This window comes from Muscardinus avellanarius (assembly GCF_963383645.1).
Source record: "Muscardinus avellanarius genome assembly, chromosome: 13".
In the NCBI taxonomy this organism is placed as follows: domain Eukaryota; kingdom Metazoa; phylum Chordata; class Mammalia; order Rodentia; family Gliridae; genus Muscardinus; species Muscardinus avellanarius.
This window is the reverse complement of record NC_137799.1, coordinates 4462892-4604346: the sequence shown is the minus strand read 5'-3', so window position 1 is coordinate 4604346 and position 141455 is coordinate 4462892. Positions and strand designations below refer to the sequence as shown.

The window sequence follows — 141455 nt, the reverse complement described above, 5'->3', positions numbered from 1 at the left end:
TCCCAAGCACGGGGATTACAAGCGTGCGCCACCACGCCCGGCCGGGGAGGGTGTTTTAAGCAAGCGGTGCTAGGATCTGAACTGTGTCCTGGGTTTTCTGCCCTTGGGCCAGCCTCTCCACCTGTTTATCCAGGTTAATAAGCCGGAGCAGAAATGGGAAAATTCTGCCAATTGGCCTCCAGAGACCTGGGCCGGGCCGAGGTGACTCGTGAGACCGCCGCTTCCTCTGCTGCCCTGACCCCGCCAGCCTCTCTCACGGTGACCGGTGATCAGAGCCACTGGCCAGAGAGAGGCAGCCAGCCGGGCGGTCAGCGGAGGCTGCGGGCGGGTTGCCGTGATGGATTCGGCAGAGCTGCTGGGAAGATGGCTCTTGAGTTGTGCGCGGCCTCTGGGGGTAGATATTTTGAGATTACACTTGTAGTGTCATTAGAAAGCGCAGCCATAAATTAGGCTGCTCGGAAGCATGGGGTGTGTAATAATTAAGTAATAAAAGTCGCCACAGGGGGAGAGGAGCTGGAAAACAAAGAGCTGTGGCTTGTAGCAGCTCCGCAGGTCACCCAGGGAGGCTCTGCTCAGACAGAATCCAGCCCAGGCCGTCCCCGAGGGACCCCGCGTCGCAGAAGCCGACTGTGCCCGGGCACGGTGGGGTGGGCCGGCTCTGCCTCATTCAGGAGCCGCACAGTCAAACCGGCAGAGTGTGGAGCCAGCCCAGGACAGGGCCGGAGGGAGGGTGAGGACTAGCTAGGGTTAACCATGTGGCTAAATAGAACCCAGAGAGACAAGGTCAGGATCTGCAAAGTTTCAAGGCAAGCCCCGAGACGGGAGGATCGCAGGTTCATGGCCAGCCTCGATTTACTGACACCCTGTTTCGAAATAAACAATAGCCAGGCGTGGTGGCGCACGCTTGTAAACCAGCTCTTGGGAGGCTGAGAGAGGAGGATCTCAGTTCGAGGACAGCCTCAGCTACTTAGTGAGGCCCTCTGCAACTCAGTGAGACCCTGTTTCAAAATAAAGAATAAAAATAGGGCTGGGGGTGTAGCTTGGAGGTAGAAGTTCCCGGGTTCCATCCCCAGTACCGTGAAAAAAAAAAAAAAAGAATAAATATAGGGTTGGGGGTGAGCTCAGAGGTAGAATGCCCCGGGTACAATCCCCAGTACCACACATACACACACACACACACACACACACACACACACACACACACACACACACACACGCCAAGAACATCTGAAGTGTGGAAGGGACTGGACCAGCTTCAAGAAAGTCAGATGTGAAAGGGGGCGATGGCTGGTCAACTTTGTGAGATTCTTTGCCAAGACTGGCCTGAGCAGGCCGAGGGTGCCACGGAGTCTGTCCAAAGTGGGCGGAGGAGGGCCTTGGTCCCGGCTCGGGTGCCACGAGCACTGGTGGGCTCGGTGGATGTTCGCTGGCTGGGTCTGCAAGAGGCCAGCCCCCGTAGGGACTGAGGGCTGGAGCGAGCTGTGCCCTGCCCGGGAGCCACCTGCCCCACGCAGGGCACAGTGAAGCCGATTCCCTGGGGTGGGGGCCTGCCAGGGGAGAGGGTGCCCCTTTCTCGGGCCTCAACCCTCTCTGGACTTCCGCCCTAGGCCCTCCACACCCTTCTTTGATCTGCTGCAGCACCGCTACCAGCAGCTGTGGGTGCAGGAACAGAAGGCCGCCCAGAAAGCCATCAAGCTGGAGAAAAAGCAGAAGGTAATGCGGCTTGCTGGGGAAGGACAGGGAGGGGCCGGCCGGTCCAAGGCGGGTAGTGGTGCAGCTCAGAGGTGGCACGCCCGGTTCAATCCCCGGAGGGAGGGAGGGAGAGAGGGACGGAGGCTTGTGGGGAGCAATTCCAGGCCAGCAGAGGCTCAGCAGATGCCGGTCCTCAGGAGTAGCACAGCAGAGGCCCCGCTAGGAGAAAGAGCCACAGGCGGGCGGGCGGGCGAGGGAGGGAGGGAGGACTCAGGCTGGGCGGTTGTATAGCTCCGTAGGGTGCGCTGTGGACGGGGTAGAACGCTCGCCCAGTGTCTGGATTTGGGTAGGCGCTGAGGAGGTTGCTAAGCAACAGGGACATCTCACCGCCCTGATGTTGACAGGGCTGGTTCATCCCAGGCACCCCATCCCTGTGTCCTCCCATGGTGGAGAGCACTCTCGTCTCCCTCTCTCTTCTCAGGGTCCCTATTATTATTATTATTATTATTATTATTATTATTATTATTAATTTGGTATTGGGGATTGAACCAGGGGCATTCTACCTCTGAGCCACACCCCCAGCCCATTTTATTTTTGATTCTGAAACAGGGTCTCACTCAGTTGCCAACACTAACCTATAACCCACAATCCTCCCGGCTCAGCCTCCCAAGTGCTGGGATTACCCGCGTGTGCCACCGCATCCAGCTAATAACCACCTCTTGACTCGCTCCTTTCTTCAAACACCGCAGAATCCTGTGCACCCAAACGTCCCCACCCAGCACCGACTGGGTCTGGACGTGAAAGCAGGTTGGGCACCCCCGCCCCACACACACGCCTAGTGTCTTTGTGTCAGCCTCAGAGGGCACCTGGGACACCAGCGTTCTAGGGCCAACCCAGGAACCAGGCGAGATGCCTGCGGGGCGCCCTTGGTCCCACCCTCAGCCCGCTGCGCTGCGGCCAGGGGGCAACGTGACCCTTGCGGGGAGCCCAGCCCCCACCTCTCGTCCTCCGCGGCCAGGCGCCTGAGTCACCTGCGCATTTCTGGGCTGCAGGTGATCCTGGGGAAGCTGTACGAGACCCGCAGCTGTCACCTGAGGAAGTACAAGCCGCCCGTGAAGCTGGACGCCCTGTGGCACATGCCCCACTTCCAGAAGGTCAGTGTCCCTGTCCCCGTCCTCTCTGCCCCTTCCTGCACCGAGGCCTGGCTGCCGGCCCCCGGCCCGGTCCTTACCTCTGACCGGCAGCTCCGTGGGTTCTGAGCTACCCATGAGCAGTACAATGGCGGCTGTGAAACCAAGCGTCAGCCTCTGCCCACACGTGGACGGTGGCAAGCCTGGGGCCCAGTTTACACACAGGACACATGGCGACTGCTGGGACGTGGCCAGACCCTGGGCTGGTCCAGGCCATCCTGGTGCAGGGCTGGTGCAAAGCCGCCCATCCAGAGCAGATAGGTGCTTTCCTGGCAGAACCTCCTCCAGGGACAGGATTACTATGCAGCGCCTCTGAGGCCCAGGACTAGGATGAAGACGGCCCTGTGCCCCCTGGTATTTCATCTCCAGCAGGGTGGTGGCCTCAGGGAGATGGGACCAAGTGTCAACAGGCAGCCGGGTGTGACACATGTCTGTGACTACAGTACTTGGGAGGCTGAGAACAGGAGGGTCACAGGATGGAGGGCAGCCTGCGCCACTTAGCAAGACCTTGTTTCAAAATAAAAAGTAAGCTGGTGTGGTGCTACACGCTTGTAAACCCAGTATTTGGGAGGCTGAGACAGGCTCACAGCCAGCCTACTTAGTGAGGTCCTTTGCAACGTAGTGAGACCCTGTTTCAAAATAAAGGATAAAGCCGGGTGTGGTGGCACACACTTGTAATCCCCACCCTTGGGAGGCGGAGACAGGAGGATCACTCAGGGGGCAGGTTCAAAGCCAGCCTCTCTCTGGTTAAGAGACCCTGTTTCCAAATAAAAATATAATATAAAATAGATCTGGGAGTATATCCCGGAGGTAGAAGGATTTCCAGGAACCCCAGTACCACAATAAATAAGTAAATTAATTAATTAATTAATAATAAAAATAGGACTGGGGGTGTAACTGGGTGGTAGAAGGCCCCTGGGTTCTACCCCCAGCACTTCAAATAAATAAATAAATAAATAAATAAATAATAAAAATAGGACTGGGGGTGTAGCTGGGTGGTAGGAGGCCCCTGGGCTCTACCCCCAGCACTTCAAATAAATAAATAAATAAATAAATAAATAAATAAAATAAGCCAAGCATGGTGGCGTACCCTTATAATCCCAGCATTTGGGAGGCTAAGGATTGTGGTTCTCGGACAGCCTCAGCTACTTAGTGAGGCCCTTTGCAACTCAGAGAGACCCTGTTTCAAAATCAATAATAAAAATACAGGGCTGGGGGTGTAGCTGGAAGGTAGAATGCCCCTGGGTTTCATCCTCAGTACCGCAAAAAATAAAATAAAATGGGCTGGGGATGTAGCTCGGAGGTAGAATGCCCCTGGGTTCCATCCCCAGTACTAAATAACAATAATAAAAAAAAAAAAGGCCACGGGCAGCCAGCATAAGAACAGGCCACGCAAAACCACTGGCTGGGGTACGGATCCATCTGGGAGACCAGTTGTGCTCTGGCCTCAGAACTGAACCTGTGTCTGCTCAGCCTCATGGCCCCGTAGCACCACGTGGGGGGGTTCGTGTTCAGCAGCCTTGAGCTGGGGGAGGCGGGTGTGAGAGCCGGGGGCTGTTCACACAAAGGGACAGGGGAGACTCGGGACGGTGGCTTAGGATGGGAAGAGGCCAGCGCAGAGGGAACTTTCTGGAAGGCCTACAGGGACGGGCAGGGCCCCAGGGAGGACAGCCGCAGGAGGCAGCACCCCTGGCCGGCTACCCCCGCTGCCATGTTGTGTTAAACTTCAATTTAGACAATGAAGGGACCACTGCCCTGCTGAGCCTAATACGCTTGGACAGCCTGCCGTGGGTTGCCAGGGCCTCTGTGTTGTCCTCGATGGAGCCTCCGGTTGTCTGCCCGATCGGCCTCCACTGCCACGTGCCAGTGGCCATGTGCCTCCGTGCCCATCAGCCCAGGCTGCTGTCGTGCTCGCAGATGATGCCCAGGGAAGACGGGACGCGCTGCCCTTTAGAGCATCGTTTACAGCACTGCACAGAGCCCGCCTCCGGTCCCCGCCTCCTGAACACTGCGTCTCTCCTCCCTGCACTCAGCGGTCCACAGCTCCTCCCGGGCCAGGGCCGTTCTGCTCCTTTGCCTGGGCGCGCACAACACTGCCCCGGGGCACCAGGAATCCTGGCTCCACAGGCCCAAGCTGCCTCCGCGGGCCCCCACGGTACAGCCTCAGCTCCTGGCCCCTCCTGGCTGCTTCGTCTGATTCAGAGTCTGAAGCTCAGGGGAGGGAGGCAGAACAGGGAAGGCTCTCCTGCTGGGGCCCCATGGAGAATCTTGTGCCGGGAGCTTTTGTGCCCAGACCCCCGCAGTTGCTGGCCAAGCAGAGGCTCAAATGCAGAAGCCAGTAAATGTTTCTATTTTCAAAAGGGGCTTTGCCGGGCGTGGTGGCACACCTTGTAATCCCGCGCTTGGGAGGTGGAGACAGCAGGATCGCGCAGGTTCGAAGCCAGCCTCAGCTAGTTAGTGAGGCCCTCAGCAACTTAGTGAGACCCTGTTTCCAAATAAAATAGAAAATAGGTCTGGAAGTATAGCCCGGAGGTAGAAAGCCCCTGGGTTCCAAAAAATGGGGGATTCGCCAGGCGTGGGGATGCATACCTGTAATCCCAATACATGGGAAGCCTAGACAGGAAGAGCGCAGATTGGAGACCAGCCTCAGCTCTGAGCGAGGCCCTCAGCAACTTATCAGCCTGTTTCAAATTTAAAAAAAGATAAAGCTGGGCATGGTGGCGCACGCACGCTTGTAATCCCAGGATTTGGGAAGTTGAGACAGGATCACAGTTTGCGGACAGCTTCAGCTACTTAGGCCCTTTGCAACTCAGTGAGACCCTGCTTCAAAATAAAGAATAAAAAATAGGGCTGGGAGTGTAGCTTGGAGGTAGAATGCCTCTGGGTTTCATCCCTGGTACCACGCACACACAAAAAAAGAAATAAAAAAAAATACAATAAGAAAAGGATTGGAGTTGTAACTCAGAGGTAGAATTCCCCTGAGTTCAAGCCCCAGTTTCATAAGACAGACACACACACACACGCACACACACACACACACACACACACACACACACACGTCTCAGCGGAGTCAGGGTCTGTCTCCTCAGTCACACGATGCTGCCCTCAGACCGTTAGGGGCCGTGGCGAGCCTGTACGTGGCTGGCTTCACTATTAGACCAGGCACCCTCACCCACGGAGCTGCCGGCCTGAAGCCCAGGCTGGCACACGGCCACCGCCTGCCGTGCCACAGGGGCGAAACAGAAAACGTGAGCCGCAGCTTTTGTTGGGCATTTCCCCTCGTGGGGTTCTGCCAGCTGACTGCTGCAGCCCCCCTGCCCCAGGCCAGGGGAACTGGGGGCTCACGCAGGATTGTCCACCTAGTTCAGCCAGCAGAGTCCCTTGGCCCCCGGAGTTTTGCCGTTGAGAATGTCACACGCAGTCCCCTCTTGGGAAGCAATGCCTAGGACATGTTTGCTGAGCTCTTTCCCTTTGCGTTCTGGACATGAATTCTTTGCAGGTTTCATGTCCCTGTACCCCCGATGTGCAAACCGAGGCTCGGCGAAGGAACTCACCCTGTAGGAAGTGGGCCCATTACCGCACCCAGGGCTCCGTGACCCCGACACCACAGCAGCATCCGGCACCCCCTCTCCACCTCCCAAGGCGCCTTCTAACCCACCACACACTTCTCAGTTTTGCAACTAATTCATCACCAAGCTAATTGTGTGTGTGTGTGTGCGCGTGTGTGTGCTACTAGGGAGTGAACCCAGGGGACTATGCCCCCTGCTCTTTTTTTTTTTTTTGAAACAGGGTCTCACTAAGCTGCTGAGGGGCTTGAGAAGTTGCTAAGGCTGGCTTCGAACCTGCGACCCTCCTGTCCTGGCCTCCCAAGCACTGGGATCACAGGCGTGTGTCGCTGTGCCTGGCACTGGGTAATGTTTTCATCTTCCCTAGTAAAATATGAACCCGGAGGACCAGACCTGCGGGTCCTCCACCGGGTCCTCGGAGCCCCAAAGAGTGCCAGGCGCTGAGCAGCGGACGGCGAATGTCTGGGGTGAATGACTGAGTGGACAGATGAATGGATGGTCAGTACATCCCAGGATGATCACAGTATGAGAAGCCTTTGCGGCCCTGCTGACACCCGGGGTCTGGACTCCGGAGGCCCAGCCGCCCCCTGTCATCCCGCGCGGAGCCCCGGGAGGGCCTTTGTCTGGGTCTCCTGGCTGCTCCGCCGCCACCCCCACCCCAGCCCCATTATGACGGGAAAAGGGCTTCCAAAAAAACTGGAACCTGTCATGGTGACGGATAACCTAAACGGACGCTCCCCGCTCGCCAACAGATGTCGACGCTGAACTCTGTCAGAAATAATTAAACACCTTTCACACGGGAAAGCCACAGGCTGGGCACAGCGCCGCCCTGGGCTGGGCCTCCGCGGCTTGCAGGCTGCTTCCTGCTCCCGCTCGGGGGTCCGGCCCCTGCCCCAACCCAGGCACAGCGGCCACGCCTGTGATCCCAGTACGTGGGAGGCTAAGACAGGAGGACCATAGGTTAGAGGCCAGACTCAGCAACTTAGGGAGAAACCCTTGGCAAATTAGCAAGATATTATTTCGAAGTCAAAAGTAAGATAGGGCTAAGGGTGTGTTTCAGAGGTAGAACGACCCTGAGTACAATGCCCAGTATGAGAAAAATAAAACAAAAATAAAAACAAATTAAAAATAAAAATAAAGATGGAAGGATAGGATGCGCCCTCCTCCAAGCGCGTGCTCCCTCTCCTCTCCTCTCCTCTCCTCCTCCTCCTCCTCCTCCTCCTCCTCCTCCTCCTCCTCTTCCTCCTCCTCCTCCTTCTTCTTCTTCCTCTCTCTCTCTCTCTCTCTCTCTCTCTCTCTCTCTCTCTCTGTCTCTTTGTGGTACTGGGGATGGAACCAGGGGCATTGTATTTCGGAGCTACACCTCTAGCCCTATTTTTTTTTAGTCTTTTAGTTTTAAAACAGGCCCTTGATATAAGTAGCTGAGGCTGTCGGGGAACTGCAACCCTCTGGGCTCTGCCTCCTGAACGAAGGCTGCCAGGTCCAAGCTCTCTTCAAACTCTGGGCCAATGAGCCGCCGCATGGGTGGGGTGAGGGCTCTTGGAGGGGGCGGAGCCCAGGCTCAGCCTTCTGGGAGCGGCTCAGAGACTTCCTGTGTGCGCGATGGGCCATGGACGGGCGGACTCCCCAGGGGAGGGACGGCTGGGCTGGGTTGCCACCTCTGTGCCTGGTGACACTGGCCTCTCATGCCCTCGTGCCCTTTGGAAGGTGTGTGCTGAGCTACAGGTCAGAGAGCGGTGGCCAGCGGGCAGGAGGGGGAGCAGTGGGACTGTCTGCGTATGCGAGTGACCTCCAGGGTCAGCCAGGCCGGGGTCAGTGGTCACCCTGTCACTCCCTACCTGGCAGCTGCCTTTACCTAAGACTTACTTCTTCCTTAAGCTGAGCTCAGTCCAGGCACAATGACTCATGCCTATAATCCCAGATCTTGGGAGGCTGAGACAGGAGGATGCAGGTTGGAGGCCAGCCTCAGCCACGTAGCAAGACCCTCAACAACCTAGTGAGATTGTATTTCCCAATAAAAAACAATAAAGGGATGGGGATGTAACTTGGGGGTGCCCTGGGCTCGATATCCAGCACCAAAACAAAACACCCTAAGATAGAATGAGCTACGGGTGCTCCCACGCTGAGGCTTCTGGGAGGATTTGAGAAGGACATGTGTGCGCAACCTTTTGCAGAGCACTGGGCCCAGGGTTAAGCTGCAAACAGCAGTGCTGTGAGGGTGGGGTGGTGGTCACTCACTCGCCCATTCAGAAACGGGAGGGGCATCTATCCCCCGAAGTCCCATCCCCAGGTATACAGTGTTCATGGATGTGGGGACAATTTCCAGAATGATGACTCTAGTAAGCATCGGCTGGGCCTTGTGTGCACACAGCTGTGACCAGTACTTGGGAGGCTAAGATAGGAGGTTCACAGGTTTGAGGAAAGCCTCAGCAAGTTAGCAACTCTCCACAACCTAGCAAGACCCTGTTTCATACATAAAAAATAAGCCAGGTGCGGTGGCACATGCCTGTCATCCTAGTGCTTGGCAGGCCGAGATGGGAGGATCGCAGGTGGGAGGGCAACCTCAGCAAGTAGTGAGACTCGCGGCAACCCAGCAATATCCTGTTTCAAAACAAAAAGATAAAAAGGCCTAGGGGCATAGCTTGGAGGTAGAAAACCCTTGAAAAAGAAGAATAGGGTGTAGCTTGGTAGTAAAATGCCCTGAGTTCAATCCCTAATACTATAAAAAAAAAAAAAAAACACTGTCAAGGTGAGAGCCTGGCTCAGTTATTTCTCCCCTGAACCTTGCTGTGTGGTCAGTGCACGAGCTTTTCTGGGGACACCGCAGCTCCAAACCACATGCACTGTCCTCCCTGCCTGCCCCAACAGCCCTCCTTGGGCTTTCTTTTGCCATGGCCGCTTCTGAACCACATGGTCTATGGTCACTTAATCACAAGCCAAGAAAGACAGATGGTTCATCCTTTGGCCCAAGGACAGCAGGGTTGAGCGCCCCCACCCAAATGTCAGTGGCAGCGAAGTAACAATGGCTGAGGAGTGAACGGTGGTCAGGACGTGGCGCGGGTCCACCTCGGGAGGTCCAGAGGGTGGAGTACCACACAGCAGGGAAAAGCTGTGGCTGGTTTGCACTGATCAGCGCTTTACCAAATATGGCTGGGGGAGAGAACCTGGGCTGCACTTGCACAAGCACCCACACGTTCCTGAGTCTGCTGAGCACCGCCAGTGTCTGGGGGGAGGGTCCCCACGTGGTAACCATGGTGATGGGATGAGGGTGAAGTGATGCTCTCTTCACAGTTTGAATGTCTGTACCTTTTGTGTGTGTGTATGTTTGACACTGGGGACTGAACACAAGGGCATTCTACTTCTGAGCTACGCCCTCAGCCTATTTTATTTTTTACTTGGAAACAGGCTCTCACTAAGTTGCTGAGGCTGTCCTCAGACTGGTGATCTTCCTGTTTCAGCCTCCTGAGTACTGAAATTACAGGCATGCCCCACTGCACCTAACTACATGTGACTTAAAAAAAAAACCCTCAAACTATTTAAAAAATGTTTTCAGAAGATGGAGATTCCCAGATTCTTCCCCAAGCATTCCCCAGTGCCCCTGCCCTCTTCGAGCCAGTTCTTCCCGATGTCTTACTGAGAACTCTCATGCGACCACCAATCCTGAGTTTCTCATTTTCTGCTCCATCAAGCCTGAAGCCCAGTCTGTGGCCGGTGCTGACACCGGCAGTGCCAGCTGCCAGAGCCTGGATCTTCAAGGCGAAGTTCATGTTACCACGGGAGACCCATCATTCCTTCTGTGGCACCTCGCAGTCTCGGTTTCCTGCCCACCCTCCCCGCAGCCTGCCGTTCCTCCACAGCGCCGAGCCCCCGACATCACACAGTCCTTTGGTCACTAAAGTACGGACAAATCAACTATATTTTCATTTGCCTTTTGCTTTAGAATCCTGACCTAGCAAGCTGAGCGTGGTGGCGCACGCTTGTAATCCCAGCATTTAGGAGGCTGAGACAGGAGGATCAGGGTTTGTGGCCAGCCTCAGCTACTACTTAGTGAGGCCCTTTGCAACTCAATGAGAACCTGTTACAAATAAATAAGAAATAGGGCTGGGAGTGTAGCTCGGAGGTAGAATGTCCCTTGGTTCTATTCCCAGCAGTGCAAAAAACAAAAACAAAACAAAACAAAAAAAACATTCCTGGCCCAAGCTGTTAAGCTAATGGTTTGATTTCTAAGCTTTCTGAGCACTGGGTGGACTGCTCTACTCTCTGTGGAAGGCGACCCCACCTCGGGTCTCTTGGGCCCCCTGGTGCCCTAACAGGAGCTGGAGAAGGAGTGAGAAAAAATACCCAGCAGCCGTCAGCCAGGCAGTGACAGCGACGCAGCTGATTAGCGAGAGCTGCTGAATCTAAGAAAAGGATTTTCCTCGCCACCTTTGGGCTCCCTCACGAATCACAGCTGGCTGGAAAGTTAAGTCTCTGTTAAACCCCTGGAGCGGAGCAGGCTCCGGCCCTGTCCACCCCACCACCTCGGCCTCTCCAGTTAACACAGCCTGGCCGTCCCCGTCAAGCTGTACCGACCCGGGAAGGACAGGTGCCAGCTCCACCCTCCCCGGGGCCTCGCACCAGTGTATTTTAAGAATCCTGTCTCGAGTTGGAATAAGAACCGTGCCATGCTGCCGGTCGGGCGCCGAGCAGAAAGGGGACATGTCACTCGCAGAAGCTGGGTGACGCGGAGAGATGATTCAGGGACCCCGATGCAGCTGACACTCTCTAAAAACAGCTACCCCATTAGGAACCGGCTCAGCAGAGGCGCGGGAAAGGAGAAGCTTAATGTGGTTTTACATAATCTGGCACCTTGGAGGTAACTGGGGCTGGAGGTGCCAGCTCAGGTGGCAACACTGCTGTTGGCGGGGACTTTGCCGTGGAGCTGAAGGCCTAGGGCTGGGGGGCCTGGGGAGCGGGGTCCAGGAGGGGCCGCGGCACGGCCAAGTTCCCGGAGCAGGAGAGCAGTCCTGGGGCATCTGTGGGGGGAGTGAGAGGTGACGGCCACAGGCTCCGTCCTGCGCCCTGCGCGCTCCCGGCCCCCTCGGCCTGCCCGCTCCTGAGCACCTAGCCCAGAAGCCCTGTGCCCGCTCCAGCCCCACTGGGGGTGAAAGTCTTTTCCATTCTTGTGTTGAAAAACCAATCCGAAGATTTCAAGGAGCTGGGCGTGGTGGCACACGTTTGTCATCCCAGCATTTGGGAGGCTCAGACAGGAGATCACGGTTTGCGGCCGGCCTCAGCTGCTTAGGCCCTTTGCAATGCAGTGAGACCCTGTTTCAAAATAAAGAATAAAAGCTGGGCGTGGTGACACACGCTTTTGTGCTCCCAGCATTTGGGAGGCAGAGACTGGAGGATCACAGCTCACGGACGGCCTCAGCTCCTTAGCGAGGCCCTTCGCAACTCGGTGAGACCCTGTTTCAAAAAATAAAAAGACTAAAAAATAGGACTGGGGGTGTAGCTCAGAGGTAGAATGCCCCTGGGTTCTATCCCCAGTACCACAAAATAGAAAGAAAGGAAGAAAGGAAGAAAGGAAGGAAGAAAGGAAGGGAAAATAAAGAATAGGAAATTGGGCTGGGGTGTGGTTTGAAGATAGGCTGCCCCTGGGTTCCATCCCAAGTACCCTCAAAAAAAAAAAAAAAAAAGATTTCGTGGGTCTGCTTGTTTTAGCCTCGGGTCTACGTCTCTAATCTCTCCTTTGCTCAAAGAGGTCCCGGGGAGTGAGTCCTTCGAGTGAGGCCAACAAGCTTGGTGGCGGCAGGTGGAGAGTGAGGGCCACTGTCAAGATGGCGCTGCCAGAGGATATATAGAGAAAATGTTAGGAGTCCGTCCCACCTCGGCCTTCCTACGCGCTAGCCTGGGTTCTTTTATTATTTGTTTCATTTCTTTTTTAAAAATAATAAGTGATTACCATTATTATTGTTATTATTATTATTGATACTGGAGATTGAAGCCAGGGGCATTCTACCTCCGAGATAGACCCCCAGCCTATTTTATTTTGCCTTTTTTTATTTTTTTAGGTACTGGGGGTTGAACCAAGGAGCATTCTACCTCCGAGCTACACCTCTAGCCCAATTTTTTATCCTTTATTTTGAAACAGGATCTCACTAGATTGCAGAGGGCCTCACTAAGTAGCTGAGGCTGGCCTCAAACCTGCCATCCTCCTATGTCAGCCTCCCAAGCGCTGGGATTACAAATGTGCGCCACCACACCAGGCTAGCCGATTTTATTTTGAAGCAGGGTCTCACTAGGTTGATGAGAGCCTCACTATTTTCTGCGGCTGACCTCAAACCTGCAATCCTAAGTACCAGGATTACAGGCGTGCACCACCACACCGGCTCACGATTTGTCCCGTACCATGTCGGTTCTCTCAGTCACCCCGTGTGGCAGATGAATCACCTGTCTCAGATAAGGCTCGGGCTGACGGTCACGTGCCCACGGCTGACCCGGCAGGGGCCCAGTAGGAACGGACACTCTGGCTGACTGGCCCCAGGCCTCTGGCCCGGCCCAGAAGGAAGAGCCAATGAGTAAGGACGATGAGTGCTGAAGCCGTGCCCCTGAGGTCAGGGCTGAGCGGCCTAACTGCAAGGGCCGGGTGGGGAGGGAGGTGGTCGGGAGCGAGGCTTTGATGCGCGCCCAGAGGCAGCGGCAGGCCCTGCAGTGGCTCATTAAGCCCGTGCATGAGCCTCACACTTCCCGCTGCCCTGAAAGCCACCAGGCCTCGGCACAACCCCAGCATCTTTTAAATCGCAGTTTGGCTCCCAGGCTAAAGAGGCCATTGACTCGGGATTCGGGCTCGCTGTGTTCGAGTTGAAGGCAGACGGCGCTGAGGCCGTGGCTCTGAAGCCGCAGGAGGGAGGAGAAGGTCAGGTGCCTGCAGGATCCGGGCATCTGCTCCTGTACAGGAGCTGTTCTCAAAACTACTGCACCTGGGGTCAGCTGAGGACAGGCTTCAAGCTCAGATTCCAGGGCCCCACCTGGTGGGTCTTGGGGAGCCACTGAGCCTGCATTTCCTGTGCCAGCTCCCTGGCTCCCTGGGTGTGTGTCAATCTCCCTCGGCCACACAGAAAGCGCTGGGGCTGGTGGGAGAACTTCCGCGTGTTCTCCGTGCGGCAAACCGGTGCTCTGGAAAGGAAGCAAGCCTGCCGGAGAGGAGCCTCGGCTGCTCAGCAGCTCTCAGGATTGCTGCTTCGTTGCTTGGGCTGCTCTAAAGAAATACCATATAGAGGCCGGGCGTGGTGGCGCACGCTTGTAATCCCAGCGTTTGGGAGGCTGAGATCAGAGGATCGCGGTTCGCCAGCAGCCTCAGCTACTTAGTGAGGCTCTTTGCAACTCACTGAGACCCTGTTTCAAAAATAAAGAATAGCCGGGCGTGGTGGCGCACGCTTGTAATCCCCGCACTTGGGAGGCGGAGACAGGAGGATCGCGCAGGTTCGAAGCCAGCCGCGCGCGCTGGCTTAGGAGACCCTGTTTCCAAAATATAAAATAGGTCTGGGAGTGTAGCCCGGAGGTAGAAGGGTTTCCAGGAACCCCAGTACCACTGGAAAAAAAAAAAAGAAAGAGGGCTGGGGGTGTAGCTCAGAGGAGGCATGCCCCTGGGTTTCAACCTCAGTACCACACACACAAAAGAATCCTACACAGTTGGCCATGGTGTCACACGCCTGTAACCCCAGTCCTTGGAAGGCTGAGACAGGAGGACCGCAGGTTCAGGACAGCTTCAGCTCCCTAGCGAGACTCTCTTTCAAAACATAAAATAAAAAGGGGCGGGAGATGTGGCTCAGAGGTAGAATGCCCCTGAGCTGTACCAAGAGAAATGAAGGCCGGCCACCGGTTGGGTGGCTTTGGCAAGGGACATTTCTTCCTGTGGCTTGCAGTCTGGAAGTCCAAGGTGCAGGTGCAGTGTGCGTGGATTCTGCGAGGACCTCCTCCTGTCCTCACCAGCCAGAGGGATGGGAAGCCAGCTCTCTGGTGTGTCCTCCAGTGCGGGCACTAGTCTCATAATGGGCTCCCTTCATGACCTCATCTAGTCACCCTCAGAGTCTCCCCTGCAACGCCATTCCACTGGGCGGCTAAGGGCGTTCACAAATGATTGGGGGGCGACGCAAACCGGAGCAATGTCTTTCTCAAGCTCAGGCCAAGTTCGCCACCTCCTACCACCCCTCTTGGCTGTGTATCTGTTTCTGGGGCTCCCTAGAATGGCCCGCTCCCCGTTCTACACGACAGCCCTGCAAACCCCCCGAGTCAGACACTGTTTCTGCGCAGACATCAGCCCCTGGGGCCGAGCTCCGGGTATCAAGGCTGGAGCCAGCCTCGCAGGGACAGCGGTCCAGCCTGATGCTGTGACCTCGGCCAGTTGCTGAATACTCTACCTGATTCATGATCACGGAGATCTGTCCATTTGAACTTGATTTCTATGTATTTTTAACAAAATCTTGAACATGCCCATGAGTGCCAACCGATCATTATTCCAGTAAAAATAACACCAACCCCACTGCCGTGCGCCCCGCCCCAGCCGGCGAAGACACCAGCCGGCGGAGCGCATCCCAGGCTGCCCCGCAGTACCTGCTCGACAGCCTATGTGGAAGCGATAGGGTCCTGGCGGCCCCACCCGAGCAGCACAGTGCAGGACTTAATTTGCAATCGAGCACAAAATCAAAGGCTCTGCCAACCGAGGAACCCTGGGCCTGGAAAACCACCTGCAAGAGCACTGTTAGGTAAATTTCCAGAGAAGGTAATTAAGAAATTCCCACTGCCCAAACCCAGCAGCAAGACGCGCAGCTCTGGAGCTTGAAGCTCACCCGGGATGCGGTTGCCCCAGCGAGTCCCGCACCGCAGCCAGCAGGGAGGTCTGCGGGGGGATCGCGGGCGCCCCCCAGGCTCCCCCCAGCACGCCCTCCGGCGCCCCTGGGCTGGTTTGTGTTGTCAAAGAGACAGGAAGCCGTAAATGAGCTCGCTGCTCTAAATGGGGGGTGAGATTAATATACAAATATATAGACCTCTCTGAGATCTAGGAAGTGCCGATTAATATTTATCAAGTACCCACGGCGTACGTGAGACCGAGAATCAACATGCAAAGCCCACCTCGCCGCCACTGGCAAGCCTCCCCTCGGGTCACCCCACGAGTCTACGCGCGGATAGACGCTCTGTGCACTGGGGGCGCATGCTCCACTGGGATAACACAGGATATATATATAGTACTGGGGATGGAACCCAGGGGCATTCAACCTCCAAGCTCCACCCCTTTTATTATTTATTTATGTATGTATTTATTTTTGCAGTACTGGGGATGGAACCCAGGGGCATTCTACCTCCAAGCTACACCCCCAGCCCTATTTTTTATTCTTTATTTTTTGAAACAGGGTCTCACTCACTGAGTTGCAAAGGGCCTCACTAAGAAGCTGAGGCTGTCCACAAACCGCGATCCTCCGGTCTCAGCCTCCCAAATGCTGGGATTACAAGCGTGCACCACCACGCCCGGCTTCACCTCTTCTTATTTTTATTTTGAAACAGTGTCTCACTAAATTACCAGTACTGGCCTTGAACCTATGATCTTCCTGTCTCAGCCTCCCAAGTATTGGGACGACGGGCATGTGCCACCATGCTCAGCACAACGGAGGATTCTTTTTTGTTGTGTTTTGCAGTACTGGGGATGGAACCCAGAGGCATTCTACCTCTGAGCTACACCCCCAGCCCTATTTTTATCCTTTATTTGGAAACAGGGTCTCACTAAGTTGCGGAGGGCTTCACTAAGCTGCTGAGGCTGGCTTCTAACCCGGGATCCTCCTGCCTCAGCCTCCCAAGTGCTGGGATTACCAGCGTGCGCCACCACGCCCGGCTATAATGTAGGATTCTTGGCTAGGCATCCTCAATACATGTCCTCCACTGGGGGATGGTGCAGACACAGCCCAGATGGGGCTCCCCTTCACAAAGACCCCTTCAAAGGGCCTCTACCGCTAACTCCTTGGCTCTCCCTTGAGCTTGAAGGAACAGTCCCGCTCTTCATGGAAAGTCGGCACTGGAGGCGGCGCAGTGGTGCGCGCCTGCCACCTAGCACGTGGGAGGCTCAGAGAGGAGCACGGGAGGCTCACAGCCAGCCTCAGCACTCAGCAATTTAGCAAGGCTCTGTTTCAAAATGAAAAATAAAATGTGGCTGGGGTGTAGCTCAGAGGTAGAACGCCCCTGGATTCAATCCACAGCACAAAAAAAAAAAAAAAAAAAAAAGTCAGCACCTGCCATGACCTCTACGTCCTGGTATTCTAACCAGGATGGGCCTCGGCAGGGCTGGGGGCAGATTGAATATCCTGCCGCCCACCGGTAGGCTGAGCCCCTCCGGCGGATGCCTCAGGGCCCCCTCCCAGAAGAGAACGGAGCCGACTCTCTCGGATAGGGGGGGTCTAGAAAGAGAGGGACACCCCTTCCCGGCAGCTTAGCTTGTCACCGGGCTTGTTGACAACCCCACTGGAAACAGACCCCGCCGCCTCTGGGAAGCGCGCCCAGCCGCTGCTTTCTCAAGACAGTTTTTGAAAGGTGAGAAGTCTGGAAAACACGCAGGCTGCCACCCCTGGCCCATCACACCGAGGGAGAGGGCCCCGGGCAGGGCGAGCCGCGCTGACGGGCCTCCTCACCTGGCCCCGTGGTGCACCGTCTCCAATTAAATCAAAATGGTTTGTTTTTAATGGTCTTTTACACTGACAAGTGGGCGATCATTTTGGACCCACTAGCTGTCAGGGAACCGAGGCAAATCCTCCGTTGATAATGCCCAACGCTTCCAATTAGGAGCCGCGGCCGCTCCTGGCGCGCTAACGATTCCCCAGCCGCCCCCCAGGCCCCTTTGGCGCGCCTGTTTCTTCTGCTTCCTCCGCCGCAAATTACTGACACAAAACGGAAGGCCCCTCGTCTCCGCCGCCACGCCAGGCCCGGGCCCTGTTGGGTTTAATGAGCCGATGGAAGTTTCGTGGCTCCGGCGCTAAATTCTTTTCTTGTTTGACAGCTGCTCGGCTAAGGCGAGTGTTGACCTTATAAAAGATTTAGTGCCCCTCGTTATTTTCTGTCAGGTTTCACAGGTGATGGCTGGGCGGCGATCATTTGCATTCCGGGGTGCGTGCACACGCGTGTGAGCCGGGGCTGGGGGTGGAGAGGGGAAAGGACGGGAAGGGGTCCTCCTCTCTCCACATCACACCTGGCCGCCGCTGCGCCGGGGCCTCTGGCTTGCCATTCTTCTGGAGCCCGGGGATTTCAGAGGAAAACCAAGACGTAAGGCCGAGGTGACAGGTGGCCGCATGACTCCAGGGAGCGCAGGCAGAGCCGCAGGAGCAAGTCCAGAGGCCGGGCCGCGGCCATGGTCACGGCCCGGCCCCCGACAGGTGCAGGACCACCCCAGCTGGACTGGTGGCCGAGGCCGGCTTTGGGGTCACCCTCCGGGTTTCACGGAGGGAGGGGCTCACGCTTTTCCCACAGGCCCCAGTTAAAGTATCACTGGCAAATTCCCCGCCCTGGCTCTGTACCCGGGGCATGAGGTCATGGTTCTGAAAAGCAAAACCACTAAGAACTAATACGTGGCACATCTCATTCTCCTTGAGATGGTCGTGGGGCGTTTCTTAGTCCTTCTTTGGTCCCCGCACCCATGCCAAATTGGGAGGGCTCTGGAACTAACAAGGCTCCGGGGAGCCCCGCGGGCCCTGCGCCAGCCCGCCGCCTCCCTCTCTTTCTCTAATCTCTTCCCTGGCTCCCGCCTCGCTGCTGACCATCCCAGGTGCTGGTGACCCACAGAGGAAGACAGAGTGACAGCCCCGCGGATGGCCATCACCATAGGAGCCTCTGCCTTGTTCACGGCACTGTCTCCCACCCGTGCCTGTGGCAGACCTTGCTAATCAATTCCCGCATCCTTTCTTCACGAGCCCAGACTTGTCTGGGAATATTTTGTAATAGAATGCGGCCATCAGCCACCGCCGGCCTATTTAGAGAGCGTGCTCGAAATGAAATGGCACCTCCGAGCCACCCCTGCCTCAGAGGGACTGTTTAAATTTTTAAATGAATTCTTAAGTATTCTTAAATTCTCTTTTTTATGCTGCACTAAGATGATATTTATTTAAAGAGAAATAAAATACAGCATACTAAAGAAAAACAGATAAATTGGAGTTCACCAAAATTAAAAACTTTTGAGCTATAAATGATACTATCAAGAAAGTAGCCAGGCGTGGTGGCGCACGCTTGTACTCCCAGCATTCGGGAGGCTGAGACCGGAGGATCGCAGTTCGCCGACAGCCTCAGCTACTTAGTGAGGCACTCCGCAATTTAGTGAGACCCAGTTTCAAATTACAAGAATAAAATCTAGGGCAGGGGGTGTGGCTCAGAGGTCGAATGCCCTGGGGTTCCATCCCCAGACCCCCAAAAAAAGAAAAGAAAAGAAAAGAAAGTAAAGCCAGGTGTGGTGGCGCACGCCTATGATCCCAGTACTTGGGAGGCTGAGACAGGAGGATCGCAGGTTCAGGGCCAGCCTCAGCTACTTAGTGAAGCCCAGTTTCAAAGCAAAAAAATAAAATAGGGCTGGGGATATATCTCAGAGGTAGAATGCCCTGGGTTCAATCCCCAGTACTGCGCGCGCGCGCGCACACACACACACACACACACACACACACACACACACACCCACCCAAAAAAGAAGAAAAACAGAAGGAAAAAAGGAAGCAGCTGGGCAGATGGTACACACATGTACCTGGGAGACTGAAACAGGATGGTCACAGGTTTGAGGCCAGCCTCAGCAACTTAGCAAGACCCTGTTTAAAAGCTTACAAAAAAATATTTTTAAGGGGTTGGGGTATAGCTCAAAAGTACAATGCACCTGGGTTCAATCCCCAGTGTAAATAAATAAATAAATAAAATAAAAAGGGCTGAGGGTACAGTTCAGAAGTAGAATGCCCCTGGGTTTAATCCCAGGACCACAAAATAAAAACATTAATTTTTTAAAAAGAAAGAGAAAAAAGCTATAAAATGGGAGAAAATAGTTGCAAATCATATACCGGATACAGAACTTCTATACAAACTCCATAACAAACGATAAATACCCCAACTTCAAAATGGGGACATGATCCGAATCGACCTGCCTCCACGGGCGACACACAGATTGCCAGTCAACACACGGGAAGAGGCTCAGCTTCACTAGCCACAGAGAAATGCGAGTCCAAGCCACAGCGAGATGCCCCCTGGCGCCCGCTAGGACAGCCACGGCGGAAGGACAGACCATCCCGAGGGCGGGCGAGCACGCACACGTCTTGCTGGTGTAAATAAAACACCATGCGGCCACTTTGAAAAAGACTTTGGCAGCCCCCAAAGGGCAGAGTCCCATCTGGCCCAGCAATTCTGCTCTTGGGTATCCGCCCAGGCGAAATGCAGACACCCAGCCACACACATGTGCACACAAATCTTCCCAGCCACGTACGCGTGAGTAAAAACTGGAAACAAGTTAAACTCCACCGGCAGGTGGTGGATAAGCAAGATGTGGCCATCCATGGGACGCAATATTATTCACCCAGGAAAAAGGAATGGGGGCCTGATCCTCGCTACGGCCTGGATATACCTAGAACACATGGTAAGGAAGGAGGCCCATCACGGGGGACCACAGCGTGTGATTCCAGGGATACTGGGCAGAATGGGCCAGTTCACAGAGACAGGAAAGAGATGAGTGGCTGTCGGGGTGGGGCGGGGAGGGGAAGGGAGTGAGCACTAGTGGGCACGAGGTCTCTTTGGAGGCTGATAAAAACGTGCTGAGCTTAGACTGTGACTGTGAAGAGACTGTGACTTCTATCCTTTGAATGGGTGAATCTTACGGTATCTACATTATATCTCAATAAAGCCATTACAAAAACCGGGTGTGGTGTTGCAGACCTCTAACCCAGTCCTTAGGAGGCCGAGACAGGAGGATGGTAGGGTCAAGGCCAGCCTCAGGTACTTAGTGAGGCCCTCAGCAACTTAGCGAGATCCTACTGCAAAATAAAAATATAAAACAGGACCGAGCTGCTCGGAGGTAGAATGCCCCTGAGTTCGCTCCACACTGTCCCTTCGGCCTCTCATTGGCCGGATCCTAACACACTGGGCCTGGAGCAGCGGCGGGGCTTGCCCTGCGGGTCCGCGGCAGGTGCAGGCTCACACCCACGTCTGCTCAGACATATTTTCACCGGGCCGTTTTGATGCCAACTGCTGCTGGCTGGCCTTGGGGATGATCCAGAGGCCTCAGTATGGCTTCTGGAAATAGCAAACCCATTCTCCTATTCAGAGGCACAAAGCTCAGGTTTTCCTCTGCCCCGGTAAGTCTCTGAGGAGCACAGACCCGCCGGCTTCTTGCTTGGGCGCTGTGGCTTGATAGCTATGCTTCCTGGGGGGGGGGGGGTCTTTTTTCTTTTCTTTTTTTTTTTTTTGGTACTGGGGTTCCTGGAAGCCCTTCTACCTCCGGGCTACACTCCCAGACCTATTTTTTTTAATATTTTTTATTTGGAAACAGGGTCTCTTAAGCCAGCGAGATCCCCCTGTCTCCGCCTCCCAAGAGCGGGGATTACAAGCATGGGCCACCACGCCCGGCTCCTGGGGGGATCTTAACCTTCCGGGACCTCATTCCCCCGGCCTGTCAAAGGAGGGTGGTCCCCCTGTCACCCCTCCTGCAGAGGGTGGCGGCTCCTCCCGCTCACCGGGCTGCATCCTGTAGTTTCTGGGGCAACCTAAGACCCGTGTGTGGGGCAGCGAGTCTGCGTTTCGCAGCCCGGGTTTGGATAGTCTTTGAAGCCACAGCGTGTGTCTGTAGGAGGGTCAGGCTCTGTGTCCTTGTTCCATCTATTTTTGGAACACAGAGAAATTAGAGCCAGTAGAAGAATAACAATTTAGGAGACCAGATGTCTCGGGAGAGATGGCTACCTCATTAATTACTTACGCTACAACCTGCTAAGTCAAAGCCGAGGACCCGCCCGCTCCCCGCCGGGGTCTCGCCGGATCCGTGTTCTGCTGTGGCCTCTGACCTCCAGCTGCCCCGCACTTGACAGAAATTACTGACCTGGGACTGATCCATAATTTCCAAGGGCCTCTCATTAGAGGAGACGGCCTCTCAATCTTTACAGGAAAATCTCCCAGTCACCTAGCACTTGGCACTTAAAAAAAAAAAAACTAAACTAAAATTTCTGTGGCTGTCATTTTTCCCCCCTAAGCTCTTTGGCAGATTTTTTTTTCCTATTTTCCTCTTAAAAAGGAAAAAAAAATCTGGCTATCTTCCTTCTGAGCCACATTTTTGCCTTCTTAGAGCCCAGACCTGCCTCGGGAAGGCCTGGAGCTGGGGCCATGGTGCGGCTCAGGAGAGGGTCGAGAGCCCGCCGAGCCAGCAGTAGGGTGGGTCACGGGCCAGGACCCACAGAAAAGCTGCCTGCCTGTGCGTCTGCGCGCAGTGGTGGGTTTGGGCTTTCTTGACTGACCACTGTGGACACGTGTGTGTGTAAACACAGAGCAAACCCACTGCCCTGTTCCCCCGCCCGCATCTGATGCTGTCTGACACCCCCACTTGTACAGCGGGAAGGAGAAGAAACAGAAATACTGCTCACTCGGAAGCAAAAGGGCCAGAGCAGGGTGCAGGGGTGCACGCCTGTCATCCCAGGCCTTGGGAGGCTGAGACGGGAGGACTGCAGCCTAAGACCAGTGTCGGCAGCTTGAGGAGATCCTCTATAGTGCAGCAAGACCCCATTTCAAAAGAAAAAATAAAACGGGTGGAGTGGGGGATTGTACCGGGTGTGGTGGCGCACGTCTGTAATCCCAGTACTTGGGAAGCCGAGACAGGAGGATCACAGGTTCAAGTACAGCCTCAGCAAGTACTGAGACTCTCGTCAATCTAGTGAGAACCTGTTTCAAAATAAAAATTAAAAGGGCTGAGGGTGTAGCTTAGAGGTAGAATGTCCCAGGTTCAATCCCCAGTAACAACATCAAAAAGAGGACCAGAGACGGCCAGCCCAGCCCAAAGCCGCTATCATGTGCCAGGGGAAGATGGCCGCCACCTGCCTCCAGGTGGAGCGTCCGGGCCTTGGGTATGTTCTTAGGCATACAGTGAATTTAAGGGCAACATTCCAGGGGTTTATTATAAGCCAGTGTCCCAAGCCACTGGCTGCTCAGCGTCATTTGACAACAGCACTCTAGTCAGGTGGAACCACACACCAGTCTCCAGCAGACGAAACCCACAGAGCGCAGGGACGCTTCCTAAGCTGTGTGGGGAGAAGCACTTCCGCCCTGCTAGGCCACGCTGGCCTGCTCCCGTCACCTCCCCAAAGAGTCAGAAAGCCCCTCGCCTTGTGTTTTCATTCTGGAGAGAGAAAAAGACAACGCCGTAGCGACTGGAGGAGCTCGGCACCGCCATGCAGAGATGTCCAAGGCCAAGATGACTGAGTCGTGGGGGTTCAAAACTCATCAGCGGACACCCCCCTGGTGTCCGTTCACTGCTGGGCTGTTGGTGGCCAGGCAGGCGGGTGGGGGACCTCGGGGACTCTACACGCGTCCCTCGTGCCTTCCCTCTCTGCTTCCTGCCACCATACCCTGAGCTCCATGACCGCGCCTAACGTGGACCGAAAACTCCAGACCTGTGAGCAAATACATCTTCTTTTTCCTCTAAGTTGCGGTCGTCAGGTATTTTGGGTCACAGCGATGAGAACGCTGACTGAAACACAGACAAGACAATTCCTCCCCTTCTCTCCCTAGGCTCAGATACCCCCCGCCCCCTCCGGGCAAAGCTGGGAGCCCTTCCGTCCCCGTCGGTCTGTTTGAATAGATTCACACATGCTTGAACAAGATGGAATAGTTTTGTATGTTTAAATTTTCCCTCTAAATGGCATCCTGCTTATGTTTCATTCTTGTAACTTTTTCTATAACTTTTTTTCATACGGCCTTGCATTTTGGGGACTTAGACTGTCTGTTCAGGTGGATCAGGAGCAGTGCTGGTCAGTAGAACCCTGGTCATTACACGTGGGGCTACTGAGCACGGACAACGTGGTCGGGGCCACTGAAGAACTGACGTTTTGTATGCATGTGGTGCTGGGGATTGCACCCAGGGCCATTCTTCCTCCAAGCTATATGCCTAGCTCTTTATATTTTTATTTTGAAACAGTCTCACCAAGTTGCTGAGGCTGGTCTCCAACCTCTGACCCTCCTGCCTCATCCCCTCAAGTACTGGGATCACGGGGGTGCCACCGCACCTGCCCAGGAACTGACTTTTCTATTTAATCTTAGCACATTGAGATGTATCAGCCACAGGGCCAGAGGCCACCATGTTGAATGGTCACCATCGACCTTCACGTGCCCGGGCCCTGCTGGTGGATGCTACAGCCTCCAGCACGCAGCGTCGCATCACGCTAGGGTCAGGTCACCTGTACACCTTCCTGAGTGGATGTGTTTAGAAGTTTCTCCAGGTATACATGTAAAGATGGACCTGTTGGCTCATGGGGTATGCACATCCCTCCAGCACCAGGTCCCTCTCAAAGTGGCCACGCCATTAACACCCTCACCAGCAGTGTGTCAAAGCTCCCATTTCTAATGTCAGACCATTACTACTATTACCAATCTAATAGTTGTGAGATGACATCTCCTCACTTTCCCCTTCCTTCCTTCCTTCCTCCCTCCCTCCATTCCTCCCTCCCTTCCTTCCTTCCTTTTTATTTTCTTGGCATGATACTGGAGGTTGAACCCAAAGGCGCTCTAGTACTGAACTACACCCTCAGCCCTTTTACTTTTTATTTTGAGACAAGTTTTCATTCCACTGCTCAGGCTGGCCTTGAACTTGCCATTCTCCTGCCTCAGCCTCTCAAGTGCTAGGATTACAGGCATGCACCACCTCACCGGGCTTTAAAACAAAATTTAAAAATGCCTGAGAGTGAACACACCCACACCCCCCCCACACACACACACGCAAAAAGAAGAGGAAGCAGAAGCAGAAGATGAAGAAAGAAGGGGAGGAAAGAAAGAGAGAGAAAGAGAAGTAACAAATGTAACTGGTACGATCTCTTGGGAATTTAAACACATACTTACAGATAACAGGGACCAAATAAGAAACCAAACGGAAATTAGGTTAAAGAGAACTGAACAAAACCAAACACACTCAAAAACTGGTGCGATGAGGTAAAGGACAGTTCCCATAGCTGCTGAAGCTGCTGTGGGAACGCTAATGTTAGAAAAGTAAAGACGGAAGGCTAGCTGGCTAGGCAGACAGCTCCAGGTGCTAGAGGAAGAGCAATGGCAGAACTCAGAGAAAGCGGAGGAGGCTGATAAACTCAAGGCAAAATTAATTAATCACGGAAGGTGCGATCAAGGGTCCTCACCAAGGAAGAGTGGGCTCATCAAAAGGCGATTACGGCGGGACATGGTGGCGCGCACTCGCGATGCCAGGACCGGGAGGCTGAGGCAAGAGGATCCCAGGTTTGCGGCCAGCCTCAGCTACTTAGTGAGGCCCTCTTCAACTTAGCGAGACCCTGCTTCAAAATAAAGAATAAAAAATAGGGCTGGGGGTGTAGCTCAGAGGTCAAATGTCCCTGGGTTCCATCCCCAGTACTGAAAAAAGAAGTTGATCACAGCTGGGTGTACTGGTGCACGCTTGTAATTCTAGTACTTGGGAGGCTGAGACAGGAGGATAGCAGGTTCAAGGCCAGCCTCAGCAACTTAGCAAGACCTGGTTTCAAAATAAAATGAAATAGGGCTCAGAAGTAGAATGTCATTGGGTTCAACCCCCAGGATTGTAAAATATAAAAAAAAGAGGATTTGAAAATTACAGATAGTCTGGAAGTAGTGGGGAATTGAACCCACGGCTCTCCAGGGTGGGCAGTGGCAGAGGAAGGCTATGAGCTGGACACGGCCTCAGCTCTGTGTGTGGGCTCACGGGAGCCCAAGAGCCTTGGGCTTTCCACCCTCAGCTGGAGAGAGTTGGATTCCTCCATCCCTGACCTCAGAGCCTGACCGTTTATTCCAACCGGGCTGCAGAGAGGCGAAGGAGGTCCCTGGGGAGGGATACCTACAAACCTGTCCAAGGGCTGAAGCCTGCGCCCCGCCTGCCTCTTCTCACCCCCCAGCTTTCCTGTTGACACATTTGCCCACCTTCCTCCCACCTGGGGCTGCGCTCCATCCCTCCTGCCTGGGCAGGCTCCCCCATCCTCCCTAGAGGGCCTCCCTGCCCCCATTCGGTGAGATCTGCGCCCCGCGCGATCCTGGTCAACCCCTCCTGCAGGACTGTCATTTGATCAGTGCTCGCCTCGTGTGTCTGGCGACCACGCATGACAGCTCACGGACCACGCGGACCAGGGCCTGGCCCATCTGCCTCCATTGCTCACTGGCTGGTGTTCCCGGGGCTGTGCGGGGTGAAAGCACCCTACGGGGAATCGGTGGCAGAGGAATTCTGCGTGAGACTTCTCCCCATCTTCTAGGCTCTCAGTTTTGGAATCTTTCTAGAACATTCTGCCGCAGCCATGGGTCATGCTGTGTCTGGGGTGCTCCCTGCTCCTGCCTCCGGAGGTGGAAAGGAAGTGAGGGTCGTGGGAATTCATGGGGCACCTGGGAAATCCTCCTGTGAGCAGTGTTATTTAGATCTGCCCAGTGCTCCCTCTTAAACATTCATTTACTTATTTATTTACTGATTTATTTATTTATTTTGGGTACTGGAAGTTGAACCCAGGGGCATTCTTCCTCCGAGCTACACCCCCAACCTTTTTTAAATTTTGAAACAGGGTCTTGCTAAGTTGCTAAGACTGACCTCGAACCCACCATCCTCCCGTCTCAACCTCCCAAGTACCGGATGGCCGGCGCGCGGCGCGAGTGCTGTGTTTAAAGTGGACTGGTGGCCTGCGCGGGCCCGGCCGCCTCTCGCGCGGGCTCCCGGGGCCGCTGGCGGGCTGAGGCACTCGGCTCCTGTTTACCCGCATTGACCTTAGAGCTACTCAGCTCCATTCAGCAAAGCTGTCTCCTGCCAAAGCCGTTACAGTTTCTTAGCTCGAGGCAGAGACAGACCGCAGATGGCTTAATTTAGAAGCATCTCAGAAGGAATTTCTTGCTCTAAGGCTCTTTATCCATGGACTCCGGGGGGCCGCAGGGTCGTGACCACATAGGGGCTCCAGGCCTGACTTGTGCCGGGGCTCCCCGCGTGAGGCGAGCTGCTGTTTTTGGAGGGGGAGTGCGCCTGTGAGGGACGGAAGACGGCACCTTCACCCACTGGCTCAAGGAGCATTTACCAAGAGAGGGTGAGCCAGGTGCCATGGAGCTCAGGGTCCTGAGTCCTGCGGCCCTGGGTAGAGTCTGTGAAACCGGGGCGAGTGATGGAACCTTCTGGAACCCTTGTTTTCCCTTCTGCAAAATGGAGCTGGTCCCGGCGTTGAACTCATCTCCCATTCTGAGGCTGCTATGCAATCAACGCGCAGCGCCTGGCACCCAGCACGTGCGTCCCAGCCGCAGTGTCGCTGGTGAGGAGCCAGAGAGCCCGCACCTCAGGTGAGCCACCGTCCTAAGACACCTGTGGGAGCAGGAAGCCGTGGACGTGACACAGGCTCCACGATTTCTGTCCCCCTCCTGTCAGTCCAGAGCAGCTGAGCACGAAGCAGGCATCAGAATGTGTGTGGCCTGTCCGTGGGGTGTGCCTCCAGGCCCAACACACCCCTTTAGAAAACCCAGAGTGAGCGGGGCGTGGTGGCGCACGCTTGTAATCCCAGCATTCGGGAGGCGGAGACCGGAGGATCGTGGTTCACGGACAGCCTCAGCTACTTAGTGAGGCCCTCCGTAACTCAGTGAGAGCCTGTTTCAAAATAAAGAATAAAAAAATAGGGCTGCAGGGGCGTGTCCCTTGGAGGTAGAATGCCCCTGGCTTCCATCCCCACTGCTGGGGGGAAAAAAAGGAAAAGCAAAACAGAGTGCTCTGGGCATGGTGGTACACGCCTGTAATCCCAGTACTTGAGGCTAAAACAGGAGGATTGCAGGTTCAAGGCCAGCCTCAGCAACTTAGCAAGGCCCTATTTCAAAATAAAAGCGTGTGCGTGCGCGTGTGTGTGTGTGTGTGTGTGTGTGTGTGTGTGTGTGTGTGTGTGTGTTACTGGAGAGAGAATCCAGGGGCATTCTACCTCTAAGCTACATCCCCAGCCCTATTTTCTTCTTGTATTTTGAAACAGGGTTTCACTGAGTTGCTGAGGCTGGCTGCAAACCTGTGATTCTCCAGTCTCAGCCTCCCAAGTACTGAGATTCCAAGCCTGTGCCACTATGCCTAGCTCAAAATAAAACAATTTAAAAGGGGCCGGGGGTGTAGCTCAGTGGTAGGGCACCACTGGGTTCAATCCCCAGTACCAAGCAAACAAAAATGCAAAGCAAAATAGAACTGTTCACCCCCAAAAGCAGCAGAGCTCAAGGAAACTTGAGAACAAGCGCAGAGTTGCCATTGGTCTGACACTGGATTCGCAGGCGGCCGCTGATGACGGCGCACATCAGACTCCACGTGGTAAATGGGCGCAACTTTTGCACATCAATTATATCAATAAGGATTGATTTTTTTGAATGTGGTTCTGGGGATTGGACTCAGAGGCGTTCTACCTTGGAGCTATACACCCAGCCCAATTTTTCATTTTTTATTTGGAAACAGGGCCTCACTAGGTTGATGAGCCTCACTATTTGCAGAGGCTGGCCTTGAACCTGAGATCCTTCTGGCTCAGCCTCCCCAGTCCTGGGATTACAAGCGTGTGCCACCATGCCTGGCTGGCAGGTTACTAACTTAAAAAAAAAAATAAAAGGAAAAATTATTATGACGGGGGTACAGAACATGGAAAGGCCTGCTGACCTAGCGTGAAGCGTTTTGTAAAATCGGACATAAGTTATTCCGCAAAAGCAAACACAAGAGCCTGGTGAGCAGCCACCAGGACGCGACTGCTGCCAGCCTGAGTGCCTCCAAACCCGCGGGCGGCTTGGAACGAGCCCCGGGGACGCACCGCGCCAGCCCTACTGAACGTCTCCAGCTGCCTTGGGAGTGCAGGCGTCAGGAAAATGGAGTCAAGCCGTCGGGCAGAGGGGACACAGGGTGTCCTCTGAAAGCCCTGCGGCTGCCTGTCTCCTAGCGCCTCCCTCTTCTCCATGACTCCACAAGGCTCCCGGGAGCTGCGTTTTATGGAACTGGCACCTGAGCTGAGGACAGATCATCGTCTGCTCACATGGGTTGGGCACCAGATATTCAGCCCCGGGGCCAGGGGGGCGTCAGGTGTCCACGGCAGGGCCCCGCCTCCCTGGACCACGCGGGCGAGGCTCTCCTGAAACCCTGGGCGGGCCGCAGGCAGGATGGCTCCAGGAACACTGCCACAGTGGTCCATCAAGGGACTTGGAGAACGCCACAGCCTCCTGAAAGGGTCTGCACTTCGGGGGATGTAAGGACGTGTGGGGACGTAAGGACTTCGGGGGATGTAAGGACGTGTGGGGACGGTGTTTGCCAGAGGAAGGGGGTGTCTGCGGCTTTCCCCAGCCCCTAGGGAGTAGAGCATGGTCATTCAGGGACAACTCAGTCTGCTCAACACCACTTGACTTCACAGGTGCCCCATGAGCTCCCTCGACCCCCACCTCCTTTCCACCTCGGGAGGCAGGAGCAGGGAGCACCCCAGACACAGCATGAGCATGGCTGCGCCAGAATGTTCTGAAGGAATCCAAAACTCAGAGCCTAGGAGATGGGGAGAAGTCTCACACAGAATTCCTCTGCCACCGATTCCCCGTAGGGCCAGGCCTGAACCAAGCCTTGCTCTGAGACCCAGTCTCCTTACCTGTAGCGACGGGCCATCCCAGTCTAATGCTGCTGCACTGTGGGCACAGAAACTTTCCCCTGCAAGTTGTGTGGCACCTCATTGCGGGCCTTCTTCTCCCCTCTGCCCACTCCTCCTCCTCTTCTTCTTCACCAGGAATTGAATCCAGGGGCATTCCACCTCTGAGCTATCCTCTCTCTCTCTCTCTCTCTCTCTCTCTCTCTCTCTCTCTCTCTCTCTTTGCAGAACTGGGGGGTTGAACCCAGGGGCATTCTACTGAGCTACACCTCCAGCCTATTTATTTATTCTTTTTTTATTTTTATTTTTTATAAGTGGAACATATTGAGAGTGGTGTATTCTTTTGTTTTGTTTTTTGAAATAGGGTCTCACTGAGTTGTAAAGGGCCTCACTAAGTAACTGAGGCTGCCCACGAACTGTGATCCTCCTGTCTCAGCCTCCCACATGCTGGGATGACAAGTGTGCGCCATCACACCTGGCTTTCAACCCTATTATTTTTATTTTTATTTTTTTTTGTGGTACTGGTTCCTGGAAACCCTTCTACCTCTGGGCTATCCTCCTAGACCTAATATATATTTGGAAACAGGGTCTCCTAAGCCAGCGAGGCTGACTTCGATCCTCCTGTCTCCGCCTCCCAAGCACAGGGATTACAAGCGTGCGCCACCACACCTGTCTGTTTTTAATTTTGAAACAGGGTCTGGCTAAGTTGCCAAGACTGGCCTTCAACTGCAGCCCTCCTGTCTCAGCCACCGCGCCTGAATATGGCTATGTTCGTCCTTATTATTGTTCTAAGATCAAAGCAGCCGGACGAAGTGGGGAAGGGAAGAGTCTGGAGCGAGCCCCACCCACCTGCCCTTGCCTCTGTCCACAGGTGGGCGCCCATCTTGATACGTTCCCCACCGAGGCAGACCGCCAGAGAGCATTCAAAGCCCAGCAGGAAGAACGTGCGGTGCGCCAGGGCACCCTGCGGATGGGCAACTACACCCACCCCTAGCCCTCCCCTGCCAGGAGAGTGGACGGTGGAGACTCGCGAAGGACGACCTTCCCTCCCGGCTCCAGCGAGCCTCTCCCCGCAGCCTCTGACTCAGGTCCTAGGTTCCCGGTAAGATGCCCCTTACTGTACCCAAGGCCAGCTCACCTCGCCTGCAGCCCCGCACCCGCGGACCGGCCTCCCGGGGCAGGTCCACCTGCTCCCTTCTCCAGGCCTCGCCGACGAGACCGCACCCAAAGACAAGGCGGTTTTGCAGACCCCAGGCTCGGGAGCTCTGCCCGCTGGCGCGAAGAACCACCTGCGTGTTTCCTGTAGAAAGCGTGGCAGTGATGCGCTTCGAAGGCCTTCGTTTTATATTCCAAACATGAGTGTTAATTGCTCCTTTTGGACCGCCTGGTGTCTCACCACAGCAGAATGATCTCCCTGGGACCCAAGGTTCATCACCCAGGGCCAGCCCCGCCCCTCAGCGCCAGGGCCCGTCAATCAGGCGTCAATCAGGCGAGCGGGCGGGACTTCTCCACCAGGACTCACCGGATCCCAGAGGAGAGGGCCTTCCAGGAAGGGTGTTTCTTAATTCAATCTGTCTGCAGGTCCTTGGGTCCCTCCCTCCCCCAAATTCTATGCCGATCTATTTTAAATTTAAAAGGCTATTTGTCCTCTTCCTCCTGTGTCTTGTTTGTCAATCAATAAACCTCTGAGTGGTGAGTGAACTCCACGAGCTTGGCTGGATGCTGCCGCAGCCGCATGGAAACTTTCCAAGGTGTGCTGACTTCCAAGAGGTGCCCCACAGCGCCCCGCCCGCGTTAGGCCAGTTCTTCAGTCTCTAATAATATCTGTAAGTCAGGCATGGGGGTGCACGCCTGGCTTAGAAATCTTATTTAGAAGCACGTTTGGGAGGCTGAGACAGGAGGATTGCAGGTTCGCAGCCAGCCTCAGCTACTTAGTGAGGCCCGTTGCAACTCAGTGAGACCCTGTTTCAAAATAAAGAATAAAAAAAATAGGGCTGGGAGTATAGCTGGAAAGTAGAATGCCCCTGGGTTCCATCCCCAGTACCAAAAAATAAACAAATAAATAAAAAACAAAAAGCACATGCCTGGCGTCCCAGAACTTGGGAGGCTGAGAAAGAAGGATGGCAGGTTCAAGGCCAGCCTCAGCAAACTAGTGAGACTCTATTTCAAAACAAAATAATAAGCCGGGCGTGGCAGTCCACGCTTGTGATCCCAGTACTTAGGAAGCTGAGACGGGAGGATCGCAGTTCGAGGACAGCCTCAGCTACTTAGGCCCTCCACAACTTAGTAAGGTCCTGTTTCAAAATAAAGAACAAAAAACAGGGCTGGGGGTGTAGCTAGGAGATTGAATGCCCCGGGGTTCCACCCCCAATATTGCAAAGTAAAAATGAAATGAAATAGGACTGGGGAACCGCTTGGAATCCCGGTACTTGGAAGGCTGAGCTTGAAGGGTCATAGGTTCAAAGCCAGCCTTAGCGAGATAGTGAGGTTCTCAGAAATCTAGTGAGACTCTGTTTCCAAACAAAGAAATAAAATCAGGCTGGGGGCGTAGCTTGGGGGTAGAACGCGTCTAGGTTCAATCCCTAATACCCCCCAAATAAATAAATAAATAGGGCGGGGGTATATCTCAAAAGTAGAATGCCCGTAGATTCAATCCCCAGTATTACTACTACTACTACTACTACTAATAATAATAATAATAGTAATAATAAGGATGGTGATGATGATAGGGCCGGGGTGGGGGAGTGTAGCTTGGAGGCAGAATGCCCCTGGGAAGAATCCTTAGTTCCAAAATCAATAACATTTCTAGTCTGAGGATTCCCACGCGTTGGTCTTCAGCCCGGAGTTCTTCCTCAATTCCAGAGCCCTCCGTCCCACTGCCCGCCCGTCTCCACTTGGGGTCTGGTATTCAATCAGACCAGGTGTGGTTGCCCACCAACCCGCCTCCCACATCCTTCCATCTCACAAGGGAGACCCCTCCTGGAGCCAGTGACCCCTCTGGCTCTGCGCCCCGCTGCCTACCCACAACCGCAGCCAGAGCCAGCCCTCCCACCCCACGCCCACCACCCCAGGGAGCCCTCGCCCTGAAGGATGGTGGCGGGCTCCTGGACCAGCCCTGCTGCCCAGCTCTTCACAGCCTGCTGTCTGCCAGGCAGCCCTGGGGCGCTCAGGAGCTCCAATCCCTCCTGAAGGAGACCTGCGGTACTGCAGCGGGGAGGGCCGGCCAGCCTCCTCCTCCACCTCGGCCCCTTTCTGGGCTCTGTTCCGCCTCCCCTCCCCCTGGGCTCTGCTCGATTTTCTCTCTGCCTGGGCCACTCCAGCCCGAGTGTCACCTGCCTCCTCCCTGCCACTCAGATCTTAGCTGAGTCCCTGCGCCAAGACCTTCCTAGAAACAGCCCCAGGTAAAGTCACACCGGGCTCTTTTATTCTTGGCAGAGCAGCATCCCCACTCCCTCCGCTTCCTGACTTGCTGGCTGCCTGTCGTCCCTCGAGAAGGGAAGCTGTCCTTCCCCCATCGGGACATCTAATGTCCCAGGGCCCAGATCCCTCGGGGCTGGCCAGCATCCAGGGAGATGCCCGGTGCCATGCTGGTGGCTCCCCGAGGTCCTGGACTGTAGCTGCGCCACAGCTCCGCGTGGGCCTCTTCATCCCCTTCCCACACACCCCACAGCCCATCAGAAGCCGATTCATAAACGACCCCTTCAGAACCTGGGTCAGCAGGGCCTTGCTGAATGCCACCCACCCACGAGCCTGTAGCTCCACCCGAGCCCACAGCCAGGGGGAGCAAGCAGGCCAGCGCCTGACCCACTTTGAGCCCCTGAGCCTGGAGTGGAGAGCCCAGAGCCCGGCCACGGAGCTCATCCCTGAGGCCCAGAGCCAGCTCCGGAGCAATTTCTGCCAGCCCTGAGCGAGTGTCCTAGCCTCTCTGCCTGTCCGTGAGGCAGGAGCCCAGCACATCACAGGAGGCTTCCTTGAGGCAAAGTAGATAACAATTATCTTAGAGAACGTATATAACATGCCAGGTGTGGTGGCACGCGCTCTGATCCCAGTACCTGGGAGGCCAGGTTTGGAGGATTGCGGCGGGTTCAAGGGGAACCCCAGCATCTTAGTGAGGCCCGCAGCAGCTTGGTGAGACCTTGTTTCAAAATAAAAAATAAAAAGGGCTATGGTGTGGCTTGGAGGTAGAATACCCTTGGGTTATCGCGCTAAGCGTGGTGGCACACACTTGTAATCCCAGCATCTGGGAGGCTGAGACAGGAGGATTGTGATTCTGGGATAGCCTCAGCTACTTAGTGAGGCCCTTTGTAACTCAGTGAGACCCTGTTTCAAAATAAAGAACAAAAGCCAGGTGTGGTGGTGCACGTGTGTAATCCCAGTGCTTGGGAGGCTGAGACAAGAGGATCGCACAGGTTCGAAGCCAGCCTCAGCTACTGAGTGAGGCTCTCAGCAACTTAGTGAGACCCTGTTTCCAAATAAAGTATAAAATAAGTCTGGGACTATAGCCCGGGGCTCCAAAAATCCCTGAGTTCTATCCCCAGTACCACACACAAAAAAAGAAAGAATAAAAATTAGGGCTGGGGGTGTAGCTCAGAGGTAGAATGCCCCTGGGTTCCATCCCCAGTACCACAAAGGAAAAGAAGGAGGAGGAGGAGGAGGAGGAGGAGGAGGAGGAGGAGGAGGAGGAGAAGAAGTAGAAGAAGAAGAAGAAGAAGAAGAAGAAGAAGAAGAAGAAGAAGAAGAGCATAATCAGCACAGGGTCTAGCACTTTTAAGCTACAGAGAAATATGAATTTGTGTTTTCTTATTACACAGGCACACTGGAAAGAGCGTGTCAATGGTAGGGGACAGGGGCATCAAGCAGGTATTTTTAAGCCAGGCCATTTTTATTTTTTGCTCTGAAATCCTGTGTAGTATGGAGGGGGGTATATCAAAAGACAGAAGAGTTCCCCAAAGGGCCCAGACTTGGGTTCATGCCCAGAGGCTGGGGGTCACCCCCACTCTGCAGAGACGCTCACCAAGGCAGAGAGGATGGGCCTGGGCAGAAAACACTCCGGGAAATCTTTGTTTACCCATCACTTGCCCCGCACACGTGCGACGTGCCAGGGCTGGGACAGGAGCCCTGGGGTCAGCGAGCTCTCCCAGTGCGCCCTGGGTCCCCCTGCCCAGGCCGGCAGTGCTGGGTGGAGAGGCCCTCGGCTCCTTGTCCTACAGCGCCACCCGCTGGCCACTCTGAGTCAGAGGCGGCCGAAGTCCTAACCTTCCTTCCCGGCAGCCTCCCCCACCCCTGGCGGTTTGGTTCTTCCTCCTCGTTAATTATTGGGACCCCACACAAAGGCCCAGGTCTGATTCGGTCTGCGTTCGCCTCCTTGGGTGTCCTGTCCCATTGGCAGAACCCCTGTCCTTCCTTGAGCCCGGCGTGGGGGAGGGCATAGGGCTGCCTGCGCTTGCTGAGCGGGATGGAGCTCAGGAAGGCTCCAGCCTGGGGGTGTTAACCAGCTTTACCACCATCCCCCCAACTTCACAGGCAGCAGACAGACATGGAAAGACGCCAGGGTCCCCTCCATACAGGAAGCCAGCAAGCTGTCCCAGGCTCTAGAGCCCCCCCTCTCTCCTTCCCCCCCAAAAAATTCTCCATTAAAGGTGCGTGAAGGCCAGGAGAGCGTAGCTTTCCTTCCCGGCGCTCCTTCTGTCATCGCTTGCCGCCCCGTTCTGACTCGTTCCCCCACCCGGCATCTGGGAGCATTCGACCTCCTGGCTGGGTTTCTCAGCAACACTCCTTCAGAGCGAGGCCCTGGCATGCTGTCCGCAAGGGACGCAGGCAGCTGGTCTGGGCTGGGAATTCTGAAGTCCCCTCTGAAGTGGGAGGGAGGCAGTGCCACGCTGGTGTGCACCTGGCAGGACGGGAGTGGATGCAGGCCCGGGGTGCAGGAGCGCTGGGGATGAGGAGCACTAGAGATGCAGGCTAAGGATGCAGGAGCACTGGGGATGCAGGCTAAGGATGCAGGAGCACTGGGGATGCAGGCTAAGGATGCAGGAGCGCTGAGGATGAGGAGCACTAGAGATGCAGGCTAAGGATGCAGGAGCACTGGGGATGCAGGCTAAGGATGCAGGAGCACTGGGGATGCAGGCTAAGGATGCAGGAGCGCTGAGGATGAGGAGCACTGGGGATGCAGGCTAAGGATGCAGGAGCGCTGAGGATGAGGAGCACTAGAGATGCAGGCTAAGGATGCAGGCTAAGGATGCAGGAGCGCTGGGGATGCAGGCTAAGGATGCAGGCTAAGGATGCAGGAGCGCTGGGGATGCAGGAGGGCTGAGATGGAGCTTTCAGGGAAAGGATTCTAAAAGATGGCAGCGGCCTGACAACCCACCCAGAACCTCTGAGAGGTGACAGAGCACCGCAGAGGCACTTGGCAGCAGGACCTGGACCAGGCCGACCTGGGCGGTGGGGTCAGGTTTCCTTCCACGATGAGCCGCACTGCCTTAGCTCTTCAGTATGCTTCCAGACTTACATACTAGCGCCCAAACCTCATTCCTTTGATTCACCGTGTGTGTGTGTGTGTGTGTGTGTGTGTGTGTGTGTGTGTGTGTGTGCGCGCGCGCGCCTAATGATTTTTTCGGCCAGAAGAGAGGAGAGCGGTTCTGGAGCCAGCCTGTCCTGAAGGACTCCCAGCAGGCGTAGCAGCAATGGGGACGTCGCTGCCTGCCCCACGGACTCCAGGGACCAGAAGAGGACGCCCCCGCAGCCAGGGACCCGCTCCAGCTCCAGGAGCTCCCACCACCAGGGCTGCTTAGTTTTTGGATTCGCCCCTCCCGGCACCCCAACTAGTGCTGATCTGGTCACAGCAGAGTGAGGGGTGCGGAGATGGCGCCCCTTCTGCACACAGGTCAGCCAAGTCACCAAGTTACGCATGAAAATGTTCTTTTCTTTTTCTTTGAGAAACTCTTTGATGCTGATGAGGTTGCCTTTTATTTTGATGGTACTGAGGACTGAACCCAGGGCCATTCTGCCTCTGAGCTTCACTCCCAGCCCTGATGTGTGTGTGTGTGTGTGTGTGTGTGTGTGTGTGTGTGTGTGTGTGTGTGATGACACAAGGTCTCTTGAAGTTGCTGAGGGCCTCACTAAGTTGCTGAGGCTGGCCTCAAACCTGTGATCCTCCTGTCTCAGCCTCTAAATACTGGGATTACAGGCATGCACCATCGTGTTTGGCTAGGTTACCTTTTTATACAGGTTCCTAGAATCAAATGCAGGTAAATTATAAAGTTGAATCTGCAAACAGGAAACTAACAGAACCATATATATATATATAATGTATATATACATGTATGTATGTATGTATTATGTATGTATATGCAGAGCTGGGCGTCAAACCCAGAGCCTCACATGCACTAGGCAAGCACTCCACCACTGAGCCACAGCCCGGCCCCAGGAAGGTCTCCTCTGATGGGCACCACCGCGTGCCGTGGGCTCCACGCGGGCGGCTCCTGTCTGTCGCACTCTCCGTGACTTGCCAACATCTAGCATGATTCACGGGACCGCGTGTGTGCTTAACAGAGAGACAGCGAGGGAGAGAGAAAGGAAGGAAGAGAGAGAGGAAAGAGAGGAGGAAGAAGGAAAGAGAGAGGTTGGGAGAAAGTGCCCAAGCAGCATGTCCTCCTGGTTTCAGGAGCTCCACAGACAGGGCTCGGACCTACACAACGCACGTGGCTGAGGACAGCCTGGCCCCAGATCCCTGCCCAACCCATCAGTTGGCAAAACAGAGAAGTGCTGGCACCCAGGCCTGGCCTGCATCACCCAGTCCTCTCCCCCGCTCCACCCTAGAAACTGGCCGTGGAAGGAAGGCCCTGGCAAACGAGGGGCCTGACTTTTTGGGGTGGGGAGGCAAGCCTGGGCCTCGAACCTGCCTGAGGAGAAAGCCCCAGCTACGAGGAGCAGCAGGTGCGCCATTCTTCAGGACCCCAGCCAAGTGCAGAGACTCAGGTGGACCACACCATTCCCATGTTATAGTCCGGGGGAAAAGACTATTCAGAAAGCAAATTGCTTTAAAAATGACAGGTGAACCCCTGTAATCCCAGATGCTGGGAGGAGGATTGCAAGTTCAAAGCCAGCCTGGGAAACTTAGCAAGACTTTGTCTCAAAATTTTTTTTAAAAAGGGTTGGGGTGTGGCTCAGTGGTACAGTGCCCCTGGGTTTAATCCCCAGCACCACAAAAACTTTTAAAAATTAAATATAAATAAATATCTGGGTATGGTGGTTCACACCCATAATTCCAGTACTTGGAAGGCAAAGACAGGAGGATCACATGGTTGAGGCTAGCCTCGAAAATTTAGCAAGGCTCCCAGCAACTTAGTGAGCACCTGTTTCAAAACAAAAAATAAAAAAGGGCTAGGGGTATAGCTCAGAGATAGAATGCCCCTGGGTTCAATTCCTATTACTACAAAAACAAACAGATAGATGGGTAGTTTTTCTCAGGATCATAGAGAGGGTATAGGGTACAAAATTTAAGGGGTACCCCAAAACTCAGTAGTCAAGAAAAAAAAAATATATATATATAGTGTGTGTGTGTGTGTGTGTGTGTGTGAGAGAGAGAGAGAGAGAGAGAGAGAGAGAGAGAGAGAGAGAGAGAGAGAGAAGGGAGAGAGGGAACTGGAGATTGAACCCAGGGGCATCCCCCCCTGAGCTATACCTCTAGCCCTGTTTTTGGTTTTGAGACAAGGTCTCAGCAGGTTACTGAGCGTCTCACTACTATCTGAGGCTGTTCCTGAACCTGTGACCCTCCTGTCTTAGCCACCTAAGTACTGGGATTAGAGGCGTACACCATCATGCCTGAGAAGAAAATACTTTTGGATAGAAATTTTAGAATCCAGGATGGATAAAATATTAATTTATTTTTTTTTATTTTGAAACGGGGCTGAAGCTGGCTTTGAACCTGTGATCTTCCTATCTCAGGTATGCTCCACCATACCTGGAAAATACCAACATTTTACATAAAGATTTTCAGGACTCACCAAGTACCAGCTCTGGATTCCAGAGTCAGGATTCCAGAGCCATCTGGCCAGATCTGGAGTCAAGGCCTTAACTTCCCCCATCCTGGCTGTGCTGCCCCTCGACCCAGCTGCCGAGACTCTCGGATGATGGCATTCACAACAGGTACCTCAGAAGCACTCTCAGGAAACGCTCCGTGTTGCAGGGCATGGAGGCGCGTGCCTGTAATCCCAGTACTTGGGAGGTTGAGACAGGAGGATCGCAGGCTCAAAGCCAGCCTCGGCAACTTAGTGAGACCCCGTTTCAAAATAAAAAATAAAAAACGAGCTGGGGGATAGCCCAGAGGCGGAACGCCCCTGGGTTTGGTACATATGCTGCTCTCTGCAGCTCCAGGGCGGAGTGGTGTATGTAGAGGAAGGCAGAGTCAAAGAAAGGAAGCTGCGGGGAGCCGTGGCCCAGCCAGAAGCCCAGGCTCCCCCAGGTCCAAGCCAGGAGCCCCAGGCGGACACAGTTGCAGGTCCTCAGCCACCTGTGGCCTCCCCGCCCCTGGCCCTGTGTACAAGGGAACGGTTGAGGTTCTGGACGAGAGACGCACTGTCCCGAGCAGGAATGGGGCCAGAGCCTCTGAAGACCTTGTCCACGCTCCCGCCCGCCCTCCCTGGCTCTCTGGGTGGGTGGCTTTGGACCTTCTATGGCTCTGGGCTCATGAGAAGCTGAACGGAAGCTGGAATGGCAGTTCTGGGCCCTGGGTTAAGACTGTGGTCCTTAGCTGGGCGTGGCGGGCACGCTTGTAATCTCAGCATTTGGGAGGCTGAGAGAGGAGGATTGCTGTTCGTGGCCAGCCTCAGCTACTGAGTGAGGCCCTTAGCAACTCAGTGAGACCCTGTTTCAAAATAAAGAATAAAAAATAGGGTTGGGAGTGTAGCTCAGAGGTAGAATGTCCCTGGGCTCCATCCCCACTACTGGGAAAAAAAAAAAAAAAAGACTGTGTGGTCCCTGGAGCCTGACCCTGGGCGTCCTCGGCCCTGGGAAGGGGACCAGGAACTGCTGAGGGCCCAGGAGGCTGCGAGGATTGGCCCGCCCCTGTTGATTGGCCCGCCCCTGTTGATTGGCCCGCCCCTGTTGTGTAAGCAGGGAACTTGCCAAGGTCACGCCCACTTTCACTTTCCTGGGTCCTTTGACCTGAGAGCCGCTCCTTCTCAAAGCTCCCTCCCGTTGGATTTCTTTGCCAAATCCTAGGCTCCTTTCCAGGTAAACATCATCCCAGGAGGGCACAGAGGAACCTCTCGGGGGCCTTGGACAGGCTGAGACACAGACACAAGACCCACCCAGAGGCTGGGGAAAAGGGAGGAGGGGGTACTTTGGTGGAGCTGGGAACACTGAAACAGAGGGAAAATCCCAGAGTAAATTTCAAACGAAATAAACCACATTGCATGTTTTATGTTGTAATAAACAGTGAAAATTCAATACTAAAGAGAGAATCCTAACGACCTGCTAAATATTCGTGGGCCTCCAAAAGCGTGGAGAAGCTGGCTGGGGCTGTATGACATTGGGGGCCGAGCCGATCTTGTACCATCTCCAGAGGTTCCCACAAGCCCCGTCCTGCTCCCCACATCCTCCTGCTCTGAGCCAGTCTCAACGGCCAGGCGGACCCCAACCCCAGCCTAAGACCCAGAGGCCAGAGAAGTCCCAGCCTTGGCAGACCCCTGCCCGCAGCTGGCGGGGCCGAGACTGCTAGGGGCCCACCGGCGGCAGAGGACGCATCACCACTGTTAACAGCCTTCCCTTCCCGGGGGGTGTCTCCAGACCCTAAGTGGGGACCTCCAGGAGATGAAGGTCCTCCGCACATGCAGACACAGGCACAGGCGTCTGAGAGGGGAGCGGGGTCTGCAGAGGAGTGAGCAAGGGAGAAGCCCAAGCGGGGCCAGGGCGGCCCCCACCTCCCGCCTCTTGATTTATGATCTCCTCCCCATTTACCAAACTGAAATGAACCGCTGGCCTGCAAGGCCCGCACGGCGTGAGGCTTCCAAGTGCCGGGCCAGGGCCAGGCCAGGGCCCCGCCCTCTCCTCCGACAGCTTGCAGCCGAGCTCAGCCCCGTCCCCAGGGAGCCGCCCGCCTTGCCCCCAGCCCGGCGGGCCGGTGGCGGGCCGCTTCCAATCTGCTGGCCAGCACCGGGGAAGAGTTCGCGGAGAGGCCTTGAGGCCGCAGCCACAGGGAGGAGGTTTCCGCTCCACCGGCTCTGCGAGGCCGCCTGGGCCGTTCTCGGGTTTGGGTATGCGGGTGCCAAAAAATTCTGCCGGGGTCTCTGATGCCCCATTCAGGGCTGGGAGTAGATTTCTGGGGACCCCGGGCAGGGAGCAGGAGCACACGGGCTGGGGAGGCGTGTGTGTGTGTGTGTGTGTGTGTGTGTGTGTGTGTGTGTGTGAGAGAGAGAGAGAGAGAGAGAGAGAGAGAGAGAGAGAGAGAGAATGAATTGTGGGTGAAAGGCGCCTGGGCCAGCGAGCGGGGCTGGTGGCAAAGGTGCCCTTCCCAGACCTAGGTCTGAATCCAGGCCGCCCTGCGGTTCAGGGTCCAGATCTACCAGAGGCCCTGGGCTCCAGCAACACCAGAGGCCTATCCCAGAAAGGCAAGGGCAGGAGGGTGTGAGACGTTCTCCTGGCAAAGCCCATGTTCCAGGGATGTCTTGAAAGTTCATCCCGGGGAGAGCTCGCTCCGCGGAATCAGAAGCCACGGGCAGAGGTTCACACCACCCTTGGAAGTTCCTGTTCAGAGGCACAGAAACTCCAGTCCCCACAGGGGAGGGCGCTGGCTGGGGCGGGAGGCACCGCTGCCTGGTCCAGGCACTGCCCCCCCCCAGGATATCTGCGGATTCCCTAAGGTTCCAGCCAAGCTCCCGCCGAGGCAAGGCTTCCCCAGCATACAGCAGGCCTTCCCCACCCGAGCCGGCCCAGAGGCTGCAAACTGTGCTCCAGGGAACGTCTGGAAGCCAGTGGGGGGGCCGAAAACAACAGACACCCCCCACCCCCGCGGCAGGAGAGGGGTTCTCTAGGCGCACGCAACTTCTTTTCTCCGCTGGGCTTAATAGCTTTCTGTCGCTGGAGGAAGAAAAACCAGGGAGAAAAAGGCTCCGCGGCACTGTGGACGGGTAACGGGGGACTGGGGAAGGGTCGGCGCGCCCGTAAACAGCGCATCCCAGCCCGCGGCGCGGCCTCCTCGCCAGCCAGGCCCCCCTCGGCTAATCGCCCTCATTAGGGGCGTCGTCGCTGGCCTAATGAAAGCAAACCGTGTGGAAATCGCCGGTAAACAGTTGGGTCTGCGCTGTAATTAATTCAGTGTCTCTTTTAATCAAACTGAAAAGGAATCGGGCTTGCGGAGCCGTGACATCACCCCCAAAATCGGCCGGAGCCAATCAGCGCCGTCACTCCGGGGACACGTGGGCGAGTCCCCTTTAAAAAAAAATAACACATCGAAAAAAGAGAGAAAGAGAGGGAGACAGGAACAACAACAACAACAACCCCCCCCTAAAAAAAAAAAAAAAACAGCCCCAAAGTAAAAGTGACCCGAGTTGGTTTTTTCCAGGAGGGGAGGCGGCGGCCCGGGCGCTGTCCGCGGTGCTGACGGCCGGGCGCGGAGGACCGAGCGGCCAGGTGGGGAGCCGCGCTGTCCGCGGTGCTGACGCCGCCAGGTGCCCCCCCCCCCGGCCGCGCTCTCCGCGGTGCTGACCGCGCCGCCCTCGGCCCCCGCGCCCGGATTCCGAAAGAGCCCTTCCCGATCGAGATTCCAACGTCCTCGCCGATCTTCTGTGCCAGAGGGGCCCTCGGGCCGCCCTGCTCCCCCTCCGCTCTCCCCAACTTGGCGCGGCCTCCTCCCATTCCTCCCTGACACTCCCACCACCCCCCCTCGGCTCGGCGGCTCGGCGGCGCTGCAGAAGACTCGCTGAGCCCTTTTGGATCTAATGCGCAGAGGAGGTTGGCCCCGAGCTCCCGGGCTCCCCCAAGGCTGAACTCCGTCCAAGGTGCCCTCGGGCTCCCCGCCCGCCTTCTCCATGCCAGCCCGCAGCTAGGGGCAGGGGCAGCGGCGGCTGGGGCTGGGGGTGGGTGGGGAGCTTTTGGGGAAGACTGGTCGAGGCTTGGCTATGGAAGGCTCCAATGGCTTTGGGATCGACTCCATTCTCTCCCACCGAGCGGGCAGCCCCGCCCTTCCCAAGGGGGACCCCTTGCTCGGGGACTGCCGCTCACCCCTGGAGCTGAGTCCGCGCTCCGAGAGCAGCAGCGACTGCTCCTCGCCAGCTTCGCCGGGAAGGGACTGTCTGGAGGCGGGCACCCCGCGGCCCGGCGGGGCATCCGGCCCAGGTTTGGACTCCCACCTGCAGCCCGGGCAGCTCTCGGCCCCGGCCCAGTCGCGCACCGTCACCTCCTCCTTTCTGATTAGGGACATCCTCGCCGACTGCAAACCACTTGCGGCCTGTGCACCCTACTCCAGCAGCGCGCAGCCGGCAGCCCCGGAGCCTGGGGGCCGCCTCTCGGCCAAGGCCGGGGAGGACCCCAGAGACAAGCTGGACAAAAGTGGCAGCGGAGCCTCTTCGGACTCTGAGTATAAAGGTAAGAGAAGAGGAGGTGGAAGCTGGGGGGTGGCGTGCGGCTAAGAAACCGGCATTGAAAACTTGAGCGCACAGAGGCGAACACACGCGCGTGCCCGCCTCAGAGCTCCCCCGGGCCCGGCTGAGCAGTGCGTCTTGTTTGAACCTTTTGGCCAGGCCTGTGGTTGTGCCTTTGAGCACAAAGAGTCCAGCAGATAGAGCGGGCAGCGGAGGGGGGGATACTGTGTGCCCCAGGAAAGAGTCCCCCAATACACAAGACAAACTTTCTAAACTTCAGCTGGGACCACCACCATTTCTCCGAGGAAGCTGGTGGACGGACGGGAGTGGGTTTCCAGCCAGCCAGTGGCTCTCCAGGAAGACACTTGCAGGGGTGGAAGGCCCCGAAGGCTGCTGCTCTCTAGGAGAGAAAGGCTGGCTGGAAATTTTCACTGAGAGCCCTGAGTACAGGCAGAATCTTCTGTCCTTTCATCTGAATTTCCCAATGAGAAGAAAAAAATGGGGTTTGCCCTTCCATTGGCCTTCCATTGCCCTTCCATTGGGCCCGGTGAGGCTGGCCCGTGAATCATGCAAAAGAAACACTTCAAAGGAGAGCCGTGGCTGGGCCGCTGGCTGAAGTGAGCCCGAGGTCTGGGAAGGGGAAGGACCCCACACCCGCACAGCGGTTCTCACCGAATCTGGATTTAAATTCACCACGCCATCAACTCCAGAGATTCTTGCGTGGCCAGGCCAGTCCCCGAGTGGGGACGGCTTCTTTTCCCTTGTCTTTTCACCCTGGGAATCTTTTCCATTATTTCTTTTTTATTCTGTCTCAACCACAGAGCTGAGATCGAGAGTAAGAGGAAAGGGTGGGAGGAAAGGAGGAAGGAAAGAGGGAGGAAAAAAGATAAAAGAAAAAAGGGGGAGAGGGGAGGGAAGAAGAAAAAGAGTTTCTGATCCTCAGGCACGGCCTTATTTGGCTATTTGATGGGGCCAGAGGCAGGAGAGGCGGAAGATGAGGAATGCTGGGGTTTAGGGGGAAAAGCCCCGTGTCCCCATACAGCAGAAAACTAGGAATGGCCTGAGGCTGGTCATCGCTCTTTTAGTATTATAATTAATTCCTGAGACCCTTTTCATGAAACAAAATTCCCTCCAAAGACTACTTGTTCATTGTCTCAGGGGCCTCCATCGCCTGGCCCCAATGCGCACCAAGCCTTCACGGGAACTCAGAAAGGCTCCTTTAACACCCCCTCCAAACCACAGATCCATCGGAGACACACCCCGATTCCAAACCCAAACCCATTTGGGGGTCCTATTCCACATCCCGTTTTTCTCCACTTCCCCAGGCAAATGGCTGAGCCTCCCTCAGCCAGGCTGGAGCAGCCATCCCTCAAAATCAGGCACGTTGAACGAGACGGCACCCAGAGGGAGGTCCAGAGGCATCCTGGCACCTTGATCCAGGGACCCTTGCTCCCTCCCACCCACCCCCATCTGCTCAGAGAGGGGGGAACTTGCCCTGGAAAAAGAGAGGTGTATGTGTTGTGGGGGGGATGTAAATATAATCCGTAACATCTTATTTTGTTATTTACAATTTGCAACCACCACCATGGCCCAGCTTTGTGATTAAAACAAGGGGTCAAAAATCTCCAGCCGTGAACGCATTTCATCTGGTTCTTACCTCCTTTATGTCTTTGCCCACAGTCGGATTTTTAGGAGAGGTTTCATTTAAGATAATTGGAATATCAATTTTCTTTTCTTGTCCTTGATGCTATCTGATCAGGGACATGCCGAGGGCCCGCTGTCCACACATCACTTAAATAAATAGGTTTGCAGCAGAGATAAGTTTCCCTCACCCCTAGGCTCCAAAGCCCTGGGGCGAAAAGGGAAATAGGAATGCCCGCTGAGGCCAGGCCTCCCGGGGTTTCTCCAACCCCAAGTTAAGTCCGGAAGCGCAGAGACGTACCTGGGAGACAGCTGTGGGGGGCATTTAAGTTGGGCGCCTCCACAGCCGCCTCCTAGGGGGGACTGGGGAGAGATCAGGCACACCCAAGCTTCTGCTATCACAGGCTCCTCAAATAAAATATTTAACGAAGCCGAAGTAGGCTGTCGGCAAACACACTGGCAGCCGGAGCCAGGATTCCTGAGAAACCAAACCAGTGCTTTGCTCCGAGGAGGGAGGTCGGAGGGAGCTGGGAGATGGAGCTGAGGTGGTGCCCCCCACCCCCAGCCGAGCCAGAGAAGCCCAAGTGGCCCCCAAAGGCTCCCGACCGCGACGAGGAACAACCTGGAGTTCTTAAAACCCCAGGAGCTGGCGCATCCGTCCTAACTGGGGGATCTTCATAGTCCAGGTAATTGGGTTAAAAAGTAAGATTTCTGCAATATTAAGTTTGAGGTTTGGACAACCCTTTCCTGGGAGTTGTTTAAACTTTCTGGGCCGGCACAGTCAGAATTCGTTTTCCCCCTCACTCCAACACATCGTCATCTCTGGCCAGTGGTGGCACCCCTAAGCAGCCAGGCTTTAGGGCTGAGGAGCCCCTTGGAGAAGGAGCTCCGGACGTACTCCGGGCCCTCCCTGGTGCACTCGCAGGCTCGCTGGCCACCAAGCGCGGCCTTTCCAGCTGAAAAGCTCCGCTCCCTAGTGGGTCAATTAACCGGATTATTGTTTCCTACAGAGAGAAATCAACTCACATTCAGCTGAACCCCGTCAACGCTAACGCCACGCACAATGAAACTCACCATAAAAGAAAATTAAGAAAGAAAGGGGGTCGGGCGGGGTGTGGGAGCCCCGGCAGTTTGGAGAAGCGGCCAGTGTGGTTACCGGGCGTCTGGGGGAGCGGGAGGAGAGGACAACGGCCTTGTTCGATTCGGGGAGCTTTTTTTTTTTCCCCCTTTGGTAAAAGCCAACTCCGAACTAAAGTGAGGGAGATGCTGTCCTGTCCCAGGCGAGGGCCAAACGGGACCGCGGCCGAGGGGAGCCGCCGTGGGCAGCGGGGCGACTCGGCCACCAGGCGGGCACAGGCGGCCGAGCCGGGGCTCCCACTGCCCCGCTGGCCCAGCGCGGTTTACAGGCAGCATGGGGTTGGGGAAGGCGGTATATAGATTCGAATCCACACAGGGCCACGGGAGGTGCGGGCACAATTTGTTCTTTGGGACCATGAGTTGCTGCGGTCTGAGCGGGTGTCTGTCCCCCGGCGGGCTTTCTCGCTCCCTCCCTAAGTCCTCAGCGACCCGGCCAAACGAATGGCGGCCGGGGCTGATCCCACCCGCGGCGGCCGGCGGCTCCCTCCCCGGGCTCGGCGGTCCATGCCCGGAGCACCGCGGGGCCGGAGCCGGCGGGCCGAGTTCCCGGGGCTTAGAGTTCGTTTTCCCGGGGCCGCCGCCGCCGCCCCCTCGGCCAGGGCTCCTGCCGGCTCCCGGGGCTCGCCAGGCGGCCGGGCCGCGGAGATCCCAGCCGCGTTCCCCAAGCCCGGCCGGGGCGGGAGGCCGTGGCGGGAGGCCGGGCTGACTCGCCGCTGTCTCCGCAGTGAAGGAGGAGGGCGACCGTGAGATCTCCAGCTCCCGGGACAGCCCCCCGGTGCGCCTGAAAAAGCCTCGCAAGGCCCGCACGGCCTTCACCGACCATCAGCTGGCGCAGCTGGAGCGCAGCTTCGAGCGGCAGAAGTACCTGAGCGTGCAGGACCGCATGGAGCTGGCCGCCTCGCTCAACCTCACCGACACGCAGGTCAAGACCTGGTACCAGAACCGCAGGTGAGGCCCGGCCGCGAGCCGGGGCTGGGAGCTCCCGGGGCCTCCAAAGAAGAGCCCCCTAGTCGCTCCCACTGTGGAGAAACTGAGGGCCCAGGGAGAAGGCGGAGGGACAGAAGGTCTCACGCTAGGGGTAGAAGCTGAAACAATAAACTGGTCGTCCAGGACAGGTGGGCAGGCGCCACCCCGCCCCGCCTGGAGCCAAGCTGGGGGCTGAGTTTTGGGGCCTCTGCGCTCCCTCCCGGGGGCAGCCTCAGGCCGTGGGGGAGGTGGCAGCCCTGGTCTCCAGAAAACCTGTGGGAGAGGACCAGCAGGTGCCGGTGCAGCCCGGCCCAGCCCTGATGGCGTCCCGGTGCTGCCAGGCCAAGCTCCTTGGACAGCCCTAGCTTTTCCAGGCATGAAGGGGTTCCCCCGGGGTAAATCGGGTTCATCCCGGGGACAGAGTAACAGGGAACTTGGTGTTGGGGTCTTGGACCTGTTTACACTCACCTACACACACACACACACACACACACACACACGCACACGCACACACCCCGCAGGCACACACACACCCACATTCCCTTAGCGGGCACAGGAATGGTGCTCTCCATAAACAAGCCTCAGAACACATAGCCCCATTAATAATAAATACCGATTACTGCTCCGGGCATCAATAATTAAGAGCCGTTGCAGTAATTACACAATTATGATGATGATGAATAATTCAGAGGGAGCTGGGGCTGGGGTGGCTGAGCCCACCTCAGTGGGACCCCGGCTGTCCTGCCCAGCCTCACCTGCAGGAGAGACCTGGGTTCCAGGCCTGCACTCCTTAAACCAACTCCAGGGCCAGACTGGATGGAGGACCCAAGGCTGGGTGTTCAGGGGCGGTGGAGGGGCCACAGCCCTGAAGCCTGTGTCCTTGGGCCTGCAACCTTGCCAAGACAGGGTTACCACGGGCTCGCCAGCCTCCACCCAGCTGCCAGTCTCTGCGGTCTCTCCTGGGTGCCCTGGCCTTGTGAGGTCTTCCCAGGGGACCCAAACGCAGGGGAGCCCAGCAGAACGGGGCTGAGATTACGGCAAAACCTAGGCGGAACAGCCTGGCTTAGAACCTGGGCCTGACGCCCCCCAGACGCTCAGGAAAGCCAGCCCACACGTCATTTTAAAAAAATCTGTAAAGCCGGGCGTGGTGGCTTGTAATCCCTGGCGCTTGGGAGGCTGAGACAGGAGGATCGCAGGGGTTCGAAGCCAGCCTCAGCTACTTAGTGAGACCCTGTTTCCAAATGAAATAAATAAAAAAGGTCTGGGAGGATAGCCCGGAGGTAGAAAGCCTCTGGGTTCCACCCCCAGTACCACCAAAAAAATCTGCAAAATGGGAGTAGCCTCTGTGGAATGGATCCGCGCAGGTACCTGGGCCCACAGCCCCGCACTTCGTTACTTATGAACCGATCCAGGACTCGGGAGGGCGGGGGTCGCGGGCCCGGACCCTGACCCCGCCCGACGCTCTGTTTCGGTCCCCAGGACTAAATGGAAGCGGCAGACCGCCGTGGGGCTGGAGCTGCTGGCGGAGGCGGGCAATTACTCGGCGCTCCAGCGGATGTTCCCGTCGCCTTATTTCTACCCGCAGAGCCTGGTCTCCAACCTGGACCCGGGCGCCGCGCTCTACCTGTACCGCGGGCCCAGCGCGCCGCCGCCCGCGCTGCAGAGGCCGCTGGTGCCGCGCATCCTCATCCACGGACTCCAGGGCGCCGGCGAGCCGCCCCCGCCGCTGCCCCCGCTGGCCGGGGTCCTGCCGCGCGCCGCGCAGCCGCGGTGAGCCCCCGGCCCCCGCCCGGTGTGCATAGGTCTCCGCCCGCCCGGCCCCCCTCGGTTCCCGCGCCCAGGCGGCGGCGGAGCTGTACATTCCGTGTGCAAAGTGTATATGAAGTTATTTATTCGTGACCCATGAGCCGTGACCGTGTCCGTGAACCAGTGAGTCTTGCCCGCGCCTCCCTGTCCGGTGGGCAGGGAGGGGCCGAGGGGCTCGCCCCCGCCCGCCCCCACCCGGCCTCTCGGGTTCACTTTTTTTAAATGTGGAAATAAACTTCTTACAAATGACCAGGCGCCTGTCCGCGCTCGCGCCCTCTCCCCCCCCTGGCCAAGAGCCATTTGCGGCTCCTGGGGCTCGGCTCCCTCCATCCTCCCGGGCGCGGTGCCCGTCCATGGGGGGGGGGTCCGTGGCCAGCCGCAGGGCCTGGGGTCCCCGCCGGCCTCAGTCTTCCCATCTCTATAATGAGGCGAGCCCCGTGGCTCCGCCGCCTCCTCCATGGGGTCCTGGGGGCCGGGGCGGCGGCGGCAGAGGGGGGGGCGCTCCTGGCCCCCCGGCTGCGGGCCGCCCGGTGCCCTCGCCGAGCCGACTCATCTGGCCGCGACGAGGGCGCCGGCAGCTGGTGACCGGCCCGCCGGGCGCGGCCGACAGATGGACTCCGAGCTTCTCCCCACCCCGCCCCCACCCCTCTGCCGGCGCCCCCGGGTGCGCGGCCCCAGCTCGCGCGCCCAGACAGCCCCGGGCCGGTGCGGGTGCCGGGCGGACCCTTCGCTGCAGCGGTCACCCCGCCCTCGCGCCTTCTCGTCGCCCCCTTTGCGCAGGGAGTCACTGGACCCAGAGGGGCCCGAGTCCTGAGGTCGGCCGCGTGGCTCCAGGACCTCAGCGGAGGGAGGGGATCGAGTTCCCCGCAGACCAGACTGGGCTCCAAGGCCAAGGTCAAACTGCGCAGGTGCTCCCGGCCACCTGCGGCAAAATGCCCCAGGCTGGGAAATTTGGGCGCCAGGCAAGCCTGCTGCCCACCCTTACTCCTGGCAGGATTGCTCTGGGAGGGTGGAATGGGGGGCGCGTCCAGACTCTGACCCCCTAAACCAGACTCAGGTCCGCTACAGTTTCCTCCCCGCCCCCCCCCCCCCCAGCACCCTCACACCCTGCTAGCATTTTTTCCCTGGGACGGCGAGGGTATTATTCTAATTTTGCAAAATGCACAGCAGCTAATTAAGTCAAGGAGCCCCTCAGCTTTTGAGTTCTTTTGCATGTGAATGGGGGCTGCTAAATCCCCAGCTCTGGCTGTGGTGAGGGGCGAGGGGGGACTGTCCCCAACTCAGGGTTAATGAAGTGGGAAAGGACTCTCTCAGCCTCCTGCAAACAAAACCCCCCATGCAACAAACCCGGCCCAAATCCTACACGGATTGACTTAAACCCAGGGGATAAGTGCTTTAAATTAATCTCATTGAATAAGAATGAGACCAAACAAAACTCTTTAAAATCATATTAAAAATCTATCAAAGGACAACTTGCACTGGTGTGCTTTTCATTTTGTGGAAGTGAGGAGGTAGGCTGCTGCGAGCAGCCTTACATTTACACAGCGCAGTGTAAACCACAGGCACATTCTCAACTATGTAATTGTCCTTGTACCTCAGAGGCGATTTCATATCTGACATTAATGAAGAACAAGGCTTCCTACAAGTTCATAATTGCAATATTTTAAATTATCCCGCGCACCCCACCCTGCGCGCTAACCTTGCGACCTCTGCCGAGGTGGGGCAGCTTTCATCCATGTAGAGGGCTAGAGTGGTCCCTCAGTTCCCAGCCCTGGGGGCTGGGTGAGCTCTCACTTAAAGTAGAAAAAAAGAAGAGAAAACTCCAGAGACCCCCCAGCCGACTGAACAGGAGGAGGGGCAGGGAGAAGACGGCTTCTTGAAGCTTCCAGACTCAGGCCTCCCCTTCCTTGAAAGTTAAAGTTCGATCCTTCCAGCCCTGCCCTGCAGTCTGAGCAGGTTTGAAGGGAGCCAGCCGCTCCTACTCTCATGCCCTGGCTTTGGGTCCTTCCCATGGTGGGGCAGACTGAGTGGAAGCCCAACAGCCACAGAAGCAACTTAACAGAACAGCTGGGCGCCCTGTCCAAGCGCAGCTCCTCGGTGGAGAAGCCCCGCATCGCCGGCCGACGCGCCTGGGTTTAATGGCTTCTACCGACCGTGCCCGGAAGTGCCCAAGTACAGCTCGGCGAGGCCACTGGCAGCCTGAAACAAACAAACCTGCATCGGAGCCTCACCTCTCCCCAGCCTCCCCCACTGAGGCTGGGGGATCCAGGGAACGCGGGCTGTCTGCACTGCAGGCGGCCCAGGGCGCCTCGCCCTTCAGTGGGGGCCATCGGGCGCTCAGATGGGCAGCCGCCAGAGTTGCAGACACCGGGAAGGTTTGGGTCCAAAAACAGCACCCCACAAGAGTACCCTGGGGAAAAGCTGCGAGGCTGAGGCATGTCAGTAAATGTCAACTCCGTGACGTTAGTATGACAGCCAGGCCTGTCCAGAGAAATGGGCGAGTTGGGGAAAAATCAGAGAGGCATGATAAAAAGCACACAGAATTGGAATATGTACCGTGGAATTAGGCTAAAGCTTTGCCTAACTGATGCTGAAATGTATAATCTGTCAAGAGCCATAACAAGAGGGACATTTTAAGGTTATTAAAATTTAGATATTAACCCTAAATCTGTTAAATCCACGTTTCCTTATTAACGGAGTAATGTATCGGTTTTGCGGAGAAGCAGGCCCGCGCAGCAACTCTGGCAAGACACCCTCACAAACTGTGTGTGAGTCCCAGCCTTGGGATCCAGAGCTGTCACCTCCCAAGGTCCTGCCACCATCTCCCAGGCACAGACTCAGCCAACTCGCCCGCCCGCAGTGGAGAGCGCCGGGTGGGGCTTCTCTTTGATCATGGCAATCACTGGCATAATCCTGTTCTCACACAGCTGGGCTCTCTGTATCCGAAGATGGGTCCTTCATCTTCTAATTCAAACCATGTGAGTATAAATACTAAAAAGGCCCAGAGCCGGTGGCGTGACACGTGCAAACCAAACAGGGTTGTTTTGTTATTGGTACAAATTTCACCACCCACCCCTATTAATTCATTGACACCTGTCTCTGAGCAGGTCCTGTGCAAGGGACCAATTCTTCCTGCCCACAGGCATGTCCCCCCTGGTGTGGGTGCCTGGCTGACCTGCCTGCACCTCCACCCTGAGCCGAGAGCAGGCAGAGGGAGGTGAGGTGCCCACGCCTCTGCCATCCCCGAGAAAGGCTCACCCCGGGGACTAGCACCACCTTCTGGTCCACGGATCTGGGGTGGCCTCGCACTCTTTCTAGAATACTAGGGAGGGCCGTACTGGAATTGTAGAGGGAGAGCAGGCCCAGAGAAAAAGCAGGGGCAGTGTCCAGAGAGTTGTGCTAGGCCTTTAACCCTTTCTCCGTGGACCCCTCTGCAATACCCAGACCTTACATTTATTGGGAAATCAATTCGCTCCAGGGGTCCTCTTTCAAACCTCCCAGAAAACACAATGAGCGGGGGCAGATGGGGTCTGGGTCACAGCACAAAGGCCCGAGATCTTTCTTGAAGGCAAGATGGGAGTCTATGGGAAGCAAAGAAAAATAAAGAGAGAGAGAGAGAGAGAGAGAGAGAGAGAGAGAGAGAGAGAGAGAGAAGCAGCTCGGGCCGGGTGCCTTTTGACTTCAAAGGCAAATAATAAAAAGGCAACAGTAAATCAGGCCTGAGAGTGAGTTTTCCACAGACATGAAAGGGGTGGCGGTGCGCACGCGGCCCCATGGTGACGGGGGGAGACAGGAGCCCACCACTGCACACACTCGGATTTTTGACCCAGACTAAACACTTTTGGTCTTTTGTAGCAGAGCATTCATTAAGAAAATAACTCTTTGACAAATATCTTTTTGTACAAATTCAGTTTCTGGTGTCATGCTGATGCTCGTGGGGCGGGGCAGGGCCGAGTCCGGCTGGCAGGTCAAGCCCCTTGGTGCTGCAGCGCCACCTGGGGCCTTGCCACCACCTGGTCTGCGGCCAAGCGCACTGGAAGGCGGGTGCCTGGCACCGGTGGCCTAAGCATAAGACATCCTGATAGTCGCCTGGTGGCTACGGTTTCAGAAGGCCCCTGAGCCAGGCGTGGTGGTGCCCGCCCAAGACCCCAGCACTTGGGAGCAGGATCACAGCTTCCAAGTCAGCCTTAGCAACTTAGATCGTTTCAAAATAAAATAAAAATAGGACTTGGGGTATGGCTTGGAGGTAGAACACCCCAGTACACACACACACACACACACACACACACACACACACACACACACACACCACCCACCCCAACGCTGTGCCACCCGGGCCCTGGACACCCAGTCCTCCTGTAGCGAGATTCAAGAAGAGCTTTCCGGAGGCCTCGCTGTCCGTCAGTCGGCCTTTGTGGGGTTTCTGGTCCGAGGGGGACGGCTATTTTTCCCACGGCCCAGGCGGCCGGCCGTCCTGTTTGCTTCGCTCTCTGACCTTGGCCCGGGGGCCTCCAGCCCACTTGAGTATTCCGCACGCAGGGCCTCCGCGAGGCGGTGTTTGCTCTGGGTCTTCTTCCGAAGGTCAGGCCTGGAGAACAGTAACAGCAGAGGGAAAGAAACTTTAGCACTGTCTCCTCTCCCACTTGGAAAACGGCTGGCAGCAGCTGGCTCCGGGACTGGGAAGCTGACATTTTTGTACGAACAGAAGTGCAATCCCTTCAATACTGCTTGTTTTGATATTCCATGCACCAGAAGATTAGATACGGCGCTGACAGATTTTCTTAACGGTGGCAAAATATCATGGCATTTTTAAAAGTGAGGCTTTGTTCTGTGTTGTTTTCATGGGGAAAAAAAACCCACAACAACTCGACACCCTCACACTCTGATGGCAAATGAGGTGTATGATACAGCAGTTTGCCAAAGGATGGGGAAAAGCCCACCCTAAAACTCAGCAGCAGGAAGCAGCGAGACGTGCCAACACGGTGGTGACCCTGATGCGTTTCAGAGTGACTGGCATCCTCTCCCTCACCGGGGGCCTCTGGGCTCTAGGACAGGGCAGCCAGGCCTACAGCCCTGCCGTCCCCAATGGTGAAGGTGGGGTGTCAATCACAGATGTCCCACCACACCCAAAGAGGGTCTTAAAAATGTTTTGATCCTGTAAAGCCCAAGCCCGGATGGTGTCAGGGCTGGGCTTCGGCCAGCAGTGACGGAGGCTGCATAGCCCAGGCCCAGAGGGAGGGCACTGGCTGTCCGAATATACATGAACAGGCCGAAGCCGATCTTACATGCAGAAACCACGGTCTTAGCTGGGCATGGTGGCGCATGCTTGTCATCCCAGTACTTGGGAGGCTGAGACAGGAGGATCAGAGGTTCACGGCCAGCCTCAGCAACTTAGTGAGACCCTGTTTTGAAATAAAAAAAATAAAATCAGGCTGGGGGTGTAGCTCGGAGGCAGAATGCCCCTGGGCTCCAGCTTCAGCACCACAAAACAAAACAAAACAAAAAAAAGAACAGCAGTCTTACCACTTGATCAAATCAAAGGAGAAAATCTGCGCCCCATGCCTGGCTTGTAGTTCAATTATACACAGAAGAATGATTATGAAAAATGAACGTTTCTAAAGACAGGGTTTTCACCAAAATGACAAAAACAAGAACTGATCATCCACGCTGGCTTGCTGGCAATTCCTTCAACACCCGAACGACAGTGCAGTTTTTAGGATCAAACAGTGTCGCAGAGTTCTCACGAAAGGCAGCTGTCATGCGCTATTATTTTCTTTGCTGCAATAATGAGGACAAACTGGTCTAAAATTGTGGTCCGAATAAATATAAGCGAATTCCCTTAAAACCTAAAAACCAGGAATAAGACTAACACTGTTCTGTTACCCAGATTACTAGAGCTGTTGCTCCCATTATAATGGGAGCAAACAATAAATAATGCCTGTTTATAGTCCTTTTCTGAGGCCAGCTCCAGTCATACAACGCTGTTTGCTACTGAGATACACAGGAAGAAGCAGAGAGTCAACCTTCGCTAGGAACAAAGATTCGATTTGAAGACATGGAGAATTAGGATACAACATTTTAGGGCCAGGAGGTCCCGTGTGCGGGGGCAGGATTCAGCAGAGACTAGGGAACCCAGGAAATACAAGCTGGGTTCTGGGCGAGACAATTTCTGTACCTCCTGTCCTATCATCCTTGCTTCAGAGGTAGGTACAATTACTCCCTGCGTGCTGGAAGACTGTGAGGCCGAAGAGGGGGCCGGGCCAAGACCGGTGGCTAGTGAGCGCAGAAGCCAAGGTGCAAACACAGGTCAATTCCAGGTCAGGCACGACAGGCCCAGGATCTCAGCAGGGTCCCCGTGGCCTTGGGGACTGCTGCGTGAAACAACATGGCGCAGGAGCCAGTGATGGAGGGGCCCGCGGCCAGGGAGAGCGCAGGCCCGGGGCCGCCGGGAGGCTGCGGTCGGAGGCCGGCCCCCGTCACTCCCGGGCAGTGACTGGGAAGGACTCTGCGCCTCTGTTCCCTCATCGAATGAAATGAGACCAACGAAGTGCTAGCTCAGGGCTGGCACACTGCTTACACCAGCAGTAAGATAAAAGGAGACTGAGTCCCGGAGCCCCCAGGCAGCCCGGCCCGTGCCGGGAGGGCCAGCCGGGCTCCCGCGACTGCGTGCCCTGCTTCCTAAGGGGCGGCGACGTGCGCCTGCAGGCGGTGCCGCACTGGCAGGCCTGGTGGCCGGCCGCCTCGCCCGCTTCCGGTTTATTTTCAGTCAGGGCACATGACTGACAGAGTGGGGAGGTTCTGACAGAAGGAATGCCTTTTCTTCTCTTGTTTGAAGCCAGGTATTCACAGTGTGTATAATATTAAATGTAACAACCTGAGTTTCAAAATATGCAAAGTTTCAGTCAAATATCCTCCCGGCATAAGCTCTATGCTTTACTGTACTCCGACCACTGCTGAAGGCCAAGATGGCCGGAACCTCACCTGGGTGCCGGGTACAGTGCTTGCCTGCGGACGGTGTGCAGGCGTGCGCTCCGGCCTGCAGTGGCTCAGAAGCTGACCCCACACACTCAGCTGCACGGCACAGGCGCCCTCGGCCTGTGCACACTTACACAAGACCTGTCCCGGGCTGGGGGTGTGGCTCAGTGCGCCAGCACCTGCCTGGCACACAGGCGGCCCTGTGCTCCACCCCCAGCACCAGAATCAAAACCGAAACAAACAACAGATGTGGTGCACATCTATAAGCCCACTTACTCAGGAGGCTAGGGCAGGATGATCCCAAGTCCCAGGCCGGCCTGGACAGCTTAGAAAGACCATGTCTCAAAAGAAAAAAGGCTGGGCATGGTGGTGCACCCGTGTAATACCAGTACTTGAGAGGCCGAGACACGAGGATGGAAGGTTCAAGGACAGTGATGGGGGTAGAGCTCAGAGGTAGAATGCCCCTGTGTCTGTCTGTCTGTCTGTCTGTCACACACACACACACGGCTGGGAGTGAGGTGCAGTGGTTCCTGGGTTTGATCCCCAGCACTGCAAACCCAAACCCAAACCACCTGTCCCTTCACAAGCACAGGTGAGTCCGGGCAGAGGAGGCCGCTCTGGTGGGTCTGTGCTGGCTTTGATGCTCTAACCTGGATGGCAGTGAGGGAGAGTGAATGTCTTGGAGATACCCCACCTGTCTTCACTTTCCATTATCATATCCAATTAACTCATTATTATTACTATTATTGGTGGTACTGGGAGTTATCCAGGGGCGTTCTACTTCTGAGCTACAGCCCGCTCACCCCTGTTTACGATCCTTCTGTCTCGGCCTCCCGAGTGCTGGGTGACAGGTGTGCACCGCCACACCTGGCTCACCTCATCCTATATACCGGTCAGTGTCCTTCCGATGGGGGCACAAACCCAGCAGCCCACTAACTCGGAGCCGCGCAGAGGCCCAGCAAGCAAGCAAGGGCCATGTTTCCCAGACCTAGACCTCTTCCTTAGGCGGGAAACCTCAGGCCCAACCCTGGGGGCACCTGCTATGGCAGCAGCCACACTAACAGGCCCCACTTCCCCTGGCCGCTCCCGCTAAGGCCCAAAGGGGCAGGGTGCAGTAAGACGGGAAGATGAGCTGTCCTGAAGCCGAGCGCGCCTGGAGCCCGTGGGCCTCCTTCTGCCAAGCTCTGCAGGGAACTTGCCAACTTTCTTGCTCTCCCAGTACCGGGACCCTCTCCCAAGCTTCCTGGATATCCTCTGTAGTAATTTTGTGGTTACCAGGCAACAGATCGGTTTATCTAACTGCGGGAACTCTCTTGCAGCGAAGGCTGAAGACCCCCCTGGGTCAGGGGCTTGGTTACTCAGGACAGGCAGATGCCACTTGCAGGGCAGTAAGGTGAAGCCGCAGCCTCATTAGTAAATCAATATACTCTGCTAGGATGACCACCGGAAGAGAGGCTGCAGGGCCTTCTTTCAGTCTGACCAACAAATTCACAGAGGGACTCCTGGGTAAAAGCCACTGTAAGGCAGATTTATGTGTGTGTGTGTGTGTGTACGCGCGTGCACACGCACGTGTACTCCTGGGGACTGAACCTAGGGCTTGCCAAACGCTAGGCAAGGATCTGCCACTGAGCCCATCCTCAGCCATTTCTATTTACTTATTTAAGCTACATTACTTGCGCTGGCCTCTAGCTTGCCATCCTCGGGCTTTGGAGTAGCTGGGATTACAGCTGTACGCCATCAGGACTGGCTAGTAATGATGTGTTTTTAATAGAACAGGTTATATTTTTAAACTTTTACCTACCGTATCTTAAGTTTATCCCTGTCTCCTTTATGACTCACGGCAAGTTGTGCCATAAAGTCTTTGTTCCAGGACTTAAGGAACATTTAAGAATATTTCCTTCTGGTCTGCTACTGCTTTATTTGCATCTGGATTTTGGGTTGGTTTATAGTAAAACGTGGATAATTTCTTCCCAGAAATTATCCATTAAAGTCACCGAACAATAAGCTATTTCTTGAGGTTCAAAATGTACATCTATGCCAGGCGTGGTGGCGCATGCTTGTAATCCCCGCGCTTGGGAGGCGGAGACAGGAGGATCACACTGGTTCGAAGCCAGCCGCGCTGGCTTAAGAGACCCTGTTTCCAAAAAAATATATAAAAATAGGTCTGGGAGTGTAGCCCGGAGGTAGAAGGGTTTCCAGGAACCCCAGTACCACCAAAAAAAAAAAAAAAAAAAAAAAAAAAAAAAAAGTACATCTAGCCACACACTTGTAACCCCAGCCTTTGGGAGGCTGAGACAGGAGGACTGTAGTTCACGGCCAGCCTCAGCTACTTAGTGAGACCCTCTGCAACTTAGTGAGAACCTGTTTCAAGATGAAGAATAAAAATTGGGGCTAGGGGTGTAGAATGCCCCTGGGTTCCATCCCCAGACCCACAAAACAACAACAAATACCCCCAAACCGAAATGCAGCCCTAAGATGCTTCCTTTAGACTCAGAGCACAGGATGCCTAAGGGGCCGGCGCCAATGCCCGCCATGTGAATGGGGCCTACTGGATACATGCATTCAGCCACTTGAGCAATTGCGAAGTGCATGGGCTGTTGGTGGAGTTCAGTTAAGTAGAAGCCATCCCAACTGCTGCCGGCCTCCTGACAGCCACCGGCCCTCACGCAGACTCCTGCACAGCCAGCACCTGCGGGCTTCTTGTGGCTTTACCTCTCCGGGAACCTGCGAAACGGGTGCTGTGGGAGCCCCTGTTACTGCTCAAGAACTAGGTGCGGAGTTAAGTGCGTGACCAGGGGCGTGACCAGCACTGCGGGAGCGGGGACGCGGAGCTGGGGAGTCTGAACCGTGGCTTGAGCACCCAACCACTGTACTGTGGTTTTCTAAACAAGGAGCTGGGGACTGAACCCAGGGGCATTCTACATCTAAGGTAAACCCCCAACCCTCAACCTTTTATTTTGAAACAGGGTCTTGTTAAGTTGTTGAGGGTCTCACTAAGTGGCCGAGGCTGGCCTAGAACCTACGATTATTATGCCTCAGCCTCCCAAATACTAGGATTCTAGGTGTACACTACAAAGACTGGCTGTAAAATAGGTTTTTTCTTTTAGGGATTGAACCCAGGGGCATTCTACCTCTGAGCTACACCCCCAGACCTATTTTTTATTCTTTGTTTGGAAACAGTGTCTCACCAAATAGCTGAGGCTGTCTGCAAACCCCTGATCGTCCTGTCTCAGCCTCCCAAGTGCTGGGATTACAAGTGTGTGCCACCATGCCCGGCTTATAAAATTGCTTTAATATAAAAATGTTAACATGATCTCAAACCTCACAAGACCTGGAAGCCCTGATAAAGTGCATCTTCAAAGTTAGAGCTGAACAACTTCAGTGGAAAAGCTGATGAGTCACTCAGCACCATTTAGGTCGGGCGAGGACCTCATTATAGACATATATTCCCCGTACGACACGGGCAGAGAAATGTGAGCTTGGCTTAACTTGAGTTTTTGGTGTAGGAGCAATTTTTAAGCTTCTATTTCCTCAATTTTTATAATGAGCATGTATTACTTTTATAATTAAACAAAACTCGTGTATTCATTTTAGAGAGGAAAGAAAGAAAATGGTAAAATCTTTCTCTATGGACAAACCCCAAAGTATTGGAATCCCCGTACAAAACGTCTCCTGCCTCTGGTTTCTGGTTAGTTTGATTTTACCAGGGCATGCCCTTTTGTGTACGTAATTAAAACAGATCTACAGAGGACACAGCTCGCTGATGTGAGACACTCTGCTAGTAAGCGACTGACGCAAGGCCACAAGGAGGTCTCTGAAGGATGGGGTAGGAGGCGTGGCCCTGAGTGATGGCGGGGGCTGGGCTGACCTCCGTGGCTCCAGGCTGGCTAGGTTCCTGAGGAGCCGAAGGAGGGGAAAGGCAGGATGTCAGCGCAGGTGCCGGTGGCTCAGATGACAGGGGGAGTGACAAGTGCTAACAGAGGGATGTGACAAGAGCCACTTTGGTGCAGCCAGGCACTCCGGGTAGAGCATCATTGAGCACTCTGGGTAGAGCATCGAGCACTCTGGGTAGAGCATCGAACACTCTGGGTAGAGCATCATTGAGCACTCTGGGTAGAGCATCATCGAGCACTCTGGGTAGAGCATCATCGAGCACTCTGGGTAGAGCATCGAGCACTCTGGGTAGAGCATCGAACACTCTGGGTAGAGCATCATTGAGCACTCTGGGTAGAGCATCATCGAGCACTCTGGGTAGAGCATCATCGAGCACTCTGGGTAGAGCATCATCGAGCACTCTGGGTAGAGCATCATCGAGCACTCTGGGTAGAGCATCGAGCACTCTGGGTAGAGCATCGAACACTCTGGGTAGAGCATCATCGAGCATGGGAGTGATTTTGCCTACGGAAAGCTCCCCCTGCTCCTGGTCACGGGAGGGAAAGGAACCCGACCAAGACCCTAACTGAGCTGGGTGTGGTGCGGCACGGCGAGGGCCCCAGCTGCCTGGGAAGCTGAGGCAGGGGATCCTAAGTTTGAGGATAGTCTCTGGGGAACAGAGATCCCTCAACTCAAAAAGGAAGGAAATAAAAGAAGAAAAAAAGGGAGGAAGGAAGCAATGAAGGGAGGGAGGGCTGGAGGGACCCCTAATCTTGGGTTCTGCTTGGCAGATGAACACTGCCTGGCCCTATTGTTTAGGAATGCCTTCTTTGTGGCTTCTCAGGACCCAACTGAGTCCCGGTTCTGTTAAGCTGCCAGGGGGGAAAACAACCTGAGCGAGCCCCGCGGCTGCGAGATAACAGTCAAAGCCCGGGCTGGCTCTGCGGATACCAAGGCCGATAAAACATGAACTTGGAGCAGGGCATGGTGACACACGTCTATCATCCCAGTACTTGAGAGGCCAAGAAAGGAGGACTGCAGGTTCGAGGGCCTGCATGCAGTAACATGGTGAGACCGTTTCAAAATAAAAGGGCTAGGGGTAGCTCAAGAGGTAGAACACCCCGGGTTCAATCTCTACTACGTATACGCGTAAGTACATACGTGTCTCCCCCCCCCCCCAAGAGAATTCAGCCTTATACCAAAGAAAAAGCAGGCACTGTGCAGGAAGTACCACTCACCAGCGATTAGCAAACACTGCCTGGAAGGGCAGTACGTCGGGGACAGCAAAGAGGCGACGCTTAGAGAAGGCTGTGTCTCAAGACGAAGGGCTGAGCCAGAGTCCCCGAACGGTGGAGACGTGAGGCTACTCAGCCCTGGTGACCACTGCTCGGGCAGTTCCGCGAAGCTCAGATGGGCGCAGATGGCAGAGCACAGCGAGGGCCAGAGCACCAGGATGCTGGTGCCGGGGGCTGGAACGCCAGTTCTGCCGGTCACCTGGCTGAGGACCCTGGGGAGGGGCAGCAGGCCAGGGAGGGGCTGTGCACTGGCACAGTGTGCAAAGTGCTTCACACACCTTCACTTGTGAAAATAGTATTAACTATTGCTAAGAGGGAGAAACACAAGGTAAGTTTTATTTGAAACTGATACGTCAGGGCAGGATCCCGGGCCCACACTGCAGCGCTCAGGCCTCTGGGTCTGCCCTGCTTGAAGCCATTTAGCCACGGTGATACCCTGACCCGGAAGATACTGCAAGGCCTGCCACACTCACGGATGGTGGCAGAGAACACCTACACCCCTACATGTAGCCCAAAAGGCTGGGCCTCAGCTCACAGGTGGACCCGAGTTTAGTGCAGAGGGAAGGAGGAAGAGCGGGGATGGGGGGGGGCAGGGCCGGAGGGACCACAACCTTTGGCTTGTTGTGGCAGAGGAACCCTGCCGGTCTTGACCTTCTTAGGAATGTCTTCTTGGCGATGTCTCAGGACTCTGATGACTTGAAGGCAGGGTGTGACGCGCTGCCTGTGTACAAGTGCACGGGGATTTAGCTGGTGAGCCGCAGCCAGCTCCACCCAGTGCAACCGCAGCCGCCGCCGGTCTTCCAACCAGGTGCCATGGTGGCCGGGGGAGGAAGCAAGCCCTCCGCGCAGAGACGTGCCCGGCTCTGCCGAGCACCTGGCATGCAGTCGCTCTGCTGCTGCCCGCCCCTCTTCTTCTGCTGGGCGGTCTCCACTGCACGCCTGCGCAGCCCCGGTGTGCTGAGACCAGCCCCCGAGACAGAGGGGAGGGCTGTGTCCCTGCGTGCTGGGGCAGCTGGAGGCACTGGGCGGTGTGGCCTCTGTGGGGAGAACTCCAGCCCTGCCTTGCACATGCCGTGGGACTCATTCTCTAAGCTGGGGCAAGGTGCCATTCTTGAGTCCTAGTTTATTCTGATAGAAGGATCAGGTGTTGACTGCCAATATTATCAGAACAGGAAAGAGAAGGAGGTAAGGAGCCATCATCAGCCATCGAGGACTGCCCGGGGACCCATGGCCTGCCACCATGTATTTCTATGTTTGCAAATTATATGCACGCAGTACTGGAACCTCAGAGACCAAACACTGGAAATAAGACCAAAGGGTGAACATGAAAGCGGTCCATCTGGCTCACCTGGGGGCAGGGCCACATGAGGGCAGGCAAGACAGGCGAGAGGCTGGCGGGCTGGGGTGGTGGCCTCGGGTAAGACTACCAAGTGCTCGCCTTTACTGGACACGCCACTAAGCTCAGCAGCACGCCGAAGGCCACGCACCCATCGCCTTTCCCATGCCTGCCTGACACCTCGCCGGCCCCACTTTACAAGAGGCTGCTGCTGAGTGCTAGGGCTGGGACTAGGCTCTGGAATGACTAACTTCAAAGCCCAGGCTGCTTTTCCTGTTCCACTCCTGCACCACAGGAAACCGACAACACTCGAGCCAGACCTTTCCTGCAGCCATCTCTTCTCAAGGGTCTCTTGACAGCTGCCCCAGTGAGCGGACAGTTATGCAACCCGCCCCAGGGTTCTACCTTGATGGTTGCAAACCCAATTCTCCTACATGCGCAACTTGATGTCTCCTGCTGAGTCCATCTCTTGGTTACACAAAGAATAATCTGCTCATGTTAAAAAAAAAAAAAACAACAAAAAAAACGCGATTACTTAGCCCAGCGCTAACCCTAGAACCCAGCAGCTCCCCAGAGAGGCTGCAGGATGCAGAGGGGAGGGCCTGAGATTCTGGGCTCCTCACCAGTCTCGGATACTGCTGCGTGGGCACAGGGACCAGGTGAGGTCTCAGTGAGGTCAACGGGCGTGGAGGGCTCAGCTCAGCAGAGGATACACAGGCAAGAGACGCTGCTGCCACGTCAGAGAACCTAGAACCTCACGTGCGTGCTCACTGAGGCAGCACAGACTCCAGCACAGAACACACAGATCAGCAGGGCGCGTGGCAACAATGACTTGCAAAGGTGTGAAGTGGTCGCTTTAGAAACCACAACTTCAAGCCGGGCGTGGTGGCGCACGCTTGTAATCCCAGCACTGGGGAGGCTGAGACAGGAGGACTGCGGTTCGCCGCCCGCCTCAGCTACTTTGTAAGGCTCTTTGCAACTCAGCGAGACCCTGTTACAAAATAAAGAGTAAAAAATAGGGCTGGGGGTATGGCTTGGAGGTAGAGTGCCCCTGGGTTCCAACCTCGGTATGGCAAAAATTAAAAATAAAAACCACAACCTCATGTAAAAAGTCTCCCCATCGTCACGCTGGGATGTTGGTTCTCATGTAACATTTCCTTCCTTTATTATTAACAGTTGAGTGTTAGCTGGCCGTGGTGGCTTGTTATCCCAGCATTTGGGAGGCTGAGCTGGGAGGATCCGGGTTCCTGGACAGCCTTATTACTACTTAGGCCCTTTGCAACTCAGTGAGACTGTTTCTAAATAAAGACTAAAATACAGGGCTGGGGGTGTAGCTCGGAGATAGAATGCTTCTGGGTTCCATCCCCAATATCTCTCTCTCACACACACACACACACACACACACACACACACACACACACACACACACACGTAAGAGGTTGAAGTGCTACATTTCAAACAGTGGCTTGGGACACCAGGACCAGCGCTACTGGGGCCATGCGTGCAGGTCCTAGGCAGATGGAGGCGCTGGCGTTTCATGGTGGGGATGCGCTCCCTCTGCCGGCACGCAGGGCACGGGAGTGGGGCGGGTCAGAGTGGAGACCAAGGAAGCGTGGCGCTCTCCAGCCTGACGCCTCGTCTGCAGTGTGCTCAGCCGGCGGCATCTTCTAATCCCAGCCTGCCTGGCGGGCTCTGGTGGCGCCGCCACTGTCTCCAGCACCCTGCGGGAGAGGCTGGCTGGGCTCCTGCTCTTTGCTGCCGTCCGTCCGGGCTGTGTGACGGAAAGCACAGCCTGGGCTCCCGCTGGCTGCAGGTGACCCAGGTGTGGAGGAAGCGTGGGGTCACTGTGAAATCCCTCTAATCGCCTCATTAGCCGGGCGGGGATGAGGGTGCACTTGTTCCACGAGGAGGCAGAAAGCTGGTAATTGCATGGTGTCAGACAGAAAAAAATAGAGTGGGAGAAGCAAAAGGCCAAATGTAGAGAGCAGCATGTGCAGAGCTGTAATTAAGCCAGAGCCAGAGAAACAGGGCCTACAGGACCTGACTGCAAAGAGCGGGCAGGAAGGAGAAGTGGACTGGCTTTGTGAGGATGGAGGGGCAGCCACAGCATGGGCTCACCAACCAACTGCTGAGACCGCTGGACAGTGCTGGCGACTTGCTGGTCGGTCCCTCCACCCTGGCCCACTGCCCCACAGGCTGCCTTCCCGTTCCTCGCCTTACACAGGACAAGAGCTCTTCTCCCAGCGCTCTGAAGAAAGGCTCAAGCTCACCCAGATTCACCCTGCCCCAGAGGGCCCTGAAAGTGCACGCTGGCATCCGCACAGCCACCCAGGCTGTGGCCAGACAGCAATCCTAACACATCCTACAAGGATGGGACCCAGAGGCATCCTACCTGAGCCATACCCCAAACTTTTTTTCTTTTGAAACTGGCTCCCACTAAGTTGCTGAGGCAGGCCTAGAACTTGCAATCCTTCTATCTCAGCCTCTTAAGTACTGGGGTTATAGGCCTGTGCCACTGAGCCTGGCTCCGATTGTTTTTTGAGATAGTTTTCACTAAGTTGCCTCCTGTGGTGGGTTCCAGGCCTGTGACACTGCACTTTCAACAGCGGCCCCGCCCCACCTGCACCTCCCTGCCTTATGTTAAGGGGTCCCTTGGACCTCACCTGCTCTGAGGACCGCGCTCTCAGGGCCTGGGCTGCCCCTGGGCCAAGTTCATGATCACCTTGGTGCCACTTTTTAGGTCAGACTTCACTGAACACGGGCCCCGTCGTTCTAGAGCTCCCCAGGAGAACATGAATGGAGCCTGCTTCCCCGCCCCTGGGCCCGTCTGGCCTCGCAGCTCCTGCTGTGGCCTGCTTCTCCCTGGTCTTCAGGTGAGGCTGAGTTCTGGCCTCGTCTAGGAAGATGGGGAGCCCACTGCGGCCCGCTCAGCTCCGGGGCCTGTGGCTGATGCCCACACGCCTTCACCTGGCTTTCACGTGGTGGAGATCTGGCCCCGCGCCTGTTCTCAAAACAGATTGACTGCCAAGCGGCACACAGGCCTGTCAGAGACAGAGCGGCCAAAGGCAGGGGTTCTGTCGCCTTCGGGATTCACTAAAAAAGAGGGATTTACCTCTCATGTAGACTGATTTCTTTTCTCTGCCTTTCCCTTTAAGCTCCTCCTCTCAGAATTACAGGACATTTTCCATTTCTACTCAGCCATTTGAAAAGATTTTCTGTGTCGAGTGTGGTGACGCACGCTTGTAATCCCCACTACTTGGGAGGCAGAGACAGGAGGATCGCTGGTTTGCAGCCAGCCTCAGGCACTGAGTGAGGCCCTCAGCAACTTAGGGAGACCCTATTCCAATGAAAACTTAAAACAGGTCTGGGGTTTAGCCCGAAAGTAGAAGGCCCCTGGGCTTCATCCCCAGTAGCAAAGAGTTTTTCCCAGTTCCTACTGTGTATGTGCTGGGAGGTGCTGGGGATACAGAGGTCGAGAAGCCTTTGAAGAGGGATGGAATCCAACCACACACACACACGGCACACCCAGGCGCGGTGCTGTCCCAACAGGCTGGACGAGGGCCCCGGCTACGTTCAGGCAGAGGCCTTGCGGACAGTGAGAGGGCGTCAGGGAGCTGAAAGTTCAGCAGGAGCCAGGCCGCAGGGCCCTGCCATGGAGGGGCTGTGGCTCGCTTCAATCACAAGAGCAATGGGTCGCCACTGCGCGGCTCTGAGCCAGGCCGCAGGGGCGCAGGCTGTGGAGGCCCAGCAGGCTCGGGGGTGGTCTGTCCAGGAGTCCAGACGACCCTGCAGGGCTGAGAGCTGCTGCCCACGAAGCCCTGCACGGGGACAGGGCGTGAGGAACAAGGCAGAGGGCGGGCAGACCTACACGGAGACAGCCTCGTGCTTGCAAGCGCAGCTTTGCCCAGCCGCTCGGCGCACCGTTCGGCCAATCTGTTTTTTGCAGAATGGTAAGTGGCTTGGTGAAATTGAGAAAATTCTCACAGTGGGCAGGATTCCAGGTTTGCCTTCAGCTAATTAAGTGATATTAGGGAGGTTGTAAATGCCACGTAAAAACTGGCAGGCAAGCTGCTCCTAATGATGAGAATATTGCTTTACAGGGAGATGCAGCTGCAGCTTCTTAATGCTGGCCTTCGAGGGAGCAGCTCTGCGTTCTCAAGGTTGTTCCTGGAAAGACAGGTTCAAGGGTGCTGGAAGGCTGCGGCTAACTGCGCGCTCTCCGAGCTCCCAGTGCCGGGCACTCAGGATGCCCGAGCCAGGGGAAGAAGCGACAGTCACAGGGTCACTGTCACGGTCCTCAGGCGCTCCCAATTCTTCAAGAGCCAGGCACTGCATGTGGTCTGCTCTGTGTGAGGACACCGTGAGACACATGGCCTCCTTGAGAAGGGAGGCCGAGGACCTGTCCAAGGCACACACAGAAAGGGCTGGGCCAGGGCTCAATCTAGATGTCAGCTGGATTGAAGGAGCGAGGGAGGGGAAGGGGGCAGCTCGGGGAACAAACTTCTCCAGCTGTAGTAGCATTCCATGCGTGAGCGCTTGCTATTACTTACAACCGAGCACGTGAGGCGAGAACCAGACGGCACAGCAGAGGCCTCTGACCGTGAACACTGCCCCAAGCCCGAGCTTTGCAAGCGCTCCAATCTGAGCTTCCGTGATGAAGCGCCCGCAATAATGCAAGTGGCCAAAGTCTCCAGGGTGGAGCGCTGGCGCGTGTGAAGGCCAGAGCACGCCTGCTCACTGGAGCAACCAAAGACTTCCAGGACTCTGGGAGGACAGAGGTTACAGAAGTGTGTGCGGCGCGGAGTGTGTGGTGCACCTGCTGCAAGGCTGGGCCTTCCGGAACCGGCCCCAGGCACACCCTTCTCACTGGCCACCGCCTGGGCTTCACTAGGAGGTATCAGGTGGGGGAGCTCCCTGGTTTCATTTACCTTACTTGATGAAACTGGGAACTACCATTTTAACTAGGATGGCTTGAGAAAAGAAACTGTTATTTTTTGAAGCCAGGGTCATTCTACCCTCAGCCCTATTTTTCATTCTTTATTTTGAAACAGCATCTCACCAAGTAGCTGAGGCTGGCTGCCAACCTGCAATCCTCCTGTCTCAACCTCTCAAGTACTAGGACTACAAGTGTGCACCGCCACACCCAGCTAAAAATATTTACGTATTAAAATAATACTGCATCTTTTTAAAGAATAGCCAGTCATCGATATTGCTATTTTTCTATTAATTTTAAAAGGAAGGAGAGCCAGGAGTGATGGCGCACGCTTGTCATCCCAGCATTCCAGAGGCTGAGACAGGAGGATCGCGGTTCGCGGCCAGCCTCAGCTACTTAGTGAGGCCCTCTGCAACTCAGTGAGAGCCTGTTTCAAAATAAAGAATAAAAAATAGGGCTGGGGGTATAGCTTGGGGGTAGAATGCCCCTGGGTTCCAGCCCCAGACCCGCAAAAAAAAAAAAAAAAAAAAAAAAAAAGGGGGAAGGAGTAGACCGGGCGTGGTGAAGCAAGCCTGCGGTCCCCGCACTTGGGAGGGTTGAGGTTTGCAGCCAGCCCAGCAACTTAAATGTTTCAAAATAAAGACAGAGTTGGGGTAGAATGGGAGATAGAACGACTGGGTTCTGAAATGCTGCTGCCCGGGTGTTTTGGGCACCAGCACAGCATCAGAGACAGAGATGGCAGAAGCTCAAGTAAACTGTCTGGGGACGCGAAACTAAATGACTGTCGGGGACGAAGACTGGGTGTGACCAATCCATGAGATGGGGAGACATAACAACGGCAGACTCGCCTTCGAGGTCTCACAAGGAAATCTTAAGGCTCGCTCGGCTCTCTAGAACCATTTGAACCGAGGCCCTATGGAGCACGCCTGGACGTGCACCGCCCATGTGCATGACTGCCCAGACGGACAGACAAGTCGATGCATCGACACCGCCGTGTGGCGCGGCGCAGCGCCTGTCTCCTGGAAAGACGTTGGAGGAATATGTTATCTTTGCTTCTCGGGAAATGCGGAATCTACATAGCTTCAACATAAGAACTGCACTTCCCAGAAGGAAGACACTGTGTTTGTGATGGCCGTTGCTAAGGGGCCATTCAATATTTTACCAGCAGCACCGACTCCCCGTGCACACCTGTGTGTAGGTGTGGGGCGGGGCTGCTCCGACAGGTCTGTGCGCAGGTGTCAGAGAGCTCTGTGGCTATGACTGCATTCCTATGTGCAGGGAAAAGACAGAGCCGAGGCCTAGAAAAGTCGACAGAGACCACGTTATTAAGATCTCATTTGGGAACATTATTTATGTTCCTGTCCTAAAAAGTGGGTGAGCAAAGGGCTGAAGGCGGTATGGGAGATAAGAATCCCTCTCTTGCCGCACAGAGGTGCCTAGAGGCTGCCCGTCCCCTCCCCGACTGGCCTTGTGACTCAGTTTCCCAGCCTTCACCTTCAACTGTGGGACAGGGGGAAAGAGGGCTTCTGCTCGGCCTGACGGGTCTGGTTTGCAGCTATCAGTTTGCCTACAGTATGTAATTATTCTGGCAGTAAACACTGTAAGCTGGAAAGCAGAATAGAGAATTTAGTGCTTCTATTTTTATTCACCTTACAAAGCGTACGGAACCCATTCTCCTCCTCGACAGATGGGCTATCGAGGACCCGCTTTTGCTCAGAGCGGCAACTGTGGCCGCGGCACAACTTTCTGCACCTTGCGTGGTTCAATGGACTTTTCTTTCCAGATCTCGAAAAGCAGCAACTGGCATTTGCTCCGGCCCTGACTGAGGTGTGGGCAATCTGTCAGGGCTCCTCTGCCGCTCACCCCGGCCACAATTATACGGTCCATGTGCAGATTAGCTGCAAAGTCCTTCCTCCTCCAGGAGCGACAAGATCTCCCCAAATACAAAAAGGTCCCCACTGTATCCTCAAGTGCCCGTCTGCATTAGAAAGGCGGGGCGGGGGCTTCAAAAGAAGGGCACAACAAGGGGAAAGTAGCTGTAACAGAGCGGCGACACGCAAGAACAGAGCGCGGCGCTGCCATGGCGCGCTAATCCTGTGACACACTGCTGTCACTCAACGCCCGGCTCCCTGCCGCGCCGGCCAGACATCAAAGGCCGCCCCATACCACCTTACATGCTCTTTATCGGCTAATCAGCCCATTCTTCCCTGAATAAAGCCCTGTTAAATCCCCTGCTCGCAGGGGTATCGTGGTCTTGGTGCCCATCTGCTAGCCAGGGTCAGCTGAGGCGGGAGGTGGCGGTTGCTCTCCCTCGCGGTTTCTCAAGGTAAGGACAATGCTGTCTCCAATTCCCCTGCCGGGTGCCGCCGCTCTGCTTCCCGGGCCCTGGGCAGGACTGAGGACATCCTGGTCTGAAGAGCTGCTATCTGGATTAACACTTGCTAATGAAACTTCAAGTCATAAAGGTAGCTCACCTGCTAATGATGAAATTCTGGGACTGTATTTACGTTCGGGGAAAGGAACGGACAAAGAGGCCCGCTGAGCAGCACGCCCTTGGCAGGCCGGCCCCACTTCCCTGGTGCCAGCGTTCAGAGGCGCTGGCAGGGACGGCCAGGCTTCCCATGCTCACATGGGCACAGCAGAGCCATGCGCGCCTGGGAGTGGAGCCGAGGCGGACCTGGCTCCTGGAGGAGGAGGAAGAAAGCAGGGGAGAAGCGCCTGGGCTGCAGCCCTGCGCCTCAGGACTGCGGGAACCAGTGCTGCCCGCGCCTGCACTCACCCGGCCATTGGAGCCCGGCAGCGCGGACAGAGAACGGTTCACACTCGCCTCATAGACGTCCTGCAGCATCGCCCGCAGGTGTCCCCAACGTGAGGCATTACTGCGCGGAAAAAAGCCAAGCATCGTGCCAGTCCCAACACGGGAAGGAGAAGCAGGCAGCCGTCCACACGGAGCCCCGTGTCAAGCCGTGCTGGCCAGTGACGCCCCGCTCACGGCCGCCAGCACGCGGTTCACACGGCGCACGCACCCAAATCACCCCAGCGAACTCTCAGAACAATCTTGTGAAGTAACTACCAACGCAGACGGACTTTCTTCTCCCTTTTGGAGTTGAGGAAACCCAGGCTCCGAGGCAGGGCTGAAGCCCAAGCCCCTGGACCCTACGGCTACTGCCCCAGCAGGCGGCCCGCGCCCTCCGCCACCCAGGTCCTGGCCAGGCTGCGACTGAGCCGCCCTGTGGGTGAAGGAGCAGGGTGGGCGGCGTGCGGCCATCGAGTTCCAGAGGCAGGAAGAGCGTGGCCCTCGTAACTGAAGTGCAGGAAGGAGAGACAAGCACAAGGCCTGCCCGCAGGGCCCGAGGACTCCACGGGGAGAGCCGTCGTGCTCCCAAACACGCCTTCACCCTTCTCTTCCCGCTCACAGGTCACATGACAACGGCGGACCACCCCGAAACCCCAACAGAGTACCTGTGGGGCCTGTAGCGCTCTAGCTACAGCAAGGGGCTGGGGCTGGTGCTAAAAGAACACCTTGTCTTTGGGGAGAAATAGAAAACTTTTTTGTGGTGTACCCTAGCCCAATTTTATTTATTCGGAACAGGGTCTTGCTAGGTTGAAGAGAGCCTCACTACTTGGTGAGGCTATCCTCAAACTTGCGATCCTTTTGTCTTAGCTTCCCAAGTTCTGGGATTACGGGGAGACGTGTGCCTCCGTGCCCAGTGTGGAAGTGTGCCGAGCAATTGCCTCAGCTCTGGCACTGGCCTCAGGGGCGGCCCCAGCCCATGGGGCACTCTGCACTCCGACTCTCTGGACATAACTCTTTCAAGGGAGAGGATGAGTTCATGCCCTGCCTCTGATTGCTCAGCACCAATGCCCAGCCAGCGTGCTGGAGATGTGGGCACCATCAGTCCTGGAATCTGAGGATGGGCACTCACCTCTCCCACCTCACGAGGACAGGGCTTGCTACCCGGGTAGTCACGCGGAACACACCGGGAATCTTCATACAAATCCAACGCCTTCCTGGGTGGCACAACTGAAGCCCCCTGGGCAAATCCTGAGTCACACAGAGACAACCCAACAGGTCTGACTTGGTGCTTGATAATCCTCCATGACATTTAAGCCCAATGGGATGTACCACTGGGTTCTTGCAGGCTTAGTTATTTTTTTTCTTGTTGCAGGTGCTTATTAAATTGAGAGACAGGCAGACATGGGCGGTGATTTATCACAAAAACCAAAGCGGAAGGGTAGGCATGGAGCCTGGCTAGGCATGGAGCCTGCCGTGGCACCTCGCGGCTGCCAACCACCGCCTGGGACAGACTCTGCTCACCTCACCTTTTCAACTTTGCCCTCCTCTTCTTCATGACGGAGACACTGAGATTCCTGGGGGCGTCTCTCAACCCAAAGCTCTTAGCCACATGGCCGAGGTGGAGGGCCCGAACGTGGAAGATGTGCTTCAGTTCCCTGGGGTAGGCGGCGTAGGCTCGGATGAAGGCCTGCAGGGCTAGAGAAAGAGGCGGCTGTGAGGGCTGGCCTGGAGCTCTGAGGGCGCCCCTGCCCGGCGGCCATCTCCCGGCACTCGATCTTGCAGGCAACAGGAAATCACTAGGACAGTTACATCCTTAACCACAATCGGTGTTTCTGTGCATTTTAAACATTCTTAAGCAAACAACTATAGCCACAATTATTACTTGAATAGACCCAACAAGATTTCTGATTCTACTGGAGAGTTTACGCTAATCCAATAGTTTATATAATGCAACATACTAACCCATGGTATCAGGACCTACCATAGTACCTGGTCCACAGCAGGGACTTGACAAATACCGTAGATAAACAGATGAAACGAGAATGAGGGAAGAAACGAAGGGCATCATTTTGTGTAAAAATGAGAAAACTGTTAGATATTTACATTTGGAAAAAAATTTTCCTGACCAAATTAGGTTTCAAAACTTACTGAGCAGATGTTTCAAAACTCACTGAATAAAAATTTTCTCATGACCGTCACGTTTACTATGATGAATGACATCAATACCCATGTCCCTCCACTTCCAGATGCCACCTCAGGCCATCCCAGGGCTCGCCTAGAACAGTTCTGAGCGGACTCATGGACTTTAAAATGAGTTCATTCTAAAGGCACCCAGAACTGACCAGTACAGTGTGTCTTACTTATTCATAGAATGTGTAACCAAGAAAACAAAAAGAAATAAATTTTTTAAAGAATAAAGGAAATTATTAAATATCTACGATAGTCTAGGAAACCGTTCATGAAGTCTATCCAACACTCCACTAGCAAAGCCACGGTCCCATTTTAAAGTTATGAACGGGGCTTCTTATTCTAGGTCCCGGCTGTGGCCAGAGAAGAGCCAGACTTGGTTCCCAGGAGCTGAAGTGTTGACTACGCCTCAAGTAGACCTTCCTTAAAGGAAAGACTTTCCTATATGCACTTCCCCCTCGAGCATCTCCCAGTAAGGAAGGAAACCGAGCGCCTGCTCTCTGCTGGCTCCCGCAGGACGGGGCAGGGCACGTTCTGCTTTACTTCAAGCCCAGCCCTGACTGCCTGCCGATGGAGGAGGCTCAACCGCCAGCCACCCTCGCTTGTTGAGCCACTGGGCTGGCAAGTTTGCCCACAGCTTAGACGTAATATCCCAGCAGCACCTGGAGATCGGCGTTTATGAACAGTAATAAAAAGTGTCATTTTAACAGATCAGCTCCTGGAAGGATCCTGGGAATCCATCAAAGCTCTATTTACTGAGCAAAGCGAGCTCCTTTTCCCAATCGATGGGAAATAATAACTACCACAACTCCTCTGCACCCGCTTAAATCCACGCTCACTCCCCTTTTTAATAACTAGGGACTGGCTTTTTCAAAGGGAATCTTTAACACTTCAAATGGTCTGCACTACCTGGAGGGTTCTGACACCGGCTCCTCTCCACAGAGCTACACGCTCTCGTCTGCAGAGGAGAGCTCTCCCAGTACTGAGCGATGAGACGGGGCCTTTCCTCTACTTCCCCTTCCTTCCCCAAACCCAGCGCTTACTGTGGTCTAAGAACACGAGCCAAGCCCAGCAACCCCCTCACTCCCGTCTTCTGCCTTAGCCAACAAGCTCTGGGCTTCCACCTGCGCACTCCCTCCTCTCCTCTCCACGCCAGTCCTGGGAGCCAGGCACGGAGACACCACTCCGTCTCGGGAGACAGAGGTGCCCAGCTAGCAGCTTTACGGGTATAATGAGTTTGCCGAGCAGTGGCAGGAAGTGTTTCCCCAGGCGGCTGGTCAGGCAGCATTTCACACTGCATATTTTTACTAAAACTTCTTGTCCTCAAGGCTCTTGTCTCACTGGGGATAGCGACAGTTGGTCGTCCTTGCAGGCCTGTGGACTCCCATGTCTGGATAATCAGAAGCAGGAATTTCAGATGAGCAGGGGTAGGAGGTGGCTCACGTTGGCAATATCTAGGATGTGCAGAAGGAGCGGGGCCGTGGGACCAACGCGGCGCAAAGTGGGGAAGTACTGAGCACAGACGTTGATTCAGGGTGACGGGCGAAGCTACAGGCAATTATTGCTGAGTATTCTGTAGGTGCCGACTCCTATTTCCAGCCAGCTATCTAAGGTGCGTAAACTAGGGGATCTTATTAAAAATGCCCCACGTGCACATTTGGGCCTTCTCCATTTCTGGACATCTGGACTGAAGTGGGGTTCTCACGGCTGACTCCTGGTGGAGCAGCTCATCCTTGGGGGCGAAGGCACCCCTGGCCCCCAGCCCGCCCGCTCGAGCCCTCTGTGAGGTAGAGGCACGTGCACCTTCCTACCTGCTGGGCGGAGACACCACCCAAAGGACATGGGAAAGGAGGGGCTCGTCAGGATTCTCCTAAGGGTAGAGCATTTGCGAGGGGCTGGCCCCACCGGGCGAGGAGGACTTGTCACCAGTAGCACGCACTTTTGTCCATGTGTGCTACACCCGGAGCCCTGCCCTTCAGGAGACCCCGGAGCCAGGGGAGCGGGCGCCACAGCCCAAGAATTCCGTTTCTCCAAAATTTTTGTTCACGAGCCTGGAATCCAAACTTACATTACCACTATTTTTGTGACCTGACTCTCTAGCCAAAAGATCCGAGAGAGAAAAAGGGGTCAACTGCTGCTGGAAACTGACAATAATTAAGTGGTGGTTATTAACAATGACTGGGTCAGAAATGCAACGAAAAACAAATGTATACTTGGCCCAGTTTCCAACTAGTTTCCTGCCGTTAAGGCAAAAGGCAGCTGCTTCGTTAATTATTCATGAGGTGGGTTCTGAACCGTCATAAAAGTGAAGCAAGGAGGTTGTGGGGAATTTGCATATGCAGATTTAAATGCAAAAGTAGTATCAACTTATGGGACGCAGAGGCTGTTCTTATGTCGTGAATTCAGTTTCTTTGGGGTGGCAGATTTGTGTTTATTCCCCCAAACCGTCAGAATTCACAATCCTAAGAAAAGGGAGAGAAAGAAATAGCACAGAACTTAGTCTGAAGTGGGGTGACTAAGACCCACGAGAGCGGTGTGGTTTTGTTCCGGTCCACTGTCAACCTGTGTGGAAATCAATGAGCAGATAAGGGCACCGTGTATTTATTCTAACCTCATGGTACGTAAGAGGTGGGACACCGTGCTCCGATACCCTGGTAACGGAAGAAGAGTAACTGTTTCCCAAACAAGCTCGGGGCAGTGGTGCGATGCCCCAACCCGGCCTGGGGGTCACTCACTCACGGGACCCTGACGCCCGGAAGAGCTGCAGCCTCACCAGAACACTACTCCACCGAGACCAAGGGGAGGCTGGGCTTCATTTCTTTCTCTTCACCACAACTGTGTTATCAGCCCTGAATTCAGCTTGGCCGGCCCCGTCCTCCTAACTTTCAGCAAAGGTCGAGTCAAGTCCGTAAAGCCACAGGGTGACACACTCTCTAATCCTCTCGAGACATGTCGGTCTTCTTCAGAGGGAGGCTATTAGGAAGCACCTTGGGAACTGCTGACTTCACTTTCAGGAATGCCAAGACAGGATGCTGGAGAGGAGACTAGGGGACACACACTAGACACGCCGGCGGCGACCACCGGATTCCACCCATCACCTGTGCAGTTCTGATTTGAGTTTTAGGATTATGGAATGTACTCTTATCATGTGCTAAAGATATATGATGGGTACCTGAAAATATCTGCTAAGCTGGGGGTCTTCTTTTCGGCAGTGCTGGGTACGGAACCAGGGCCGCACACGTGCCTGCCAAGTGCTCTGCCACCGAGCCGCAGCCCCAGCCCTGCCGACCTACTTCTGCCACCCACTTCCTGATGGCTGCGCACCCCCGGCTTCCGCGCTGGCCCCGTAGGGCCACTCTCACGCAGCAGCCAGGCCATCTTTCCAGGCCTGTGTCTGATCACCACCGTCCAATGGCCCCATTTCATTCCGATTAGAACCCCAAACCTCCCAGCAGCCTCCAGGCCCCACGTGATCCACCTCGACCAACCCTCCCATCTCCCATCCACACCTCGAGTCCTGCTGCACTGACTGTCCCCATGGTCTGGGGGGCCTTCCTTAGGAGGGCACAGACCCCTCCTGCTTTGGGTTCTTGCTCAAGGACCGCCTTTACAATGGGCTCATTCCGACCCCATTGACCATTCGACTGGCCAGGTGCGGTGGTACACATCTGTAATCCCAATACTGGGGAGGCTGAGGCAGGAGGATAGCAGATTCAAAGACAGCCTCGGCAATTCAGTGAGGCGCTCAGCAAACAAGTGAGACCCTGTTTTCAAATAAAAAATAAAAATGACTGGGGGCATGGCTTGGAGGTGGAATACCCCTGTTCAATCCCTAGCACCACACAAAAGGCAGGCAGGCAGGCAGTCTGCTACCACCCTGCATCTCCCTTATTCCACTCCATCTCTTCACAGCATTCATCACCTTTAAAAAACTTATGCTTGTTATGTTTACTGCTAATATTGTTGAGTGATCTTAAAAAGATACTTCTATATCTAAAAAAAAACAACAACTCAAGAAACAAAAAAAACAGAAGGTGCCAGAGTTCCTACACTGGTAGGCTAACCTGCATTTTTCTTAAACTAGCGGGCAACTGTAAGAGCTGTGGCTCCTCCCACCCGGAGTGAGAGTCCTCAGCAGAGTCCACCATCAGCCGGGGCACCCCACCAAGAACAAAGCAGCAGCTGCAGCCCCCCACTCGCTGTCCGGATGAGCTGCCAAGTCCACCGCTCAAGCCGGGACCCACGGCCAGTGCATCCTACAAAGGGTGACTGCGAAATCAGGACCTGGCTCTCACACGCTCCCCAGGGACTGGGCACGCTCTGTGGCCCTTCCTCAGTACCGCTCTCATTTTACTTTGTGCCTTCAAATGGGAACTGCTTGGGTCTAATTCCTCCAGCCCTTACCTTCATCTCTAATTTCCATCTCTACGACTCTTCCTACTGACGCGTCATATCTTTTCAAAGAGAAAAACAGATCCATAAGATCTGAGTTGCTGGGTCAAAGCTCTGGCCCTGACGTAAGGCAAGATAAAGCCTCGCTTGTGTACAAGTTGGGGAAGGATGGAATTAACATTTAATATCACTTTAAAGCCTTTCGTGCCTGCTTCCAAGCCCTGCAGAGTGATGGCGACTGGAGGCTTCTGCTGGTGGGCAGACCCCCTGGGTGGCCTCTCGACCCCACGTGGGGTGAGAGTGGGGGTCAGCACCCTGCCGGGCTGTCCCCTCCACCATCCATCCACTGACCTTTCTTGGCCCAGGAGACCATCCTCTTGCTGGAGTGCACGTAATCTTCAAACACTGTCTGCAAGACTGTGGCTCGCTCTCGGATTTCCTGGGGGCCAACAGCGTGGGATTTCTGGGAGGGTGATGGAAGGATTAAAGGAGAGACAGAGTCGAAGTCAGGAATAATGAAGCAGTTTATAATAGATTTAATAACAGTAAAATCACACAGTAACCACCAAGGGGCCAACGAGGGTAATCCTTTCAATATTACTAGAGAAAAAAGGGAGCTATCAAGATGTTAAAGTCAAGCAGAGACCAGGACGGCTTTGCGAGGGAGCAGACCAGGTCTATTTATTTATTTACTTACTTTTCTTCCCGACCTCTTATCACTCATGTTCAAAATGAAAGACCATTAGAGACACTTTGGAATTTTTCAAGTCCATTTCAGACACTGAAAACATCGCTGAACACAAGCTGCTTTCAAATGAACCTCGGCTCTTCCATGATCGCTCTCCCTTCCCTCCCAGGCGCCAATTGCTGCGTGGAGAAACGGTCGACAGTTCCTTGTGGAGAGCGTTTAATGCGTCCTGCCTAACACTCAGCCTTAAAACTCACTTGTATCCGTGAGTTTCAGAGTACACTTCCTCCGCTGCTGCAGAGGTTGACTACCCGCGCTTCAGCGCCGTCCCCCACACCCATAACCTGGGTTCCCAGGAGCCCGCCAAGGGGCTGGCTTTCCTAGCAAGCCATAGCCAGACTGCCCAGCCCATGGCGGCCTCGTATCCACTCAGAGACCCACAGGCCAAAGGCCACGAAGCATGAAGCTGTTTTCTTTTCATCTTTGACAGTCCCAGAGAAAAGAGTGACTTCCTAAAAATATCTCCACTAAAAACCATTAGCTTATGTTTCCTGTATCTTAAAACAAACATGATGCATCCTACTGAATATGACCGAGACATCCAAAGGAACAGATTCCCCAGCCCAACAAGGTCTGCGAGTCAAACGGAGTCACCCACAGGAGCCTGCCATCTGCCCCCAGCACCTCCCCGGTCCCCAGGGGCCGGCGGGCGCAGCCCAGGGATCCCCTGACCTCTAGAGGACAGGGCGCAGCGCCAGTGTCCGGCCCAACCTAGACGCCTTGTCTCCCTTTCACTTTTAAGGCTGGTGGAAGGAGAACAAAGGCAAGAGGAGGAGAAGCCGCGTCCGTGGGATCGACGTTTCTCTCTGTATTAATAGAGACTTAACAACCTGCAGATGTTTTTGGTGCAGTCACATCATCCCTGCTACCCGTGTGGCTGATGACAGGCTAGCCGACTTCACAGTGCATGGTCCCCCTAAGGGTTCTACCCGCTAAAATGTCAAGAGGAAAGTCACTCAGGAGCCGTGTTACCAAAGTGGACATTTGCTATTGTCATTAACAAGGATTCTTTTCACCCTCTTAACTGATGTGAAATGCAAACTTTTCCCGCTGCCCTCCTTTCGTTAAGCTACCTCAGCAGCACAACTGTCACCTTGCCTGCCTTCTTTTTTTAATATGAATGTGAAATTAGTGAGGATGCCCTTTCCCCTGGCGGACAGAATCCTCTGTTATTAAAAAGTAAAGCACTTTAATAATGAAAACTTTTTCCTCTTTTTCCTGTGTTTTAACTGTTTAAAATTAATGAGAAGGGCAGAGTGGTTGTCAAAGCGATATTGAAAGCCGGGCAGCCAGGACCGAATAACACAAAAATCCCTCTAGAGTGCTAAATAAACAGAGCTGCAGCCCTCTCCGAATCCCTCTGTTGGTTATTGTATACATTCTGTAACAGCTCTCAGAATAGATCTGAGAGCCGGGAAGGCAGAGAGGTTTCAGAATTCCAATAAAGGCCTCAAATTAAAGACAGCCTGGTGCGAATTCCAGGAGAAAATTAAAGAGACCTCAAGCTTAAGTGACAGGTGACTTGCTTCTGTGACACAACTGTCAGGGGATTTAGTGATAATATGGCAATATATTACAAAGGGCTTTTCTTATTCCCCCCTTTAGGTTTCAAAATGAGGCATCTTTTCTTCCCAACCCCCCCCCAAAAAAAATTACGTATATATAATGTGAGTGTGTATGCAGGTATGATACGTAGGGAAAAAACGATAAAAGTAGGTTCATATGTTTGAAATGATGAGGTCAGTTTTAGTAGAATATAAGAAAAAGTTAATGACAGAAAACACAATATACTTAGGAAAAAGCATGTCTTATTCTCCCTACCCCCTACTTCCAGAAATACTTTATTTTGAGATTGCCCCTCTTGAGAATGAACAAGGTGTTTTTCGGTTGTCTTCCAGGGAGGACGGTCTAAATTTAAACTGAAGACAGAGGGGCAGAGTTCTGCAGCACCGCCTCAACCCCAGACAGGTAAGCGCTCCTGTAATGAGCGGGTCAAAGCCCGGAGGGCACAGGGCCCAGCAGGACTGGCTCTCCCACCCTCCCAGACGCGGCTCGGCAGTGGCTAATGAAGGTACCCCCAACTAGCGACGCTGCTAGCTTAGACACACACACTCCAGCCGCCCAGCTGCACTCGGTTCTCTTTGTCTCTAACACCCCACTGATCTTGGAGAGAGCAGACCATCAAGGATGAGCAAGGGCTCTGATCTGATTTTAACACCTCCTGATGCCAGTGACGGCTCCCTCGATGGGCTAAGTCTATGAGCATATCTCACAGGACAGACAAATCTGTAGAGAAAACACGCTGGGCGCGTGCACGCTGGTGACGAAAACTTCACACCTCCAGAAGCAACAGATGCCTGTGAGCTGGCTAGGCTGGGTCATTTTGGCTGCAAAAAGTTCTAGGTGGTGAGAGTGGTAGGGAGGAGGAGAGAGAGAGAGAGAAGAGAAGAGAAGAGAAGAGGGAGAGAGGGGGAGAGGGAGCTTGGAAGGGAGAGCGTATGTGTGTAAGCACGTGCTTTAATATTGCTAGCTTCCAAGATATTTTTAACTATATGTAAAGATTTTGTTTTAATCACTTTCCTGCCAAGCCGAGCTTTACCCTCATGGTCCCCAGAACCTTCTGAGCGCCTCCCAGTAAAGTTGAAAGATCAAATTTATTCTCTTTGTAGGTGGGTGAACACTCACATACCGAGACGAGGCTATGTATATTTTATATACCTAAATATGAAATATACATTTCACAGATGCTTCCCTCGCTTTCTCTTCAGAGAAGCCCAAAAACCTATGTGCCAAAGGGACACCAGCCACGGACTGCAGCCGGGCTGGTGAAGAGGGCGCCATGGTGGGCACCTGTGCTCCGTAGGGCAGGCGGCCTGAGTCCACAGGTCTAGGCCTGGAACGGGCGCACACACGAGGGCCTCCGGTACTGCTTGTTCAAAACAGAGCAGGAACTTGTACCCAGCACCTACTTATTCTTTTCACCACTGATATGGGTAACGCACTGAGAACGCTCTCCGGGACTATAGATCCAAGTCATCAGTGCTGTGCTCACCTTAGTTTAGTTTTCCTTTTTTCCTCTGGATTAAAGTTAAGTTTGGTCTTGCAAGCCAGATCTTTATCAGTGTGACATCCAGAACCCAGTCTGACTTAGTTTCTAGTGAGCTGGTTGTGTCAGTGAAAGCTCAACCGTGCTGAGCATCTGTTCCTCTTAAAAACAAAGATGACCAAGTTCTAGAGCCATGGAGGATCAGTGCACACCCTCTACTTGGGAGGAAGCGTTCAGAAAGCCGCCGGCCTTATAGGGCCGGAGCCCTGCGCGGCACTTTCTGCCTCACTTGACTAAAATCTCACAGAGATCCTGCAACACGGCACGTTCAACCTCATCTTACAGACGGGGAAACTGAGGCGTGGAAAGCGAACCGCTCAATGCCGCAGAGCTACCAGCCGGGAACAAGGGCAGTAAGGTGGGTCTGCCCCCTCTCCAGGCTCAGGAGGCTTTCGAGGCTGGCCCCCAGCCAGGAAAAAGGCTTAAGAATTGATGCTGCTAGGCCACAGAAGGGCAGACATTAACAACTAAAATGCCGTGGCCTCCGGCTGAAAGGGCAGAGGGAAATGCCGTGCCCGGGAGGGGCCTACCAGGACGACCACTCCCTGGAGACAAAGTCCAGCTCAGGGGTAAAGGCTGTAGCCAAAGCGGGTCCCAGGACAGTAGTGAGGCTCCGTCTGACCAGCCTCACCACCTCGCCTGTCCTTCTCCTGCTGCTGATTCTGGAGAGCAGGCAGACGTGCGCGTCCCACTCGTTAGGGTGATGCAAGCACTAAGATGCTTTAGTTTAGTGGCCTTGACGCCAGCTGTCCTGGGCCGGCCGGGTGCTGAGCAGCCCGGGCTTTCGGCTGTTCTCACAGCCCTCAGGCTCTGGAGAGGAGCACTGCCATCTTCTCAGTCTTACACACGAGGAAACTGAGGCTTAGGGGGGGCCAGCGCCCGCCCCAAGCCTCGCGGCGGGTGACAGAGGACCGTGACCTCAGGCCTGGCTCGGAGCCCGCAGCGACACTCCTGCTCTGCACCTCCGAGGTCCCCGACGACGACCCAGAGGCAGGCTGGGGATGGTGCAGGAATGTGGGCGCACAGGCCAAGCTGCGGAGCGCCGCCTGGCCCTGCAGCAGCTCCGGACCAGTAGAGGCAGGATGATGAGCTGCCCTTGGTGCTGCACAACTCCAGACAATGCCCAGCTAGGACCGCTGGCTGAGACCGGGATGGCTGGGACGTTTTATAAAAAAAGCACCCAAAGTAACTTGCTAGCCAAGTGAGGCTTTATTTTACTTATTTATTTATTGGCGGTACTAGGGATGAAACCCAGGGGCATTCTATCTCCAAACTACAAGCCCAGCCCTATTTTTTATTCTTCATTTTGAAACAGGGTCTCATTGAATAGCAAAGGTCCTTACTAAGTAGCTGAGGCTGTCTGAGAACCGCAATCCTCCCATCTCAGCCTCCCAAATGTGGTATTATATGCATGTGCCACCACGCCCGGCTTTTACTTATTTTTTTGGTACTGGGGATTGAACCCAGAGGCATTCTACCTCCAAGTTATACCCTTAGCCCACTTTTATTTCTTATTTGGAAACAGGGCCTCCCTAAGTAGCTGAAACTGGCCACAAACCTGCGATCCTCCTGTCTCAGCCTCCCAAGTACTGGGATTACAAGCGTGGGCCACCACGCCCGGCTCAATTGAGTCTTTAGTACCTTTTGGTCAGAAGTATCTTTTTATGGTACTGTTTACTGACCAAACTTTACCCTGTGAAAATGGCCAAGATAACTGAAAATAAGATTGAAGATTGGGGATGTAGCTCAGTGGCAGACTATTTACTTGACACATGTAAGACACCAGGTTTGATCCCCAGCACCACTAAAACCAAAGAAATTCACTACCATTTTCTTGACTGAGTTAATGCCAGTGGAGGCATAGGGCATATAACCTAACCCACATGCTCTGAAGCTGGTGGCCTGACGCGAGTCCTAGGGCCGCTGACCAGGAGGATGCGCTCCTCAAAGTGGCTTCACCTCTTAGCTCAGCTTCCTCATCCACAATTTGGACATGACTACGTCAGGTCCTGGGGGGGTTAAATGAGACTGCACACCAACAGCTTAGCACAGTCCCAGGTCCCAAACACAAGCTCTGGGAGCCGACCCTCGGTTTACCTCCTCTCTTCTGAGTAGAAGAGTTTCCTCAATTCTCTGGCAGTACAGGACCTAGGTCAGGGCCAGTCTGGTCCTGGCGCAAGGAGAATACTGACGCATTAAACACGCGATCTAAAGCATAACGCACCTCCTAGCGTCACCGATCCCAATCTCACTTTCCACTCGACCCTCAGGCCTACGGAGCCGATACAAAATACTCAAGTAGTAAGCATTTGCTGGACAAGAGGACATTCAGCAACACCACAGCGTGCGCGCGATACGCCGAGCAGGAGAGGGTGGGGATGACGGCCCAGCAGGGCAAGGCCTGCAGAAGACGGAGTGAAGGATGCCAGGGCCGTGGGCGATGGCTTAGAGCCTCCACATGGAGCTGCAGATAATACAAGTACCTTCTTAAAGGTCTCGACTTTCCTCTTCCTGTGTGGATAGTGCTCACATTTAAAAAACGGACGAACTAAGCTGGTCTGAAAGGAGACAAAGCTATCCTCGCCATGCTGTGTCGGGTGGACAGGTCTGGCCAGTGGTCCTCACTGACAACCCGGACAGGGACCACTAGGGTTGAGTACACAGCGCTGTCTCCACCCATTTGGCCTGGGCCTCCTTTCTGGGAGCTCTCTACTATCTGGCAGACTTCTAGAATGGGCTGAAGACCATTAACCGGGTAAGAACCCCAAATGCACCCAGAAGCAAAGAACGTGCGCACGCACGCGCGCACACACACACACACACACACACACACACACTCTGAAGATTTGGCTTCCATGGGGCGTGGTAACACACACCTATAATCAGCACTGGGGAGGCTGAGCCAGGAAGAAGGCAGGTCCAAGACCAGCCTCAGCAGCTTAGCAAGACCCTATTTCCAAATTAAAGAAAAAAAGGGCTGGGGGTATAGCCCAGAGGTATGGGTTCCATCGCCATAACACACACACACACACACACACACACACACACACACACACACACACACAATTTGACCTCATCTAATATTCAAGGTTCTTAAAATAGATATTCTGCTTGACAGAATAAGCCACACACAAAATCTCTACCATCCTAGTTCAGGAAATGAGTCATGTCTTGGCAGCAAGTACAATAGATAATGGAACTCACCTGGCCTCCCCTTCGCTTCGCCTTAAAACAGTCCTCTCTCGTCAGAACGGACAAAATATCTTCCATCTTAATCTCAGATACACTGTGAACGGAAGCACACAGCAAAATAAACATTTTATGCTTTCAGGAACACCCAAAGTCCTGACGCATACATCTGGCCACTCAGGCTGATTAGACACAGAGAGGACCGCTGCGATGCTGCAGGGCAGATCGGTAATGTTCCCAACAGTTCCCTTCCTCCCTCGCAAATGTGAAATAGGTTACATTAGAATTTCCTTTAGAGGATCGTGAATACTAAACAAGTAGGCTTGCTTACGGATATACTCCTTTGACTTACAGGTGATGAGATAAACATCTGAAATATCTGCTTAGTTTTAGCCTTAGAGAGGAGTTAGCCAAAGACTCGCATGTTGGGGAAACACTTCAATGTAACATGACCCAGCCCCCGTCACAGCCTGGTGCTCCTCTGCCACGGGGCACTGGCACCGCTCTTGCTGTTAGTGGCTCGGGGTGAGGACCAAGGGCTCTCTGATGAATCTAGAGCTATGCACAGACTGCTGAAACCAAAACTTGGGCTTCCCTCCTCAACAGTGACCACAAGGAGCAGGAACAAAACAGCAGGACGCGCCTCCGGAGGAGTCTGGAAAGCCGACGCTGTGCCCGGGAACCGCAAGGCCACAGCCTGGAAGGGGAGCGGACGCACCGCAGTTAAGAGACAGAGGAGGAAATGCGAGCCGCTGAAATGACTCCCGAAGGAAGGAAAGGGAAGGAGTTCTGGGGAGAAAAACAGATCACAAGAAGACAAATTACTTTGTTGTGTGTTGTTCTTTCTTTTTTCTTTTTTTTTGAAAATGTAATAGCAAATTAAAACACGCATGGCAATCTCTTCTAAGGGAGGAGACAATTCTCTCCCTTTCCCCAAAGGTTACTCTGACAAGGCTGTGAATGAAAACGCCACGTCTGACAGCCAGGTACCCAAGACGTGTCATCTCCCCCGCGCACCCAGCCCCACCCCCAGCGTCTGCTGCCAACTCCCAGCTCCAGGGACGAGAGGCGTCTCTACGGCAGCAAGAGGCGGCAAGAGACGGCAGAAGCAGAGGGTCCTGCAGGGCGGGAGTCAGGGCAGGCATGCCGCTTCCCACGGGGGTGTTGTACACGCCAGGGGAACACGCCGCAAGCGGATCTGCCTCCTGCTCACACCCGGAACCCCGAAGGTGAAAATGGCCCTGTCCCATCTTTTCCTTTGTCTCACTGGCTTCTACTCATCACCTTTTTTTCTTGAAAGCAAATACAAGTGGAAAAGAAATATAAGAGCTCAGTAGTGAAATCTTGATATAGGGAGGCAAAAGCTGGGTGTGATGGTGCACCTGTAATCCCAGTCCTTGGGAGGGCAGAGACAGGAGGATCGCAGGTTCAAGACCAGCCTCAGCAACCTAGCAAGACAGACCCTGTTTCAAAACAAAACAAAAAAATAAAAATAAGAAGGGCTGGAGGTAGAATGACCATGGGTTCCATCCTCAGCACCAAAACAAAAGATATAAGGAGGCAGGGCAGAGGCTCGGAGCCCCAACAGCAATGTTGGGGGACCACATCCCTAAGCAAACAGGGACGGAAACGGACTGATTTGCAGTTTAAAAAGGCCTCTTCCTACTTCTATGAACCACTGCTTCTATGGAACAAAGCAAATATACCGTGATTATTTATGGTTCCATCAACAGATCTGAATCCCCACCTTGCCAGGGAAAGAGAGAGAAAATAAATTCAGGTTACTGTGTTGTGCCTGAGCCAAGATGTACTTGGTTTGACACAGCGTTTACATTTTAATAAACCAATGAAGACTTGCATTAGAAACACATTTAAAGGGAAGGCAGGAAAAGTTAAGAGTCGACAGCGAAGTCAAAAGGGCACGGCAGCGCGGCTCAGAGCACGTCGCGCGGTGGCGCGGCCCAGGGCACCCGTCTCTTGCCCAGTCTGCTACACTGAATTGTCGGGTGAGCTCCACGGCGCCCGCGAGGGAGGCAGGCGGCGATCTGTCGTGATGCCCTTGCGCCGAGCGTGGCTGCCTGCCTTCCTGCATCTTCCCTGCAATTCATCAGCCGCCAGCGTCCCGCTGCCCAGCCCTGTGTTCTCAGGCACAGAACGCACACACGCTTCTCCCTCCTCTCCTCCTTTTAATATTTAGAGTGCCTTTTGGATTCCAAAAATTCTTCAGTCTGCTCCTTCCTACTGCATACGCTGCAACTAGTCCTTATCAGATTTTATTTTGTATTAAGTCAAAGACTCAGTCTCTACATGGATACCTGACGGATAGCCTTTCCTCACACAGACACAGGAGTGCTGCGCTGGCTGTAACACAATCACCCGGATCCCACTGTCAGTCTAGGTCAGCTGCATCCAGCCGCCAGGCCAGCCACTGCCAGGCCCCTGGGCAGGCAGGCAGCAGCAAGGGGGCTCGCCAGGCCCCTGGACGGCTCTGCCTCTGGCCACCCTTCTCCATGGCCGCACTGCTCAGCCTCTCCTCTTTGCTGCTAGCCTCACACTCCTGCTGACACACCGTCTTCCTAGACGAGATCACCATGAAGACGTCTTGGGACGTCTTTAAGGTGCGCCCCGCCCACCCGCGGTTCCCGTCATGCGTCACTGTCGTCCGCCTTCACCTGCAGGCTGATGTCTGAACCCATCACAGCACTCAACATGAATGTGTTCACTAACAAAAAACCAGGACAGAGACCTATGCTGTTAGCGCTCGTGCAGGACAGTCATCAGGTGCTGGAGAGCGCGGTCGCTCCCGCTCGCGAGGAGATGGTATTAGAGTGAACAGGAACCGAGAGTATCCAGAGCAGCCACGGCGAGGGGCGGGAGATGGGCACCTGCGCTTCCGGACGGGAAGTAAAAGGGAAGAAGGTGTGCGGAGCCGGGCGGGCTGCCAGGCACGGTGCTGAAGGCTGCGGCCGGGCCCAGCACACAGCTCCCAAGGCGCTGCCCACGCCACACAAATCCCTGTGCAGAGGAAGAGCTGGTGGGCGGCAGGAGGAGAGGTGGCCAGCCCTCAGCTCGTCCAGGATTCAGGAGCAGGACTGCCTGGGAGGGTGCGGCCCAGACGCTGAGGCGGCGCAGGGCGGAGACAGGCCTGCCCCGGGACTTAAGAGTCCACTGCACGTGCAGCGGGGCCGGGGTCAATGGAGTTCTCTCATAAGTAAAATATGCACACCTCCCTAAAACAAAACTACTCTTTCAAACGACAAATTGTATTAAGGGATAAGTTAAATAAAAGGAAACCAATCTATCTTTATTTTGGCTCCCCTGAAACGATCAGAAGAGGTTCCTGCCTCCCCAACACCAAGGGAGGCAGACGTGTTCTGTGAATCAGTCCACGTGTCTGTGCCAGCCACCGTGAGTTTCAAAGCTCTTATGAGCCTAGAGGGAGAGCTCTGGAGGCCGGAGGTGTGGCAAGAATTGTGGGGACAGGCGCACGCTCGGCGCCACCACCTCAGACCAGGTCCCGCCTGCCCGGACATTTCTATTCAGATGGAGAATACAATTTTTGCAGCTCTGTACTTTAAGAGGAAAAAAAAACCTCATCATTTTATGTGATGTTGTTCATAGATACCTGGCTGGGCAGGGGAAGCACAAGCAGCCAGACCGCACGCCTTCGCAGCGGGACTGCCTGGCGCTCGGAGCTGGCCGTCGGTTCTCAGCAGCACTGTGGGCACCGCCACTGCTTCTGGGCATGGTGTGTAGACCTCCTGCCGCAGACGGGCACACGGCTCTTGTGCTCCAGGAAGACTTTTCCCCATAGCCACACCATGACTGAGTGGAAGACACTCTTCAGGGTAGGTCTGGTGCGTGTAGGAGCCCAATACCAGAACCCACTACTTTAGGTGCCAGAGTCCAGGGAACCGAGCTGCCTGTGGCCATGGCAGCAGTGCGCCAGCCCAGGCCGAGGCCGCGCCACACGAGGTGGCGGGAGTCCTGCCTGCACGCCCGTGCACAGCGCGGTCCTGCAACTGCCTGGGATCTGTCCCCCAGGTTTATTTTCCGGCAGAAGGGAATTGTGTGATAAGTAAATGCCTTATTTTTTAAAAAGACAAATCAGCTGGGCGTGGTGGCGCACGCTTGTAATCCCCGTGCTTGGGAGGTGGAGACAGGAGGACCACGCAGGTTCGAAGCCAGCCGCGCTGGTTTAAGAGACCCTGTTTCCAAATAAACAAGTGGGAGTGTAGCCCGGAGATAGAAGGGTTTCCAGGAACCCCAGTACCACACACACACACACACAAAAAAGACAAATCAACTTTGAAGTCGTAAAACATTAACTACAGGATATAAAAGTCGCGAATGAAGTCATGGGGAGAAGCTGGCTGTGAGGGTTGTGTGTTCTCAGACCTCTGCCTTAAAGAAAACCTAAGCGCAACAAATCGTCCTCCGGCTCAGTCTGGCAGTGCATGGGAACTGTCAGGTGTGATATTAAGGGTTTTAGTTTTGCCACTGGCTATTCTGAGACTCATTTGGGGATCATAAGGGTTAATGGCTCTTCGGCAGCTTACAAGGCCCATCCACTGTAAAAAGCGACAGAAAGTTAATTAGGTGAGATCAGCTGAAACCCCGTTCAGGTTTCTGACTCACTTGATTTTGTGAGAAGCCAACGAGTTGACATATTCTGCCTCCGAAGGAGCCAGAATGAGCAGGCTGCTCCCATGGCAGCCAATCCGGGCAGTTCTTCCAATCCGGTGGATGTATTCTGCAGGTGAAGATGGAGCGTTGTACTAAAAAGGGTAACAGAAATGAAGGCATTCACCGATCAAGAGAGTGCCATTAATTGGAAGTGCGATCCCCCTCACCTGCCTCCAGGTATCCCAAGAATTAGATCCTGGTGCTATGGTTACTCTAACGCAATCAGAAGGAGAAGTCACTCAACCCTGAACCTCCTGGCTGCACGGAAGGAGCAAGGCTCTGACGTGCAAAAGTGAATGGTGGCCAAGTTTCAGATAAACGAGCCCTGGTCTCATCCCAGTATCTCCTTTTTAATTTTACTTCTCTGCAGGCCTCTTCATTTTCCTGTTTGCATCTTTTCATCAAGGTGACTGTGCAGGTGAAAATGTAGGCGGGTGGGGTAAACTTCTCCAGGATGACCACATGACCTTGGCCTACTTCCTTGGTAGACAAAGCAGCCGGCATGAAGCGAGAGCGCGCGCCGGCATAAGACCAAGGGGCCGAGACTGTGCTGGCCCCAGGAGCAAGCCCAGCCACCTCGAGACTAGGAGCTGCAGGGCAACTGAGGCAGGCTCCCGCTCCTGGGGGCGCTCTCCTGACTCAGGAAACCCAACTCAACAGAACGGGCCAGGCGCGGCGCTTTGTCTTGGCGCAACCGTGCTACTCTTAAAGCGAAATGGCCATACATTCCTTCTTTCATTTTTTGGTGTGTGTGTGCGTGTGCGCGTGTATGTGTGTGCAAATGTGAACATGAAGTAAAGATCAGAGGGCCACGGTCAACACGCTACATAGGAAGCCAGGAGTATTAGACTAATCAGCGCACACAGCACCAGGCTCTGCCTGATCAACTCTGTGGCCGGCCCCCAGTGCGTGAAAGTCATCCTTGCCTTCTTATCCCCCATCCATTCTGCGGCCAGCAGGAAAGAAGACCCAGTGCCTCTGGTCCCCAGGTGACCGCCGGCAAGGAGCAGACCAGACTTCCTAGGCACAGACAGGCATGCAACTTCACTTAAATGTGAATAAACTATGACTCATGAAAACAGGGCAGGTGTCCTCTGGCCCTGCACGGAAGGGCTTAAAAATACCATTCTGCAGACTAACGAAAAGAAAAAACAAAACAAAACCCGCTAGACTCTCACGCGAACACCTGTACCCTCTGGCAAAGCGTCTACGGCTCGAGGTATGTGTAAGATGCTGTCAGGGCCTTAACTGCTCCCTGCAGGTCAATGCACACGGACGTGGCTCTCAGGACAGCTGAGCCATCTCCTGCTGGATACGAGGCCTCCCAGGGGCCCGCATAATTCCTGTTATTTTCAGACTGTTAAAACTTTGGTTGGTGACAGGAATTAGTCTGGGAGGAGGAAAGCCTGCCGCCTCCCTCCCACCACTGCACATCCTGTCTGGTGGGCTACAGTGGTGTTAAGCTGGGTTAAGGGAAGATGTCAGAACTGTGCAGATGAGGCTGGATGCTGCCTGGTTACCAGGGCAACACCCAAGAGGGTAATAATAATTATTCCACTTAAAGCCAACGCATCTGCTCATGATCATATCCCCCTGCCTCAAGCTCACACCTTAACAACCCACAAATTACCTGAACAATCCACGTGACCTGCGGGAGGTCTAAGCCGCGAGCTGCAACATCCTTCAAAACAAAAAACGTAGGGTTAGCACTGAGTTTTCCAACCTTCTGGGGAGCCATGGACACATCTGCTAACAGAACATAAATTATGAGGGCTCACTCACCCTCCAATGTCTGCACACACACTAATGCACACCCATACTCTACAACTCTACAGACAACTGTAGGCGGCTCAGGGACCCACTGAACCTCTCTGGTTAAAAGTTCTGGCATGGGGCAAGTTTGACAGACAAAACCCATGCTGCTAAAAGACTACCCTCTGCCCAAGGACGTAAACTGCAATGGTCAATGTGTCACGGAAAGCTTCTAGCACGTTCTTGTAACTTTCATTTTATCTGAAAAGCCACTTGTGATAACCAAGTCTCCTTTTTTTTTTTTTTTTTTTTTTCCAGTACTAGGGATTGAATTCAGGGGCATTCTACCTCTGAGCTATATCCCCTGCCCCATTTATTTTATTTATTTATTTATTTTGCGGGTCTGGGGATGGAACCCAGAGGCATTTGACCTCTGAGCTACAACCCCTGCCCAATTTTTTATTCTTCATTTTAAAACAGGGTCTCACTGAGTTGCAGAGGGCCTAAGTAGCTGAGGCTGTCTGCAAACCGCGATCCTCCAGTCTCAGCCTCCCGAATGCTGGGGTTACAAGCATGCCCACCACACCCGGCTCCCATTTTTTTATTCTTTATTTTGAAGCAGGGTCTTACTAAGTTGCAGAGGGCCTCACCAAGTAGCTGAGGCTGGCTGCAAACCTGTGATCCCCCTGTCTCAGCCTCCCAAGGACTGGGATTACAAGCGTGCGCCCCCACGCCCGGCTCCCTGCGTGTCCTTTTTAATTTTACTTCTCCACAGGTCTCTTCATTTTCCTGTTTGTATCTTTCCACCGAGGTGACTGTGCAAGGTGCAATGCCTGACCACGATAAGGCTCTCAGGTGCGCTTCTGCAAGACTCCTCAAGATGCTCCCTCCTGGAGTGAGCTGCCAAGCGCTCACCGAGGACTCTGCCTGCTGGCGCGGCTCAGTGCGCGTGGCGCCAGGCAATCCGCTGTCGCTTAGGCACCAAGCAATCTGCTGTCCGTCCCCCCTACCCCTTTTTTTTGTGATACTGGGGATGGAACCCAGGGGCATTTTATCTCTGAGCTACACCTCCAGCCCTATTTTTTATTCTTTATTTTCAAACAGGGTCTCACTGGGTTGCGAAGGGCCGCACTGAGAAGCTGAGGCTGGCCGTGAACCGCGCTCCTCCTGTCTCAGCCTCCTACGCTGTTCTGATAGCTAAACCAGAATGCAGGCCAGACCTGCTAATCACTTCAAAGCCTTGACTGGACAGCTGAAGAACTACAAAAGCAATGGAGATTTGTTTTCTCTTTTCAACTGGTCACCACCCAAAGAGCAACAATTCTCTGCTCCCTCTAGCTTCTCGCCATTTTGGCAGCGAAATTAGAAAATAAAATTCTCCACTTTTCAAAAATGATCTGCACTCAGTGCTCACCTTCAAGCACAAGAGCCAAATAAGAATATCTCCAGCCAGCACGTGCTGGGCGCCTACATCCAGACACTGCCGGACCTGCAACTTGACTAATCCTCAAAGCAACGACTGCTCGCTGTCCGACAGATGAGGAAGCCAAGGCCAGGCAGGCCGAGCAGCTTGTCCAGGGGCGCGCGGTCAAGCGCAAGGAACCCTCGGCCAGGCCCGTCCTGCACTTCCAAGGCCGTCTTAGATTATACCGCATCCCGCCATTAACCAGGATGCCGTGTCCCTTCTTCTCTGCTGGTAAAACAAAAAATGGCGTAAAGACCGGGGGCGGGGAGTGTCTGGTGATAACTAGCAAAATTACATATGCACTTGCCTTTCAACCCAGAACAACCTCACTTCTAGGATACACTACAAAACACAAAGTGATGGGCAGGGCGGCTACTCGCTCGGCACTGGTTGAACAAAGACGCTGTGCTCCACACAGCGGTCTGTACACCCAGGACGGGGACTTGCTCTTCCGGGGACTGACCCAGAGAATCTCTGGGATATGTTTTGAGTATGTACAGTGTGCTTCTGTGTAAGAAACTGAGAAAATGCAAACATCTGCCTGTATTTCAAAAGGAAATCACGGTAGAAGAAACCTCAAAAAAAAAAAAAAAAAAAACCTTCAAAAACAGTTACTTAAGGGGAGAAATGGAATGTGGGCCACGCTAGATGCCAGCTACCTTTAGTGGACCCTTACATCTTCTTCTCGGAGATCTAGTAAATGTCTGACCTAATTAACAAGTAAGATGAGCAGCGATCTTGCAATAGGAGATACTGACAATCACCCATGATGTCTTCTTGTTTTGGCATCAGGGATTAAACCCAGGGGCAGTCTACCTCCGAGCTACACCCCTAGCCCTACTTTTTATTCTTTATTTTTGAAACAAGGTCTCACGAAGTTGCAGAGGGCGTTAAGTAGCTGAGGCTGACTGTGAACCTGTGACCCTTCTGTCTCCCAAGTACTGGGATTACAAGCATGTGACACCATGCCTGGCTTTAATATTTTAGTTTTGAAACAGAGTCTCATTAAGTTGCTGAAGGCCTCACAGGTTTCTGAGGCTGTCCTCAAACCTGTGATCCTCCTGTCTCAGCCTCCCAGGCACTGGGATTACAGGCGTGATTCACTACGCCTGGCGTGCTCATTGTGTCTTCTTGCTAAAAAGAAAAACAAGGAAAGCAACCTGGAACCTGAATCTGATTTAACCCAGTGCTAGACCCGACTATTAGTTTATGGGAACATGGGAGAAAGAACAAGCCCAGTGCCTCAGGAGGTACTTAGCCAAATCCAGACTGCAGGGCAGCCCAAGGAGCGACTGGACTCATCCCAACAACCAAAAAATGCAAGGAAAAAAATGTGCAGGGGTAACAGACACAAAAGCTTTAAACAGAGGGACAGACACACGGATGAACAAGGGGACAGACGGAAACAAGACCCTGAAGGAGGGGGCTTGATGGTAACGCCAGCACTTGGGAGGCCAAGATGGGAGGATCACAGGTTCAAGGCCAGCCTCAGCAACTGTTGCAAAAATGAAAACTAAAAAGGGTTGGGGTACAACACAGAAGTAGACTGCCCCTGGGTTCAATCCTCAGTACAACCCTTCCCCCTCCCCAGGGAAACAAAGTCCCTTAGAGAAGCTCAACAATAATCCACTCTGGTTATCTCTGGATGGAGAAATCTGAGGTAATTTTTATTTACTTTTCTCTTTGTATTTTACTGTGTGTGTGTGTGTGTGTGTGTGTGTGTGTGTGTGTGTGTTAGCAATGAATGCCTACCAACTCCCCTAAAAGTTTTAATTTTTTTGTGGTACTGGGGATTGAACCCAGAGGTATTCTACGTCCAAGTTATACCCCCAGCTCAATTTTATTTTTTCTTTGGAAACAGCTGCTGAGGCTGGCTTTGAACCTGCAATCCTCCTCTCAGCCTCCAAAATACTGGGATTACAAGCCTGCGCCACCATGCCCAGCTTCCCCTAAAAGATTTATTTAGAAAAACCTAAAACTACAGACGAGCTGAATGACCAGTACAGCGGGCAGTGCTCAAGCTTGCCTCTAGATCAACTGCGACACACACATGCTCTCTCTGCCCGGCCTGTGTAACTAAAAGTAACTTGCAGACACACATCATGACATCTTAGCCCTGAATACTAACAAAAAAGCTAAGTAATAAACCATGCACTCTTCATCTCTTTAGGTTTTATCTAGAGCAGTCTCCCTTTCTTTTATTGACGCATTTAATTTTTGATGGCCGCCATTTTTGAAGGTGTCTTAAGGAACTGTCCCCATGCTGGACTTGCCTAACTGCGTCCTGATGGTAAGGCTCAGATCAGGCACTATGAGAGGAATGCCAGACAGAGGGTGTGTGCCCCCCATGGCCACACCAACGGAGCACTCCAGGCTGTCTTTCCCAGACGGGGAACACTGTCCAGTGGCGGGAGTGGGCAGTGCCCGCTGGCTCTCCACTGGGAAGCGACCTGCCTTTAATTTAGAGTGTGTAACTGGAAGGTGGCGCTTTGAGACAGTGGGAAGAGTGCATGTCCCCCACACCTCACCTAGGCTCCGGCTTCCTCTGACACGCAATTCCCATCAACCGTTACCCGGATGGCTGCAAAGCAGGCGCTTCCCTGCATTTCAGAGCGGAGACATTCTTCCGTCAAGAACACACTGCCTCCCACCTTCTTAAAGAATATCACTCAAGATCTGATGCATGCCGCTTCTGGTGACCACAGGCCAGTCCCGGGAGATGCCCCAGAGTCAGAGGCCCCGCCGAGAGACGCCCCGAGAGTGGGCCTTCCCAGACAGGACTCCACCAGCACTCACCAGAGGACCACGCGGGCACCTGCTCGCCCCTTCCTGGCGGCTGTGGTTCCTGAGTGGCGTGGAGGCAGGAGCGAACGCACTGCAAGTGTGTCACCGCTCACACGTGTGCTCAGAACGCGCCCATGCTGAGCACTGCAGCTCATGTTCTGGAGCTGATGGGGTGGAGAACGCCACTCAGAGCGTTCTCTAAGAGGACAGGACTGGTTTTCTACACTAACCACAATCAACGTTTAGGAAAACTGATGGGTTCTTAAATCTGCAAAGCTCTCGTTAAGAAACAATTTCATTTATTTAAGTGCTCTGCAGTGGAAGATATATGTCGACTACGGGCTGCATCAGCTTTACAGACAGGCTTTGTAAAAGCCGTAATGCTCAATGGTTTAGTAAATTCAAGAAACACACAGAAGAGCGAGGCGTGGTGGTGCACGCTTGTAATCCCAGCATTCAGGAGGCTGAAAACGGAGGCTCGCGGTTCGTGGCCAGCCTCAGCCACTTAATGAGGCCCTCGGCAACTAGAATAAAAAAAAAAAAAATAGGGCAGGGGGTGTAGCTCAGAGGTAGAGTGCCTTTGGGTTTCATCCTCAGATCCACCAAAAAAAAAAAAAGAAAAAAAAAAAGAAAGAAAGAAAGAAAGAAACACACAGAAATCTAAAATAGCGTCCAACGTCCATGAAACCCACCAAGTCAAAACACACTGGAGGAGTGCGAGACAAAGGGCTCTGCGGGGCCCTGCTCCACCTGGGCAGCCCGCCTGGACCACTGGCTGAGACGCACTCTTCTCTCCTGCCACCGCCCCTGTGACAGCTCGCCACCGACCGCCACGCGCTGTGGCTGTGCCTCCTTGCCTCTTACGCAGGGTGGACCCAGCCACGGCTTCAGGGATATCTTCCCACTCTCAACCTAGGCTGCCAGAGAAGAAGGGGAAGAGGGTGCAGGCCTGAGAACAGGACGGTGGCTCACCTGGGGGTCAAGCCAGCCTCTGAGATCCCGGGGACCCACCCACACAATGGGGTAAGAAGCATCCCACTTCTCTCACGAGGTTGTTGTGGAGAACAAATCCAGTCTATGTGCAAAGTGCCCTAAAAACCTAAATCTAAATATTCTACATCACTATGAAAGAAGAAAATGGCGTGGCAGTGGCGGCGGGGAGGGGGTAACACTGAAATGTCTCTTCACCCCCCACCCCACATCCAGCCGCCCGGGGTCCCTGCCTGGGTGGGGACTGGCCGCAGAGAAGCAGAGGAGGCCCTCTCCTGCAACGCCACCAGCAGCTGTGGCCGCCAAGGGCTGGCGAAGGCTTCCGTTCTGTGCTGTTCTTAGAACCGGAGTCTCCTGGCAGCCCGATTTTATTCCTTTAACCTAATTAGGGCAAAAGAATCACTAAAGTCAGTTCTGAAAGACACTCTCCGGCAAGGCCTTGAAGGCCCTGGGCTTGACAACTGGCTGCCTCCATGAGACCTGGGAGTACAGATGGAAGGCAGCTTGCTCAGGTGCCAGCCTGTCAGTTGGATTAAAATGACTCATTTATTTACCCAAGAACCTCACAAAGTGCTTTTACTAACAGGGAGAGGGGGCCTGCCGTCTCCCTGAGAAGGGACGCAGCAAAGCCGCCTCTGATGCCTTCCTGGCCTGCCAAAAGTCATTACTGCCGTGCGTGGAAAGCCATCAGCAGGGTCCAGGCCCCCGTCGTCCGGGTGACAGATTGGGCTGCGTAATCAGCGGAGGAAGGGGTGAGTGCAGAAGCTGTCAGAGGCGAGAGATCTCGGCTGGAGCCGCCAAAAAACTGGCAGCACGAGTTAGCGTAGCTGAGTAAACAGTAAACCATCTCCAAATGGTCTTTTATGAGCACGAGGGGATGGGGGAGAGGTGCGCCCCGCCCGGAGAGCAGCCCCAGAGGGCAGCGAGGATCGCACGGCACCCTCTGCCGCCTACGGCCTCGGCCCCTTTGTCTCCCAGCCGCCTGGCGTGGTGGAACTCCCCAGGAGAGGAAACTCGGAACCACAGACCAAACCATGTTCCAAACGCAAAGAGCTAACTGGTGAGGGAAGCACTGCACCTTCGGAAGGACACAGGCCGTGGGGCTGCCAGGCTCTCCCCCGCCCAGGGGTGGGCAGCTGGCAGAGCCGGGGAGCCCGAGGCTGCGCCCTCCTTCCTGGGGAAGAGGCCTCCAGCTGTGTTGTATTCCACTTGGCCAGGACAACCGAGAACAGGCCTACCGAGAGAAAGCCTCCGTGGGCCTCAAACCTCAGCCCGAGAACCGCCATCTTCCTGCCGCCCCGTGCGTTTCTCTCGTGAACTCGCAGACACAGCAGCAGCGTCGAGCCCACCCTGGCTTAGGGTGGGCTCTGCACCATACACAGGAGGAAGTACTATTTTTGTAGACAATCCAATGTTTTTATATCTGATTTTTTCAACTTCTTTATTCCTTCTTGGGAAAGCAGGCCTTGAACTTTTAAATAAATCCTTCCTACTCGTTGCTATGCCCCCACCCGGCTTTTTGTGGTTACTGGGCACAGAACCCAGGAGTACTCTACCTCCGGGATACACTCCCTACCACCCTATTTTATTTATTTTGAAATAGAGTCTCACTAAGTTGCTGAGGGCCTAAATCAGAGGCTGACCATAAACCTGTGATCCTCCTGTTTCCGCCTCCCAAGTACTGGAATTAGGGATTACAGATGTGTGCCACCACGCCCAGTTCCTATACCCTTCTTAAATTGGCTCTTTTATAGATCTAAGTTTCCAGAGAACACAAAATTATACTACCAAGGTATAAAAACTTCTGTTTCACCAGTCTCTTCCTGACTACCCTTCAGCTCTGCCCAAGCTCCATCTCTCCAGTGTAATTCATCCAACAGCTAGTCTGCAAAGCCCTGTATCTGCTCCTGAGAGCAGTGTGGAAGTACAGAGGCCCTTGCTCTTAGGATGTTTACAATAAGAGGAACACACACGCTCACTCGCGATCTCTCTCTCCTGCTCCCCCCAGCCCCCTGCACCCACCCCTTAACTGCCCTAGCAGGAAGGAAAATGGGCCAGGGAAGGGACTTCCCACAGTGACCGGCACAGCGCCATCCTGAGCTTTTGCGTGGTTACACCACGATTTTCAAATATAAATACACATTCCGTCTTTTGGGGCCTTGTTAAAAGAATCTTAGTATGAGGAATTAAAACAGCAAAAGGTATAAGGGGGGATCCCGATGCCACAATTAACAACACACCCCTCTTTATCAAACACAGACGGCCCTCCATCTGCCTCGTCCTGACATGGCCCGCGTTCCTCATCGACACCACAGAGGCTCCTGGAGAGCGCCCTATGACCTATTGTGGTGTCTCACACACCCCGCGGCTCTCAGGCACTGGGAGTGTCTACAGCAAGCTAATATGGCCGACGCCGCAGGAACACTGAAATCTCACTACCAGGGGCCTGTGCCCACACCCTGGCCTGGTCACAGAGGGGGCCCAACCCAGCTCTTCTCCAGGAACCGTCTGCAGATGAAGAAAAGGTGGGCGACGGCAGGTCTACGTACTGCTAGAACTGACCGAGAAAGCCAGGCGGCGGCGAAGGAGCTGCAGCGAAATCAGGCAGAGGGCCAGGAGTCTGCTGTGCATGTCCAGGTCCGAGGGCCCTGTGCTTTGCCAAGACAATGGGTTCTTTGTCTAGCTGGTATCACTTGCCTGAGTATCAGCAAGAAAGAACAAGGGAAATAGATCATGTGCTTCTGACCCCACTGAGAGTGAGAGCTAAGAATCAGCTTTTCTTCCAGGTGCAGCTACTGAGAAACAAAACCAAAACCAACAAACTCAACTTCAGACACCTGGAGTTTTCCTTGAGACTTCCAGCTCACCGGTGTCTGTGAAGTATGTGGCTCTCGCATACCGGGACACTCAGTCATTTTCCAGAGATAAATTCCCAGGATCTTACAAGCCAGAGATAAGACATCTTGTTCACGCCTTCACCACCTTTCAATGCAAAGCTTCCTACAGTTCTCTGGTTAAAGGACATGATCTGAGATATTTACTCCTCGGATAACATGCTATGGGTGGATGAGTGAATTTATTCACGATGAGCAAGTAGACTAATCTCCGCTTCCATCTTTATTACTTTTTACTGGATCCAACATTTTCTTTTTACCTCTGCCTTTGGAAAAAGGCCCACATCGGGAGCTTTCAACACTGCACTTGTGGGGCTCCACCTATCACCCAACTCTCCATGGACACCGAGTGCCTACTATCTGCTCTGAACTGGAAGCTGAAATGGAACCGAGCGCAGGGCACAGTCCCATCTTGATCATGCAGGCCAGGTGTGATGAGCATTACAGAGAAGCGCGGGCGCTGGAGGCAGAGTGGGGAGACGGCGCGCGCGGCTTCGCCTTCCTCAAGAACTGAACTGTAAGCTCAGCTCGAAGTGGGGGGAGTCCAGGCAGAGGGAAGAACACACAGAAAGCCCAGGGCCAGAAAGGACAGAATGACACATTCAGGAACTTCTCTCTTTCTTTTTCTGGTGGAACTGGGGATGGAGCCCTGGGCCTTCTACCTCCAGGCTACACTCCCAGACCTATTTTAGTTATTTTGAACCGGTGTCACTAAGTTGCTGAGAGTCTACACCGCCGAGGTTGGCTTTGAACCCACAATCCTGTCTCAGCCTCCCAAGTCCTGGGATTACAGGTGTGCACCGCGATGCCCGGTGTCCTATTCAAGGCATCTGAAGAGAGACCTGTTGGGCTAAAGGAATAAATGGCAAGGTGCGGGTGGGGCCAGGTTCTAGAACAACGTTACCATTGAAACGATGCAGATTACTGACAACTGTCTTACCAAGAAGATCATTTAGACTCAATCTCTAGATGTCTGAAGATGGTTCTAGAACAAATACATCTGAACCGTGCGCTGGCTCCATCAAGGGAACTCCTTAGAAGGCAGGTGTTCCAGACGCCACAGTTACGGCGACTCTGTCATGTCAGGAGAGCACGTCTCCAGACAGGCCTTCTCATACCTGAGCACGCCCATGCAGACACAGACAAGCTCCTTCACCCAACTCCACATGAAAAAGAAAGCCATCTCTGTCGCCCTTAAAACCGAACATGGAACGGAGTTCCTACAGACTAATGGCGCTGAAAGAGGCATTCAGACTGATTCTACACGGCCCTTGCGCACTGGATTTACTAAACTCATAGCACGATTTCTGTGGCCACGTGGACAGCGGCGTCTCCAATAACCATGTGGGCGTTAGGTCATCCAGGACGGCAGAGCAGAGAGAGGTTTTTCTGTTTTTGGTTTTTTGGCACCGGGGATAGAACCCTGGGGCATTCTACCTCCGAGCTACACTCCCAGCCCTATTTTACTTTTATTTTCAAACAGGTCTCACTAGGTTGATGAGTCTCACTACTTGCTGAGGCTGTCCTCGAACCTGTGATCCTCCTCTCTCAACCTCCCAAGTACTGAGATTATAAGTGTGCACCGCTATTTTAATCTTGGGAGAGAGCAGTAGTAGTGAAGTGCCCCTCAAGAGGGGAGACACAAAGGTCTAGCTTGAGCCTCAAGAGCACAAGAGACATGCATTGAGAAGGTCAGTGCTGTGGTGTGACACGGGACGGCCAAGACTGAGGCTGAAGGGATTCGTCCTGAAAACGGCAGAGCGCATGATAATCCTTTCAGACAACAGCAAATAAAACCCGCCGAAACCTATCTGTTTTCCTTTCAGAAGGTGAGCAGAGGCAAACGGTCATTTTGTTGTGGAAAGACTTTCTCAGCTCTAATTACTCCCGATAGCTGTAATTTACAAGTTTTTGGTGAATGGAAATCGCCAAGATTCACACATTTTCGGACTAACAGCTGCCACCATTAGTGAGCAGATCGCCAAGTCCCCTGCACAGTGGCAGCCAGCGGCGTGACCAGCCCGCCGAGAGGCCCGGGGCCCCGCACAGGGCGAACTGTCACAAGACTAAGAAGTGCGACCGCCACGACAGAAACCAAGCCCCACATGCAGCCAAGAGGGGTACGTACCGTGCAGAGGAGGACACCTGTTTTGGAATGTGAGAATTCCTGAAACACAGTTGTTCTATCCTACAAGAACAAGGAAAAAGACACCTAATTAACTTCAGGATAAACCCCAGCAAAGTAGACTTAGATTTCTTTCCTTTTTTCCTTTTTTTTTTTTCCTCTGTGGTACTGGGGGTGGAACACAGGGGCTTTTTTTTTTTTTTTTTTTTTTTTTTTTTTACCTCCGGGCTATACTCCCAGACCTATTTTTTTCTACTTTATTTGGAAACAGGGTCTCACTAAGTTGCTGAGAGCCTCACTAAGTAGCTGAGGCTGGCTTCGAACCTGCGCGATCCTCCTGTCTCAGCCTCCCAAGCGCTGGGATTACAAGCATGCACCACCACGCCCAGCTTAGACTTAAGATTTCTGTAACTTTCCCAATTTCCTATGCTCTGTTTATTTTCAGGAATAGAGAGATTCACCAGGAAAAAGGAAGCGGGCCCTGTCTTCTAAGGCGGCCCGTACCAGCAGGGTAGACCTCCAGACCAAGCAGAGCAGCAGGGCTTTGAGCCTAAGGACCCCAGTGAGCCCGCGCGCACCGCCAGTGGCCCACAGGAGAGCAGGGACCAGAGGCCCTGGGGCCACACATGGGTCTGAACTAGGGATTCCGCCTCAACACATGCTCCCCCATGAGCTCTAGAGGACTGAAGAAAAGCCAACTTTTCCTATGGGGCAAGTTTAAAAAACCTAGTATCTAGAGAATTAAAATATTTTAAAAATGATATTATTTTTGGTGTGTGGTACTCGGGATTGAATGCAGGGGTGTTCTACCTTGAGCTACACTCCCAACGCTATGATCGATGGACTGACGTACTGGGGATGAACCTAGGAGTATCCTACCTGAGCTATACCTCCAGTCCCATTTTATTGTTTATTTTGAAATAGGGTCTCACTAAATTGTAGATCTCACTAAGTAGCTGAGGCTGGTTGTGAACCTGCGATCCTCCTGTCTTAGTCCCCCCAATATTGGGATTACGTATGGCTTACTGACCTATCTCTATAATGATTATTTTTACTGACTGCACTGTAGAAACAAAATCAGAAAAATTCCTGAAAGCTTTTTGAGACACCTTAATTACTAGACATAACATATTCAGACTTCTGTAAGAGGAAAGACTACTAACCTCTTGGGTTAAAAAAACTACCACGCAGCATCCCCTTCAAACTCTGAGCTCCTCTAATGCTCCTAACTTGCCTGGGCTCACGTCCATCGCCGAGGAAGACCACACTCGAGTCTGCAGCAGTGAGCAGGAGGTGTAGCGGAGCTACGCCAGCTCAGTGTGGAGCAAGACGCTTCATCCTGATACGAAATGAGAGGCAGGAAGCCCCCTCCTGCCTTCTACCTAGTCATATGGAGGCTATGGAGGGTAGATGCATAAGAAAACAGTGGACGCAAAATGTTAAGCTACAGCCAAGCTTCTTCCGTAGCTGGAAAGGAAAGAACAGCCTCGGCGCTCGCTGAGCACCAGGCTCTGCACTGAGAGCTCTGAACGCACCAGCTCAGCAGGCTGACAAGCCGTGCAGAGGGAGTGCTACCACCACGCCATCTCGGAGGCACGGAGCCTGAGGCAGAGGCCAGAGCGGAGGCCGCACAGCTTGAAGTGTCCGGACGGGAACACGAGCGCTCCGTCCCAGGCTCATGTATACACACGTTCTAGACAACCAGTCGTTACCCTGTAAGCTGAACAGGCTTGTATTTTGTGTCCGTTGTTTTACTATGCATCCAGCCTCCAGAGCCTCCACAAGAAGAGGTGGGAGGCAGGAGGGAGCATTCCTGCCTCTCCCTTTGGAAGGATCTTTGGAATGCTCTATTAAAATTCCTAGAGTCTTCTAAGTCCTTATCTTCTTCCTTATCCTCAGACCTATCCTGAAGAATGTCTCTGATGAAAACTAACCCAGGAGATTAATAGTTTAAACAAAATTCAAAACCAAAGTGGTATTAAAGATGAAACCAACAAATTCGACTGAGTCAGGGGGCTGAAGGTAAAACCAACAGTTGAGAAAAATGACAAAGGCTGAAATATTCAAGGACAACTACAATCTGGGGGCCAAGGAGCTGTGTCTGTAAGTGACCTTGAGCAAGGTTACTTATCTGGGCCACCATTTCTTAATTATGAAAATAAAAAAACAGAAACAACAGAAAAGACTTAAGATCACAGCAGACCAACCTTTAATGCCTCTTGTAGCTCTAAAAATGTGTGTGTGTGTGTGTGTGTGTGTGAGAGAGAGAGAGAGAGAGAGAGAGAGAGAGAGAGAGAGAGAAAGAAAGAAAGAAAGAAAGAGGGGGGGGCGGAGATGGATGCTGGGATCAAACCCAGGGCTACATGCTGGGCAAGCGCTCTTTTCTGAGCTTAGTCTTGTAGCAATTTTGTAAGCTGGTTCTAGTCAATCCTACTAAGATTTCCGGTTTCCTTCCACTCTGTGATTTTCTAAGCATTCTGTAACCTTCCTTGAGGACAAGCTGGGTTCTACTTCCGAGCCGACTCATCCTTCCTTCCCAATGCCAGCAAGCAGGCCGCTCTCACACTCCACCCACCTCCCTGATCGGATGGCCTACTTAAGATCTGAGGAATGGGACGTGTGCAAGTAAGTATCTGAAACAAGGGAAATATGGTACTCTTCTTCACCAGTCTTCCCGGAGCTGCTGGTGTGCAGTGCCCTCTCCCAACCCAAGCATTCAGAGTGCAGCGCTGTGTCTTGTTGACAATGACAGCAGCCGCGCTCAGCAGTACCATATGGGAGCCACAATTTAGCTCCATTAATGCTCTTAATTTGAAGACATCAAGCCCTAATTACACACTGGGTACTAAAAAGGCAAAACCCTTCCCTGGTGCCAGCTACTTAGTGGTGCTCTGTTGCCGTAACAGCTGGCTGAGGTGGAGCAGGCCAAGCCGGGCCCGTGGGCTCTCTGAGGTGGAAGAGAGGACCCCTGCAGCAAGAGCAATGGGCACAACAGCCCCTTGGCACAACCCCACCAGCTCCAGCGGCCCCCGTCTTCGGCGAGCTCTCCCTCGCCCAGGGCGTGCCCAGCCTCGAGGGGTCGGCCAGGCCCCGGTGTCCCCATTTCCCCCAGGGCCCGGTCACGTGGGACGCGCTCACCTCCTGCTCCATGTCGCCGTGCAGCCGCAGGAATTTTAATGGCGGGGAGGCAGATGGTAACGGGGCCCCCGCGCCGCTCCGCAGGGTCTGCAGGAAGAGGTGGTAGTGGAACTCCACCAGCTCACAACTCGAAAAAAAGACAATCAGCTTCTGGTCCTTCTCAAACTACAGCGGGGCAGAGGGGAAAGCAAGCGTGTCCCTCAGCTTGGGTGACATCAAAATGAGCATTTCTCTAAGCACGTTCAGGCTAGCCCTGATTCCACCACACAGCTTCAGATTCTTAAAAGTAATAAAAACAGTGACATTCCACTCCGTGAAGAACACAGAAAGGAAGCATGACACGGCACTAACCTCAAACAACAAAACCACAGGCAGCTGGGTGCTTGGGAGGCTGAGACAGGAGGATCGCAAGTTTGGAGCCAGCCTCACCTACTTAGCAACTCAGCAATCGAGTGAGGACCTGTTTCTAAATAAATCACAGCGCTAAGAGTCTAGCTCAAAGGGAGAATGTGCCTAGGTTCAACTCTCAGCACCACAAAAACATGCACTTTATTTCGGGTGGGCTGCCCCTTAGCTGTCCCTTTCATTTGCCCAGGGCCCGCCACATGAGATATCACCAGCTGTGGCCCCCATTGCACAATTAATCTGTTTTACAAACAAAAAATGCTGGCGAGGATGTGGAGAAGTGGGAACTCTAATACACTGTTGGTGGGATTGCAAATTAGTGCAACCACTTTGGAAAACGGTATGGAGGGTCCTCAGAAGAAAGAGAGCGAACCTACCCCAAGATCCAGCAATACCACTTCTGGGAATCTACCCAAAAGAATGGAACCCAGACCACCAAACCAACGCATGCCTCTCTACGTTCACAGCCGCACAATTCACAACTGCCAAACTGGAGCCAGCAAGATGTCCGTCAGCAGATGGATGAATTACTAAACTATGGGATATGGACACAATGGGATTTTACTCAGCCATAAAGAACAAAATTGCATCACTTGCAGGGAAATGGATAGAACTGGAAAACATTATGCTAAGTGAGATTAGTCAGTCTCAAAAAGTAAAAAATGGGCTGTATTTCTATTTTCTGTATTTCTTTCTAATAAATTTCTTTAAATCTTAAAAAAAAAAAGTAAAAAATGGGCTGCTCTCTCTAATTGTGTCATAGGAGAACTCTAGACGAGAAGGAGAAACCACAGATGAGCAGATACGGCGACCTGACTGAGGGGTGGGAGTGGAGGGAGGGAAGTTCCCTGATGTAAAAAAAAAAAAAAAAAAAAAGAATAAATAAATAATCTGTTTTGTGGTGCTAGGGATTGAACCAAGGGACATTTTACCTCTGAGCTACACCCTAGCCCTATTTTACTGTTTATTTTGAAGCAGGGTCTCACTGCCTCAGCCTTGCTAAGTCGCTAACACTGACTTTGCACCTGCGGCCCTCCTGTCTTGGTCTCCCAAGCACTGGGATTATGGTGTGCGTCACCAGGCCCAGCTCACGGTAAATCTGCACGCGTCATCCTCAAGTCCCGCAGCCCACTATCTTCTCCCAGCCCAGAAGGTTAGCCTAAGAAGCCAGTATGAACAGCAACCCGAGGATCTGTAGAGGCCCAGCAGAAGCCCGTACATCTGCCTCACCGCCTGCACGTCTCTAGCACCGAAGACGTTCCCGCATCCATCCAGGCAGACTTCACTTGACCGTCACGACCACCACTGGTCTCAGATTCCTTACCATAATCCCAGAACCTCTGCGTTCCAGAGTATTTACTCAGGTCTGCACTCACAAGCTAGTTTTGCCCCCCCCCCCCCCCGTCCCTTTCCTCAGCTGTCCCCTATCGATGCCTGACACAACACGGTCACACTCTGTCTGGTCAGCCAGGGTGAGGCACAGCGGTACCTTGCACTTCTGCAGGATGAAGGCCACGAGGCACACAAGCCGCAGCTTGCTGGGAACCAACGCCACGTGCTGGTCAAGACTCTCTGGTACTGCGAAGCTGTCCAGCGCGTCACGAGCCTGTGGAGGTGCCCCTTCCTGGGCTGTGCTCACGTCTGGGTTAGACTGGCAGTCATGGCTTGTGTCCAGGACAGAAATGGTGACGGGACTGTTCAAACTGATATCGGCTAGCCGCGTAACGCCTTCGATAAAAAGGGAAGACAAAGGAAGCTGCTCAGGTGTGCAATGCCCACAGTGCCCACCCAGGTAATTAGGAAAGTCAGCAGGAGCCACGCACAGTGGCGCACACCTGTAATCTCAGCTACCTGGGAGGCTGAGACAGGAGGATCGTAAGTTTGAGGTCAGCCTGGGCAACCTGGCAAGACTCTGACTCAAAATAATTTTTAAAAAGGGCTGAGATGTAGCTCAGTGGTAAAGTGCCTCTTGGGTTCACTCCCCCGTGTGTCTGTCTGTCTGTCTGTCTCTCTCTCTCTCTCTCACACACACACACCTTGGGGGGGGCATACAATAGCCCAACTATTCATCCCTGCCAGTGTTTTCTGAACTGTCACCTGTGGAAGACAAAGGGGGATCAACAGAGGTCTGTGCGCGTCCCCATCCTCCAAAATGGCTCCTTGGTCAAGTTGCAAAAACCTCGGATTAATAGTTTCACAGGCTTCTTTGCGACAGGTCTTCTCAGGACTTCTATTGTGTCGGTGTACACCGCGAGTCTCTCAGAGGACGCAAGAATTGGGTCCTTTCCCAGCCTTACTTGACCAGAGACTCCCTTCTGTGTGGATTACCTCTCCAAATTAATGTTTCTAGCTGGGTGTGGTGGTGCATAGCTGGAGGCTGGGACAGGAGGCTTGCAGGTTCAAGGCCAGCCCCAGAGACTTAGCAAGACTCCATCTCAAAATTAAAGTATATAAATAATTGGCTGAGGCTATATCTAAGAGGCAGAATGCTTCTGAGTTCAACCCTCAAATTAAAAAAAGCTCCTCAGGACGCGATCTGAGAGGTGCCGCTGTGCCGTGAGTGGCCCCGGCCCGTGTGTATTGTAATGTGGCCATGCGGTCTGCACGAGCCGTCACTCCGTGTCTGCTGGGGGCATCTGTGTCAGGCCTCAGTTTTCCCCTCGACAAGAGCTAACAATGTGCATCTTGTCGCTTTCAGACTCTATCTCGCATTCCCAGCCACCAGGGCTGAAGACAGAGGCTAAGGAATACACATTTTAGTCAGAAGAAAGGTAGAATGGCTACAGTAAGAAAACACTTGGGGAAGGGTTGTGCTCCACTCATGGCGGAGCGCTGTCTACCATGTGAGGCCCAGCGTTCACGCCCCGGCACACTGGGCTGAGAAGAAAAGAAGAAAGAAAATGAGAAACTACCCTTGGAGAAAAGGACATTATCTTCAGAGCAAGGGGTCCGGCTTCTGGTTTGCATTGTAATAAAAACCATATGAAACCACTAGGCCCAGGGCAGTGGGCCACCCCTTCCTCTGCCCTCTGATGTGAGCGCAGGCAGCCCTCCCCAGCGGAGAACTCTGGGCCAGGGGCCTGCGCCTCCTCCCTGCCACACGCTCCAGGAACAGGCGGCCCTGGCTGCCCGGGGATGCAGGATAAGAGTCTGAAAGCCGTCCTCAGAGGGTGTGGTGGCGCACACTTGTAATTCCAGCACTTGGGAGGCTGAGACAGGAGGACCACAGTTCAAGGCCAGCCTCAGCAACTTAGTGAGACCCCATTTCAGAATAGAAAAGGGCTGGGTATGGCTCTGAGGTGGAACGCCCTGGGTTCAATCCCCAGAACCAGACAAAGACCCGTCTCCCCAAAAGAGCAGCGGCCCTCTGGGGACCTCCCTCCCGCTCTCTCCTCTCTGGGAGGCCGAGCTCATGGCAAATAGCCGGCTCCACCCGGTTGTCCCCGGCTCACCTTCTGTGAGTGTCGCGGACAGCAGGACGTTCTGCCGCTTCTGGCAATCTGCGTTTACAGCGTTGAGGATCACTGTGATGTCCTTTTCGAAACCCAAATCCAAGATTCTGTGACGACAAGACGAGAAATTTACCCTGCGGGAAGAGTGCACCAGGCCAAGGCAGAGCCTGCCAGGCGACGGCAGACAGCCCCGGACGGAGCTCACCTGTCCGCTTCATCCAAGACCAGCCACTGCATCCGGCGAAAATGAATGTTCTTTGTGGACTTTATGTGATCCACCAGGCGCCCGGGAGTGGAGATAAGGATATTGATTCCTTTGCGAAGTCTGTTTAAAATTATATACCATAAAAATAAACAAACAGTGTCGTCACAGAAAACATGGGGAGATCAGGCAGAGGACACAGATTAATTTCACGTAGGGCACAAATGTGCTGCTGCTCGAGGTCCTGTGACAGAACACGGACAAGCAGGTAAAAAGCAGACTGAGTCTCCGCTCCCACGCAACCACTGAGACCCAGAATCACATGAACACTGGGACTTAGCCGGGCGTGGTGGCGCACGCTTGTCATCCCCGCGCTCAGGAGGCGGAGACAGGAGGAGCGCGCAGGTTCGAAGTCAGCCGCGCGCGCTGGCTTAGGAGACCCTGTTTCCAAATAAAAATATAAAATAGGTCTGGGAGTGTAGCCTGGAGGTAGAAGGGCTTCCAAGAACCCCAGTACCACCAAAAATAAATAAATAAATAAATAATAAATAAATAAATAGTAAATAAATACTGGGGCTTTAACTATGCACCCAGATGCCCCGCATCCAATTCCCGGGTCCGCTCTGAAGCGCCCCGGCGGCTGGCCGCCCAGCCAGTTCTTGAAGGCTTCTGTGCTCGTTGGAACCTCTGAACCGCGCTCCTGTGCCAATGAGCTCTGCCTGCTAGGACGTTTTCTCTCATACTAAACCTGCAAGGTAACTTCCAGGAAATGAGCCTACGTGTTGCCCCATAGACTAGGTAGAATAAATCCAATTTCTTACTCCCAAAACAACCATTATCCATCCCATAGTAATAAACCTAACAAAATATTTAGCCGGGTATATTTTCTAGCCCTCCTTTTGGTAAAGTCTGGTCATCTGCCTGTGCTCCAGGGATGGAATGAATGACGAAAGGGAGCCTGCCAATCACACGAGTATCTTTGGAGGAGACAGGTATGATCATCTTTGTTCTGACAAGAAACTAGATGTAACGTCTGGAGTGCCAGCAACTATACAAGACCAAGAGGTAAACTTGGAAATGGAGTCCTCCCACAAGCGTGCAAAAGATGGAAGGCGCCTCGGTTCTGACCCTGGAGCACCGTGCCAGCCTGGTCTAGTTCTATCAGGTTTCTTGGATGTGAACGCAAAACAAAACTTGGCCGGGCGAGGTGGCACGCACTTGTAATCCCAGTACTTGGGAGGCTGAGACAAGAGGATCACAGGTTCAAAGTCGGCCTCGGCAACACAGGGAGGCTCTCAGAATCCTACTAAGACCCTGTTTCTAAATAAGATATAAAATTGGACTGCAAGTGTGGCTGGGAGATAGAATGCTCCTAGGTTCAATCCCTAGTACCAAAAACAAAATTAAAAACCAAAAAACGTGTACATTGTTTGCGCCGATCACATTTTACTGCTATTATTTATAGCTGAATCTGATTCTAACCGATGCTTTCAGGTGTCAAGTTTGTATTTCTCTTATAGACTAGGTGAAGAGCTGGGTGTAAACTACTGAGTTTTTCGAAAAGAACGCAGCCGATTTGGGACTGAGCCTTCCAAGAAATCCCCACCATAGAATCAGGAGCCCATGCCCTGGTGTAAGGAGCAGACTGCTAGGCGTCGCCGAAGCTCATAACCTTGTTCCTGTACATCCAAACGCCAAAAGCCCGAGCTCCTGACTTATGCAAAAGGGAGCTGCACCCAGGGGTGCACCCCGAGCAGGGCTGGTGGCTCCCAGGGCGGCGCTGGGGACGCAACAGCACTGCTGCCTAACACAGCAGAAGGGACCTGTCTGCAGGCTTGTCACAGCTTGAGAGACAGCACTGTCCAGAGGTGACTGTGCCCCACTGACGGGGCCTGTGCGTTGCAGCAGGTCCAGAGGCTTGCTCCAGGCTCAGAAGGACCAGGGCTTTCTGAAGGAGAGGACAGGACAGGCAGATTCCAAGAGAAAGAGACGCCGAGCAAACCTCCTCCTACCTGGCCTTTTCTGATTTTCTCTTCTCTCCGCCCATCAGCACTCCGGGCACAATCCAGGTGAATGGCTACAGAAAGACAAGAGAACAAAATCACAGCCCTGTTCTAAAAGCACAGACTGCAGACTGCCTGCAAGTCAGCAGGAGGGAGGCCACGGGCTGCTCGCTGTGAAGCCCTGACTATGCGTTCCCTTGGCATTCCCACGCCACGGTCAGCATCAGCGGTACCTAAGAGTATAACTAAAACTAGCTTCCGACACTGTACGAGACGAACGCGGGCGCTTTACATGATTCAACAGCTCCTGCCTCTTCCCAGGAAGCCTGAACAGAAAACAAGTTTCAGGCCAGGCGTGATGGCACACACTTGTAATCCCAGTACTTGGGAGGCTGAGACAGGAGGACCATAGGTTTGAGGACAGCCTCAGCAAGTAGTGAGACTCTCATCAACCTAGCGAGACCCTGTTTCAAAATAAAAATAAGGCTGGTGGTGTAGCTCAGAGGTATGACACTCCTGAGTTTCATCCCCAGTACCATAAAAACAACAACAACAAAAATGAATGAAAACAAATTTCAGTCATTGTACTGCCTTTGGGGATCAACTTAATATAAAAACAGAAACAATACCCTTCCCTACTTCCCACCCTGATCTGGTGGGTTGGGGGTCTGACTCCGAGAGCCTCCTCTCTCTTCAGTCCTGCTGCAGCTTCGTCCTGCTCCGCCCATCAGCTGAGCACCGTCCGTCTGATCTCTGCACGTGGCTCACTAGTGACTAGAACGCACAGACCCCAGGACTTTACGTGCCAGGAAACACTGGCAATTTAAGTTCTGAATCAATAGTCACTCAAAACCCAGGACTATCCCTACAGAAAGCAGAGCCATCCATAAGAGTGATGCCTTTCTCTCTGCAAATTATACACTATACGCTCTTTCCTCAAAATGTCAGCCAAAAAGTGAAGCTCAAGTCAAGGCTTGTCTTACCTTAAGCAGCTTCTGGACAGTGTCAAAGCTCTGCAGAGCCAACTGTAAAGATGACAAGGTGAGACGATGAGCGCCGCCCTGCCTCCTGCTTGCTTTTGAGACAACATACATCGATGGGACCTACATTTCAGAGTCCACCCGGAGCCCCGCCGCGCCCTCACTCTGCTTCTGCGACTTCAGTCTGGGGACGGGGCTGAGGACATCACGTCTTTCTGGGACATGACGAAAATAGTGTTTTGTGCTCCCTCTGCTGGCTCAAAATCCCAGAGTGTCACACAGAGATGCTAAAGCTGATGGTGCACAACAATGGAGGAAATGACAGAGTCAAGCTGGGTGTTCTTCTCCTTATACAGGAAGAGAAGCAACGTGCATGAAGGGCTCGCCCAGGCTCGCCGCCTGGAGCTCTGCTGCGAGGGGAGATGCGGTGTCCCCGGACAATGCGGGGTATCTAAGCCTGCAAGGCGGGCATTTCCGGGTTCACAAGAGCCAAGCGTGGGGATCACAAGCGTGCACCACCACACCCGCCAAGTAACAATTTTAATAGAGGTAACTTCTTTAAAAAAAGGTTCATCTTTAGTTCTGTTTGTTTTTGAATTATTAATATTAACTATTGTTATTTTTGCAGTACTGGGGATTGAATCCAGGGGCATTCTACCTTCGAGCTACACCCCCAGCCATATTTTTTATTCTTTATTTGAAATAGGGTCTCACTGAGTTCCGGAGGGCCTCACTAAGTAGCTGGGGCTGTCTGCGAACCACGATCCTCCTGATTCAGCCTCCCAAATGCTGGGATTACAAGTGTGCACCACCACACTTAGCTGAATTATTTTTTAATTTTTATTTATTTATTTTTTTGCAGGTCTGGGGATGGAACCCAGGGGGCACCTGACCTTCGAGCTACACCCTCTGCCCTATTTTTTATTCTTTATTTTTGAAACAGGGTCTCACTAAGTTGCAGAGGACCTCAATAAGTAGCTGAGGCTGTCCACAAACCACGATCCTCCGGTCTCAGCCTTCTGAATGCTGGGATTACAAGTGTGGTCACCATGCCTGGCTTGAATTATTTTTAAAAAGTACAAAAATCAGATTTTTTTTTTTTTTGCAGTACTGGGGATGGAACCCAGAGGCTTTCTACCTCTGGCTGTTTTATATTTTCTTTGGAAACAGGGTCTCACTAAGTTGCTGAGAGCCTCACTCAGTAGCTGAGGCCGACTTTGAACCCGTGCGATCCTCCTGTCTCAGCCTCCCAAGCGTGGGGATTACAAGCGTGCGCCACCACGCCCAGCTCACAAAACTCAGATTCTTTTAATCCCTTTAGAGAGAATAGAAGTCTAGCTGTGTCACTCGTTTTAGACGAGAGACCGCATGCTTTTCCATACTTAATTATGATTTCCTGAGAGCACCTGAATTTCCTCCTGACAGGAACTAAAAGGTCGGTTCCCATGCGAAGGAAGAGTGTGCCATGGTCTCTACAGCAGGGAGAGGAGTGGCCAAGGACGCCCTTTAGGTCAGGAGCATGTTACTAAAGCACGCACTTCAGACAAGCGCTGCTTACCTCTCTCGTGGGCACCAGGACCAGAGCGTAGGGGCCATCGCTGCGCTGTTGACGAGGAAAGGAACGCTGTGAGCAGCCCAACAGAGGCCGACCCCACCGAGGCCGCAGGGCCAGCCACGGCCTCAGGCGCCTCCGAGGAAGGGGCAAGTCGGAGGGACCGAGGGACAAGGCTGGACATGGCACCTGGTCCTCGGTAGCAGATGCTGCTGCTTCCCTCCCCCTCCCTCCCTCCCTCTCTCTCTCTGTCTCTGTCTCTCTCTCTCTCTCTCTCTCTCTCTCTCTCTCTGGTACTGGAGATGGAACCCAGGGGCATTCTACCTCCAAGCTACACCTCCAGCCCTATTTTTTATTCTTTTTTTTTGTTTTGTTTTAAACAGGTCTCACTGAGTTGCAAAGGGCCTAAGTAGCTGAGGCTGTCCGCGAACCCAGCTCCTCCTATCTCAAATTCCCAAATGCTGGGATCACAAGCGTGCGCCACCACGCCTGGCTACTTTACCTCAAAGGAAAGCGAAAGCTTAAGAGAGCCACCTGAAAGTCTACTACAAACAAGGTATTTCAAACAGTTGGATGCAAAATTAGTGTCTAAACACAGATGGCTTTCTAATACAGCAAATTAGGAAATACAATGGAAAGAAAAAGTCCACACTTAAAATAGCAATAAAAAAAAGAAAATTTAAAACTCCCCTGAGGGCATAATATGAAATTTGAACAAACAGAAAGATGTACATTCTTGGATAAGACTTGATACTATAAATATGTAACCCCATACTTGAGAGGCTAAAAGAGGAGGGTCGCAGGTTCGAGGCCAGCCGGAGCAACTTAGCAAGACTTGTTTCAAAATAAAAAATAAAACAGGGCTGGGGTACAGCTGAGAGGTAGAATGCTCCTGGGTTCAATCACCACCAAAAAAAAAAAAAAAAAAAAGAAGAAGAAGAAGAAGGGAGGGGGGAGAACCCAACAACCAGCTGGAATGGTTGAACATACTTATTATCCTACTACTTAGGAGGAGGCTGAAATAGGATGATCATAGGTTCGAGGACAACCTCAGCAATGTATTGAGACTCTCAGCAGTCTAGCGAGACCTCGTTTCAAAATAAAAAATAAAAAGGGCTGGGAGTATGGCTCAGAGGTAGAATGCCTCTTGGTTCAATTGCCAATACTGCAAAAATATTAATTAATTAAATGATATTTTAAAGAAATCAACAACTCAAATAGAAAAACAGAAGAGAGAAAACTAATTTATAAAAACTAAATTTAAAATACGACCACTGCCCATATAAAAAGATGAAAAGATGTTCAACTTTATCCCCAGGAGAAAATCCGAGTTCTGGCAGTGTGTTCCCTCGTCAGCGACTGGGAGTGCTTGTGCGCTGCTGGAGGAGCACACACAGGTAAGACCCCTTTGGAGAGCAGCTCTGGCATGAGCTACCAAAACAGAGATGCAAGTCCTGCATACAGACATTTTCTTAGCCTTGTTTTCTTAGTCCTTTTTAAAAAAAATTCTTTATTTTGAAACAGGGTCTGAGTTGTAAAGGTCCTCACTAAGTAGCTGAGGCTGTCCACGCACCGCGAACCGCCTGTCTCGGCCTCCCAAACGCTGGGATTACGAGCCTGCGCCGCCTCGCTTGGCTCGACTTTTGATTTTTTAGGCATATCTTATATAAATAATAACAAGAGAAACCAAAGTGATCCGTGAAGCCGCAAGTCGCCGGTGTCTTCCAGCAGTGAGGTGTTAGAGATGCGGATGAGCCGTGAGCCAAGCCCACGCTGCTAAAGAAGCCAACGGGAGACTGGCAGCAAAGTCAGTTCATTACAAGTAGGGCTTTCATGTTTTGCATAGGAAACATCTACCCAAGGAAAAAGACTTCAGAGTTCAAAGTGGAGGGTCTGTACTCAGCCCGACACTGCGAGGCCCTACGGGAGCCCGAGCTGGGAGCGCAAACACCGGCACGACGGCATCATGGCGCCGCCGTGTGACGTCAGGAGATGCTGTCACTACACAGAGGAGGAGAGACATCAGTTCCTCTCAGGGCACGAGTGAAGCAAGATGCATGTGATGTGGGAAAACTCAGAGCCAGGACAGCTGAGGAATGGCCACTCCGCCCGCGCCGTCACGGGGGAGCCTGCTGGGTGCCTTGAACTGGCTGCCGCCTCAGCCAACTCAACGTGTTTACGGATCAGCTAATTTTACAAAGAACTCTGAGGGAGTAGAAAGAATAGCATTTGAAATATGTGAGTAATATTGGGGCTTGAAAAACTGTGTTTCTACAGAATATTTCAGTCTTTAATAGAAAGATCTGTTAGTAGCTGGGCGTGGTGGCGCACGCTTGTAATCCCCGCGCTTGGGAGGCGGAGACAGGAGGATCTCGTAGGCTCAAAGCCAGCCGCGCTGGCTTAAGAGACCCTGTTTCCAAATAAGAAAAGTATAAAAATAGGCCTGGGAGTGTAGCTCAGAGGTAGAAGGATTTTCAGGAACCCCAGTACCACCCCCCCCCAAATAGAAAGATCTGTTAGTGATGGTAAAAAACTAGCTGACTGGATAAAAACCATCTGGCCTGCTGTCAGTGGTTCCGATTATGAGCAAACCAAATCCCTGCTGTAGAGGTGACGAGGCGACGCCCACCCTGCAGATCCCAGGTCCCACTCTCCTGTGCACCCCAGGGGACAGCACTGCAGCTGCCTCTTGTGGTGCTAGAGGAATGGTTCTGGCTTCGAGGACACGTAAGGCTAGAGTGTAGCCTGGTGGTAGAGTATAAGGTCCTGAGCTCAATCCTCAGTACCCTCTCCCCACCCCAAATTACACTCAGACCCAGGACGTGAGAGGAGCTGACCTCTACACGGTTCACCTGACATGTACGCCACCTCCTCTCTTGTCCTCAGTGCCCAACTTGAACCACAACATTCCAGTTCAAACATTCCCAAGCTCTCCAACCTGGGGTGAGCCGCCCACAGGACGTTCCCTGGAGTCTGCACGTGGACGGGACTGCACGGTGCAAGGGTAACAGGTACACTTACTGTTGTGTGTGCCAGAGACTAAAGCTAAGCTCCGCACGAGTTATCCCACCGCGAAGCACTCGATGGGAACAGGAAAACCAGTCAACTTTAGGACAAAATTCTTCTCTTGTCCCTCGGAAAACCAGTATTAACAAATGTCTACGTATCTTTCGAGTTTGTTATGTCCGTGTATCTGTGTACATATACAGATACACACACATTGTAACTTATATACAGATACACACACATTTATACAGATACACACACATTGTAACTTATATACAGATACACACACATTGTAACTTACAAAACGGGAGTCTTACTATATATACTGGTTTGTAATATACATTTCTTCAGTAATTATTGTGAACTCCAGCAAGTTCACAATAAGTTAAAGAAATGTTGCATTTTTTTTTTTTTTTGGTAGTGGAAGTTAAACCCAGCAGGATTCGGCCTGGGAGCTACATCCCCAGCCCTATTTTATTTTTTATTTTGAAACAGGATCTCGCTAAGTTGTTGAGGCTGGCTTGGAAGCCGTGATTCTTCCACCCAGCCTCTCAAACTCTATATCAAAGCCTGCACCACCACACCCAGCTGCTTGTGGAGGGGAGGGGTTGTACTGGGGATTGAACCCCAGGGTATTCTACCGCCAAGCAACACCTCAAGCCCTTTTTTATTTTAAAAGAATCTCACTAAGTTGCCAAGGCTGGCCTCAAGCCTACAATTCTCTGGTCTCAGCTTCCCAAATAATGGGATTACAGGAATGCACCACCAAACCAAACTCAAATGTTACTTTTTTAAAATTAATTAATTAATTAATTTAGTTAGTTAGTTATTGGTGGTACTGGGGTTCCTGGAAACCCTTCTACCTCCGAGCTACACTCCTAGACCTACTTTATGATTTTTTAAATTTGGAAACAGGGTCTCCTAAGCCAGTGCGGCTGGCTTCAAACCTGCACAATCCTCCTGTCTCCATCTTCCAAGTGCAGGGATTACAAGCGTGCGCCAACACGCCTGCCATATGTTACTTTTAATGGCTATTTAGGGTTCTATTATTTGGAATGATTATGTAGGTTTTTTTGTTGTTTTTTGTTTGTTTGTTTGTTTGTTGTTACTGAGGGTGGAACCCAGGGGCTTTCTTACCTCTGGGCTATCTTCCCAGACCTATTTTATACTTTATTTGGAAACAGGGTCTCACTAAGTTGCTGAGGCTGGCTTTAAACCTGTGCCATCCTCCTGTCTCAGCATCCCAAGCGCTGGGATTATAAGCATGTGCCACCACACCCAGCTTTTGGGTCTATTTTTTAATTGATTAAAAAAAAAATTTGCAGTACTGGGGGTTGAACGCAGGGGCATTCTACCTCTGAGCGACACCCCCAGCCCTATTTTTTGTTTTATTCTTTGTGAAACAGGTCTCACTAAGTTGTGGAGGCCTCACTAAGTAGCTGAGGCTGGCCTCAAACCTATGATCCTCCTGTCTCAAGCCTCCTAAGTACTGGGATTACGAGGGTGCGCCACCTCGCCCAGCAGTTTAAACTTTTTAACCTATTTATTTCAAAATAGTTTCAGACTTACAAACAAAATTTGAAGAAATAGTACAAGGAATTCCCACAGATTCATTTCTTCCAGTTTTCCCATGTAATCAATTACCAAAACCTGGGAATTAACACTGATTCAATACTTGTGGTTAATCTACAAACCTTTTCAATTTCACCTGCTGACTCGAAGTGTCCTACCTGCAGACTGGAAGCCGGTGAAGACACGTGCCCCGCCCTGGCCCGCCTCCTGCGCCCCTTTCACCCCCGAGTCATTCCTCAGGATTGTCTGCCGCGGCCTTAACGCTCTGGAGACCACTGGCCCTTGACTTGGTAGAACGTCCCTCGGCTCGGGCTTGCCTGGTGCTGCCCTGGATTAAATTCAGGTGATGTGTTTTTGGCAGGAAGCCGGAAGGCGATCGCCCTCGGCACCGGTGATGCCAACGCTGACCCCTTGCTTACGGGAGGAAGCTGGGCTTCCCAGCTGTCCAGTGACTGTCTGTCCCTTTTCGTGAAAGAGTATCTGGTGTGGAGACACCGGAGACTGCAGCATCCCACTTCTCATCACACTGTGACCCACTCATTTTAGCCTCTGAAATAGTACTGCTGGACCATCTGCCAACACGTGGTTTTCTACTTCTATCACCTCTACATTTGTTTACTGCAATTCTACCATAAGGAAGGGCTTTTCCTTCTCTCCTCATTTATTCATTTGGTAATTTACCTCTGTATGGATATGTGGATATTTGTTTTAGCCTATGGACCACAATGTAGTTCTATTAGCATTGGTCAAATGCCAGGAGGCTTGAGGCACTTCTAAGTCTGCACACCCATCATCTGGCTCGTGCTCCATGGGCTTGCCCCACTTCCCACTGCGGCCTCACCGTTTCCTCTAAACCGAGAATAACTGAACTGATCAGTGGGGCTGGGCTGGGATGTGAGTGAGGTCTAGCCCAGGACCACGGCCGTCACCGGGCCTCCACGGCCATCAACCAGCCTCCACAGCAACCCAACTGTGACCCCAGCACTAAGTCTCACAACTAAAAATAACTTCTAGATAATGTTAAATCCATGGCAGCCCATTGCCAAACTCACTAACTAAAGCTTATTTTCACATTTATTATTATGGATAAGCCATCCCTTTAAGTACTAAGTTCAGCCTTTCTGGTCAAAGGTGAGAACTCAGAGTGAAGGTTAAAACTTAATTCCACATGATTTATGATACAGACCCAATATAAGCGCACAGGCAGACAGCTGCAAGTTGAATCACTGTGACATGCTTACCTAGTGGTAAGAGCACTCTATATGAGCCAGTGTTGGGTACTGCAGAAGAACAGAGAGGAGAGAAGAGGGGGGGAGGGAGGGAGGGAGGAGGGGAGAGAAAGGGTGGCGAGGGGGAGAGAGGGGACAAAGGAAGAAAGGAGATGGAGAGGGAGAGAGGGAAGAGGGAGAGGCCGGGGAGAGAGAAAGAAGAGGAGCGGGAAAGAGAGGGAGGGGAAGAAGAGGCACAAGGGAGGGAGAAGGGGGAGGGAGGACTAGCTCATGGAGCTCAGGAAGCAGCAAGGCCCTTTCTTGCGGTCACAGGACACGGGGCAGAAGGCAGCCTGCTCTGGCTTCAGAGAGGTGAGGGAGCCTGGGCCGCCGCCACGGGCCTTGCCGTCTGGCTCCTGCAAGCGTCCATCGTGCTCACTATGGTGACTGCGGAGCGCGTCTCCTCCATTCCACTCCTGGCACTGTCCTTGGACAACGCGCTCAAGCAATCAGCGAAACGGAAGCAGGCGAGGCAGCCCTGCTAAGCAGGAACAGACTCAGCGCAGTCCCCGTGCGCTACGCTCCACAGAGAACAGTCTACACGCACCTGTATTTTTGACTTCAGTGCTTGAAGGGACTGGACCACAGGGATGCAATAGGCAAGAGTTTTACCTTTAAAAGAATGCAAAAGAGTTAAAAGGAAACACGCTCTGCCGGCCGTGGGCAGAACTCGATTCTGGAAGAAGGTAAGCGTAGCGTCCACACCCAAGAGATGAAAAGCCCTCCTGGCCGGCCGGCGTCTTTGTTTAGCTGTAAGCGCGTCCTTCTAAACCTGACGCTCCAGCCCCTTGGCCATCCAGCATGGGAGGTGCCCGTGCCTTCCCCAAATCACACGCGAGCCCATGGCAAGGGCTGTCTGCAGAAGCTGGGAACGCCTCCTCGGGCCCGGGTGAGCCTATCACTCAGGGTCTGTGTGGTGCCGTGTGATTAGTGAGACCCAGGACAGAAGCTCTGCCTTCCACCCTGGACACGGCAGGCTGGCGGGACGGGAGACCGGCTGCCACGCTGAAGGCACACGAGGAGCAGAGGTGTGTCAACAGGCCAGGCTTGCCCTCAAGACCATACGGCAGCCAGCAGCGTGTGCTGGTGCTGGGACGCTGGGGTCACAGCCAGTGACGGTCACAGTCAGTGAGACTCGGCAGAGCCCCGAACAGAGCTCGCCGAGATACCAACAGAGCTGGATTTGGTCCTGATGGACCCCACCCCGCACACCCCATGACTCCTCCCTTCCATTACACAAACTCAGGGCTCTAAGCAAACTCAAACATGTCTCCCACCCCCCAAAACAGGCACGGCCTGCCGCAGGGCCGCGGCGTTCCCCGGAGGGAGGACGGCAGAGCCCCGAGTTACTGACCTGAGCCTGTCTGGGACCGCACAAGCGCATCTCTGCCTTCCAGCAATACAGGAATACTTTGCTTCTGAACCCTGGGCCGCCCAAAAGAGAGAAGAGACCTCATCTAGTGCGCACACTAGGTCACGCATACGAACAAAGATGCAGGGCACCACAGGCAACGTCACCCAAACTTCACCTATCAAGTTACCAAATGTGCAGGTGCAGGTGCTGAGGGGCTTCCGATGACGAGGATGCATCCCCGATCAAATTTGTGGGATTTAGCTGAAAAGGGTGACGCAAGCCAGAGATTTGGCCGTTTATTTTTGAAAATATTGGACAGGGCCAGGCACAGAGGCATATGCCTGCAATCCCAGTACTTGGAAGGCTGAGACAGGAGTATTATGGGTTCAAGACCAGACTCAGCAACTTAGCAAATCCTGTTTCCAAGTGAAAAATAAAAGGGCTCAAGGTGTAGCTTGGAGGTAGGCTGCCCTCAGGTTCAATTCCCAGAACCAAAAAAAAAAGGCTGGATAACAACACATTAAAGTTAGCACAGAAGTGCAGCACACTCTCTCCTGCCTTCTAGAAGGTAGGCGGTGAGACACAATAAGACACAGGAGATCTCCACGCCACGCACGGGGAGCTTCTCGCGAGCCACCCAGAGAGCAGCCGCCTGCTCTCCAAGACACTGTCGGAGGCACACTGAAGGATGTGTCTCTACGTGTATTTAAAAACCAAACAACACAAGCCGGGCGTGGTGGGCGCGCTCGTCATCCCAGCATTCGGGAGGCTGAGACCTGGAGGATCACGGTTCGCGGCCAGCCTCAGCTACTTAGTGAGGCCCTCTGCAACTCAGTGACACCCGGTTTCAAAATAAAGAATAAAAAATAGGGCAGGGGGTATAGCTCAGAGGTCAAATGCCGCTGGGTTCCACCCCCTGACCCACAAAAAGAAAAAAAGAAAAAAAAACACAAAAGGGTAGGGAAAACAATTTAAGTTTGGTTAATAAAAAAAAAAAGCAAAAAGAAACTGATGCTGGGTGGGGGGTGCCTTAGTTTCCCAGTATTCTCACTGTCACTTTGAACAGTAAAAGTTGACCGTTACTAAAATGTAAAGCAGCACACATCCTCAAGATGAGGACGTTCACCTCCGCCGACCCAGCACGCATCGTCTTAACAAACACGTGCGGCGTTTTCCAGTACCCACCGCGTCTATCCAGACACTCCAGTCTTTGGCTAACCCTCATCTTTTTAGTAAGAAATGACACGGCCAAATTCTGTGTTTAGGCCAAACCATTTTCACGGGAGAACTGGTAACAGCAGATCTTCTGAAGCAGACCCGTCGCGTCAGTTCAGAGCCGAGAGGACAGGATGGAAACCCATCTCCCCATTTACCACGCGGGGACCCACGCGGCAGGTGCTGCGTCAGACTCCAGGGTCAACTTCCTGACCCTGTCTGTAATGCTGAGACCCCAAAACCTGCTCTGCCCTCCAGGCGATTCGGACTTCACCTGGCTATACCCATTTATGCCCTGAGAAAATTTAAGAGCATCCTGGAACTCTTACCTGGTCATGCTGGACATTTTTAAGACTGTATTTATTGTGGAAATCTAAAAGATAAAATAAAAAAATACAGTTTTCTTTGTCACTTTTTTGGATACAGGTATATTTCATGAAAATAACACAAAATAGGAAAAAACACTAAGAAGGCAGCGTGAGCAAATGAAACCCTCCGCCCCCGTGGTTCTGTGGATGCGCCTGAGCGCCCCGTGGGAGACGCGGGGAGACTTCGGTTGCTCCAGCGGGGAGGAGTGCTCCCGGGACCTGGCGGGAAGGGCCAGGGTGCTCTCCGTCACCTGACGAGGCGCAGCACAGCCCCCCTTGGCGAGCCGTTTAGCCCCACATGGCCACAGCACTGAGACTGAGAAACCCTGCTCTACCTGTGAGAAAACAAGGCTATGAAATCCACTCTGAAAAAAGGTAAGAAATCAACACTTCCAAAAGCTAATATCTTTTTTCTCTCCTTACTCATAAGTCAGAAACCTCATTCGTGGTATTAAAAGTAGAGAAGGTAGCTTTTGTGTGGAAAACGCATTTAAAACAGCCTCCTCTTCCCTCGTTCTCTAAGACTGCCTGAGACGCCAGCTCAGTTCCCTTTCCCGCGGCCACGGTGACACCTGCCACCAGGATCAGCTTCCGCTCATCTATGCAGTCACTAGGAAGCCTGTTCCAAGTCCAGTGAGTGAGTCCCGGTCCCAAACGGCATCAGGTGAGGACAGCCTCCAGTGCTTACAAAAAGAAAGAAAACGGCGGGGGAGGAGGCAGGTGGGGCCAGGAGACGCTGAAGCCACCTCAGCACGCCTGACCTGTCCTAGAGAAGGTGCCACCAGGCCGAGTTCACGCAGGCACTAGACGCAGCGGCAGACACTGAGCAAGGGCGCGCGAGACAGAGCCGCAGACCGGCGGACACTCACCAGGTGCGGGTGGAGGTCCAGCTCGTGGAAAGCCTCCGGAGCAAACACGGGCTCGTGCGCCTGCTGCACCACAGGTCTGCAGAGGGTGGACAGAGCCCAGGCGTCAGCGCCAGCGTCAACAAAGGGGCAGGGCACATGCCAACCCTTGACTCCCGGGGTGCGTCTGCACCCGCACGTACCTGCGGAGCTCGGGGATCTCAGGGTTGTTTTTAAACAGCGACGACGTCTTAATGCAAGGCTTCTCCTCTTGCTTTCTGTCGCCCGTGCTAACTGAATGCTTCTTTGGAGAAAACGTTTTTTGTGCCTTCCCCTTAAAAGCCCTTTGAGTTTCCGTAGCGCCAGTGTTCTTGGCCGGGAGGAAGGACGCTTGGTTCCTACGCTTTGCTGGGGGAGCCTCGCCGGGTGCTTGGTGGCTTCTCTTGGTGGCCTTTGCTTGCTGCGTTGTTCCCAAAAGGAAAGAGCAGGAAGAGGTGCATTAGCCCATGAAGGCAGCGCTCCGAGTGAAGCCTGACTGCCCACAGAATCGCATCTCCTCCCGCAGAGATCATTATGCCCCATATGCCAAGCAACAGTTTAGAGTTTGCAATCAGATTCTTTGATGTCTTTTTCCAAAATGGAAGGGGGAAAAAAAAAAACCGCCCCTGCTTATTGCCCTGTGACCTCACCATCCAGCTGAACTGTTAAATCACCCACTTTGAGAGTGAGGACCAGGAAGAGAAAGACACCCTTGAGCCGGTGTTAACTCATCAGGTCCGCTTAAGGGAACAGAGAATCCGCCTGGTGCGCGGTAAGTCAACCCCTGCCTCTAGGAATCCATCTGCGCGAGAACAGAGGGGCAGGGAAATGAATCTTCTGTCTACTAACAAAGCACGTCGTCGTCGAGACTAGACAGGGGAGCGACGAGCGGGACGGCATCCCAGCTCGGGCCCAGGAAGCGGAAACCTTCATTACCGCCCTATCGAGTGCCTGGATCTGTCACCCTCTCCCTCAAGCTGCTCTCCAGGTCCGGAGGCTCCGGAGACAGTTCCACTGCCGTTCCCGCTCCAAGTGAGAAGGCCGCCCCATCCATCAGTCACGTCCAACCCTCCCGGCCTCGAGCCCTGCGGGACAGTCGCCTGCAGGCTGCACGCCACGAGGCATTTCTTGCCTGTTGCTCATTTCCAGAACATAAACGTGATTAAAAGCACAATGCCCAAACTTCCCCAAGAAAGATCCGATCCCTGCAATTCACACCAGAGCATAAAGGCACCCCGGGGCCAGCTGGGCCTGTTCTGGAGTTTGGGGACAGGTCACTTTCCTCTTTGCGTGAGGTAACAGCTGCTTTGCATGTTGGTTTGCCTTACCCGTGATTACTGGCTTCAGCTAACCTACTCATAGAAACAACCGTCCTTCTTAGGCAACCGTAAGGATCCTGTTCCCAAGCGATTCACAACACACACAACTCCAGACGTTGAGTATTAATAAAGCATGTGCTGGCCTACTCCGTTTTATAAGTTTACCTGAGGTTTATGAATTTTGGACTAAGGAAAGAGGGGAGGTCACGTTTCAGGCGTGCTGACTCGTTTGCAAGATGGTGTGAAATCTGAAGATTTCACCTGACTCGCGCGCCCTGAGAAGGCCACGCCTGTCCCAGGGGTCCTGGTAGCCGGCCTTGGAGCCTCTGCTGCCCTGCTCCTCCTCCCTCCTCCATCCCAGAGGCGGCCTCTTCTGCTCCTGACCAGGACTCAGCACGCAGGCCAGATCTGCCTCCTCCAGCACCTACCTACTCGCCTGAGGTGTGCTTTCTGCAGCGACACAGAACACTCCTGATGCACGTGACATGCCTGCAAACGGACAACCTGCAACAAGACGTACGATGCCCTTCCGAAGACGACCTCTGCCCTTCTCAGCGCTCTGGCGCTGCCCTGCGCCACCCCGGCCTTCCTTGGGGAGGCCTGCCCGCCCATCCTCACCTCACAGGAAAGGCGCCTTTCCTGACCTCCTTTCTCTGCCTCCTCGCTCGGTTCCCTGCTCCCGGTTCTCCTGGCGCCCTGACTTCCCTTTGCAGCATCAACACAATGACACAGGAGGACAGTGATTCCTCATTGGGTACCCGTCGGCCCCACTGATTATAGACTCCAAGGGAAAGAGACCAGTCTGTCCTGCACAGCACTGCACACCCCGCACGGCCCCGGCCCGGCAGCAGGCAGGATGAATGGATGGATGGATGAATGACATGGGATGGCGCTAATCGGTCTACACTTGTTAGCTCCACCTCCAAGTACAGCAGCCATCCAGCTGTCAACATCTGGGTTCTGAGGATAAAAAGGTTAAAGATTGGCCAAGCTTTTGAGAAAGTTACAGACTAGCAGCAGACAAAAGTGTAAAACCACCACCCAAACCTATCCTGGTGTAGCGGAAGAGGAATATACCAGGAGACATGCGGTCTGTCTGGGGAGGGAGGCGGGGATAGGGGACGCTCGCTGAGCTAGCATTTGAACAGAGGAAGCAAGAAGGAAGGACACGCCTGGTCGACCAAATAAGCTGGGCCACACTAAGTACAGGTCGCTTCCCTGCACCTGGTAAGGGCGGGACTATGGCCGATGAGTTCCAGGCCCGTCTAGCCCTGAGAGGCTAAGATGCCACGTCTTTGATATTAATAAGCACACCTAGTTGCTCTGTGGCAGGCAGTAAGCTAAATACTTGCATTTATTAGTAAGCCACTGGTATCTTATTTTAGAATAAGAGCACTCAGGCAGAGATAGAAGGTAACTGTCTCAGAATTAGAGGGACCCAGGCTTTGCCCTGGAATGAGGTTTTACATCTAAATTATCTGGCAATAATGTTATTGAGACACTTTATTAATTGTATCCTGTTTGGTTATAAAACACGCATGCAGCTGGGCCTGGTGGTACAAGCCTGTAATCCCAGTACTTGAGAGGCTCAGACAGGAGGATTGCAGCTTTGAGAACAGCCTCAGGAGATTAGTGAGACCATATTTTGATTTTTTTTTTTTTTTTTTTTTTGCAGGTTTGGGGATGGAACCCAGGGGCATTCGACCTCTGAGCTACACCCCCTGCCCTATTTTTTGTTCTTTATTTTGAAACTGGGTCTCACTGAGTTGCAGAGGGCCTCACTAAGTAGTTGAGGCTGCCCACAAACCGCGATCCTCTGGTCTCAGCCTCCCGGATTACAAGCGTGCGCCACCACGCCTGGCTTGAGACCATATTTCTAAAAAATAAATAAATAAATAAAATGGTTGGGGGTGTGGCTCAGAGGTAGAATGTACCTGGGTTCAATCCTCGGTACCAAAAACAAAACAGAAAATGGTGAGTTGTTTTGTAGAAGTGCACACACCAAAACGTTAACAAGTGTTATCTCTGAGTATGGCGATTATGGGTGGGGTTTTCTCTCCAAATTTTCTAAAATGGATTTGTACCAATTTAATAATCAGAAAGCATTCTTAGAAAAAAAAAAAGGTCCTCCACAGTGTTAGACACGGCAGCATAATTTAAGCTGTCAGGTCCTTCCAAACCCAGTGCACTGCTTACCCATTCTGGGGCCGGGCTACGGCAAATCTGCCCAGCATATCAATCATTCCCATTCAAGATGTAGACACGGCCACTGCTGATACCTGTCATTACCTCTCGATCGATCCCCTTTTGCTACAGTAGTTCAAGCCACCATAAAGCCAGATGCCGTATGTTTATTTACTCAGTTCGTTCAGTAGTTTCCGTCAGAGCATCCTTTGTGCGGCTCTGGACACGACAGGGCAACGCCACTGACCTCCCGCAAGAGCAAGCATCCAAAATGGCGCCCAAAGGCTTTATTTTTACTATTGGCACTTACTAAGTGCCTCTTTGGGCCAGTGTATAGTCTTTATGTAAATTATCCTACAGAATCAAAACAATCTTATAGGGCCCAGCGTGGTGGCGCACGCTTGTAATCCCGCGCTCGGGAGGCTGAGACAGGAGGAGCGCACGGGTTCGAAGCCAGCCTCAGCTGCTTAGTGAGGCTCTCAGCAACTTAGTGAGACCCAGTTTCCAAATAAAATATAAAAATAGGTCTGGGAGTATAGCCTGGAGGTAGAAACCCTCTGGGTTCCACCCCCAGTAACACACACACACACACACACACACACACACACACACACACACACACACAATCTTATAATACGCAGAAACCAGTGTTCCCATTTAGGGGTTAGAAAAGTCAGGGAGGCTGGCTGTCCTGTACCGCCGAGTCCACCCTTGTCCAAAGCCCATTCTCCCAAGGCTCGTCCACGTCCTCCTCCCACATGGATTCACCTGCGCCAGGGGCTGGCAGAGGCCCCTCACTCCCAAGCTTATTACACACACCTACAGAAATCGCCAGAGAACCTAGTGGGTGTTCGCTGTGAGTTCTCACGAAGTCAAGGACCTCCTCTCAGACACTGTCAGCGCCACCCTGACTTCTCACCCGGACCGTGTCCAGCGGCGGGGGGCCCGGCCCCTCCAGACCCTCCTTGGCCCTGGACTGTCTCCTTCCTGCTCTTTGGTAATGTGTGACCCCGTACCAGACCCTGCCCTGGGGTCCTCCTCTCTTCTAGGAGACAAACCAGCCGTCCAGGCATGTCAGCTCTGGCTCGGGTCAACACTTCTGCGCCCTCCCTTTCTAGTACCCATGAGCCCCGCTTCCTGTCCCTCGCACGTGGATGAAGGTCCGTCCCGTTTTTAAAGGAAATTTCCAAACTCCCGTCCTCATTCCCAAGACACCCTTCCCGGGGCGAAGCGCCGCGCCCCGGGTCCCGACTCGGCACTCACCCGCGCGGCGGGGGCCGGGGGCCGCCGGGGGCCGGTCCTGGGGGCGGCGTCCATGGCGGGCGGGCGGGCGGGCGGCGAGCTCGGCGCGGGACCCCGCGCGGCCGCGAGGACCCCGGCGGAGGCGTCCTGGCGGCTGCCGGCCGGCGCGCGCTCCCAGACAGGCAGCGCCGCGGACACCTGCAGCCGCGTCGCCTGGCAACGCGGGGTCCTTCCTGGTCGGCGGCGCTCGGGGCCTGCGGGCGCGCGGGGGGCGGCGGCGGCGGCGGGACGGCGACGCGGCTGGCGCGCGGGCAGCCGGCCTCCGCGCCCGAGGGGACATGGACGCGGCCGAGCAGGCCCGAGCGGGGCCGGCGGACGACGCGCCCGCGCCGCCGGGGGAGGAGGAGGGCGAGGGCGGCGGGAAGGAGCCGGCGGCGGCCGCGGCCCCCGGGCCCAGCGCCGCGTTCCGCCTCGTGGTGACCCGGCGGGAGCCGGCCGTGCGGCTGCAGTACCCGGTGAGCGGCCTGGAGCCGCTGGCCTGGTCGGAGGACCACCGCGTGTCGGTGTCCACGATCCGCAGCATCGCCGTGCTGGAGCTCATCTGCGACGTGCACAACCCGGGCCAGGACCTGGTGATCCACCGCACCTCGGTGCCCGCGCCGCTCAACAGCTGCCTGCTCAAGGTGAGTGGCGAGCCCGGCGCCGGAGCCCCCCGGGAGCAGAGGCCGAGGGGGCCCCGCGCGGCCCCCCGGGCACCCGTCCCGGGCCCCGCCTCCGCCGGGTATGGCGGGCCGCTCGCCCCGCGCGCCGGGCTCCACCCCCTGCTGACCCACCCAGACCGGCCGCCTCCGACGCCTATTGTCTGGGCCGGCTGCCCGAGCCCGCCGACCGGCTTTGTTTACTGCGCGCTGCCCCGGTCCCGCTCCTCTGTTTCTTTCGAGAAGAAAGCCCGGTCCGTCCCATTGGCTTACCTGCTCGGGCGGTCTTGTTGTGGATGGTCCGTGTGCCTCACTTTGATCTGCGAGGTAAATACTGGCTCGGGAGGTTAGACTCTTAGTTTTTCCTTACTAGCTAAAAATTGGGTTGTTGTGGGGCGCAAGGCGTGAGGTTCAAGTCTAAGGTCTCTTAAGTTATTTCAGCTTTCTGTAATCTAAGTTTGCCTTAAAACTTTAGAGATTTCAAAGTTTCACTGTATGACCGCGAATTTGTCCTGTGTATACTGGGGGTTGAGCCCCGAGGCAGGCTACCTCCAAGCTACAACCGCCGGCCCTTTTATTCTTTATTTTGAAACAGCGTTCAAATAAGTTCCAGATGGCCTCGCTAAGTTGTCGAACCTGTGATCCTCCTGTCTCAGTATCCCTAGTACAGCTTTGTCAAAGCATTGAGCCACATTATTTATTTTAGTAGGATAAACACATAACACTTTACGTATTTTCTTTATGGGTCTATATGTTTGCACAGTATGTATAACCTGTCAAAGTATACATTTATTCAACGGTGAGTGAGAACATGCTGCCATTGGTTCTGGAAATAAAGCACTGTATAAACCAAAGTCCCTGCCCTCGGGAACCTTACATTCTTGGCCCAGGTGTGAGTAGATACACCGATTTATTGTATACTGAGTTGTATACAGCTCAAATTCTGTTTGTATCTAATGAACTATGCGTTGGTTATCGGGAAGCATTATCTCTATCTCATTAGGTCACTCTTGTCTCTATGGAATCGCATCCTTTACCCTCAAGAAGCTTCCTCTCTAAGAGCTTCAAATGAGTTGTGTGTGTCAGGCTAAGAGTGCTTGGCTATGAGTATTCGTGGTTGATTGGAAACCCCGTATGCACAAATGGTTGGCTGCAGGTAGACATTTGGGAACTGGATTTAGGTGGTATGCTCCTGGGGTATTTGAGTGCTCGCTTTAATGTGATAACTAGTTTTGTGGTTCGGAGAGTTAGGGAAGCATATTAATATGTTAGGAATTACCACACAAAACCATCCAGGTTTCTCTACCAGTCAAATCCTTGCTGTACTCCATCCTGTTGAGAACTTGGTCTGCGGTGAGTAGAGCTGAGGGTTGTTTGACCTTCTTTTGTTTCATCTTGTGCTATCGCTTTGTGTTACAAATTCTATACATTTACTTTTGGTTCTACAGTAGCTTATTTGTAAAAACTTAACCTAAAGAATTATGCATAATTACAGTATGACTTGATAAATCCTTCATTTGATATACTACTTTGTAGCTACTTTGCATTTTTATATACTTTTATCAGCTCTCTTTACCAGTTTAATCCTTAAGACTACTACTAATCATCATACATCACTAATATTTGAGCACATATTGACATCTTTAATCTTCATAACTCTAAGACTTCTTTCTTATTCTCTTCTATGAATGAGAAAATTAAGCAGGTTTAAGCAGTTTGCACGCAGCCACAAAGCTGGCATGAGGTAGAGCCGACACGTGGACACAGGCAGCCTTGCATCAGAGGGCAGATTCTCACTTGTGCTTCTGTGCTTCCTCATGTCACATTTCAAGTTCTGTCTGCCCATACAAGACTCGGGGCTTAGCTCCCTTGACACCCACCTCTTATCTGTTTGAACTCTCCCCGGTGGGGGGCATTCAGTCTCTGAGCTACAACCCCTGCCCTATTTCTTTTTTTTATTCTTTATTTTGAAATAGGGTCTAAGTTGCAGAAGGATTCACTAAGTAGCTGTCGCTGTCCACAAACCGCGATCCTCCTGTTTCAACCTCCTGAATGCTGGGATTACAGGTGTGCGCCACCACGCCCACTTGACAAGGCCCTATTTTAAAAAAAACATTGCTTTTTGTTAACTCTCCTTTGACTTTCCAAGGAGTCGTGTATGCTGTTTAGCACTTCCACAACTTATTTGGCCACAGAACTCTTTTTCAAGGATCAATTTTGGGAAATAGAGTCCTGTGAATCACTTTAGGAAAAGTTAGCCAAGTTAATTCATTTGATGGGCAACTTTACCTTTCATTTTATGTGCTTATTACATTATCTGGTGATTTTTACCAAGAAAGAGAATAAGACTTGTTTAGTCCAGTTACCTGTAACAGGTTTCTAATGATCACTGCCATCATCACACAGTTTGTTTGTTTATATGTTGAGGAATTTTATTCCTAATTAGGCTTAACAGTTTGTATTTATCTTTGCAGAGATTTTTATTAAACTATTTGTTGTACTCTGGTTTCTAACACATCGATAGCTGTTTCAGCTTTATCTAGAGTATAGTTAGTGGTTCTGAGTAAACATTGTCTGAGTTTTCTCTTTGTCCAGGAGTATAATTCTTCTACGTTTCAGAACTTAAAATTCACTGAAAGTGACTTTTAGTAGTCGGGTGTCGTAATGCATGCTTGTAATCCTAGTACACGGGAAGCTGAGACAGAGAGGATCTTGGGCTTAAGGACAGCCTCAGCAAGTAGTGAGACTCCCATCAACCTAGTGAGACCTTGTTTTAAAAAAATAATAATAGGGTTGGGGGTACAGCTTAGAGGTAGAACTGCTATCTATGTTTGAGTTCAAATCCCAGTACCACACACACAAACACAAGTGACTTTTATTATATCCATATATGTCTTAGGTTTCACTTCCCTTTTAATCATGTTTTATTTTTGTTTGACTTTTCAGTTTGAAAATGAGATTCTTGTTAAAAATGAGATTCAAGGTGGGAATGGTGGTGCATGCTTGTAATCTCAGCATTTGGGAGGCTGAGACCAGAGGATCATGGTCTGCGGGCAGCCACAGCTACATACCGAGGCCCTTTGCAACGCAGTGACACCCTGTTTCAAAAATAAAAAGACTTGAAAAATAGGGCTAGGGGTGTAGCTCGGGGGTACAATGTCCCTGGGTTCCGTCCCCAGTACCCCCCCCACACACACACTGAGATTCACAATAAAAAGGAATTGAAAGATTTTGCTTTTTCTACTTTCCATTTCTTTAAAGACAGTGGATTGCCAGGCATGGTGGTGCACACCTGTAATCCCAGAACTTGGGAGGCTGAGACAGGTGGATCACAGGTTCGAAGCCAGCCTCCACAACTTGGGAGGTCTTCTGCAACTTAGTGAAACCCTGTTTCAAAATAAAAGAATAAATCCGGGTGTGGTGGCGCACACTTGTAATCCCAGCATTTGGGAGATTGAGATAGGAGGATCGTGGTTCGTGGATAGCCTCAGGTACTTAGTGAGGCCCTTGGCAACTTAGTGTGACCCTGTTTCAAAATAAATAATAAAAAATAGGGCTGGGGGTATAACTCGGAGGTAGAATGACCCTGGGTTCCATCCTCAGTACTGCAGGAAGAAAGAAAGAAAGAAAGAAAGAAAGAAAGAAAGAAAGAAAGAAAGAGAGAAAGAAAGAAAATAAAGAATAAGCCAGGCGAGGTGGCGCATGCTTGTAATCCCAGCACTTGGGAGGCTGCCACAGAAGGATCGGAGTTCGAGGCCAGTCTCAGCTACTTAGGCCCTCTGCAACTTAGTGAGACCCTGTTTCAAAATAAAGGAAAAAAAATCAGGTTGGGGTGCAGCTCAGAGGTAGAATGCCCCTGGGTTCCATCCCCAGCACCATAAAAAAATAATAATAAAGAATAAGAAATGGGGCTGGGGGTGCAGCTCAGAGGTAGAACTGAAACGGTTGCAGTCCCAGTCTATACAAACTATCTGATTGTCCCAAATATAAATATTGGTCCTTTGCAGGATTTTTAGCGCCTTTGTGATCAGCTCGGTTGAGTGCTCTGCTCACCAGTAAGAATCGGTACATCGCCACTACTGAGCAAGCTGCTCGCCTTCTCCCTTCCTGCCTCCCCTCCTTCCCCTTCTTTGTTTCTTTTTAAATAAAACAAAGAATCGAGTATATCTCTCTTGCTTAGGTGAGTTCTAAGAATATGAGAACCAGGCCAAAAATAATGACATGTGTTCTGACCTTAGAAAAACTGTCACTGTCTTACGTAAACACTCATTCAGTCTACAGAGATCCTCCATTAAGTGACCTCGTGCCAAAAATGAACGTCCTTGATATCAAGTTGTTATTTATTAATGTCGGCCAGTTAGTGTAGGTGGGTCGTTCTCTGATCGTCTCTCTGTATCTCTCATTCTCAGGTTGGCTCGAAATCCGAAGTTGCGCAGTGCAAGCAGAAGTTTGCCGACTCCAAGGACCCCACCGTCAGTCAGACCTTCATGTTGGACAGGGTGTTCAACCCCGAAGGGAAGGGCCTGCCCCCCATGCGAGGGTTCAAGTACACCAGCTGGTCCCCCGCGGGCTGCGACGCCAACGGCAGGTGCCTGCTGGCCGCTCTGACCATGGACAACCGCCTGACCGTCCAGGCGAACCTCAACAGGCTCCAGTGGGTGCAGCTGGTGGATCTGACGGAGATTTACGGAGAGCGTCTGTACGAGACCAGTTACAGGCTGTCCAAAAGTGAGGGCCCGGAGGGAAGTCTCGGGGACTTTGCAGAATTCCAGAGGAGACACAGCATGCAGACCCCGGTGAGGATGGAGTGGTCGGGCATCTGTACCACTCAGCAGGTCAAGCACAACAATGAGTGCCGGGATGTGGGCAGCGTGCTGCTGGCCGTCCTCTTTGAGAACGGTAACATCGCCGTGTGGCAGTTTCAGCTGCCGTTTGTGGGAAAGGAGTCCATCTCTTCGTGTAACACAATTGAGTCAGGAATCAGTTCTCCTAGTGTTTTGTTTTGGTGGGAGTATGAGCATAATAATCGGAAAATGAGTGGCCTTATTGTGGGGAGCGCTTTTGGACCTGTAAAAATTCTCCCTGTCAATCTCAAAGCAGTCAAAGGCTACTTCACCTTGCGCCAGCCTGTGGTCTTGTGGAAAGAAATGGACCAGTTGCCTGTTCACAGCATCAAGTGCGTGCCGCTCTACCACCCCTACCAGAAGTGTAGCTGCAGCCTCGTGGTGGCTGCCAGGGGCTCCTACGTGTTTTGGTGCCTGCTGCTCATCTCCAAGGCAGGTCTCAACGTGCACAACTCGCACGTCACGGGCCTCCACTCGCTGCCCATCGTCTCCATGACGGCAGACAAGCAGAATGGGACCGTGTACACCTGCTCCAGCGATGGGAAGGTGAGGCAGCTGATTCCGATTTTCACAGATGTTGCATTAAAGTTTGAACATCAACTGATTAAGCTCTCCGATGTGTTTGGCTCCGTGAGGACTCACGGGATAGCAGTGAGCCCCTGCGGTGCGTACCTGGCCATCATCACGACCGAGGGCATGGTCAATGGCCTCCATCCTGTTAACAAGAACTACCAGGTCCAGTTCGTTACTCTGAAAACCTTCGAAGAGGCAGCTGCTCAGCTTCTGGAATCTTCAGTTCAGAATCTCTTTAAGCAAGTAGATTTAATAGACCTGGTCCGCTGGAAGATTTTAAAAGATAAACACATCCCTCAGTTTTTACATGAAGCTTTGGAAAAAAAGATTGAAAGCAGTGGGGTCACCTATTTTTGGCGTTTCAAGCTTTTCCTCCTGAGGATTTTATATCAGTCCATGCAGAAAACCCCTTCAGAAGCCTTATGGAAACCCTCCCAGGAGGACTCGAAAATCCTGCTAGTTGACTCGCCCGGGACGGGCAATGCCGAGGACGAACAGCAGGAAGAAGGCACTTCTTCCAAACAGGTGGCAAAGTCGGGCCCGCAGGAGAAGAGCAAAGGAGGGGACGCCGAGGAGCCGGCCGACGACTCGCTCCCCGCCCTGGGGGACTTTGGCGGCCACGAGCCCATGGAGGAGAAGCTGCTGGAGATCCAGGGGAAGATCGAGGCCGTGGAGATGCGCCTGGCGCGGGAGCACATGAAGCGCGTGCTGGGGGAAGTGTACCTGCACACCTGGATCACAGAGAACACCAGCATCCCCACCCGGGGGCTCTGCGACTTCCTCCTGTCTGACGACGAGTACGACGACAGGACGGCTCGGGTAGGTGGTGACCTGGCTCAATAGCTCAGGCCCAGCTTCCGCTTTGGCATGTCTTAGGGACTTGACTGGCGTGCGGTCAGGGGAATAAATAGGAAATCGGGATTAATGCAGAGGACACATAGCACTCAAAAAGTATTTTGATTCGTCCTCGCTGCACTGTGACTGATGAGCAGGGCTCGCCCGCCGAGACTTGTTGGCTGGCGGTGAGCTCCAGGAGGCTGCGCCCCAGAGCAGGTGTGGCGAGGAGCCGCAGCCTGCCTGGCGCCCTTCCCCTCCGGGTTTAGAAGGATCCATGTGCAAGGCAGGCTTCCTCTTGGAAAGGACTTGAGGTCTTCTGTATTGTTAAGAACACTATTTGTGTTTTGGTTTTAGGAAAACTAAGTATCTTGATGCTAGAACAACCTAAGTGTTGTCTACATTGTATTCCACGGAATTCAGGTCCCTAAGAGGGCGCTAGGCCCGAGCCTGGGGGATTTGCCTGCTCTCTTCCCTTTAAGGTCCCCATGTGCTCTGTTATTATGAGGCTTTGAGAATTCTTGCAGAAAGGAAACTGTTGCCTTTGTCACCCAGACTTCTCGATGAAGGAAACCTTCCCAGCTAACAGCTGCTAAAATCCTGAAGCGTTTTTGTTGGAGAGAACACATTGTATACTAAAATATTCAAAACCACAGAAGTCTGTTCCTTTTACTGAGGACTGACACATATTCTCACCGCCTAAAGTCGTGTTTAAAATATTAACTGAAAATGATGAATTAAAGTATCTCCATCCTTCCTGTTGAATCGTTCACAAATCACTCGCTGCACCTTCTTGTTGGGAGTACGTTTCTGCAGCCCGGAGTCACTGCTCACAGACGTCTGCAGTGAACAAGAGGTGCTGCTCACGTAATTGGCTCTTCTGCGTTAAAAGTCCACTTTTAAACAGTGTTGTTTTAATTTTATGTTCCATATTCTGCTTTTCACTTAGTCATGGAGCTAGTTGGGATTACTATAAACCAGTGAGGTATTATAGCAAGTACACTGTAGGAAACGAAGAAGTCTGTTCTCACTGGTTTAGAATTCCTCTCTGGGTGCTCCGTGAACTTGGGAAACTGTTCCACATAAGTAGGTGGTTTCAGCAAAGCCAGTTTAAAAACGTGGAGCGAGTATACACTGCCCTGCTAGCAACTGAGTTCTGACTGAAGACTATTTCAAGTCTTAAAAGTCTACCGGTATTGAGTGGGGCGTGGTGGCGCACGCCATAATCCCAGTACTTGGGAGAACAGGGTGGTCGCAGGTTCGTGGTCAGCTTCAGCAACCTCAGGAGGTCCTCTGCAACTTAGTGAGACTTGCTTCAGAATAAAAAGATAAAAGCCGGGCGTGGTGGCGCACACTCGTAATCCCACGCTCGTAATCCCTGCGCTCGGGAGGCGGAGACGGGAAGATCGCTCGGGTTTGAAGCCAGCCGCGCTGGCTTAAGAGACCCTGTTTCCAAATAAAATATAAAATAGGTCTGGAAGTGTAGCCTGGAGGTAGAAGGGTTCCATCCCCAATACCACCAAAAATAAATAAATATATAAAAAAGGGCCGGGGTGTAGCTTAGAAGTAGAATGCCCCTGGGTTCAATCCCCATTACCATATTTTTTTATTTATTTAATTTTATTTTGGTGGTACTGGAATTCCTGGAAACCCTTCTACCTCCGGGCTAAATTCCCAGACCTATTGTATACTTTTTATTTGGAAATAGGCTCTCTTAAGCCAGCGCGCTGGCTTGGGACCTGTGCGATCCCCCTGTCTTCGTCTCCTAAGCGAGGGGATGACAAGCGTGCGCCACCACGCCCGGCCCTGGGGCCTTTTAGACCTTTTTTTCTAAGTGCCCCTGCCCAGGAAATGTGTATTTATTTATATACTGCATGTGTATTTGTGCTTTAGTGCATACAAGATTAAGAACTTCTTGTTAGTCCTTGTCTCCTGAGGACTGTCAGCACATTGAGAATTGAGATTGGTCAGAGCCATTGACGACAGAGAGAATACTCCTGTGTGTGAAGGCTGGAGGGTTCTGAGCTGTTTTGTCAGGGTGCTTGGTCTATCTAGGAAGGAGGAGTAAGGGTGCTGTCTTTTCTGGGAGGATCATAAGTTGGTTTTGTGGTGTGTGTTTTTCTTTTGTATTTGGTTTTGTACTGGGGATTGAAGTCAGGGCATTTTACCTCTGAGCTCTGTACCCCCAGCCCTTTGTATTTTTTATTTTGAAACAGGCTCTTTTAAGTTGCTGAGGCTGGCCTTCAACCTGCAATCCTCCCACCTCAGCCTCCCAAGCACTGGGAAAACAGGCATGTACCACTTTACCCAGCTCATCTTATTCTTTTCATTATTCAGTTTTTCTTGGTGGTACTGGAGACTGAACCCCGGGACATTCTGCCTCTGAGCTACACCCCCAGCCCTATTTTTAATTTTTTATTTGAAACAGAAACTCACCAAATTGCAGAGGGTCTTCCTAAGTGCCTGAGGCTGGCTCCCAAGGACTGGGGTTGCAGGTGCTCCACCCGCTCGGCTCTTGCCCCCCTGTCCCCTCTTGAGGCAGGCCCGGCACAGCTGCCCAGGCCGTCCTCAAACTTGCCTTTTCTCCTGCCTTGGATTACAGGCGGGTGCCACCATTGTGCCTGGCATATAAATTAGAATGATCTTAAGGCCAAACACCAAATGGCCAAAAGTTAATGGAGTTTAGATTTGTAAATTATATACAGAAGAGGCAAGACGGCTGGCTCACGGTACTGGGGATGGAACACGGGGCCTCTCCCATGCTGAGTAAGTGTTCCACCACTGAATACATCCCCGGCCCAATTTCTGAACTATTAGGATATGCTCTGGAATTAAAGTGGACTAATTCTAGTGAATTAATATAAATCTGTGGGTTCAGAACTTGGAAGGACGCCCTCTGCTAGTTAGAGGAAGTGGCTCTGCGCTCTACTCCAGCCCTTTCGTTGCTGCTGCTGTTTGGGGACAGTCTTGCTGACTACTGTGGGCGCTGGCCTTGAACCGTGATCCTCCTGTCTCAGCCTCCAAACACTGGGATTACAGCTTTGTACCACCATGCCACTTCTATTGCAGTGCTCTTAGGAGTTAGTAGGTGTCTGAGCCTCCCAGTGTCACAGCCAGTGAGGTTTTGTTTTGTTTGTTTGTTTTAATTATGAAGTAGATTTATGCATCTCAGACCTTGCCTTTTAAAAAGTTTAGTCCTGAGCCATCCCTGTCTCCCCACCACTCCCCGAGGTGCACTGAGGAGTCATGGGTCCTTGGGCCATCAGAAAAGGAGGCCTTGAACACTGGCTGTGTTTCTAGTCTTATAAAATTAGAAGTATTCTACATATTTTGCCTACAAAGATTATTTTCCTTCTTAAAGTCAAAACTTTACAAGTAATAGCTAAATACTTGTTTCTGACAGAAGCAGCATTGTTCAGATGCAAGGAGAGTGTAGTTGTCAGCGGTTTTCCCGAGTGCCCGTAGTCTGCCCCCCCGTCGCCAGGGTTCATTCAGCCGGATGCCACAGGCTGGAGGCAGCAAGCTCAGCCACTGGAGTGCTGTCTCCTGTACCAGCGCAGGTGTCTCCTCTCCTGCCCGCTGGGCGTTTGCTGGAGGGAGCCCTGCGTCCCACTGATGGCTGTTCTGTCTTGCTAGGTACTGATTGGACATATCTCAAAGAAGATGAACAAGCAGACGTTCCCCGAACACTGCAGCTTGTGTAAAGAGATCTTACCGTTCACGGACCGCAAGCAGGCTGTCTGCTCCAATGGGCACATCTGGCTCCGGTAAGCCGTGCTAAAGCTGCTCTTGCTTCTCGGTCTGGGAGCACAGTGCGCTAGTGCACGGGCCAAGCTGCATGTCGCCCTGCTGTTAGGTCGGAGGGAGGCGGGTGCAGCCTGAGCGCTCCATCCGTCTCCCGCTGCTGGCCTTTGGGCCCGTCCCGCCAGCGCCTCCCGTGGGCTCACGTGTCTCCCCGGCATCCAGACCTGTGCGTCTCACTGCTTGCTCAGATCTCGCTGGGTGTTGCTCCGGCCCCTCGGGCGGGCTCCAGCCTGCCTTCACCACCTCTGCCTCTGCCGCCCTGGCCCACCTGGCTCTCACAGCCGTCTTCCACCTGGCCAGCTCACGCCAGCCCTCGGCTCAGAACTCTCCAGTGGCTGCCTGTTGCTGATGAGTGACGGCCAAATCCTTCCTGTGACCTGCCACACTGCACGGCCTGGGCCCCTTCATCCCCTGCCCTCTCTCTGACCTCGTCTCTTGTGTTCCTCCCTCTTGCTGTCTCAGTCCAGCATTCTGGATGGGCCTCATTCCTCGGGTGCACAGACACATCTGCTCTAGGACGCCTGCTGCTGGCCGTCCACCTGGAGTGCTCTACAGCACAAGTCCTGCTTAAGAGTTAGCGCTATCTACGTTTTTATTTTATTTTATCGTGGCACTAGGGATTGAACCCAGAGGCATTCTATTTCCAGGCTGCACACTCTGCCTGATTTTACTTCTTATTTGGAAACAAAGTCTCACTAGTTTGCTGAGAGCCTTGCTAAGTTCCCAAGGCTGACTTTGAACCCGCAGTCCTCCTGTCTCAGCCTCCCAAGTACTGGGATTACGAGTGTGTGCCGCCACACCTGGCTAAAAGTTACCGCTATTTAGTTTGAGGTTTTGTTTGTTTTTTGGTGCTAGGGATCGAACCCAGGAGTATTCTGTCTCCGAGCCACACCCCCATCCCTTTTTGTTTCTGAAACAGGGTCTCACTAAATTTCTGAGGCTGGCCTCAAACTTGGAATCCTCCTGTCCTAGTCTCCCAAGTATTGCGATTACAGGCGTGAGCCGTCACACCCAGCTAACGATTCCATTTGTAATGGCTGTACACTTTTCTAGCGTGTTGCTGCTGTATCTTTTACTCCTTAACTGGTAGGTGTCTGTATCTTTCTAATTTGACTGTTTAGACTTCTTAGAAGGGAAGAGTAGGAAAGGAGCTTGCAGTAGACTTTAGGTTTCTCCTTAGATCTGTCTTCAGTAGGAAGGTTCCCCACGGAACCGTCAAGTTCTCTTCTGGTGCTTACACCTAATCTTAACAAAACAAGAACGACTCGGTATAGTTCCACGATCATTTTAACACTGAGATCCAGAGTAGGCAGGTGTGGGCAGACCCAGCTCTGTCCCGGGGCTACAGGCAGCCGGAAAGAAGCCGCTGCGGCTGGCTTGGCGGCCTCCTTCCACGCCGGCCGGCGGTCCCTGCCCGCTCGGTGTGGGTGGCCTAGGTGGGACGGCAGCGTGGGAGGCGTGGGTTGCTTCCAGCACCCGCTGCTGCCTGTGTTGGTGGGGCCTGACCAGCCTCTCCCTGACAGCGCAGTCTGTCTCCTTCCAGGTGCTTTTTAACCTACCAGTCCTGCCAGAGCCTGATATACAGACGGTGTCTGCTCCACGACAGCATCGCCCGGCTCCCGGTTCCAGAAGGTGAGTGCTGCGGCAGCCTTGGGTGTGGGCGAGGAGCAGGCGGCGCAGCCCGCAGCGCTGGTCCGTCAGGCTCCGCACCGCTCGCACCCTGCTGCCGGGACCAGGTGGGCTCGTGCCCTTCACACTGGCATCCAGAAGCCAGCACTCTTCTATAAGACAGTCCCTGGAACGTGTTAAAGCCATACTGTAGCTCACCGTGAGGGAAATGGTCTCCGCTGCAGTTGTCAGGGCCTGTTAGGGCGTGGGGATCATAGTTGAACGACAGCTGCGCACCAGTACCGGACGAGCACTTGGAGCCTTCTGGTACTTACTTATGTATCCATCCATCCATTCATTTGGGGTACTGTGAATTGAACTCGGTATTCTACCTCTGAGCTACACCTCCAGCCCTTCCTTCCTTTCCTTTTTTCTTTATCTTCTTTCTGTTACTGGCTTTTGTCTTTTGGGCCCTGGGGCTCCAACCCAGGGCACTGCGCTGGCAAAGAGAGCACGTTGCCACTGAGCTACATTCCAGCCCTATTTTTTGTTAGGTTTTAAAATAGGGACTTGCTACGTTGCTGAGGCTGGCCTCCAACCTGCAGTCCTCCTGTCTCAGCCTCCCAGGTACTGGGATTGCTGATGTGTACCACCATACCTGGCTCTAATGCACACATTTCTATTGGAGCACTAGCTGGAAACAAGATCGTAGACACGGGCCGGGAACTAGTGGTTTCGTAGCCATGAGAATGTTGGTTTTTGACCCGCACTTTGTCACCATCATGCTCTAACCAAATAAGTTAGAGTCGGGCGTGTGTTGGGGAACATTCGTGGTCTCGGTGAACAGAAGCAGAAGACATTCCGCATGAAACTACGCTTCCTGACTTTGGCTTAAACTGGCTGGAGCTAATGCTCACAGGTTGGCATGTAAGCAGCTTGTTTTCCATTTTAACTGTATTATCATACACAGAAATAAAATGCAGTGCACCTTGTGTCACCACCATTCAGCTTCAAAAATGACCAACTCAAGCCATTTTCTGCTACACCCATTGACCCCATACTCACGGTCCCTTTTGTGGACTGACTTTGAAACACATTTTGGGGAGTTTTTTGTTCGTTTGGGGTTTTTTTGGTACTGGAGATTGGACTCCTCAGGGGTATTCTGCCTCTGGGCTCCATCCCCAGCCCTATTTCTTTTTTTTTTTTTTTTTTTGTGGTACTGGGGTTCCTGGAAGCCCTTCTACCTCTGGGCTACACTCCCAGACCTATTTTATATTTTTTATTTGGAAACAGGGTCTTTTAAGCCAGCACGGCTGGCTCCAAACCAGCGCGATCCTCCTGTCTCCGCCTCCCAAGAGCGGGGATTACAAGCGTGCGCCACCACCTCATTCTTTATTTTGAAACAAGGTCTTACTAGTTTGCAGAGGGCCTCACAAGTTGCTTGGCTGGCTGAGAACCTCCAGTCCTCTATCTTGGCCTCAAGTACTGAGATTACAAGTGTGAGCCAACACGCCCAGCCTTGGAGAGTTTTGTGGTTGAGAATTAACATACTATTAAGGCAGGAAATCTGGATTGAAATTTAAAACCCATAAAACCTACCCATTGATCTGGGCACAGTGGCACACTCCTGTAATCCCAGCTACTCAGGAAACTAAGGCAGGGGGATCAAGAATTAGGGGTCAGCCTAGGCAACTTAGACCCTGTCTCAAAATTAAAAAGGGGCTGGATATAGCTCAGAGGTGGAGTGATTGCCTGGCTTCTGGCTTTCGGGGGGGGGGGGCTGCAGGACGGAGAGTGTGAGGTACAGTGGGGCATTTCAGATGGGGGCACGCGGGAGGACGGTCCCATCAGTACAGTTGTCACTACAGTCTCTTTCTCTGTGTAGTGGTGTTTTAAAAATCACCACCACTGTCATTTTATAATCTAACATTAATGATGTGTGAGGGACAGGTATGGTGGTGCACACTTGGAATCTCAGTACTTGGGAGGCTGAAACAGGAGGATTGCAGCTTTACGGCCAGCCTTGGCAACTTGGTGCGGCTCCCTGCAGCCTAATGAGACCCTGTTTCAAAATAATAAAAATATGGCTAGAGGTATGGCTAAGAGGTAGAATGTCCCTGGGTCAATTCCCAGTATCGCGCGTGCGCACACGCACACACACACACACACACACACACACACACACACGTGTATGAAGGACACACTCAGAATAAAGTGTAGCCCTTCCTTTAACTTCGAACGCAGCTGTTTCATGAAATACACATTCACTGCCCTCTCTTTTCCTGTTTCATCGCACACTTGGCTTGGGGAGCCATGGGCTTGGTCCGGCCTCACCTAGAACGTGGGAAACGAAGCTCAGAGGAGTGAGGTGCTTTGTCCAGGGCGCGTGGCTGGGGCCAGATGCCCGCCACGCCGCAGCGCTGCACGGCGCAGGTCTTCTCTTCCTCTGATGCCGCTGTCTTCCTCTGCAGATCCTGACTGGATTAAGAGGCTGCTGCAGAGCCCGTGCCCTTTCTGTGATTCTCCTGTCTTCTGATGGTGGAGGAGGAGGGAGAACGCCCGGAGCCCGAGCAGCCGCGTGCTGGAGGCCCGGCCCTCCTGGCTGTGAAGAGGCTCGCAGCGCCGCCGGGGCCGGTGGCCGTCTCCGCAGTGACTGAGTGTGGAGAGCTGTTTGAGTATTAGCTCCCGAGTCCTTCCCAGTGAGGAACACGCACTGCTCAAGTGTCTTGAGAGCTACTTGAACAGAGTATCATGTGTAGGAACGTACTGGTCTCTTGTGGAGAATTTCTCTGAGGCCTGGCTGGGCTGAGCTGGGTTTCCATCGGCCCTGCGTGCCCTCAGAGAGCGTCAGTTGCCTGGCGCACGCCGTTCATGTACCAGCGGGCACCGGGACTGTCCACAGCCGCGTGTGAGCTGATGCTTTGCTCTCCGCAAATAGCTGCAGGTCTGTGTCCCCTTGTCTCTTGTTGTTCATGCATATGGAACATGTTTTCCTAAGACGATATATTTTTAAGAAGTTGAAGCCAAGACTAAAATA

General features: G+C 53.4%; 4 protein-coding genes across 4 annotated transcripts in view; 3 read left to right on the top strand and 1 right to left on the bottom strand.

Moving 5' to 3' along the window:
• The window catches only part of CFAP77 (cilia and flagella associated protein 77), a gene marked incomplete at both ends in the record, with an annotated part of 136625 nt that extends 106375 nt beyond the window's left edge, over positions 1-30250 (top strand). Inside the window, 3 exons of the mRNA XM_080709536.1 lie at positions 1608-1713; positions 2745-2846; positions 30128-30250. Coding sequence (XP_080565662.1) covers positions 1608-1713; positions 2745-2846; positions 30128-30250 — 331 coding nt within the window. The remainder of the gene's footprint in view (positions 1-1607; positions 1714-2744; positions 2847-30127) is intronic.
• Positions 30251-42374: 12124 nt separating this feature from the next.
• On the top strand, positions 42375-48354 carry BARHL1 (BarH like homeobox 1; the record flags this gene model as incomplete). The annotated part of the gene is made up of 3 exons (XM_080709499.1): positions 42375-42840; positions 46340-46562; positions 48060-48354. The coding sequence occupies 3 exons, from the start codon at positions 42375-42377 to the stop codon at positions 48352-48354; spliced, it is 984 nt and encodes a 327-aa protein (XP_080565625.1).
• Positions 48355-48935: 581 nt separating this feature from the next.
• DDX31 (DEAD-box helicase 31) lies at positions 48936-126397 on the bottom strand (the record flags this gene model as incomplete). Its single annotated transcript, XM_080708863.1, is given in 24 exon segments — positions 48936-49308; positions 50618-50700; positions 52882-52892; positions 52895-52974; positions 71122-71290; positions 76526-76637; positions 83233-83314; positions 87856-87995; positions 89534-89584; positions 99917-99976; positions 103052-103216; positions 104946-105184; positions 106909-107015; positions 107114-107233; positions 109123-109187; positions 110097-110138; positions 111652-111696; positions 118039-118103; positions 118846-118916; positions 120390-120433; positions 121298-121373; positions 121477-121733; positions 126079-126270; positions 126386-126397. Coding segments are annotated over 24 exon segments (2661 nt in total).
• On the top strand, positions 126396-140954 carry GTF3C4 (general transcription factor IIIC subunit 4; the record flags this gene model as incomplete). Its single annotated transcript, XM_080709395.1, has 5 exons — positions 126396-126740; positions 131165-132991; positions 136643-136773; positions 138354-138442; positions 140890-140954. The coding sequence occupies 5 exons, from the start codon at positions 126396-126398 to the stop codon at positions 140952-140954; spliced, it is 2457 nt and encodes an 818-aa protein (XP_080565521.1).
• Positions 140955-141455: the final 501 nt, after the last annotated feature.